Here is a 115,367-nt window from a genome sequence, read left to right as displayed (position 1 = left end):
AATAGCAGGTTTAAAAAACACAGAATATGTCAGTGATGATGGCGCATTTAACTTGATTAAAAACTGCTTTGTAACATAGAGGGAGACAGCGTCCATACAAACAGATATTTAGAGTCGACAGACAAAGATCCAAGTCCACCTGTGTCTGCATGAATCCAGGCTTCGTGTCAGGCTTCACGTTTCTTAATCACACACTCATCAGGGCAAACTGATCCTCTTTGCTCCTCAGAGATGAAAAGGACTCCAATTATATTGAACTCTAAAAATATGGGATCGGTAGCACAGCGGAGGATTAAATCAATATAACGGTCCAATCTGACGCAGAGCTCCAGTAACAAAGCAGAGAGTAATGGGAAAATCAAAGCACTCAATGTTGGCACTCCGCAACATTACTCATCTGGCCTCTCGAATGGAGTGTTCTTATCTCGTCATGCCAACAGCACAGAGAGAGAGAGAGAGAGAGAGAGTAATTGCCATGGCAACAGGTCACCTTGGCCTGGAGTAGCTCGTCTTTAAACTTGCTACAGGTGAGCGCTGCTGGTAAATGTTGAGCAGCGCCAATGACGAGCCCTCCGAACCTGTCAGAAACCTTGTCAGGAGTTCAAAAGTTTGACGGCAGATTGGAGGTAAAAGGAGAAGATCTTCTTCAGCCCCCTTCTCTGCGGCGTATTTGTGTCAGTCACCGAGTGACATGTGACCCAAACGCCGGGGGGGAGGTGCTCCTCCAGGACGCTGCAGCAGATGACTGACGTCCATATGACAAAATGACAGGAGGAGGCTTTGATCACCATCAGAATGTCTTTCACACGGTTTGTTCTGTGACTTCTTTTTCCTGTCATTTTTATTACCTCCGCCAAGGAGGTTGTGTTTTAGACTGTGTTTGTTTCTTCTCTTCTATTTTGCAAGATGACGCAAAAACTACTGGATAGATTAACGCAAACCTCTGTGGAAGGATGTAGTGTGTGTCAGGAAGGAACCCATTAAACTTTGGTGCAGATCAAAATAAAGTATAACAACATTCCCCAAAATGCCAAGCCATTACTTTAAAATAGACTTTTTCCCTCTGTAGTGCTTAGAGGTTTTTTTTGTGAATGTAGAAGTTCTGCAAAGTCAAAAAGCCCAAAGTCTCCTCTCCTCCACAGAAAACACTGAAGCTACTGAAACAGTGCGTCAGTAGTCAATGTGATGTCATATTGCCCCACAGCCAATCAGAGCACACCGCCCTTTATGTGGAGGTCGGCCTTAAGAGACATGGAGCTAAAACCAAGTGTTTCAGACAGAGGCTGTAAAGAGGAGCTGCAACAATGGACAGTCTGAGGAAACTGATGTTTTCTGAATATTACAGCATGAAAACTTTTACAAGTGACAACCCAAATAAAAACCACGAACCTTGAATATGAGCACAATATGTCTCGTTGAAGCGAGAATTGAAAAATAGAAAGTTGAAGTCTCTCCAAAGACGACACACACGTGCATGCTGGTTCATCCAAAAAGGCTCTTTAATTGGTCTAGGTGATTAATTACAGGGAAAGGGAGCCAGGTAATATAGATACTAGAATAGCTTTCAATTACCTCATTTAAATTCAATCATTAAACAGTTAAAGGGAATGGGGGGGAAAGAGGGGGGTGATGAGGGAATATAAAAGAGTGGAAAAGAGAGAGTGATGAAAATGTTAATATAGGCAAACTGATGAGAGTTAATACAATAATAACAAATATTCCAGTAAATCAGCAATACCTTTACAAAAAAAAACATCAGAATGTGCCAGAAGTGTAGAATTAGAAAATTTTAAAGAGTGACTATAAATTCCTATCATATGTAGAATACATGAATATGACACTAACCAGCCTCAAATAGCACATCTTATCTATACCGATGTAGTACTTTGAATACAGAAGTTATTTACTGTGAGGCCCTGTGTGATGTTGTGCTGTACTGTGGCCTCACGCCGAGACCCAGTGAGGAAGAGTCCGAGGTTTAAGACACCTAGTGCTGGTCAATGCTGTCCCCCACACCTTTTGAAGACTGTGTTCATATGGACTGTTTTCACAAAGTCTCTGCTTCCACTGACTCATCGCTAAACGAAGACGTGAAGGGTTTAGCTCCAAAAAGTTGTAAATACTTAAAGAAGTTACCTGATGTTCATAAACAGACGTCTCAAAGGGATAAGTTCTTCTCGGAATGTGTTGCTCTTCTGTGCGCGGAATCGAAAACCTTTTAATGTTGGATTTTTCACTTTGGATTTAAACTCCACTGTCTTCACAAATCTTGCTACAATGGCTGCTTGTGTTTTGGTGGCTATATTCAAAGAGACAATTCTTTATTCTTTTCTCCCCCAGCTGTAAACGGTTCATCTACCAGACGACACCCACGACCGAATCCCAACCACCCACAATAAAATAAGCACAACACGCACGCGCACACACACACACCATGCGCCCACCCTCTGGACTGTTGTAAATCTTAGTGCACATTAAAGCACAGAAAAACACTGAAGCGATGTCATAGGAAAGCGGCGAGTGAAACCTGCCAACTCCAGGTTCAGTGTGGTCCTCGTCCTTCCTCGTCTTCTGTTAAATGTGCGGACCAGAACTTTTTGTATCACGCAAAGTCACACAGAAAATGACAACTTACTTCAAGTCATAATTTTCCCCTGTTTCATTAATCGGACCACGACACCCTCTCCACAGTGGTCTATTCCTCGGGAACTCCACAGTATCCATCTTGAAATGAAATCCTGTTGTTTTCCCATCAGACCTCAGACTCCAGGCTGGACACTCGTCGCCAGGGGCGGAGAACACAGGGGCTCCCTCCAGGCTGGCCCCCCGCTCCCTGACATCCCTGGGCCTCTGAACCAGTCTGGGAACCCTGATAGACCCCGTAGGCCCCATATACACTGTCCTGGTAAAGCAGTGCTCGCTGGCCCCCGCATCGCCCGCTGCCGCAGGCCAGTAGCTGGCACACTGGGCTGGGGTTGCTGGAAGCCTGGCTATGGTGCTGCAGGTCCAGGGGACCGTGGTAGAGGGGTAGTCCTGGATATGAGTTCAGGTAGTGGGCGTACTGTCTGCTGAGCAAGCTGGTAGCTCTCCGCACCATCCCCCGTCCAAACCCAGTCCCATGTCGCACTGCTTCGCCATACGTGGGCAGGTGGGTGGAGTGGGAGTAGCGCAGCCTCTGGCCCTTACGACCATTGGGCCTCCTCTGGTCCTCCCTGATGTGGAGGTAGGCCTGGTTCCGTGAGAGGCACAGGTTGTTTCGAAGGTGGGCGGGGTTGTTGGCCTTGGTGGGTGTGTTTGGTGTGAGAATGCATGGGAACAGGTCTGGCAAGGTGGAAGGTGATTGGCTGGACAGGGATGACTGGGATTCGTCGAGCTGGCGGATTTGCTCGCTGCCCCATGTGGCTTTAAGGAAAGAGGGGCGGCGGTGCCTGCGTCTCCCTCTCAGCATGAGGTCCTCTGGAGGCCAGGAGCTGTAGTTCTCCACCTGAGGACCCACAACCTCCCCTGAGTAGATGCTTTCAACGCTAGGGGCAGAGATGTGGTTTTCTTGGAGGTGGTTGGCTTTCAGCTCACTCAGACGGACGGGACTTGGGTTATTAATCTCCTGGTCCCTGTGTTTTCTCCTCTCCAACTCCCCGTCTTCACACTGGAAACTCTTGGACCTCCTTTTCCGTCGGGAGAAGCCGGCTGGAATGTGTTGGTTCTGAGGCGAGGTGACCGGGTGAGAGGCGTAGATGTCAGGTAGTTGTAGATCAGCATAGGGGACGAAAGGCGAGTGAGGATGGGAGTCTACGTAAAGTCGCCCAGTGGTCTGGTAGTGGTGAGGGTGCTGATGAGGGAGGGGCTCACCCACGGCCAGATGGGGGCTGCTGAGGCTGGATACAGGAAGTGGACGATCATACAGACAGGAAGTAGAGCGAGTCGGGAGTGTGTAGCGGAGCGGTGTGGGCCTGGTCACGCTCCTTTGCTGCTTCAGAGAGGTAACAGTAGTCAGAGGTGGGGTCAGCGAGCGCTGTGGGAGGGAGGAGTGATTCTCAGTAACGTATGCAAATCCTCCAGGTACGGCCTCAGTGGCGATCTGTGGCACACGAACAGGCAAGCTGCCACCATGACGGCTCAAGTGCTCTATCGTCTTGGTAGCGTTGTCCAGAGAGCTCTCAACATTGGCAGTGGAGACCAGATCTTTGGCGGTACGAAGCATCTTAAGCATGTTTGCTTGAGCGTAGTTGGAGGTCAGGTCAGGTTTGGACAAACCAGAAGAGCGCCCCGGTTCCTCCACTCCGTTGAAACAACTGTAAATACCCTGAGAGACAGAGGAGACACACAAAGAAAGAAACACATAAAGAGAGTTCAGCTGCTTTCAGACATGCTCTTAACTCCGGATCATTTCCGGAGACTCTCCGGAGGGGTTGAATGCAAATGTCCAAATTAGTTGTCATAGTTTCTCCTGCGAGTCCCCAAATAAAAACTCCAGGTAATAGTGAACAAGGAGAGAACACGGCAGGAAATTATTCAGAGGATTCACAGGATGCAAAAGAAGAGTCATACACCCAGAAGACTGAGACGACTTGGATAGACAACAAACAACGGGATTCAAGAGCTTTTGATCCGTTTTCGTTTTCCTGCTTTGTTCTCTTACATGAAAGGCAAACTAGAAAAAGTCTGGACCAAATAACGACGACATTTTCCTGAGTAAATATCTGAAAACTGCTCAAAAGGCAGTAAACGAGTAGAAGACTATGAATCAGCGGAATATTTGTAATTACAAACTGTTTAACCTTAAATCAACCGACTGGTCCCATGGGCTATAATTTCACACTGGAGATTTCAACCAATTTGTGCATCTCATAATGACGATCCAATTCCCAACTAATAAAAATCCCACCGGCAGTAAAATGAAAAAGAGAAAAAAAAAACCCAGATTTTATTAATATCTCATTTGATCACTGAGGCAAGAATGTGTCACAAATTCATTATGCATTCTCCTGGGACTCAAAGAAAAACAGTTTAAGCTGAGAGGATTGCCCCAATAAACGCACATGGACACACACGCTGCAAAGTCCCCTGCAGAACAAACCGTCTCTAACTGCACGGACAAACTGAGCCAAATCCCAGGACTGCTTTCTGTTGGCTGAGAGATCCTGAAAGAGGCAAATTTAATTTGGCCCTTGGGGCCGCCCCGTACGGATTAATGATCAGATCGTCATTTAGCCGTTAATCTGATAAAACCCAGATCGGGGCACAATGGTGTAATTACACAGTAAAGGAGCAGGGGGGGGGGGGGGGGGGGGGTGACCACGGACATTTCCCTGGCTGTAACTTCAGCCTCAGCTCAGTGCCTCAGTGCCCACGCTCCCCAAACGACAGCATCTGGGGACGAACATTAAGCAATCATAGTTAAATGCTGAGTAAACAGCAAAATTAGCGCCGCTTGTCTTCCTCTTATCCCTCCTCTCTTTTTTCCTCCCCTCTAATAAGATTGCAGCTCCATTTTAACCACTTTCATAATAAAGCCCTGCAAGGATACTATGTAATTACATGCAAATACACGTCCGCTTTCACTAATTTATCATCTCATAAAAGCCACTTCATTGACAGCTAAATTTTAAATGGAAAAAAAGCACCGAACACCCAGACATTCAACCAATCTTTAAATCACTCAACAAAGCTGTTATTCAGCTTATACAATTACAGCCAGCCAATCAGTCACTTAACTGAACAATCAATGTGAAAACCAACGATGCAAATTTTCAAAATCACCTCCATAAACCAAGCAATCGAACCAAACAAGGATTCATAAATAACAAACTAACACCGTTTAATCAGAGCCTCATCAATCAATGGACCCATGGGGCAAATTGTGATTTGTGAATATGGGCTATAAAATAAAAATTTGATTGATTGATTGGGAAGTCTCACCCTGCTGATGGCCAACAGGAAGTCAAGCTTGTGAGACTTGTGGAGGGAGTGTCGCAGTTTCCAGTAGAGCAGGTGTTCCCAGGCGAAGACCAGCAGGCTGAGGCCCATGGCCACCAGCAGCATGTAGAAGACGCCCGCCATGTTGTCGATGTCCAGCTTGCTGCTCATCACCTCGTTCTTCTCGTTCTGGCAGATGCCCGACAACCACACCGTCTCCAAGCGCTGGGTGTCTCCTGTGGGGACGGAGGTTTGAGGGCAAAGACGGCAAAAGAACAGGGGGGAGAGAAGACACAGAGAGAATGAGAGAACAGATCCAATCAGTGGAATAAGAGAACTAAGTTAAGTTCGGATATTAAGTAATATTTATTTTTACCAGAGTCATATGAGGTCACCGGAACAGTTTGAATCAAAGTGACAAATGTTCAAAGTTTGAAGAAATTCCCTTGAGGCAGACTTGAGTTATCACGTTGAAGAGTCACCGTGTTTTTGACCTTTGACCTTTAGACACCAGAATTGAATCACTTCATATTCGAGTCCAAGTGAATATTGGTTCCAAATTTAAAATGGTTCCCTTGAGCTGTTCCTGAAATATTGTTTTCACAAGAACTGGACAAATGGTCAAACTAAATAATGCTCCAGCTGTTTTTATTAGCGGGGCAGCGACCCCCCCCCCCTCACTTACACCTTATTATAGTGTGTCTGTTGTATAATTATGTCTTAATTCATGAATCAAATGTATTCCACTGCTGCTGATAAAGAGAAGAATTTACTGACAAACATCTCCATTAGCTAAAGCTTCTCCTCAAGGTCTGTGAGCTGGTGGCCACCTCTTGAGCTCCCAGGAGGCCTTTGGGGAGCGCAGCCATTTTATCACTCTTTTACCGTATGTCAACCATGAACACACTATTTATTATATCATCGCAGAATGCTCTGGGTGTGTGTGTGTGTGTGTGTGTGTGTGTGTGTGTGTGTGTGTGTGTGTGTGTGTGTGTGTGTGTGGGTTGGTCTAATCTCTGAGGAGGGAGGGTATTAACTCCACACCAGCGGCCGTCATGGTGAGTGTGTTTGTGCAGCTTGGTGGGATGTGTGTGAGTTTGTGAGTGTGTTGTAGAAATAATCGTATCACTAACGCTCCCTGTGGTTCCGCAGGATATTAACTCTTCCCTGTGAGCCCACTTCCCTGCTGATGCTGCTCACACTGAACCGGACTGATGCCAGTTCCACGCCTCTCGTACAGTGAGACGGAAACAAACACACGCAGATAAGACCGAGGAAGGCGTGAGGCCGTGTGTGCTATATTGTGTACGGTTTGCATCAACGCCCACCCACCATCTCCGAGGAACTGCAGCAGCGCCAGGTCGATGAGTCGTTTCCAGCGGGAGTCCTTCTGCAGAGCGATGCCGTATCCCGTGGTGGCGAACACTTTGCCGCTGCCGATGGTCACCAGCTTGCAGCCCTCGTCCTTCCCGGCCATGTAGTTCAGAACGGCAGCGTCGTAGATGAAGGCGTCCAGCTTCCTGCGAGCAAATAAATCACCTCGCTCTGAGAGAAGGCTCGGGTCGTCCAAAGTTTAAAACACACTTACAAACACACTACTTGAAAGTTAGAATTCTATTGATTCCTAAATGTTTTCTCTCTTTAAGAGATTTTACACTATCATATATATGTAATTACAGCATATCTCCTAAATGGATGAGTACAGGAAGCTGTCAGATCCTTGAAAAGTCTTAAAATATTTAAAATTCAACTTTACGAAATAAAAGGGATTAAAGAGAATGAAATTCAGCACTGAAATGTCTCTTCTGAAACGATCGGTTCCCATATGGGCTGCGTCGTTAGTCTTCTTCTGGTTAAGTTTATGCATTAAACTGAGTCTTTCTATCCTGTTAGCTCATTTATGGACATGCAAGTTTAATGATAAGTGGCTTGAGAAAGACTAAGTCTCATGCTGGTTAAAGCCAGCGCCTGGAAGTTCTTATGAAGGAAACTGTGCTGTGTTTTCAAAGTCAAACTTGGGACAATGGAGATCAAGGTGGTGGAGTCTAAAGGACATGAATGTGTTTTTTCACTTTTGGGCATGAATTTTATTTGAAGTGGTGTAAAAAAAACCCTCTTAAAAACGTCTAAAACTGAACTTGTTTATCACCGTGGACACCCTGAGGAATAGCGCTCATCATCTGGTGACCATGACGGCGTTTTAAAGGTGATCAATCCACCGCCGCTGCCGTCCACAGAGCCACACGGTTAGCTTGACTAAAAATAAACGCCTCCAGTTTCAAAAAATACAACAGGGACACAATTTGTGGAATGTCGAGTTTAAAATGTGCAAAATCACTGTTGCGGCTCTTCAGATGTGTTGGAGTTTGTTTGAGAAGACGTTTGACTGCACTTTTCCATACAAATGAACACAACACAAGACTTTTATCTAAAAATACACCCGTCACATCGGCCTAATTCACAAACAGGTGCAACAACACAAAAAGCACAAAGTCTCATCCACGTTATGATCCAGATGATCTCGTATTTAATTGTGTTGCACGTATATAAGTAGACTGTACCCGGTTTTGAGGCTTTCTAGTGCTTCTTCCACCCCCTTCTGGTTGTACTTCATCATGTGCGTGTGCATGTCGGGATAGTTGCTGCGGATGTTCCTCTCCGTGCTCCCGTTGGGGACCGTCCCGAAGCGAAAAGGAGGGTAATGCTCATGTGGTTTCTGGAACTGTAGGGAGAGAGAGAGGTGGGGGCGAGGAAAGGGAGAGGGGGAGGAGATATGAGAAGATGAGAAGACGGAGACGGGAGAGCAGAGGGAGGTATAGCAGGAAAGGAGAGAGAGAAGGGAGTAAGGAGAAAATGGAAGGAGAGGAGAGAGACTGAAGGGAGGGAGAGCAGAATAGGGGGAGATGGGAGAAAGTAAAGAATAAAAATCAGTGAGAGGAAAAGGGAGAGAGTGGAGAGAAATGGGAGAGTCGGTTGGGACAGACATGGGAAGTGAGTGAGGACGAGTGAGTGGAACCAAAATAAAGCAAAAGAGTAGGACAGAGGAAATTTAAAAAAGGAACCGAAAAGAGAGGACAAAGGAAATGAAACAAGGGTATAAAAGGGAAGAGAGAGAAAATGAGGATGAGGGATGAAAAGAAAAGAAAGGAAACGAAAGCAAAAAGTGGAGAAATGTCAATGAAAGAAAATTTGAATTGGAAGAGAGGAGCGAAAATGGAAGAAGGGAAAAAATGAGAGAGAGGAAATGAGAAGAGGAGATATAAAGAGAAAGGATGAAAATAAAGATGGAGAAGATAAAGAAGAGGGAAAAAGGAAAGAAATGAGAGAAGAGAAAAAATAGATAAGATAAAAAGACAAGGAAGGAAAGGAAACAAGAGAAGGAGAAAGGACAGGAAATAGGGAAGAGAAGAAAGTGAAATTTGAAAGAAACTCAAGAGGAGAAATTATGAAAAGAGGAGAGCAGAGGAGCCAGAATGAAGAGGAAGTAGAAAAGAGTAAAGAGGACGAGGATCTACTCAGTTAAATGAAATCCATTTTCCAGTCATTTCATTTTTTATTCTCAAAACCGATGGAATCGTCGTCCGAACTCAATCCTGCAGAAACGAACTGGACGTCGCTCACTCACCTCTGTCTGATTAAATCTGACATCAGTCCACACGCGTCAGTTTGAATCATGTCGCCGCTCACAGACGACGCTAATCCGCTTCAATCTGACGTTCCACGACGCCGTCACATCGACGCCGGATGAATCAGAAACTTGTCGGTTCGAGCTCAATTAAACCGTAAACAGGAAAGAGCCATTCATCACCGTTACGGCAATGACCTTTTGAGCCGAGCGCAAATGAATGGGCCAATCAAAATGTGAGCGTGTTAATATAATCACACACAGCTGTTTGAACAAAAGCGTCACAGAGGTTAGAAATGAACGGGGTTTTTTCTGCAGTTCTCACACTGACACAGTTATTAGTCGACGTTAATGTTCCTCCACTGCCGGGCGTAAAGAGATTCTCTCGATATTCTGAGCGGAGGAAAATTTCCACTTTAGTCGTGCACGAAAATGTCTTTTAAAGTTGAGTTGAAAGTTAAAGAGCAGATAAGTGTGTTTCATCCAAACTTACAGTCATTTAACGAACAGTTTCCTGCTTTGTGTGACGACTCCGCTGCCACGGCTCAGTAAGAGTAAAGTTATTACAAATTAATAGACAAAAACATAAAAGCACCACATGAACTGCTGAGTAAATGTTACTTGTTGGTACTTAGCTAAAGCTACAAAAGTAGAGTACAGATACACAAAACATGTACTGAAGTACAGTAATAAAAAGTAAATGTCTTCATAGCACTAGTCCATTAGTAGGGACTGAGCTCGTGTACCTCCGCTAAGTACAAACGTCATGACTACACACGTTTGTTCTAGTGTAAATATAAAACTGAAATCATTCTGCAGTTCTGCTGACAAACAAACAAACAGACGACATTTCAAACCAGGAGCCGATTCAAAACAAGTCTCTGGTTTTTAAAAGATCGTTAATGCTCCAGAGGTTGAGGTCGCCCCCCCCCCCCCTCCCCCTCCCCCCACAAACAGCGTAGGAGAGTGAATGATGATGAAAAACCTATCTAGAGAAACACATTGTTGGTTCTGGCGTTTATCGACAGTAAGAATAAAACAGAACACCAGCAGGCTTGATCCTTTAAACCTGCAGGATGTGAACCCAGCCAGCCTACGACCTAAACCCATCTAATCCTCTGCCGTGTAGGATCTCAGGAAAAGAGGGAGCAGCTGAGGCTGTGTGGTTATTTATATTAGTCTTTTTTTTTTTTTTACGCCGTGGGACACGATGCATCTGCATAAAGTTAATACAGTCGGTTAATACGAGCGTAGATCACTGAGGTGGCTCGGCTGATCTCTGCCTGGGAGTTGTTTTTCGCGATCTGTGAGGAATGAAATGCTTTCTTGTAAAGCTCCTCTGAGGCCCTGTTTCCACACACACACACACACACACACACACACACACACACACATGCAGTTAAGCATAAGACAAATTCATGGCTGTTGTTCTCCTCTGAGACTCGACTGCGTTTTTTTTCGAATCGTTTGACATTTCGCGATCTTGTTTTAGCGGTGTGTGAGCGAGACGAGCGATGGGAGACGGCACAGGGGGAATATTGATGGACGGACCAAAATACTGACAGGACAAGTCGAGACTCAGACACCATCTGTATTGACAGAAGGCCGTAATTGATTCGTCATTCATGCCACTGGGCTCCCCGCTGATAGGAAAAGGACAGACACGTTCATAACACGAGTCCTTTCAAGGCTTTCTGCTTGGTCTTTTGTCGCCTCCTTTCAAGGTTTATTAGTCGATGCAGAGACGGGGATAGAGGGAAAGTGGAGAAGCTGTGCTCTCTATCTCGTGGCGTTTTTGTCGCTTTCAGTAACGGTCCCGTGTCATAACGACTCTTATTGTCTGTTCAGTCTCTTACCTTCTTGTCTGAGAGGCCGGACACCGTGTCGATATATTGCTCCTGGATCATGAAGGCAGCCAGGTTGGCAGTGTAGGACGCCAGGAAGATGACGGCGAAGAAGGCCCACACCAGGACCATGATCTTACTGGTGGTTCCTTTGGGGTTCTCGATGGGGACCGAGTTGTTGAAGACGATGCCCCACAGGAGCCACACGGATTTCCCAATGGTGAAGGTTGGACCTCCAGGATCTGAAGAAATGAAGGGATGAGAGAGACAGAGACGCTGGGTCAACGTTACAATGTCCGGTTTTCAATACAGATGAATCCGTCCAGAGGTGGACGAGGATAAAATAATTAAAACGTGTAATTTATCTTCATACGTGTTGCAGCATCAGCTTGACAGGATTTCAGTTTTTCCTCTGCTGCCTTTTCATCACTGCTCGTCCTCCTTTTGTCCATTCCTATTTTAATTTTACCCATTTTTTCTTTTCTTCTTCTCTTCCCTTTTTTTGTTTTCTGGCATGAGAGCAGGGAACATAAGGTCTGCAGTTGTAGCGTTTGTGTGGAAAACACTTCGGAGCTGCAGCCACGAGTCTGAACCAATTCTGTGTCACCAGCTGTTGCAGCGATATGAGGATCCTAAAGTGCTTTGCTCAGATAGAATCAGGAGACTTGGAGCTTTCAAACTAAATTTGTGGAGTTTGTTTGAAGTCTGAATCCAGCAGAGACGAAAACACATTTAACGTGGAGCTGCCAAAGCCAGAGTTTCCACACGGGTGCCAGGGTTCGGTTGAGTTTAGGGACATTTTTAATATGAAGAAAACGACTTTTGGTGGGAAATTGAAAGTAAGCAGCACTGTTTCGTGTCCAATGTTTCATTGACCGGTCAAACCACACAGACCTCGTCCAGCCACAGAGTTTGTGGATCTATTACAACTTTGTTATTTCATTCTTTTACTTCTGATTCATTAAGAAAAGCCGATCAAAGCGATTTACAAAATAAAATGGAAACATCACAGAGATGTGTTTGAAAACTTGAAATAAAAGCACGAATGTCTGTGTGGCCGGATAACACCAGGAAGTATGAAACTAAAGAAAGAACTTTATTGTCACACCAACGTATTTCAGCTTGTGGGTCTGACAGGAAAGTTGTGAGAGCGGGTGATCCCCCAAATACTGTGCCGACAGTGTGTGAGCGATCAAAACCTTTACCTGCTACACATGTACTAACTGTCACATGGTTTTAAATGCTTCGCACACGCTCACCAGACAAAACATGTCCACCGCTCACGGTATAAGTATTCACCATCTACCTCATGCCCTTCTGCAAACTTCCAAACAACGTAACAATTTCACAGCCTCAGCCCGTTTCCATCGCTCTCTGCCACCGCTGCTCATGTGCAGCGACGACGGGTGCCGCCGCCATCAATCACACTTCGATTAGCGCGGCAACGAATGCTAATTAAAACAGGAAAATGACCTTTCGGACCTGGAGACAAGGCACGCTCTGTCAGCGCTGCATTCTGGGATTGATTAGCCCTCTCCCCAAAATCCTGTGGAGGAACTCTTGGCGTTGCAGGACGTGCAGATGGGGGCTGGAGTTTAGGGTCTCGCCCGCAGACTCAGTGTGACAACGACTCCTAAGATCCAAATTAAGTACCTCTTCTTTTTTTATCTCACAGCTGTGGATAATTTAAAACAAAACACTAAATATATCCTTGTCATATACTCAGAAAAAGAGCAGCATGAACTTTATCTGTTCACTCTTCTGAGCTTCAACGTACTGAGGAGGGAAGAATTCCATCGTGTCACAAAGACGAGTAACACCCACCTTTGGCGCTCACCAAACTGCGATTGTAGCCAACTGGGCTGAAGTACTCGAACACGAAAACCGTCACCGCCACAACGGTCAGGCACATCACGAACATCATGACCCAAACTGCTGGGCTGTAGGGCTCTGAGGAGGGAGGAGGAGGAGGAGGAGGAGGAGGAGAAGAGGAGGAACAAACAAAACAGATGAAAGCAAGTTTCTTTTTATACTTCCTGCTTCTAAACCTCAGCGTGTGATGGAGGTCACCATGTGTGGCTGGAGGATAGCAGAGGGAACGAACGGTTTGAGAATGAGAAGAGAGAAATTGCATTTTTCATTTTGGGCTGAATCCTGTTGTTTGGGTTTTTTTGGAAAAAAGGGGGATTTAGGTGTGTGAGGGGATTTAGTTGTAGGCTTCAGTTATCAGTGGGATAAAAGCTTAATGGGAAGTTTCCTGAAGCCGCTGCCGAGACAGAACTCGCTAAAGTAGGCCAACCTGTGAGGAAGCAACATGGCGACAGTTGTTTTTTTTTTTTATTTACCAAGAAAGGCAGATGGAGAAACTGTCCCGTTGCTGCGGGCGACCATGACACTAATGCCCGTCTCGACAAACGGCACGGAGAAGTCGATGATTTCCGAACGCTCCTCGTTGATGGTGAGGGAGCCGATGGCCATGTCAGCTCGTCTGTACACAACCTGAGAGAGGGAAGATGAAATAAAGTCGAGCAGCGTAGAGGCACAGTAAAAAAAAACGTCATTTCATGTATTTATCCTGCATTTTGTTCCACACTGTTCTTAAAGAGACCTGAATGGGTTTATTTTAACTCAACAGGACTTCCCAGAGGACGGCTCTGCTGCGCTGGAAGGAGAGCAAACTGTGGAATTCATGAACAGTCCTTTCTGAATACTAATGCGGCAAACGCTTTGTGCTGTACAAGATGGTATGACTCTAATAATGGCTGTGCGCACAGATAAACGTGGTTGTCACATCATCTGAGCATCGTGGAAGAGAGAAAGCTGCAGCCCAGGAGCGCTCACACTCAAGGTGGCGTTTCTGAAAAGCAGGAATTTTGTATTCACGAAGCCATCTTTCTTCGTAAATGCAGTAAACACTCACACACACACCCACGGACACACAGAGCGAGAGCGAGAGAGTGATCCAGTCCCAGAAAAGAGCGCCTGCAGGCATGGAAACACAAGCAAAAACTCTCTCCTGAGGAGCACCTGCTCAGGGCATCTCACTTTCAGATGCAGCTGTGTTTGATGTGGCTCGCTGTGGCTCGCTGTGTGCGAGCGTGTGAGAAAAGTGAGTGTTAGCTCCGTATGTATATGCATGGCCACTGACCTAGATAAAAACCCATCGAAGAACCAAAGACAAACTCTCCGGGCCAAGCAGCGTTATTATTGTCACTTGTGACACCATCGCCATCGACCACCAGCTGCACCGTGGCACAGAGGTGGGAGGCGACATCGGCACAAGTCGTGCGTTGAGGGGCTGGTGACACCACATCTGTGTGACAGCTGCAGCAATTACTTTATATTTCACGATCGGAAGTATTATTCTAAAAACTTTACACCTTCAACTGCCTTTTTTTAGCCATTATCCTCAGAGTTGTATCAGTTGTTGTGCTTCCATTTATCTGAATGCACGAAAAAATCTAAACTCAAATCTGTTTTTTTGTCTTAACTTATTGGACAGAGTGAAACAGAATGAGTAGCCCCCCTCCCCCGTCCTAATTTAAGCTTTGAGAGCCAGTGTAGTGGAATGAATCCGACACTGGAGGATTTGTTTCCAGCTGTTTGTTGTTGTATCGAGTTTGTTTCCGTCAGTTTTATTCAAGGAGACGTATTATGTTCACATTCAGGTTCATCTGTACAATTATTCCAGAAATCTCCGTCTGTGTGTGGCTCTTCATCTCGAGAACCTTTCGCCTTATCGGCTTCACGCTTCCTGTGTGCTTTGTTGATATTCGTCAAATGTAAATAAACTTTAAGGGTAATTAAAGAATATTTGCTTTTGTTCCATTCGCTGCAGTTTTCATGGAATCAACTTACCTTTACTTACTCACGTGTAATAAGGTCATGCTGTTGCCGGAAGCTACATTTATTTTAGATTTGTGGATGAACGTTTTAAAACGCTTTGCTCTAATAATTGTCTGCAGAAGTCCAGTGGTGAAATTAACACAGCGGCACCAGCTGCTGCATTCAGGGGATTTATCTTGCCTCAAATAACTCAGCCCTCGTTCTCACCTCGCCGATCATGCCGTTCCAAGTCCCCCGCACCAGCTTGCCGTGTTTTCCGTTGGTGACCAGGTAGAGGTCGTAGGAGAACTTGATGGTGCGGGACAGTTTCTTCAGGATGTCTATGCAGAAGCCCTTGCAGCACAGTTTGGTGTAGGACTCCGCGTGGCCTATGATACTGCGGAAAAGGATGAGGGGAAAAAAAGAGTAAGTGAGTCACTCTGTTTTGTTTTAACATGATCAAAAAACAACCCTGGCTGGCAGCTGCTATCTGAAGCTTATCGGCGACTAAAGCTGTTGTTTCACGGAGCGAGTTCCAAACGGCCGTGGGCTCGGACGCTGACACTGACCTGTCGACAGCGAAGTGAAGGGCAGGCGACGGCTGGTTCATTAGCGAAAATCAATACCTGTTAAGAAGGTGTCTTTCAGGGAGACGGACGAGGCAACCAAAATTACAAACACACACACATGGGCAGCGGGACAAGGCCCACAGTGAACGGTTGAGTGACTGTGATGGCCTCTAATCAAAGGCCATTAAGAAGTGCGGTGTTTGAGGGACACACTCTTCCTCCGTGTGGCCTCGCTACTTAATGGGGTGTAGAAGAAGACGACAGAAGACAGGAAATGGTGAAAAATAATAGAATTAACAGCAAAGGAGAACATGATGGAAAAACTCAGGTGTTTTAGGTCAAGACGACAATTTTGCAATATTTTGGCTGACGCATTTCTGTTGGTGTGTTCTGCTAATCGTCCGTCACAGCCCGACAAGGTTTCTGGAGGTTTAGGTCCAGTCAACATTTTACATACAGTGGACAGCTGAAGCATTTTGTGTTCTGCCTCGTCTCCAAACAGTGATGGTGAAACTAGAAACAGAAAACAGAAGCTTCCAGCCCCAAAATATTGTTCCTCATTGATAAATTATACATGTGAAGATGCAGAATTAAAAGCTGATGGACTGAAAATGAAGTTCCTGACAATAAAATCCTTCAAGGGCTGAGTCAGAGTGTGTGTGTGTGTGTGTGTGTGTGTGTATGTGTGTGTGTGTCAATGACTCCCCACAATAGCTGACAAATAATAAAGAGCATGTGCTGCGTGAATAAACGAGCAGGAGATTAAATGAAAAATAGTCAAACCGGTAATTAACATTGATTATTTTCAAAAGTGTCAGCATTCATTTTCGACTCATTTTACGTGTTTTTGAGAAGCTTGTTGCTTCCATGGGAGTCAATAGTTCTGATAAACGCAGCGTTAATTAAATTGCTGCTGGAGCCCGCCACCTGTCGCCATTATCCACACTTCACTAACAATGCACACACACACACACACAGAAAGACACACTGTCTGTCCGTCCTGCACACTAACACATGCACGCGTACAGCACAGGATCCTCTGAGGATTAGCAGCAGTTGTGTTGTGCAGCGCGTTCGCCACAAATTGCCCAGAAACTGGTGCAGCGTGGAGGGAAGCACCATGAGGGAGTTGGACCGGAGAGAGCGAGCGAGGAGGATTCTCAGGTGAGCGTTGGACAGGAAACAGACGGTAAACGACCTGACGAGGACCCAAATCACAGGCACTCATCTGCTGATAAAACTGCTCTGGAAACATGGCTGCAGCAATTTACAACCATTAATTGGATAAATACATGTTTCAGGCACTTTCAGCATTGGCTTCCAAATACCATTATTGGTTGATATTCACCATCTGGCACCTGCTGTGCTTTACCATCATTTACCGAGTGAACACAATGCTGTACCGAAAGACGACTCGTCAGTGTGGAGCTCCGGCTCGGGATCAGCTCAGGCAAAAGAAGCCGTCATCTGTCCAAAGAAAAGGTTTTTTTAACGAGCAAGACAAAAAGTTTTAATCACGTAAAACATCTGCTCCTCAGAGAAGCTGCTTAAACGACAGCAAGATGAACTGATTTACAAAGCTGCAGACTTCTGTCTCTTCCCTTCTCCCTCTCTGTTGGTCACCATCCAAATGGGACACGGCAGCCGGGGAGGGACGGTGGGAAGGAAGCAGGGAGACGGTGGGATGGGTGTAACATTGTCCACTGCTAAGACAGATGTCTCCATGTTGGACAAATAAATCTTCTTTACTGGCAATCAATGTCCCATTAGTCCCAACAACAGCCATTACCTACTGTATATCTCTCTCTGTAATTAATGTGCCATGTCCCATCCACTAACATGGAGGAGGCAGGATTAATGACCTATACAGCAGCCAGCCACCAGGGTGCGATCAATGGGAGCTGTCACGTCGTCCATTTTTATATATTGAACGACGGTGAAAAGATGATGTCACTCTTCTCCCAAATGGCTGTGACGGACAGATGGTTCATCCAATCACCTGCCAAGTATCTTTTCAAAGTGCCGGCCTCTTTTCCAAACAGTCTTCACAGATGCTCGTGTGTTATTAAGTTATGGTAAAGTTTGGTTCTCACTCACAGATTCTAGTTGAGCCGAGCCGATTGTTTCTCACGTCCGTCGTTAAACGTACGACTGAGTATTTACACACTAGTTCTGTTTTCTGTGGTTGTTTGAACACGATGAAGACATTGTGTATTCCTGCCCAGCACCTGTTGTAGGTAGTCAGAGCTAATAGCTGTGTAATGGTTGTTGTCTGCCGTGCTGCGATCTGTGTTTGACACCGGAGGTGTGTTTTTAAAGTGCTTAGACACTCGGCACACACAATTACTCTGTGTTTAATGAAGTGTGGAGGTTTCGCGGAGTCTAGTCAGAACTAAACTAGGGCAGAGGAACCGGAGAGGGAGGGTGCAGATGTCTGCGTGTAGCACTGGGTATTATTTGAAATGTGTCAACACATAGCGCCATAAGAAACCTGGTTCTCTGTGCTCGTTGCAAAACGATGCTTGACTTTGAAAGTTTTCATTTATTATTGATTAATAAAGGTAAACACAAGAAGGAACAATGCTCAGAATGATGGGAAACTTGGACAAAGAGCTTCAGATCCAAAGGAGTGAATCTGGATGTGCTGATGACGACAGTGTGACACAGTTGAAAGCTCCAGGCCCTCGTGGGATTTAGTGGCTGTTCCAGCTGAATAATGACAATCATCAGCTCCGAGATATATCTGGTATCAGCTCCACTGGTATCTGGTTTGGGCTGCATCAGAATTTATCTGGTGCCACAACTGGCTTTTATTTGTTAATTTCTCAGAGTTGCAGGAACAGATTGACTCCGATGTCGTCACAACTGTGAGGATACAAGTTGGTGGAGCTTCGCAAAAAGACAATGAGCAGGGAAACAACCAGGTTGGATCTGACCACCTCTAAAGCTCAGAAATAAACGTACATCTTATTAACAAGTTGATATATTCCAACATGTGAATTATTTTCACACTTTGGTTTATGTAGGATGATGTAAAAAGGCGTGCGTGCTGTTTTTTTTCCGTTGTACCTCTCTGTGTGATTGGATTGACGCCTGCAGGGCACCGTGTTGCGGACGCACGTGCCGGTGCCCGGGTCCACGTTCTCCACCATGACGAAGGGATGCTCCTCCAGCGTCGCAACGGTCAGGTGACGGTCGTCGGACACTTGCTCCAGGTAGTTGCCGTACCGAGGCCAGACAGGATAGCGGACCTGGAGGATCCCCCGAGCGTATGTACCCACCTGCGGACGGGAGGGTGGGAGAAAGAGCTCATGTACATGTTTGACCTCAACTTCATGTCAACCCTGAATGTCTTCACCTGTTTTTATTATTTGCACCCATGTTCAGATTATGCAAAAACTACCAGATGGTATATTTAGGGAACTGCCTTGGTGGAGGTATGTCCTCGACTGAGTGCCATTAGTTAATTTTATAAAAGGAAATTTGCAATTGCTTGACCTGGATGAAGAGGATTAGAAGATGAAGAGAGAGTTCATTAATGGACACTGAGACTTTAAAATCTTTGACTTAGACATATTGGGGGAAAAATCCAGAAACTAATACAACGTGCAAACTGTCTGCATCACATTAATAATACATGCCAGCATGTGTTGCCTTCAATCCGTGTTCATTTTGTTGACTGATTATTCAATTATTAATTTTCGTTTTTTCATCTGAAGAAACATATTTAAATGTCACCGTTCATAAATTGGAACCATTCGAGTGATTAGTGAAATTTATTATGTGGGTTTTTTTCTGTCTTTGCAGCTTTTGTAGATAATATGAAAAAAGAAAAAAAAAAACGTTTGTATGATAAAGAAGCTCTGTAAAATGAAATGTGTGACGGCGACGGGCTGCAGGCACAGAAACTATTGTGAGGAGAGAAGCAACAGATGGAGTTTTTATAACGTCGGAGGGGAACCACTTCTGACCAGAATTGCTGGAGAATATCACATCACACAATGAATAATCCCATCGGAGTCTGCACTAAGCTCAGTGAAACCCTCTGTGAGAAGCAGGACTGTTTGTCACATCAGCCCGACCTAATGAGCCGTACTGAGCTCAGCCCGCTCTGACTTACTGCACGCCAAACTCGCTCCCTCGCAGTTTTAATGAGACCCCTTTCTCACAGCGGCCCCTGATTTGTTCCCCGCCTCCCTCACGCTAACGCTCTTCCTTCTCCGTACACGGATGGTTTACAAATCTGCGGCGAAGGTGCAGTGTGATGTGGAGAGGGTGATTTGTTTTCTCGGCGCCATCTGCGAATCACGGAGATGCAGTTGTAAAGATCAATCAGTTCAGTCCGTCTTTTATGGGGTTCTCATGTGTCTTATCGTCTCACACCGGATGTCTCACAACACTGTTGGGAAGCAGCCAGAACTTTTTTTTATTTATTTCTGGATGCTCTGTTAAAATGCAGGAATTCCCCCAAATCCTTCAGGAAATAAATCTGTTATATAATGTTGTTGTTTTGTGGAATGTTGCAGCCTTATTATACGGTTTCAGAAGAGGAGTTGGAAATCAGAAGACTTTTCTGTCTCTGCAAGCTGAAGGTGATTTACTCAAATCACTTCAAGTCACACACGTTCACGAAGAACCTGGATTGTTCCGATCAGCGTCATTTATTAAGCAGATTGATTATTGCTCAACTTTAAACACAGTTTTTCATCATTAAAAAAATTCATGTTTCCACTATGAATTCATCTCTTCAGTCATGATGGGGTCGATACATCACAACCCGCTCAGTTTATTTAGTGGGTTTTAAAAAATTATTCCTTTACGAACAAATGTTCTTCCCGATTGTTTTGGTCTCCTCCATCGTTTGAGGGAAACATCTGGATGTTCCCCAGCTGGTCGCTCACTTTGCCTGTCTGTTGTCAGTTTACTGGAGATTTTGTTAGTTTGCTGAAAGCAGCTGTTTGCTGCAGCTGGAAATGAAACTGACGATTCAGTGAGAGTAAAGCCAGACCGTGAAGTCCTGAGCTGAAATAAGACGCTCAGAACGACACGTCTTATGTCACATGTATAGATCCAGCTTCAAACCTGTTGTGGTTATTCTACAGGTAGAAAAAAATAAGGAGGACAGAGACCAGAAACTCTGAGCAGAGGGCCGAGCAGAGAATTGGGGACTTTTCTGTCCAAAGTGTCACCCAGCAGCGCTCTTCAGGGGAAAATATCATGTTAAATTGTCAGGGTGTCACAATGGAGGAGAAAGACTTGAAAAGAGCGAGTACGCCACAAGCTGTCATCTTCACGGACGAGCTACATGACAAGAGGAGGAGGGGAAGAGGAGGCAGTGACAGATCGGGTTGTAATGACACTGAAAACCAGAGCGGATTCAGAATCCAGACACGTGTTGGGATGTTACGTGTTCTGCTGTGGATGGTTTGTGTGGCTGCATCACACATGGACATGAGGACAAAGCACATACAACTTCAACATCCACACACACAAACAAAGGCACAATCACATGTTCATGTTTGCACACACACGTTTACACACTCCAGCCAACGAGGTGACATTGATAAAGTAGGTTGGTCTTTCCGGGGCAGAAATAAATGAGTTCAACTGTAGCTGTGAGATTACGTTCAGTTCTGTTTGTGTTGTCGTGGTTCTCAATACACCCTCGGGCTTTGATAAGTGTGTGTGTGTGTGTGTGTGTGTGTGTGTGTGTGTGTGTGTGTGTGTGTGTGTGTGTATAAGGGAGTGAAAACTGCAAGACATGGTGATGATGAAACTGGAGTAAGAGAAGGATGAGGCTCCAACAGTAAACTCACAGACTTATAATATCACCTTTCAGATCACATGTTCAATTTAAAAAATTTTAAACGTGTCCACGACATCAACAGAGTTGAGGACACAGACGTGAGAGTAAGATACTGCGTGAGGTACATGAGCCATCCCTCATTTGTACCCTTATCTTTTGAGGGTCTAATTTGAGAAATAATTGTTTGACACGTACTGATTAGATTGGTCCCTGTCCCATCCATTAACATGGAGTAGACAAGGTTAATGAATTGCACTGCAGGCAGCCACCAGGTTGGGGATCGAGATGCTTTGGCTTCATGTCTTTTTACAAACAGTCAACACTGCAATCTTCACTGTGATGAAGTCTTATTGACAACGTGCTGTTTGTGTCAGTGTGTCCTCTGCTGCTCGTACCTTGTCCCAGAGTCTCTCCCTGTCCAGAGCGATGATGATCATGGAGGGGTAGGAGAGGAAGCCCTGGTTGTTGAAGGACAGATCTCTCCTTTCCCACGTCACATTCAGCATGTGCCTGCAAAATTCACAGAGGAGCAAACTCTCAAACAGTGAAAGTACTGTTGTATGTAATCACAGAAACTTCTACATCAGCCTAGAATTTACATATTCATGTGCAAAGATAAACACAGGTAATTATCTCAGGCGGGAGACTGGAAGTGGTTCATTAGGGGACGGTAGGGGCATCATCTTCTATGCATCAGTGAGGATCTCTCAAATAGAAATAGTCTCACCTGAACAGAGTGTTGTTGTTGGAGTGTTTCGCCGGCTTGCTGCAGTCACCGTGGCCCTCAGGAATGAAGCCGTACTGATTCTTGAAGCTTTCGGCCCCTTTGGCTACGATGGCGACGCCCTCCCTCACCCTCTGCCGCAAGCTCTTCCTCCACTGGTCCGTTATCACGCCGATCACGCCGATGGGGAAGCTGACAGGTGGAGGGCTGTCGGGGTTGCCCACGGCCAGACTGGGGAGGATCCAGATGTAGCCCGGCCCCAGCAGGCCCACCTCTGCTGCCTGACGGAACAGATACTGAGCCTCCTCGTGGGAGCAATACGCCAGCAGGACCTGAGAGTCCACCTGCAGAAGCCAGGACACATCTCTCAGTGGTGGCTCACAGAAAAGAGAAAACATAACCTGAACGTGGAGCAGCGCTGGGGGCCACCAGGAGACAGTCGCTCCAGATGTTCCTCCAAACAGTGAGGGTAAAGTTTGCTAACTGCAGAATGAAGTTTTCTCTAAATTACAGAAACAAAACAGTAAATCAAAAGAGCGTATTACACAAAATATAAAATAAAATCTCTGGTAAATATCTGAGTGAGTCCACAGGTAGAATACAGCAGGAAAAAGTCAAGATGATTCACAGTGAGTGAAGAAGACGCTGAGGAAGATGTGATTTCCGCAACTGTCGTGCTCTGTTCTTGATAAATAAAAGGCAAACTCCACATCATGACATCATGAGTTCACGACTGAAAACGGCTTTAGTGACAGTTTTGTATATATCTCATCGTACCTGCTGCAGCATGCGCTTTGTCCTCGCATCATTAGCCCCAACAGACATTTCCAGAGTCAAAATATCCTGTAGGTTCCACAGGAAGTAGGACGTATCTGTGTAGGACTCCACTATATCCACAAAGGTGTCGTATCCCGGCATCAAGCTGGTGATCACCGCAAACTCGCCCCAGTCGTACTCCTCCATGAGCTGAAACAGAGACGCAGTATCCATGAGACTCTCGACTGTTTAAACGAGGTTTAATCGTCAGTTGTATATTTGTGTACCTTGAACATGCAGAGGATCTGCTGCTCCAGAGACGCTCCCATCTGCAGGAAGGAGGAGCCCTCTGCCTGTAAAGAGCATCTCGTTTTAGGATTCAGGTGGAAAAACTCTTTCAGGAAATCAAATATGGGTGACGCAACAGCAACTTCAGTGCTGGTGTCGTTCCAGCAGAATGGATGTTTGCTGTGAAAATGGTTTGAGATGTTGTCTTGTCATTGTAGGACTTTTTTTTTTTCTTCCCCCTTTTCTCAAAAATGCAGAAAAATATATCATTCCAAGATTTAACTTCACTTCTGTGATTGCATCACGAGTTCTGAACGAGCCCTCGGGTCATGAAATATTCTTCACCTGTGAAAAGAAAAACTCTGCTCGGGCAAAAATACCTTGAGTGAATCGGTAAAACAAAGATTTCTGTCAGAAGAAAACTGACGAAAGGTTTTCAAATGACCTCTAACATCGTTACGGCTGCAGAATACTTGAAAATCAGATGAAACCAGTGATAGACTGAATTTTAATCATTTGATCTCAATTAATAAGGCGACTATCACTTGTGAAAGTGTTTCTATTAAAAGTCACACAGGCAACACAGTGGAACGGCCTCTAAAACCAATTAAGTGGAAAAGAGAAGAGTAAATTATAAGTGATTCATGACATCTTTAAAAATCTTCATTCGTTCATTTTTTAACAACACATGGACGGATTTTCACCGCAGGGTTTCTCCTGATGAGGCTGATCAGCCGGGAGTAGACAACTGAATGCACACAGTGAAATCAGTATGTTAGTTATGTTGGATTCTGCCTGCTTGCGGAGGACCGTAACATCTTTGTGGATGTTTTAACTATCACAGACGCAGGTAGGATTTCGCCTGGTGTGTTTTGGGGGGAGATAGAGCCTCCTGTTCTTTTCTATGGTATTTGGTTTAAATCTTTAAAAGTAAACCGACAGGATATCAAGGGGAATACGGTTTACTGTACGCACCTGATGTCCAGGAGCCTCATATGAAAGTTTAGAAATCGACTGCGAGGGACGGATACAACAAGCCGCTGCCTAACGCACAATAAACCTGTTAAGCAGGACAGATGCCGAGTCGTGTGTCGTATTTGGAGCAGTTACCATGAATATTTATTCAGTTTGCACTTTTACAGCTTCTTACATTTTACAAAAGAGCTTTGATTTTCCGTATTCAACCACTGTGTGGTATAAATGTCTCTGAACTACAAACGCTCAGTCCTGCTGTTCTCGTTCTGTCAAGAAGGGGGGGGTGGTCCGATGGTGTATTTGTCTGTGCATGTATTTGCATACCAACTCGATGTGTATTTTTGTGTGTCACAGGTAAGAAAGAAAGTTAACAGGGCCGTTTGAATTAGAGGCCATTGAGTGTCCTTCATATATCATTCATAAAAAGTAGGCTATAAAGGAATGTGAGACTGAGGGAGGGACGGGATGTAGATGTGAAGATTTGAACTGGAGTGTAACGTTCAAGTTTAACAGGGAAGTCGTCAGAGCAGTTGTCAGACAGGGATTTAAACCTGAAACCTTCTGGTCACACGACAAAGTTAAAAACGAATGATATGAAACTATCTGCAAACATCTGTGCCGAGTGTGTTGATCGCACTAGATGAAAGTTAAGGGATTTTAAATTCCCTCATCCCAACCTTTGTACCAAAGTCCGTGTCAATTTGTATAATTGTTGAGACGTGGGATTTCAACCTCATGGTGGCGCTACAGGAAACGTCAAAGAACCACCATAGTTATTGATGTTCACTCGCTTATCGTCCAGTTCACTCAAATATAAAATCGAACTCAAGGTGAATCTAGAAGAAAAACACATAAGCGAAACATCTAAGCTGCATTCAGGTGTAAACTGAAATCAAAGCTGGAAAACTGGTTCAACAGATTCAAACTGTCTCTGACCTTTTCTTATTTGGGGCCTGAGCAGTGACAGAGTGTGGATGAAAGACCTAAGAGGACCTGTGATGTAAGCAGGAGCAAGACTGTGCCGGGTTCAACACGAGTCGTCATATTCTAAATTCGATTCAATAACGGACGGCGAGCTGGTGCAAGAAGGTGAAGATCAGAGTAATGTGGTCTCCTTTCCTTTTTCACATCCCTAAATCCTGAACATCATCATTCTGCGCAACGTGACGTGTGAAATGTCAACATGCAGCGGGACACATGTACGCAGAAAGAGAGAGAGTGAGAGAAGAGATAGTGTTAAACTGTCAAGTGCCATTTGGGACCAGTTCTCAGATCTTCTCAGACTCTCCTCAGCTCAGAGGTGACTAACTGTCATCTCTTCTTCCTGTTGCTCTTCCCTCTCCCACGGCTCAGAGAGTCTGCAAATCCCCAGAGAGCCGTGCAGCCTGAGGAATACCACAGGAATATCACAGCCTGACTCTCCTTCACTCAATTTTACCGGTTTTATCTCAGTTGGAGCTTGTTGGAGACTCACCTCCGGAGGCTCAAACCGCCAGCAGACCACTGACTGGGCTGTGCACCAGAATAGCTATAAAAATAGCGGTACACAGTCATGTCAGGCTGCCAGTGAATGAATAAAAAATGTCTCCACGCTGGAAGTCCGGGTTAAAGCCAGTGTCCCACTTCAGCCGATATGACGGACGAGTGGTGAGGCGCGTCATTAAAAACCAATTAGTTGCTATAAAACAAAAAGAATCGCGTGTCAGTCACTTGTTTCATCACTTCTCTTAAATTGTGAAAAGGTCTGAAGCAGATTTGCTTCTTTTCTAACTTCAAACACACACACACACACACGTCCCCCCCCCCCCCCCTCCAACCTTCACTTCCCAGCCTTCTCACCACCTTGGCAATGCGGCTGTCACACACAGACGTAATTAGCAGTCCTGCTGCAGGAGCGTATGGTAATGTGACAGGAAGATGGTGGACACGGTGGCTGCTCACACACTCCTCTCACCGGGAGAACTCTGCACTGAACCTGCCCCCCCGCTGGAGAGACTGGCGTCGGTCACACAGGAAGCAGGTCGCCGACGCAGATGCTCGATCGTATATATATGGACCCGAGATGCATCAATAGCGTTGATGCTATTCTTCAATCTCTTATATACAAGTTCTCCTCTCCAGTAATACAAAGTACATTTACTCGAGTACTATGTTAAGGATTTGGAGATGCATGTACTTCATTATTATAGAGGATATGACTTTGGTAGCTGTGCCCCTGAATGAAATGTGGATAGAAAGTTTTTCCAGTCGTGTTAAGAAAGTTATTTTGCTGCTGACGTCGGGTGGCAGAACGCTTTGAATATTTATCTCAAAACCAAAACCTCAAACCAAATCTATCCTCGTGGTAAAACAACTGTGATGAGAAGTAGAAAAATATAAGTTTGTGTGACTTGACCCTTTAAATAGAAGCAATCTTTTCAGAATGAGCATTTTGAAGCTCCATCATAGCTCATGTTAGCGGACGCTCTAAACTGGAGAGAAACTTCCTGTCTCACCAGCCTCCCTCCATACGTAACCTTTAACGGGGAAAAAAACGCTTCTGAAACTACATTAAAAGCCGCAGCTTTAGCAATTTAACTGAGTGCCTTATTGAAATTACTGGACCATGCTCTGAAACTCGGAGGCTGTCTGGCCTTGAACGTAATTTCACTCCCAGCGATGAAAACCAGTTTCAGGTGGGAATACTGCTCGGCGGCTCTGGGCTCCTCGTGACCTGCTTCTGGAGTTTCTGGTTTCTGGTCCATGAGGCCAAGGGAGAGTCAGAAGTGAGGAGGGGGTGGGGGGTGGAGAGCGGAGACGGGAGTATGGAAGGACAAATGGAGAAAGCAGGTCAGTCCGAGCACAGAAACAAAACCCAACAGAAGGTGAGAGACGTTGGGATTACGACCTGAGAGTGACCTCACGCTGCACCTCCTTAAAACTGACAGCTTCAAATCCTAATAAACGATGTTACACACTCAAAATACTCGAGCTTCGCCTCAGAAATCCATCATGTTCACATTTAAAAAGCTTTAGTTCTTGTTTACTGGCAAACACGTAAAGCTGTCAGCCCTGTTTGTTCCAGACTTTATCACCGGCTACAACCACAATCAACTTATTTGATGTTCAGAACCGTAACGAGCAAAATCTGGTTCACGAGTGATTAAACACTCACTGTGTGCAACAGGGACATTTTATAGTGCCTCATGATAACACATACGAGAAGTTGTTAATTCATCTGCTCTCTCCCAAAACGTTACTCATAGCCGTATCGTTTTTATGACACTTTTACTATTTAACAAGAGGCCGTGAATACTAGATTTACAAATGCAAACTGATCTTTTCCTAATGTGATTGAAGCTGAGTGATGATCTTTGTTATGAGTGTCGCTGGATTTTCTCTCATAGAGTCACTGGTGCCAGATTCTTTCAGGGTTTATGACCTAACGCTGCAGCCAGCCACCAGGGGGCGATTCAGGTGACCTGGGGAGCTGTCATGTCGTCCATCTTTAGGCTCTTAAGGTCCTTTCATTGGATGTGTTGACAATAAGAAGAATATATATTATGACTTGTTGTAAGTATCACGTGCTGAGAGAAAACGTTTATTGTGAATAAATGTGACTTGAACCAACGAGCGCTGACGTCAAACTCATCCGACACCTTCAGTACGAAGTGAAACACTGACGCCTGACTTCACTATTACACTCTTGAGGCCGAATGAGAGGAGGACCCCTGCAGCCACATTATGAAATCTGGTGAAATGACTTCTGCTGTCGGGGACATGTTTGCCTACCGGGCTTTTTTGCCAGAAAGACATTCAGGCTTCGCTTTTTCAGCTGCTGTTGTTTCGGCAACAAAAAAACGTGGTTGGCTTCAGGGAACGATTGTGGTTCAACCCTTTCACAAAGTTAACGGAGGCTGTTACAGCAGCCGGTTGTTTCAGAATGAGATGTTCCACCGTCACGTGGAACATATTTCATTGTATGAACAGTTTTTTAGTGGTGAGGAGGATAATGGGGGGAATTTACATTTTTCTGTGAACTATCCCTTTAACTCCTCTCCTGTTCTCTCCGGCTGTACCGCTCCCAAGACGCAACATCTGGATGCAGCCCCCCCAATGATCAACCAGCAGACTGCAATGACTCACCAGCCAACACACACACACACACACACACACACACAAACAAAAAGAGAAAACACACTCAATGTTCTTCTCTCTTTTCACTCACAGGCCCTATTGAACACTCTTTATGCATTTTCTCAGCCGTTCCTCATTCTTTCTCATTTCCTTTCGCTTGATGTATGTGCCGCCTGACAAAAGACACACTTCCTCTCCTCCCTTCTGTCTTTTCATCTTCGTCTCATTCACTCCTTCCTTGTTGTTTGCCATAGAGAGATCACTGAGACAGGAGCCATAAATAGGTGGCCCGGACGGCTGCTGCTTCTTTTTAAACCCACCATCAAAGATATTCATCATCATCGGGCTATTGATAATCAAGCACTATTGAGCTCTTTTATCCCCTAAGAGAATCGCGCACTCAGACATATGTCTTTCTCCGTCCAATCCACCTGTCCCATTGTGCCAAACACCTCCGACAAGCTTTTTTTCTTTCCGTGCTGGCAACAAAGGAGTGTGTAAGAGAGAATGAGAGCGAGGGGGAGAGCGAGGAGGAGGGCTGAATGAGGCCTTCGACAGGCACACCTCAGAGGAGAGAGCATAAGTCTTTGAGCTATATAGAGAACTGTCACTCAGCACTTTGAGCTCGCCAGGCAAGCGGTCGCTCGGCACAACAGACAACGTCCCATCTGTGCGTTTGTTTTTTTTGCCTCTGTCAAGCGGAGAGGTTAAATAATCCAGACTGAGCCGGCCGTGATCGGCTTCGCAAATGACATAATAGAGATTTCAGATGAGTGACAAACTTTGCCCCAAATACTTTGGAGGCTCGTAGATACTTCTGCGCTGTGGAAGAGCAGCACGTCTGGGATGTGAACTCCTTTTTGCCAATTTAACGTGAAGCAGTGACGATAGGAGGAAGAGGGAGAATACGTAAGGAAGGCAGCAAAACAAAAAATAGAAGGAAGAGAATAGTGGTTTTGGTTTGGAGGTGAATGATGAAGGGCTATGGGGGGCTTCAGCCTCCTGAAGGGTCTAATTAACAGTTTAATAGGGTCCTGGAGCTCCAAGAGAGCAGGGAGGAGCACGGAGCTGTCGCTTAATGAATTCAGTGCACAAAAAAACTGGATTTGAATATGTTCAGGAGGGAAATATGGTAAAAATATGGTTTGAAGGGCTAAAAGGAAATACAGAAAGTTACAGGGGATATGAGACAAGGTGAGAAGTAGAATAAAAAAGCGAGAAAACAAGAATGAAGAGGGAAAAGGGAGAGGAATCTGTGAGACACTAAAACACATCCTTCAGGCAGCTGTCATTTCACTCCTCTCTCTGCCTCTTACTCACTCACTCACTATGCGTTTCCCACTCCGCCATCAAAATACAAATCAACCTCCCTCCTGCAGCGACAACTCCCTCTGTTTAATACCCGACATGACGCCTCCAAACACTTTTGATTAATGTGAATCTGATAAACGCAACGCGGTGAGGGGTTAAAAAAATGTTCTGCCTGGGGGAGAAATCCTGCGCTCTCATTTCTACACTTCTAATCTCAGGTTAGATTCTGCAAACATTCCAGGATTCACCCATTTGTGTGTGTGGAGGGGGGGGGGGGGTGTTCATTTGCATGTGTGTTTCTACGTGTGAGAGCTGCTTCTATAAATACAAGGTGTTGATGATAGCTAAGCAGTTAAAGGCAGGAAGGGAGGACGAGCGGAAAACATGAGGAGCGAGAGGAAGAAGGGATGGAGCTATTATGCTGCTCAGAAGTGGAGAAAAAGCATAGATTAAGAATCCAGCCTGGTGCCATTAATCTCTTCTTTACTGTCTAACTACACAGCTCACAGCTCTCCATATCCATTCATCAACCAGATACTTGCTAAATCATAGCAGGAAAAACCTGCTGCTCCTCAATTTGCGCAGGGATGACTGATTGAGGCGCCGATCGCCCATAGCACTCGTCTCCCCTTCGCAAAGTTTCCCCCTTCCCACAATTTAGACTTTTCTTAGCCAGGGATTAGAGGAGCTGATGAGGGTCGATGGCTGCAGTCATCACTGACAATTCACCCATCTGTATTGCTCATATCCAAATATTTGCATGCAGGGAGTTGCTCGCCAAAGTAGGTTTCACTGCTCTGACCTACTTAAGTTGTTTTAAGCTGAATGACGCCGGTGAGGAAGAGTTCTGACGAAGACAGGAGGCTGTGAGGAGCGAGCGCTGCAGCGACAGGCTTTACTAGAGGCTGTTGTTCAATTAATTCCTACAATCTCTTTTCCTTTCTTTTTTTAATTGCACATTATACTGTATGTGTCTAATGTTACATCAATACCTCCGGGTGAAACGCAGTTTTTGTGGCATAGCAAGCATAAGCAGACTTCTCTGGTCCAGATCCAGTCTGCAGGCAGCCGACGGGCTGGAGCTGAAGTGACAGGTTCATTATTTGGACATTACCTTGTATGGTATGACAACTGCAGAGCCACCGCTGATGCCCACGATTGGCAGAGCTGTCTGAGTGGAGAGGAAGTCCAGGATCTGTGCCACTTCTGCCACCTGAGGACAAAACAGACGGGTTCCATGTTTCCAGAAAGAAAGTTGAGAATGTTGCACCAGCTCAGTGGAACTTTGGATCGTATCATAAATTAAGATTTGATGTCATTTCTAACTTTAATTGTCCACTTTCAATTCCAGACCACATGAAGGATTCTAGTTTTAGGAAACAAGGATGTGGGCGACTGAACAGCGTGACTCTGCCGAGGAGCTTTTACCTGAACTCCAGCACCGGAGCCCACATCGTCCTCGAACACCACGCCGTGCAGCTTCTCTGTTGCCATGGTATCACACAGGCGTGTCAGCAGGTCGCGGGGGTTGGTGTCGTTGACCAGCACCGTCACGGGGCTGACCACCACGGGCAGGTCCACGAAGTTTTCCCCGCTGAGACGACCCCTGACCTCATTCTGGTAGCTGGAGCCACTGAAGACCACCGCCACGTTGATGGACGGGTGGAGGAGGAGAGGCCGGGCCTGCAGGGGGAGCGGGGAGGAGATGAGGAGCAGGAGGAAGAGGAGGAGGAGGAGGAAGAGCGGAGACCGAGGAGAGGGAGGAGGTATGGCCATGATGCCAGCCTACTGCCTGGAAAGGAAAGGGGGCAGAAAGAGGAGGGAAAGAACGAAAGGAAGGAGAAGGACGGTCAAACACAAGTGCTGCTTCACTTTTATGATGATTCGACATAATCCATCAGAACGTCTCCATCATTTGCTTCTCCCTCGTGGGCCGTCGCTCTCTGACCTCTTTGTGCTTCAGAATTAGCGTTTAGACTCCTGTGTCATGAACTGTGTGTGTGTGTGTGTGAGCGCAAGTGTGCATACATGTAATCCTCTGTAATCCAGCCCCCAGTGTCATGACTGTAATCACCTCCCCATCTCTACACATCTGTAATTCAGCACACACACACACACACACACACACGAAACAACTTTTCACTCGTACAGTTTGCTCGACCGGTGGAAATGATGGTCTCAGCTTTCTAATTTTGAAACTGTAAAGCTGCAGAAGTAAAGTCCTGCTGCCGGACTCTACAGAACAAAGAGCTGCTCACCGGTTTATCCAAAGATTGTCAGTAGTCAAACACTCGTTGTTACGTGCAACACCTTCATATTCACGGTTTTTCCCGAATATCCCCGGTGATGCTTTATCTTCTTATAAAGATTTTTCGGGGGATTAACGTCTCGTTAAGCTGTAGCTGTTCTCTTAGGTGCGTACATACATTTATCTGCTGGAGCCACTTCAATCATACGTTTCTTTTTGAAGGCGTTTCTTTTGATAAAGTATGAGATCTCCACACACACACACACATACTGTATTTAATAGTTTTCTATAGAGTGTCTGTCTCATCCGTGGCCATCAGAGACACCCTGTTAATTAACAGCACCTCCCGTCTTTGATTCAAAGCTCTAAGCAACACTGGGTTAAAACGTGCCCCGCCCCTCCTCACTGTTCATGCTCCTGGCATATCAATCATTCGATTTAATAAGGTTTGAAGCTCCCAGGCATTAGGCGCCCAAAGAAATAAATATACGGTTTGAACCTTTTAGAGACAATCCATCCCCGTTATTAGATACAGCCTTCAATCAATACAGGGCCACCGCTGGAATGATGGACGTGGAACAGCCTTTTTAAAGGATTTCATCGTAGATCTTGTGTGTTTAAGATATATGGGTTCGGAGAAGATCAGATATTTTTGCATGTTTTCCTTGTGTAAGAAATGTATTGAGCAGTGTCGTCTGCATGTCGTATTCACCAGCCTGTAGCAGCCATGCTCAGATCTACTGGTAGCAGATACGGGGTTAAGTTAACTTCAGTGTGGAAACGGAGGGTGATGATGACTGGGTGGATCACATGACCGGTGAGCGGGTCAAGCGTTCATTTAACTGCGTAATCTCTGGAAAAAGGCAGCATAATGGTGCCTCAGATTAGCAGTGTGTGTGTGTGTGTGTGTGTGTGTGTGTGTGTGTGTGTGTGTGGTGGGGGTGGTTAGTAAATTGAAGGAGTAAGTGTATCTGCTCCAGATTAGCAGCAGTAGAACAGAGTGTGATTACACATCGAGAGGCTGTGAACACCAGGGACGGACCACAAAGTGTTGCCTCTGAATTTCAATCACACACAACAGCCATCTGATCAGAATCTTTCCATCTTTTTCAGCTGAATCTTACACAGAAGTCAATAAAATCAAGAGAAATATTTCAGATAAAAAGAGCTGCTGTGGTGCTGAAGATGAAAAAAGAAACTGTACGGTTGTGCATGAGCAGGTTTTACATTATTATGGAGATTTCCAGATGGAGCACAGCTCTGCCACGAGAGATAAACTCTCGCTGTGACTCAGGTAGGTTTGTACCTGCGTCAGCGTCGACACACACACACACACAGAGCAGTGTTCTATTCAGAAAAACTTGTAGCTGCAGTGAAACGTTTTGGAAGACAAGCTGGAACAAGCGTAGAAATGGACAATGTGATTACTGTGACATGACGACAGACATGCAGCTTTCCTCTGACTCTTGAGTAGTCCGTCACAAATGTATAATGGTTTTTTTGTGTTTTTCAGCTGATACAGATTTTTTTTTTATCTTCTCTGCTCACGCACTACAACAGAACAGGCCTTGATTAAGAGATTAAAATGAAATGAATGCATTGTTTGAAAGTCATACATGAACATAATCTTGTTTATGCTTTTGTTTTGTTACACTTTCAGTTCTTTAAAATAAAGGAAACTCTGTACAACAATATTATTTTTTATTAATATAATATATGTTCAACTAATTCCAGGAATCTCTTTCTGTCGGAGTCCAGCCACAAATCAAATCAGCTGCAAACAGTTTCCATATGCAACAAAAAACCGCGACTCTGTCTCCCCTCATGTACGCTGCAAGAAAAATCTGTTGGACCAAATGTTCAGCACCATATACTGAACCTCCTGGGACATACAGTCATTTAACTACTTAGCGGGGATATGATGGAGTCCCTATGCTGAGTCCCCAGGGGGCGGAGAGGAAATGAGCGGAGAGGATCTAGTTGATGGGATGAGCATCATCACTGGAGAATTATCAACATGTCTGGCTTGAACCTTGTTTTTTTTTCCCCAGCACCTTTGAAAACTGATTTGATTGCATTAATTAGGGGGCTTGAGTTAGTGGGGTGGTATTAATGTAGTAGACGGCCTTACGCTCATCAACATACTGCAGGCGCTGTGCTCTGACAGCTTGAAACATCAGGATTCTCCAGAGCCTCATTTATTCAAACCTGAGAAGTCCAAAAAAAATCCCTGTGAGAAAATGTATTATATTTTGTAGTAGTATTTACATTGATACTGGAAACTTAACTAGTTTATTTCAAGCTCTGCTGGCTGTGATCTACTGTATGTTACCACAACGTCCTACCACCGGGGGCAGCACTGAGAAATAAATGATCTGCTATATTGGATTTAACGTGGTTTGTATCACCTGTATTCTAATATAACAGATAAAATGAATATTATACAGATTCCACAGAGCAGCTTTTCAAAAACTCCCATTTCTGTGTACATAAAAACAGAGTATTGTGTAATGAGCGGTTTCTCTACGTTTGGCAAGAGCTCTTCGGTCCAATAACAAGTTAGCGGCTAAATTTAGCATTACTGCACATTTCTTGTGGGATGGAGATATTCTGTAAAACGAAGGTCGAATGGACGGAAACTCGTGATGACAAACCCACTCGAGATTCACCCACTGAGCTGCTCCCCTCGGCTCTCGGGAGCAATTTACCATCTTTGACCTCATTCTCCTGATTCACTCTCAGAGGCCTCATCAGCATTGTTTGCTGGGAAAATCACTTTTGAGCTAAAAAAAAAAAAAAAAGCCCTGATGGACCCACCTGCTCAGACCCTGAATGGCAAAGTACGAATCTCGTCGGTGAGGACAGAGGAGCATTCAGCAACTACACAATAAACTTACACAATACACACAATACACACAATACACACAATACACACAATACACAAAGCCCCGTCTCTATTCATACTTTGGATTTATGAGACTCGAGGGAATGAAGCTCTCCCGTCACTGAAGTCATCATTAAATCAGTTACACTAACAGTTATGTACATGACAGTGAACACACCACAGACCCTGAACGAGGCGAAGCCGCTCTGTCAACGTCAACCAGCTCGATGGCTCCACCCTTCCACTCCTCTTTTCATCCCTCCTTCTCGTGGATGACTTGCGGAGGCTGATGTGCGACCGTGTCACAGGCAGCTTGTGTGTGCGCACATGCATCATCCCGGCTAATAAACCGTCCACACACAAATTAAAATCACAATATGAATAAATGAGCGTGTCACACTTAACCCCCCCTCCCCCGAGCTTCTTATGAAACATATCACATAACGTCCGTCTCAGGAATTTATCATAATTAGAGGTTTTAACTGGTTTAACACTGTAACTTCATCCCTCTGAGGGTTCCTGCTCTCACACATAAAGATTTGACAGCTCTATAGGAAATCGTTGAGGGACGGACGTATGAGTGACACTGATGTGTGTGGGGGGGGGGGGGGGGCATTTCTACACTGGCTTGGTCCCCTGCCACTCAAAATGTAAAGCAGGCGTAATCTCAGCAGCAACAAATCTCCAGCTACTTAAAACATATTTATAAAATAGAATAAACATTTTCTGACTATGTTTGTCATTGGTTTGGAAGATTTGTGGCACGTGACCTTTTAACGAAATACATTTACATCTTTATCGCAGCTCGACTGTGGACGCGGAGATTTTTTTCTGTTTTCTACAAAGTAGAAACATTAGGAGAACCGAGGAGGTGAAAGTATCACAGAAGTCACAATTATGTAAATGTTTTGGTGTCGTCCCTTTAATCAGATTTAACTTGGACTCGGCTGGGAACTGCTGGTCTCTGTTACTGTGCAGCTATGAGACGCTGTGGTGAATATATGGTGTTGAATCATGATCCATGTGAACTAGAACTGAAAGCTCCCGTCAGTAATGAAGAAAAACGAGAGATGCTTGTTGCAGCTTATGGAACGAATCAATGAGCATCACCAGGTAACTGATACGAGCGTAAGAACCTGCAGCTCTCCAATCAAGTAAATGAGTCATATTGAGTGAGCAGGTATGGAGGGGGGGCACACACACACACACACACACACACACACACACACACACACAGCTAACCACCAAAGCTCAGGGAGACAAATGCTAATATCTCCTCCTCTCGTGGTTCCTGTTATTATAACTGGCTGCTCCGTTTCTGTCAGCAGCAGATGGGAGCGTTCTCCTGAGGAAACTCTTCACTTGTGAAAACTGAAAGAATCGCTGCACTTACACTGAGTCTACTCATTCCACCTATCAGGTCTGTGGTTATCTGCTGCTGCACATCTGTCCCCGCCACTTAGAGGGAAACTATGGATTCCTGCAGTGGATCATGTCAAGTGACAGGATAAGAGTGTGAGGGAGTGTGTGTGTGTGTATATGTGTGTGTGTGTGTGTGTGTGACAGACGTACCTGCGCTCTCTGCTGTCATCCAACTTGAACTCCTGCTGCTCCATCGCCCCCCGACTTCTTCTCCCCAAACGTCTTTCTCTCTCTCTCTCTTTATTTCTGTTTCTTTCCTTTTCGTCTGGTTGTCACCTGCCTCTCTCTGCTCTCAGCACCTGTAGGAGTACGCATGTAGACCAAGCCTTTGTGTGAGAGGGAGCGTGTGTGTTATCAGTGTGTGTGTGTGTGTGTGTGTGTGTGTGTGTTTAGCAGCTTTGGACGTCTGTAAAAAGAAATCTCTCTTTCTAACTCCTCACTTTCTTCACCCTCCTTTCATGTCTCTGTTTTGGTGTGTGTGTTTGTGTGTGTGTGTGTGTGTGTGTGTGTGTGTGTGTGTGTGTGTGTGTGTGTGTGTGAGTCACTGAGGAAGCATTTACAAGTGGTCATGAAGGTGAAGACAGGACATCAAAATGGGGGAGGAGAGGAAAGTGAGGGAAGAGGAGGGTGACAGAAGATGAGAGGTGCGAGAGCCCCTAGTCGAGCAACCAGCCAGTGTGTGTGTGTGTGTGTGAGTGTGTGTGTGTGTCTGTGTGTGTGTGTGCATATGTGCATAGACCCACTGTGTTTAGCTCTCTGTCTGTATCCTTCAGGCTCCCTGCTGGTCGGATGAGGAGAAGAGCAAAAAAGAGAGGGGGGTGGGGGGGTGGGGGAATGATACAGTGCCTCTTCAGCAGAGGAGCACAAACGCCGGTAACACTTCAGCAGTGGCGGCGACGCTTCCCAGCCGCTTCCCCCCTTCTCCCCCTCTCCGCCTCCTCTGTCTCCTTCTCCCTCTCCCTGCACGGGGGCAACACACACGACAAATCCATGGGAAGTTAGAGAATCTCATGCACAGACGAGGAAGGGTCCTGCGCCAGCCTCTGCATCTCGGGAGCAAAAGTTTTTCCCTCCTCCAATCCAGTTATCAGCCCCTGTGGTGGTGGTGGTACTCCGCAGCGAGGGACCCCCCCCCCCCCCCCCCTCCCCAAGAGATGATGCACCTTCCAGGTCCTGTGTGATCAAAAAGGATGAGGGGAGGATGATATCTGGGTTTTTCTTTAGCTCCCCCTCGCCCTCTTCCACATGTGAATGCGAGGTGGTCCAGATGTTGGTTGATGGTGGGAGCGCCGGGAGCAGCGGCGGGACAGATGGCAGGTCTGCGGGGTCGGGCCGCCTGTGCACTAGCAGGTCCTCATCCTGTTGCACTGATTTGTTTTTTTTCCTCTCTCCACCAGAGTTTCTCTCCCTCCCTCAACGCCGCGCTGCCGCTCATCTGCCAGCGCTGTCACACTAGTAATCCCGCTTTCCATTTCCTTTTTAACTCCATCTTTTCTTTATCTCCCTCTATCTGCTCTCACTCCATCACAGGAGGGGCTGCATGTGAGTCCTGATAATAATGGTGTGAGGATTTAGTCTGCCTCCCTTCCTCTCCTCTCCCTCGCTCACTTCAGCACAACCCCTCCTCCTCCGCCTCCTCCTCCTCCTCTCCCAGCCCACTTTTGCTCCCGTTCTCTCTGTATTATTCACCTTCATCCTGTCACGTATCCTCCCTTCTTTTCCCTGAATCACCTCAGCCGCTCCGCTGTTTCATCCCAAATCTCTGCCTCCTTTCCCTTCACCATCAACAAGTCCAAAATGAATCCCATTAATAGAATCGTTTTCCCCCCTGAGGCTCGGACCATTGTTTATCAGTGAGAATACATTTTCACAAAGCCAATGAGTCAACAGACGTCACATTTACCTTGGAGTATTGACAGAAAACCAGCCAGTGGCCCAGACACAGACAAACCACACATCACAGTGAACTTCTGTCTAAACTACGAGTCCATTAACAAGGCTCGTCACGCAGAGAACGACACTGAGAACAGGTTTAATCTGCAGAAGACTTCTTTAAGTCTGTGTGATCTGTTTACCAAAAAGTCCAATGCACTCCCCACTTACAATGTTCCAACTCACCTCGCGTGGGCACTTTTTGTGGCACCTTGTTCCTCCCAGAATGCACCAGGAAATCCAGTTCTCTGTTTTCTCCTCATCTCTGTACGTTCGCGAAGTCTGTGAAGATAAAGCTGTTTTGATTAGTTAGCAGGTTGAACATGAACCAGTATTTGCAGCCACTTCCATCTGTCGATTGGCTTTTCATGCAATGAGCCTCTGCACGAGTTCTTGTCACGTTAAGATTCAGCACTTCAGTTAGTTATTCGAAAAAAGATTTACAGCAATTTCAAAAACCAATGAACATTTAGTCATTCATCAATTTTGACTTTTTAATTTGGTCCATGTTCCATCCACTAACATGGAGGAGGCCGGGTTTATGATTTGAGCTCTCATGTCGTCCATCTTTATTTACAGTGTATGGTTTGTATAATTTTATATAATTTCATCTTCCACTCACTAACTCAATCACTTTTCCATCCTTATTTTTTTATTATTGCAAATATTACGGATTTTCTCTAAGTGCATTTCCTTTTAGTAACTTACTGTGATCAGAGCACTTTAGACATTTTATTGGTAAGTGACAGATGAATCTATAAATGATAAATAATGACTGTTTGCAGCCGTAAAATCAACGAGCAAACCATCACCACATTAACCTCCGGATAAAACAAGCCAGTAAAACCAAAGAGACAAAGCAAACACGACAATGAACTTGGAAGAGCGACACCCATACTAATGTGTCCGTGAGCGTTACAGATGTTCATCGACATTCTGCAGAATGAAAACACGTTTTTTAGAGTTTAGAGTTTTTAATTTTGACTGGAATCGTGTTGACAAGTAAAAGGTGTGGAGAGGAGAGAGAAATGCTGAGTGTGAAAGAGAGAGAGAGAGAGAAAGAGAGAGAGAACTATCGGATTGCCTCTCACTCTCCTCTCTCTCGTCTCTTCATGTCGCACTTGTGACAGTGATTTCACAGAGGAGGAACAAACAACTTCCGTTTGCTCTCCTCTCCTCCCTCACTTTGTCGGACAGGCGTATCATAGCTTTAAAGAGTTCTGTCTTCTGCAGGTTACCATCACTCCTAATAAAAGCTGCTTTCTTCTCTTCTCCTCGGCAGGCAGCCTGGTCAGGTGACAGGCCTTTTAACACGACACTATAAATACTGACGAGTGTTAAAATAGAGTGTTTGAGATGCGAGATGTGTGACTGCAGCGTCTATATCTGTATGGGATGTGTGCAGATAGGTAGAGCGATAGAGACAATAGCGGACAGATGTGTCAGAGGAAACGCTCGCTCTCTCTCTCAGCAGCTGGACAGTGTGTAAACCAGCCAGGGGAGAACATATGTTCGGCTGCCAGCAGCACGATCACAGATTAACTCAGATTGATTCAGCGAGTAACAGAATTATGTTTACTGGGGAAAGCTGGACGACAAGCCAATAATTATTTCTACAACTCTTGTGTTGTCCAGAAGGATTTATGTTACATGCGTCTTGTCAGATGTGGATTTGTTATTGTTGAGTATTGGCTGCCAACAAATCCAGTCAATCAAACAAGTAGTTGATCAACATAACATGAATCATTCGAGTGAAAGTGGGAACGTTGAAATGATCTTTTCTCTGATCTGCATCATTCTATGTTGAAGATATTTGCAGATGTGGACGATCGTCTGGACAAAAGAAACTATCTGAAGGATTTTTGAAGCTTTAATGGCATTTTTCATTCTTTCATGTCTGTCCTCTTAAGACTAGCAAAGTTTGAACCTTGAATCAAATAATTCTGTAACTCACATATCTCGACAAACGTCATCTAATCTTATCAGCTTTGTTAAAGGTGCGTGAGGTTCAGCGTTGAATTTGGACCAAGGATATTTTCATTATCAGTCAAATTTCTATAAACAAGCGAACAGTGCTCTGAGGCGCTGGTGGCCGGGACTCGTCAACGCAAGTGACGTTCACAAGAGGAAACAACTGATTTGGGTTCTGCAGACAGGCGGGTTTAAATCGGCCACTGGCCAGAAAAAGGATAAACTTATCAAGCATGAACATTTTAAGTCCTTCTGTTGATCGGGACGACAGATCAGCAGACATGTGTCCTCAGTCTGTGCGGAGGACTTGATTTTGTACAAGAGGTTGAAATGTTAATAATTCTTAGTTGCTCTATTCTTCATGTGTAAAACACCTGGTGAAGAGTTCAGCACCACGGACAGCTCTTCACAACGTGGTCATTCGAAATGCGTCGGGCGAGACGGCGTTCCTCGAGGTCCCGACATGTCGAGTGAATCGTCCTCCGAGCTGACAATTCTGTTATTGTGCCAGAGGTCGGACTATTTTTAGGGCCAGTTGTGCAAATTGTTTTTGAGAGTTGCTCTACGAAACAGAGCAATGGACGTGGAGTGAACCGAGCCAAACCTGCAAGCATCCACAACACACACTCGTACACACACGTGTTTATCTACGTCAATCTACATATCGACCTACACCTGATTCTGGCATGTGGCGCTGCGTCGATCAGTCTCAGGTGATCAAACCCACTCACTGGAGTTACACAGAGCAAGAACAGACGTTCAAATTTTGGGAAATTACCAGTTTTGTATCCGTACAGGAAATATGACCCAGCAGCTGGTTAGCTTAGCCTGCCCCTGACCAAAACTAACAACTGCCTACCTGCACTTAGAAGTTTATTTATGCTTAACTAAGCTATGCAGCTGCTTCCGTGAGCTTCCTTTATAACATAGAGACATAAGAGTGGTACTCTCTGATCGCCCCATCGCACTCTCCACCAGAACGTCAAAACCTCTATCCCCCGGTATTTCAAATGCTGTTTTACCACCAAAATGACAAACAAACTTTCCAAACTAACTTTTTTTGTCGCCATTCCCCGTCTTGAAACATTCAGCAAACTGATGTCTATCTCACAAACACGAGTAAAATACCGGTATAGGTTGTTTAAGGCATATGATCGAACTGATGCTGTGGCTTTTCTCAGGTGAACGGTCTCTGCCCTGTTTTCATTGGACTCTGAGCTGCTGCAGCTTCGCTCCTCTGTGCGAGTATCTCTACCGACTACTTAGCATTTAATCAGAACCCTCCCCCCAGAGTCAACCTGTTTGCTCTTCGGGGGGGAGGATGTCTGCTATCATCACTCCCCAATCTTTCTGTGTGGAGGCTCCTCGGCTGCAGGAAGTGATGAGGGCAGAGCCAAGACTCTCAGTGGCATCTACACCGCTGCGCTGTATTCTCTATCAATAATCTTCTGCGGCTCAAACCACCCTTCAGAGCTAAAGAACCACAATAAGATCTATTGGCCCTGTGCAGTGGTGGGAAGTGTTTTTTACAGTGACAAGTGGGTTGTGGACAAATTATCACTGAAAATAACAGAAGAACAAACCAAGGAAAATCTAAATAAAATCAAAATACATAAATGATTCCTGGAAAATATTGTGAAAATTTTGAAAAAAGATATCCTTGACTAACTTACAAACCCCTTGGTGGGGTAATAAATGAATCCTTTTTATTATATTATCCTAAAAATAAGCTTTTTACAACATTTTAAAGACGACAAAAAATGATTTTTGCAGAACTGAGGATGAAATAATATAAAATTCAAACAAATAAATCCTGCTGCCTCTCAAACCAGTAAAGACAGTGATATATAACATGACCCATGTGATAAAAGCCTCACATGAATGGCCTTGATAGTGTAAAGTGTAGAGAGTTATAATTACAGATAAAAGCATAGAAAAACCTATTGAAGTGAATCGTCTTTAATTTTCTGAAGATGTTCTCAAGCTAAAAGAAGATCGAACAACCACCTCGACCTGATTAATAAACGAGAGCTCCGAGCGAAGAATCCGAATCGCTGACGCTGTCGTGGATATCGTCACTGATTGTGGTTTTTAAAGTGGTGAAACAAACAATCTGTGGTTTAATGTCAGAGCAGCAGGAAGCTTCGAGACAACCCAGACTTAATATCTGTGAGGCAACAAGCCGGGGAAGGAAATCAGCTGCCAGCGTGGTTGTGTTGCAGAGAGAGACAATGAAGTATCATCTGCATCGCAATTAGAAACAATTTTATGCTCACACGTGATCATGCTTACAAATGAAATGCCCTGAAGTAGGAATGCAAATGTAAAAACAATGCGGTCCAAAAATCAACCCTGACGAGCGTCGAGTGAGAGCCAGAGATGAGGCAGCATCTCGAAAAACTCAAGAGCCTCCATTACAGAGACAGAGTCTGTGTGACCGGCCAATTTTTTCCAGAGGAGTTGAACAGGGATTGTAATGTCAGCTGTGTCGGAGGCAGAGCTGCGGTCTATTTGCATAAAACATTATCAGCGGCGAGCAGAGGATCATTTGAAACCTTGATGAGATGTGGAGAGTCGTCTGCCTCAACTTTGTCCAGTACGTTACTTATGTTCCTGAAAACAAATGAGAGTCTTTACATCTTTAAAAAAAGGTTTCTCTGAGTGAAGAAACACGACAATTTTGTTTTGGAAATTTCATGAAATATCGATATTCGTTTGGCCACCGAAGTTTCTTCAAGCAATACCTAGCTGTAACCCACCGTGACGTCACCCTCTGGTTTGTTAGCGGTCCGTCTTTGTTTTTTAAAATTAGAAGTAACCATATTTAGAGGAGCAGGGGGTGGAGCCTGACGGAGAGCTTGAGGACGCAGCGCGCCCACCTACACCTGCGACCAGCACCCATTGGACCATTCTAGCTGTCAAGCAGTGGACACAGTATCAACTATTTGACATTAAAGTCTAAGAGTCATTTCCTCATGTAATAGAAACTGACTTCTTTCTGCAACCAGTGGAGTCGCCCTCTACTGGTCAATTGAGAGAATACAGGGTTTCTGGATTGGCTTCACTTTCTGAACCCGAAGTCTACGTCCATTTTTATTTTCAGTCCATGGTAAAGACGGAAGGGGGGGGGGGGCAACTATTAAAAATAAATAAATCAATACATGAATAGAAAAACAATATTCCAGATTCTTCTCTGAATTATCCAGATGTTAAACATGGATCTGTGTGTGTGTGTGTGTGTGTGTGTGTGTGTGTGTTCAAACTGGTGAGGTCAGCTGTTTAAACAGGCAATCATCACTCAATGAGTAAACAGCTCTGTAGATTGGACTAATGTGCGAGCGCGTGTGGAGGTGAATACTGAGCGGGGAGGACGGAGAGCGAGGTTGACGAGACGGCGGAGGCAGACGAGAGGAGAGAGAGTAAATAAATCCCATCAGCTCGTATTAGAAAGTCGCCATCAGGGCTAAATGCAGATTTGCGATTAGCCCACATTTGTGATATTTTTATCACTTTGATCAGAGACTGAAGAATCAGCCTGAGGGACATTTCACCCCAAGTGGGGGTTAAAATACCAGATCCTCAGGGCTTCATCAGCTGATCTCATTGGCCTCTGGCTCACACACCTCGGCCCGTCTGTATGTCCGCATCTTCATCTCCGTCTCTCCTCCTCATCCTCATCCTCCCCTTTAAGGACACTTTGAAAGCAAAAATAACTCAAGATCTCAAAGACAAGACAAGTATCAGATCCATAAATACACTGGGTCTTTGTGCACCTTGTTTGAGACTGGCTGACATTTTAAAGCCTGCCAGGTATTAATATCATTTCTCAGGAGACAAAGATTGTATGCGTGGGCGTGCATAAATGAATGCATGCTTGTCCGTGTGTGTGTGTGTGTGTGTGTGTGTGTGTGTGTGTGTAAACAATGCATCTGTGCGTATCTTGCAGTGTGGAGAGAGAGAGAGAGAGAGAGAGAGAGAGAGAGAGCCAGGGGTTGGTTGGATTGTTATTCTTGTTAAACGTCACCCTGAGGCACAGATGACAGAGATTTTACAGTTTTATTCTGCCTCATATTTCCCTGACATCCTGCCCTCTCTCTCTCTCTCTCTCTCTCTCTCTCTCTCTCTCTCTCTCTATCTATCTATTTATCTATCAGTTCTTTCAGCAAATATCCAAGAACGACTTGTTTACGTTCCAGTGACAGAGCCCTCTAGAGGCCGTGGTGGTTGTGAGTCTTGTCTGTCAGGAGTGTAAACTGAATAAAGATGGAGGACGTAACTCCGGCTTTCATCGCTCGCTCTTACTCGTTTAAAACAAAGAGAAGGAGAAGAATTTTCTCCTCACTCTCGTTCATGTTGTCCTCCACTGCCTGTACGTCAAGTTTCAAGTGATTTTACCTCAGACATTCTGAGAACATTTGAAACTTGACATAAAGACATTGGAGGTCAACATGAGGAGAAATATCTGTGTCACCTCTTTTATATAATATTTATTTAATGATAACAAGCACCGAACAGGAACAAATGTTAAATGGTTCAATCATTTTAAAATGCACATTTGATATACAGTATATATATAAGACATAACATCATCATCATCTTCATCATCATCACTGTTTAAATCTATTAATTTAGTTGTAATTTTGTTCAAACAACATTTCTGTGATTTTGCTTTGACATTAAATGTTTTTGTTTATTTATTTAAAGGGACAGTGCACATTAATTACAGTAACATGTGTAGTCAGTCAAACAAATGTGTCAGAAAAACAAAAAGCTTAGATTAATAACTTAATGGATAATTTAACCTTTAGTATCTTTATATTCTTATCTTTTTATGATATTTTGGATACGAAGCCAATAAGACCTGGCCCCTGCTGATGAATGAACATTTCCATTAGCAGGTCCGTTAACACCTCAGAGCTTCTGAATCAGTCAAACCTCGTTTGGACATGTGTGATTCTCTGTGTGAGATAGAATGAGCAAAGGCCCAAAGGAAGAGAGGAAGCATTAAAGGACGTGTGTGAGGGTTAAAGGCCACAACACGCAGGAGGGAAAAGGAGAAAATGTGGAGAAAAGGTCACGTTTGCTCATCTTCTCAAAGTTTGCATAATTTTCCCACCAGCACGCTCCTCAGGTGCTCGGTGACATGGTGAAACCTCTCAGGGTTTCTATCTCTGTGACTCAGGGTGCGTCTGTGGGGAGCTGTCAGGTGCCCTTTAGTAAAACCTCCTCCGGGTGGATGGTTAGGTTTGTGTTCAGGGGATCATCATTTGCAACGTCTTACCCAAAAAATGGAATCAGAGGCAGAAACATACCTCGAATGACCAGCAGAGGGCAACTCCACCTGTTGCAAAAAGAAGTTTCTGTAGATTTCTCACTTGATTTATAATGTAATTCAACATTTTCCCAAGTATTTTAGTGTCTCAATGTTTAGTTAGTTTAGTTTAGCTCCCAGGTAGATTCGAATAGAAAGCTCCACATAGTAGAATCAGGTTCAGGTCGTCATGGTTTGTCCATGTAATCAATCACTGTGAACACAAGGCTCCACAGGTCCGCTCTGTTCTGAAGGACCGACCCAGGACCTGAGCTGAACTGGTTCCAAGTCACACTCCATCTAAATGGGTCAGTTTGTTTTACTCACACGTGTCAATGTTTCATAATGGATCTGTGGACGATACTGAGCATCAGTGTTACTTCGTAATCACGCTGACAGAAAGTTTTATATGTGTAGCCACAACTCACAACTTTAACTGCTGTTCAGTTGGCTACACAATGTTTTACTGTTGGTGCAGAACGTGAAAATAAGATTTTTAATTACTTCAATAAAAGAGTCTTTGAACTTTATTAACACAGTATTTTTTAAAGTAAGTCTCAACGACTAAAATGGATATTTGGGACATTATTATTATTATATAGCTGCTCTTTATGATTTTGGATCAGATTCTATTATCCTCGGGTCAGATCAGGTCTCTCTTCTGTTTATTCATTCACCGAAAACTCATTTTTGTTTTGCGACCATAAGAGGAATCTTGTGAAGACATTTTAATCATCTTAAGTGTTTGACCAATCAGCCAGTGCTCTCGTGTCTCTAGTGAGGACACAGCTTGAGTTTGTGAAATTGCTAACAAACACAAATGGACTTGGTGCTATGTCTCGTCAGTTATGTTAAGTTTATTCATGTCTATGTTTTAAGTAAACCATGTTTGTGTTAGTTCATGTCCAGTCTTGTGTGTTTGGGAGCACGAGGTGTTAAGTTAAACTTCGCTCATGTCTTGTCTCGTCGTGCACTTCCTGTTTTATTTTGGTACTCACCTTTTCCCTCTCATTTCAGACCCTGACTTCCTCCCTTTGTGTGATTTCCCGCCTTCGTGATCGTCTTCCCCACCCCTGATTGGTTTCACCTGTTTCCTACTTCCTCTTGTATAAATAGTCCTCGTCTCCCTTTGTCCTGTGACAGTTCGTCTTGTTCTGTCCCCAAGTCAAGTGTGAGATTTTGCCAAGCCAGGAGTTCGCTTCATTCATGTTTAGTATTCTTGTTTATCTCTTAGTTTTGTTAGAGTTTTGTTTTGCTGCTTTCTTTTGTTATCCTCTTCGTGAGCGCCTTTAGTTATGCACCTTTAGTGACTGAAAATAAACCTTTTCGTTAAATCCACGTCTTGTCTGAGTCGTGCATTTGAGTCCACCAGTTTTCGTGCCTGAGGTCGTTACACTTGGTCGAGGTTGTTAAAAGATGTTTCAGCTGAAAAAGATTTTCAAACATCTTCAGAAATCTCAACTCTAAAAAATGTTCTCTGTTTATGTTCTCTGGAAACGGCACCTCAGAGTTATGATAAACAGGATCAATGCTACGTAAACTGCATTTCACTAGTGGAGGTGTGGCGGTGTGTGTGTGTGTATGGGGACGGGTTGATATCTGAGTTGAGTATCACTCAGATCATGAGCATCTCAAAGGTTCACAGGAAGAATTAAAGGAGGACATGATGGCGTGAGGGGTTAAAGGCTAACAGAGGTAAATGGGAAAATGCCATAAAAGTTGACCTGGATATAGTCGAAGTTTCAAGGTCATTTCCCCTCTTCCCCATCACTCGCTCTCACTCCTTGGTTGGTTTTACGAGCTGGGGGGGGGTCGTCGGTCACTGGTAATTATCTTCTTTTGTCAAACCTAGGAGGCTCAGCGAGACGCCAGGTCACCTGTGATTCTGATTGAGGTCCTGGGCGCCCACACACACACACATGAATACACGGGGAAGCAGCAGCAGGCGAATGTGCAGCGTTTCATTACGCTTCTGATTTGGTCATTCATCTTGTCACGGCGAGGTCACACACAGCGGCCGACACATGTTTATGTCTGCAAAGACTATCTGTGTGTGTGTGTGTGTGTGTGCAAGGTGTCACTGTGTCTGTGTGGATATGCGTTTGTTTGTTAAGCAAACACACACATTGTTTCACTTTCCTGTTAATGCTCGACTGGTTTTACTTTCAAATCAGACAAAGAGGAAATGGCTCCACTCGTGTTTGACTCAAATCAAATGCAGGAAACTTTATAACTAAAGTCATCTACCATTGTCTGCTGTTTTCCCAAGTTACGAAAAGACGTATCCTGTGCACTCGAGGTCAGCGTCTGCACAGTAGAGATCCGGGGACGAAGCCGCGATTGCGAAGTCTCGTTGATTCCCTTGTCGACCAATCACGGGTCAGTCTCAGCTGTCAATCGTGACGCTTCACCTCGTTTTTATAGCTTCAAATAACTAATTAAAACACATTTACCAGGAAAATGAGCATGTGGTAAGAACTATCTCAAATGACAGAACCGATCTTTGAGAAAAATGTATTGAATGTGCACTTTTACGATTTAGTTTGTTCCATGTCCCTACCATCGACATGGAGGAGGTAGGATTTACAAACCACACTGCAGCCAGCCACCAGGTGGCGATCAAAGCGCTTTGGCATCAAGTTTAAGGAGTAGTCATGTTGTCCATCTTTACGGTCTCTGGTCCTTATACATGTAAGACACGATTAAATAATAAGTTCGGTTAGCTTTCATCAGCTCCTGATAAAAAGGTAAATAAGTGGATTTCTTTGAACCTTGGAGTGAATTTGAAACCGTATCTTTCAGATGTTAATTTAAAACAAATTATCTGATCATTTCTAAATAGCGGCTTCAATTTCCTGTTTACAATTTTGGATTTCTGCTGTACACAGGGAGGGAAATCAACGAAAAACGAATGACGAAGAAAATCTGTACATATTCATTCAAAGGCTCCATGTCAGGAAAAGAAAAAAGACATTAAAGCCATTCACCAAGTAGATTTTCGGCCTCTGAGAAACTCATTCAGGTGTAACACCAAACACCAAGAGCTTCATTAAAAGATGCTCCCACACAAATATATTTTAATATATGCACACCTCAGATGAATGTTAAGTGTGTTGCATAAATTCCCTGCTCCTCGCTAAGCTAATGTATGAATGGACTGCGTGTGGACGTCCCTGTGTGGATATTGTGAGATAACGATCGGACGTTTCTATTCAGAGAAACCAAAGAAAAAGAAAACACCAGGACAGATCAAAGCTGCGCTCCAGCCTCAGTTCACTAACCTCAGATCAGTCGGTGGGACGTGAGATGGTGTTGACAACAAGTTCAGAGACGTTGCTTTTATCTGCGTAAAGTCTCAGTGATCTGTTCGGATATCAGATCGTCACATGGTGCTTTATACCTTCAGCAAAAATGTGACCTCCGTTCTTCGTCCGTTGGGAAATTAGATGAGGAACCTGAACTCTGCTTCCAGTTTCCTCAGTTGAAAAATTAAATATTAGAATAAACGGAAAATGTAGTTTATTTTGTTATATTTTAAAGCTTTCAGTGAACTGTCACGTGCCTGGATGTTACATTCCCATTAAACATCTTAGAACACAGTTCACAGTAGTTGCACCTGTCTCTACTTGCCATTGCGATATCACCACCTAGTGGCTGTTTGCTGTCATCACACCTACTGAAGCTGGAGAGTCATGGATTTATTTATACATCAGAAAAACTATTTCATAAGAGTTGATTTAAATTTAATCCACCCAAAGTGAGTTTCCACATAAATATGAAGTAATATTATCATTATCATTATTATGATTAGAAGTTGTATAAGGTGTTTGGTTTTAATTAAATGTTTCGTTTCTTGTTTATAGCTTTGACACGTTTCAGGATTCACAGTTCAAAACTTTTATTGCTGTTGTTTTTTTCCAGCCATGTCAAATCTTAATAAATGAAACCTGAAATCTCACCATGATTAAATTATGTTGACCAATGACCATTTGCTTTATAATATTAGTAGTAGGATTGGATTTGTGTTTTTAGTTGGGGCACTTAGAGAGAATAGACTCATATTAAAGGCCTAGTTCAGAGAAGAGAAAATTAAAAATTTGCTTTGCAGCCATTAAAATACTTGAAATTGTGTCTCAATGTTGAAACAATACTGAAACAATACAGGCTTTAAAAAAAAAGAACTGCAGCTTAATTACTATCCAGACCAGAGAAACTCTTGATAAGGTGTTTGGATTATCTTGAACAATGTTTCTGGTCAAAGATGTGCGTCTTTCAATTCCTTTTGTTTTTTCGGAGTGATCGATGCTTTTGTCCACAACTGACAAGAAATGTTTGCAGTTAATTTGAGCGCACTGGCCCTTTAAGCTTTAACTCAACATGTAATATGAAGAAAGTGACATTTTTTGTTAAGACACAATCATTTATTGAGGCACTTGACACAAGCCATGGAATGTACAAATCAAATACATCAAATTCAAGGTATATTTCACATTCTTGCATCTGTAAACATGGTAAAGATAATACATTCGAACGGTTAATTCACATTGTAACCCCCCCCCCCCAACACACACACACAGAGACACACACACACAAACACACATACACACACACACACACACACACACCACCACCTCCACCACCGTCTATGCGGGGGGGGGGGGGGGCACGTGAGAAGAATATCAACACCTCGTTCAGGGTAGTGCAGTAAACAACAGCTACAAAACAGCAGTGGAGCCAAATACAGAACTACTACTCTCTGTCGCTCCTCGTTCATGAAGACTTGCTCTCATTGGACCTGAAATGCATCTGTTCATTCGTTTCACATACAAAGTTGTAAAGAGGTAAATTAGGGATGAGGCATCTAAGTCTATTTAGCAGCACAAGAACACTTCTGCACTTCGTAAAACTGACTCAGCAAATATATAAACACATTGTCTATAATCTTAGCAGGCATGTGCACAGGCAGAGTCTATATGTCTAAATCTGCTTCGGCTTATCACAAACTAGAATGTAAACATCAATGTATTCGCTTTCCTTGGCAATCACAAAAATAATACTCTTACTCATTTGTCGTCGTGATTCTCAGAAATGTCTGCGTCTACATTTCCCCTGTTTTAAGGAAACAGCTCTCAGGGGGGTGAAGGTGGATAAGGCTGCTGTGGGGCTACTGTTCGTAAATAGAGACGAGGTTTGAATGTGAAAGCTACAGCTCAGGTTCTGAGGCTCCTGGATGTTTTTAACACTCTGTCGTCCTCGTGGCGAGACTAAACATCTGGTGCTCACATCTGCAGAGATCCGGGTGATAAGTAATACTCTTCCCTTAACATGTGAGTATCAAACACTGAACTGCCTGAAGGCTTGTGAGGTGATTCAAGAGACTGAACATAAAGATGGACAAAGTGACGGCTGCACAAATGTCAAATGACCTAATTGGCACAAAGATGGCAGCGTTCACGGGATGTTTTAATTCATCTGTGGATGATGGGAGGAAGTGATTCACAGTATTTTGTTGCTTTAGTCGTACTGCTCCCACTGAGCTCATGCCGTCAGTCATTTCTTGGTAATTTGGGGATATTAACGACCTGAGGAGGGGCATTGCATTTTTAAATTACATGCAAAGTGTAATTTGTGTGTGTCTGTTTTTTCTTTTGTTTTATCAGAACTACTGAATATTCTGGGTTGTGTGAAGAAACAGCCTGTCGGCCGTCACAAGCAGATATAAATCTCAGGAAAAGTCACGAAAGGTTAAATGAAAAGATAAAAACGCTTGAAGTAAATCAGAAACTTTTACAGCCTCCTCTGGTGACTTGTCAAACATTTGTTTATAGAGGAGTGGTTGTACTGGAAGACTCATAACCTCAATATTTCTGAAACTCTAGAAATGATCCTGCGTTGCTAAAGTGTGTGATTGTGTGATTTTGTGATTGTTCGACAGCGGAGGAGGATTTTGCTACAGCAGACGTGGAACTGGGACTTTTAAAACCTACAGGCAGTGAATGTTTAATACTCATGATACAGATATATTGGCCAATATTTATACAAGAAATTGTCAATACTTCTGTGGTAACTGTAATTTTAAGTAATTGAGGTTTGATATTTTACAGTTTAACCATAAACTTAAGTAAGTAAAAAGAAAACGAAAAACACAAATACAACCAAATATATCGAAATATTATCAAGGAAATAAACTTTTTCTGTGTAAACTCTGAAATGCTTGGACAGTCAGTAAGTTGAAGTGTCTCACTCTGACAGTTCTGTGTCGGTTCTTACGTTGTTGTTTGGTATTTATGTTGTAGTTTGTGGCCCGGTGCTGAGAACGTGACCACATTTACACTGGGACAATAAACACTGAGATTTTCACCCTCTGGTCTGTGTGAGATCTTTTTATCTCTGTCAGAACACGGAGAAAATCTGCCGCCAGCCTGTTCACATGGACTCACTGCGTCTGTTCCACGCTGATTTAACCTGTTAGCCCGTCCCGTTCTGCGGTGTGAGGCTCTCCCAGGGGCAGATGATCTCTTTGGCCCCCACTCCGCCCCGAGAGGCCCCCCTGTTCTCCTCCTCCTCGTCCTCCGACTCGATGGGGTAGATGCGGCACTCCGGAGGAATATCCACTTTAATCTGGAAAAAACTGTTGCAGAGAGGATTTTGTATAAAACAGACGTCTGACACCGATTCTGTTCAAATGGAATAAACATGTGTAAGAAATGAGAACATCTTTAATTTGTCAGAATTTAATCTTAAGAGTTAACATATAAAGTTAAATTCAACACATTTGAAAAGTAATAAAAAGAGGAAACCTCTTTCTGACTGCACAGTAAATACGTTGTTGTAGGTCATGACAGTTAATGGCCGCCACTCACTTGCCAATCCGTCTGGGTGGAGCCTGACTGGGCTGATCCGGGCTGATTGGCTGAATGCGGCTACTTCCCCCGGCGGCTGAGTGGTATTTAGGCGACAAGCTGGCGAACACGGTGGAGGGGGTGCAGCCCCGCTTCAGCAGGCGGCGCAGAGACAGAGGCATTCGAGACTTGGACACGTTCCCACCTGAGGGGGCTTGGGCCTCCGGGTCCCCCCCTCTTTCTCCTTCACTGGCCTCCACTCGCCGCTCAGAGGCCGAGGTGCTGTCTAAGGCCACGCTGATGGGGGACGGGCAGGCGGGGGTGTGGGCCAGGAAAGGGAGGGAGGGTGAGGCGTTGGCAGAGGGGGAGTCGATAAAACCAGAGTAGACAGCAAGGTGGGGGACAGGAGTGGTGTAGCGGCAAAGCTGTGAGGTCAGAGAAAGAGTCAGAGGGCAGAGTTCAGCAGCCAAAACTAGTTCCTGAGCAAAATCACACAAACTGTTGAAAATAGACAGATGATGCTTTTTAAAGCAGTTTTCAGACATGTCCGCACTTTCTCCACGTACACGTCCTCTGGAGAAACTCCGGATAATCTCCGGAGTTCAGTGCATGACTGGAATATCCCAAAGTATTGACTAAACTGGATGAACGAAACAATGAGATGCAGAAAATGTTTAACATTCAACATTTAAAAGGCTTGAACCAAAATTTTTGCCTGAAAAGTGATTTAATCCATCACTGTCAGTTAGAAAGTTTCCATTAATTGATTAATTAGCTTATTGTCTCAGGTGTATGTATATATATTCATTTCATATACATGACCTGAATATGATGGTAGATGCTTGTATTTATATGTTTTTGAATAAGAGAGAAAGAAAGAAACTCACACTGACATCTTGAAGGGACGATGAAAACAATGAGACGTTGAGACATTGAGACAGTGAGACAGTGATTTAATGACAAATCGAGACAAACACATGATCATGAGATGCTGTTGATGGTTAGTGGATGTTTTAATATTTCATGAAGGATGGAGGAAACACGTTACAGAACACTACAGACGATGAACACATCATGAGAAACAACATGACAGACAGTTACAGTGTGTGTGTGGACAGACATGTAACAGACGGTCCGTGTCCTGGACGTGACCTGTACATGGAGGTAAGTTCATACGTGTTTAAAGAAACCACATGACGTGTTTGTGTTCAGGTCTTAACAGGAGCACGACAAGGAGGCGCCTCCTTCCCCTGCTTGCTGAGTTTGCTCATGACCTGTGTGATGTCAACAGGGGCGTTGGCCGCCATCTTGGCCCTCTGCTCCTGCTCCTGCTGCCGGAGGACGATGGGGCTGAGACTGGGTCGTCTGTTCTTTGCATTCTGCTCCAGCTGAGCGTCACTGGAGGATGGAGATGAACATGTACAGAGGAGAGAGATGGGGGGAAATGAAAAAACAGTAAAGACTTTCTTTTCCAGATGTGCAATAGTTTTAAACAGAAGATAAAAGTTCAACAATCGAGTGAATAAGTGGCCTCTCACGTGAACTTGTGCTCCTCAGGACAGACGGCCTTCTTCAACGTGTCTTTAAAGACCGGAGATTTCAAGTAGCGCCCGAACGAGTCCTGCAAAACGTGCACAAACGTGACAGTGAGCGACGAGTACAAGCCTGTGGAACGTTACACAGTGGTGCGTTCACTGACCTTCTTCATGAGCATGTAGATGTGAGTCTGGGCTGGGTCCAGGACGTATCTGTGCGGGTGTTTCAGGCCCTTGACCGTGACTTCCATCGTCTTTCCATCGATGTTGATCCACCGCGGTGCACCACGAGCCAGGAAGGCCCTGAGATCACCAGGTTTGTGGAAACAAATAAACACAAATTGTTGCGAACACAACTGCAACCAAATAATATTTCTTTTTATTTTCTTCCTTCTTTTCTAACTTGAATAATCACTGAAACGATCGTTGATTAATCAATTATGAAAATAGGTTCAGATAAGTTTTCTGTCCTCAGCTAATGAAGTAATCAAGAACATTCGTCCATATATTATACACAAGCTAGAAATGAAAACATTACTTGTAGATCTGTTCTGCTTTCTCTCTCATCGTCGCAGCAGCGCCCCACTTCAGATCCTCACAACCTTCCCAGAATGCCAAGTTCTCACCTGAAAAAGGTTCAAAGTAGAAAATAAAAGGAAACACACTTAACGCTATTCACATCGCAGGACGATTAAATTTCTACAATCAGCCGCCGTACCGCTGAATTCTTTCCTCAGGAAGAGTCTGAAATCGTCTCGTCCTCTCGGGTCTGAGAGCAGCTCTCCGAAGCTGAACGTCCACCTCTCCACGCGCATTTTACTCGGGATTTCCACACTGAAAACCACAGAGGAAGAAAATCATTCAAAAACAGTTATTCTAAAAGAAGCTGAATCTCTGTGACTGTGGGATTCTGAGCCGACACACTTGGGCATGTTCAGGGTCCAGTATGTGATGTCATCGGTGATCCAGGGGTTGCTGGGAAGACACTTGGAGAGGAACGGGTCGTGGCCGTTGTAGGTGGCGCAGTATTTCACCAACCTGCAAGAAAAGAGGGAAAACTACGTGAAAACTCCCCTGATAGTATTTCTACCATAACACACAGGTACTGTATCACACGGATTTAAACTCACGCTCCGATGGACACGGATGACTTCACCCTGGGCCTCATGATGGACTGCTGGGTGAAGATCATCTACAGGAGGCAGGAGAGAGATGACGGCTGTGGACACGGATCACGGTCGACACAACTAATAATTCAGTTTCAAATTAAAGCTCACTCACGATTCTCTCATAGAAGTCTGGTGTCTTCGCCTGAGGGGGAAACAAATATTATTATTAATCATATCACAGATAAAAAAAGAAATATGCAAAGACAAAGTGGGACATTGTCACACAGTGTGTGTGTGTGTGTGTGTGTGTGTGTGTGTGTGTTGATAACCAGTTCAAAAAGTCTGGATACGAAAACGAAGCGTGGGAAATGATGCCTGCAGAAGAGGAGAGGAGAGAAGAGGTTACGTTTAGTAGAAGATGGATTAATGTTTGAAACAGCCGACAGGGAGAGAACAGGGACGATAAGCAGCTGCATCAAATCCTCTCATACTCTGTAATCTGATTGACAGGATTTATGTTCGCATGCAGAGACTCACCTGTTACCTCGTTTCCATTAGGATCTATTCGTCTGTCCAGTCCGTAGTCCATGGCACTGACCGTCCCCGGCTGCACACACACACACACACACACCAACAGGAAATATTACACACACAATACAATTATCATAGTCTGACTGCTCAGGAAACAATCTTCCTTTTAATAACTTAATTAAAGTCATGAGTTCGGCTCACAGCCAGTTAACAGCGTCTGTACATGACAAACTGCTCATGGCAGGTTTATTATATTTTGTCTACAACCAACAAGAATTCAAACTACTCATCGTGTGTACAACCACAGCTCAGTTGTTTCTATCGTTAACACAATCTGACCTGAATAATTCATGTCTGAGTCTCAGACTGTTTTAATCAAGGACCCGCATTAGGGCCTTTATCGTCCCAGTTTATATTTGCGTAAGTGGAGCGTATTCCAAAACACATCTGCACTTCATCAAATGACCACAATGCACTTGACAACGGAGTGACCCTGAGTCCTGTGGGAGCTCTGGAGGTCTGGAGAGCAGCTGCCCACTTTACCGGGGACTCCAGATAGGTGCAAACCGCCGCGCCACCTCCTCCCTCGCACTGTGAAATATTAATCAGCCGTGCCCTTTCCCTCTGACTGGACATGTAATGGTAATGAGGCATCATGGGTAGAGATAATGAGATACCCTGGGAAGTTAAGAGGTGGAGTGTAATTTATTTTCAGACCTCTCTGTTATCTACACGACGCCGTGTGTGCGGTACAAGGCTGATGACTATCTGAGTGTGTGTGTATGCTTGGACTTGTAGCTTTGTGAGGACCAGTTTGACTGTTAGACGTGACGGGGGGAGGACATTTTGATGGGTCCTCGCTTACAAAGGGCTTTTTGAGGGTTAAGACTTTGTTTAAAAGCTGGCTGTGCAGTCTGAGCAGGGTGATATCGATAAAGATTCAGCTGTGATGGTTAGACTGAGGAATACTTTATGTCGATGAGTCTCACCGGAGGTCGATGAACCACCCAGTACGCTCTCTCCTGGCATTCAAACACCACACGGTCTGGTTTCTTCCTCTCCTTAGCAGCCCTGAAAACACACACTCACACACAGTTACCTAATCCTGAACCCTTACTCACCTTCAAACATGTCTTCACCCAATCATTTACATTACAGGGACTTGAATTGTGTCCCCAGTGGACAGACAGGTCCCTGTAATGTGACTGCATCAACAGATTTAGGTCTCTACAACATGAGACGTCTCTGAGACGTCTCTGAGTTTCTCTCACACCCACCTGTACTGTTCCTTAGCCTGCATCACTATGAAATCCCACTTGTGATTCATCCACTTGTGCAGGCGGTTGTACTGCTCCTGAGGGCATAAAAACCGAGCATCAGTAAAATTCCAACATTGTGAGTTTCTCCCGGGGACGCTCGTGGTGTCGCTCTCACCTGCTCGTACAGCTCCAGGATTCCTTTCTTCCGTATGTTTCTTTTCGCCAGGTAGATTGCTTCAGCATGGGGAGATGAAGAAAGCGTTAAGAGAGTGATGATAACACGCCCTGAGAATAAAAAACGTGGTCACACTCACCGTAATCCGTGTCCTCCACAGGCCACTGCTGCGTGGGCCAGAAGTACGGTGTCTGAAAAGGACAAAGGGTAAAAGGAAGTCACAGCAATTCATATTCGCTGTCTTGCCCACGGACACTTTGACGTGCGGACCGGAGGAGCCAGGTGTAGAGCCGCTCTCTCCCCTGAGCCACAGCTGCACCCAAAATGTGAAAGCATGGTGTTTACCTGGAAGCGATAGAGCGACGCATCAGGTTTGATCACTAAGCGTTTGTGGTCTTGCAGAGGGTAGATGTATCCTAACGCCACCAGCATGGAGCCCAAACTCCTCGCCTCTGAGGACAAAAGATTTGAACAACAGTCAACTGTGGCCAATCGAAACAACATACGAGACAAAGATTAAGACCTGACATGATAATGATTTTGTAACCGTTACTGAGCTACAGCGCCCCCTGCAGCCACACGTGGTGATTAATGAGTTGGGCTACAAAATTCTTCACGTTTTAAAAGTTTCCTGCTGAATACTGGTAATATATTACGTATCTAATAATATTTAATAATGCTGCCGTCTTAAGGTTCAGAAAGTTTCAATGTGCTGCATTAAAAGTAGATTTTCCATCTACATCCTCATCTCTCACCTTCTGCGTCTATATTGAATCTGTCTGCCAACCAGGAGATGATGTCTTCACCTGAGGATAAAAGAGGCAAATGATAAGTAAAGTGATATCTATATTTATACGCAGCCAGTGCTCTGACAGAGAACAAGAAAAAAGGGTTGAGTGTGTGTTGTTAGGTAAGTGTGTGTGTGTGTGTGATCCTGTAAATGCCAGACCCCTCTCTGCTACCGCTAATGTGAGGAGAAGGAAGGATGGAATGAGGAGAGGAGAGGAGAGGAGAGGGTGAAGGAAAGGAAAGGGAAATAAAAATAAAATAAAAACAAAGAGAGCTTCCTTCCTTCCTTCAGCTGCCTGGATGACGTAGAAGTCTAGGTTCCCTCTCCTCTCCTCCTCTTCCACCTACACCTCCACCTCCTCGCCTTCTCTCTTTGTGTTTTTCTCTTATTTATTTTTTTTCCTCCAGCTCGCTCTATCATCATCATCCTCCTACTTTTCCTGACTCTGAGACGGCGGGGGTTGTCATGGAGATGGAAATCTGTAGCTCTTGAGTTTGCGCCCGCAGCTCTGGGATCCTCCAGCGAGACTGTGCAGGAAAAATCACTCAACCGGCTGCAGAATATCAACATCGTGTGTGTGTGTGTGTGTGTGTGTGTGTGTCCTCCTCACCAGTAATGGCGTGGGGTATTGTTGTGATAACCAGTCTCTGCGGCTGTGACTTGACTCCTGCTTTGGGGTCCTGCATCTCCAGCAGCACCTTCTCAGCCTGCGCACAAGAGCACGGTGAGGAGAGGTTACCACAACAACCACAACAACAACCACAACAACAACTGCTCATAATGAGGGGGTGGCAGAGGTCACCGGGGTTGCCTGGACAACAGGTTGGAAAATGCAGGAAGCATATACGGATAATTTCGAGGATGGTTGGATGTTTTCTTGTGTGTTAGCGTAGCTAAGATACAATAATGATCATTATCTTCTAGTTGAATTTGCACAACATCCCTGTTTACCTAGTTTCTATTTAATTGTATAGATTTGGGGGAAAATTGCATCTAATAGACTTGAACACTCATAGATGTCTTGTTTAACTATCAAAGCTCGTAATTGAACACATGTTGAGTGATTTTCAGCTTCGTCCATGCTCCAGAGCTGCACATAAACACAGCGAGAGGTGACGTGAGAGGTTTGTTCCAAGCCCTGATCTCCTGGCTACTGTTTGCCTTGTGTGGGAGGAGGTTTGCGGTGACTCACTTCCCTGTTAACCGTTTGGGTTTTCTAGTTATCATGTCCGCAGAGCCCCACAGACCCCACAGCTCAGGTAGGAGTGTGTTCAGCACAGAGCAAGAAACTGTGCGGTGCAATAATTCAGTTTGTGTGAAATTGCGTGTGTGTGTGTGTGAGAGTGAGAGAGACTCCTGGGCCTGTTTGAAGTTGCTTTGTGCTTTGAAGTCATCCTGAAGAGGCTGTGAGCTGCAGGCTGAGCCGGACCACCGTGGGCTTTCATGGACCGAAACACAAACTTGTCCTGGAACATTAGCTTGGAGTGAGGATTCCTCATGAGAGCACGACACATTGTTAAAATATTATTTGCTCATTTGTCTCTCGTCTGAATTAATTGGAAATGTCGATGAATCCAGTCTATGTTCTGGCTGCAGGACCCAGCTGGTTGTTTTCTAATACACAGTGCCTGGATTAACTTCTTTCCAGCAGCTGCTTTGTTTAGGTGGACGCACTGATACTGATCCAGGATTAATGCTTATTAGAATAAATGACCTTATCCTCGTGAAAAGGTTGCAACAAACCACAGTGGATCATTTAGTGCGACAGGCAGGAAAATAACATAACGATTTGCTGTGTTTTCATTCTGATGCGTGTATTTCGAACATGTTATTTTCCCATCGCTTCCTCAATGAATGAATGGAACGCTTGTCATGTTCTGTTGTAATTCCCCGACGCATCCTGTGAATTATTAAAAACGTTCTAAGTAAAACCAGCCACTTCAAGCTCTCATTCATCCCAACGTCTATCATCTAACATGTTGATTCGCTCATGTTCAATAACGTTTGCACTTTGTCAGGCACCTTTTACACTCTGGTTTTTAGGTTTTTCATCTTTTATGTATTTTATGTGTTAAGTGTTTTTAGGGCAGGTGCAATATTCAACTCCCTTTTATTCTGCATTATTATTCTGGGTCTAACACCATATGTTTTTGTTGTTTGTTGCACGTTGTACTGTAAAAGAAATGTCCCCATGGGGACGATAAAGTATATTTGATTTGAAAACGTCCTGAATACATAAAAGCATCAGGAAACAGGGGTTCCACTGACGACCTGTGGAGAATGCAGATTGTTTTGAGATGCTTAAAAATGCCAGCACATGCACATGCAGGGTTCCAGCAGATAATCATTATGAGTGAAGAGTGTATAGGTGCGTCTGCAGGTGTAGTGTTCAGAAGCCTGAGGTTCTGTGATCATCATCACCACTGATGGAGAAAAGGATGCAAACCCACCTTCTTGAGACAGGCCATCCGTGGTCGATACCTCTGCCCATGATCCCGCAGAGTGTTCCTGATGGTCATGATGCTGCGTTTCTCTCTGACACTCTGGAGCTTGTGAGCCTCTGTGTCGTGTGCGTGGATGTGGATGATGTTTCTGCTGCTGCTGCTGGAGGGTATGATCAATACTGATGCTGCGTTCAGGTGCTCGCCAGCAGCTCTTTCGTGGAGGCTGGGAAATTATACCAACACGCCACATCTCTCCTCCTCATCTTCCACAGAGGACTGCGTGTTATTTTCAAATCAGCTTAACAACAACAACAACAACAACAACAACAGTTACTGCAATATAAACTCACAAGGCTACTGCACTGGGTTTTTCCACTAATGCCTTAAAAAGTACATGAAGAATAAAAACACAGCAAGTTATCTCTCTCGAATATTAACTGCTCCACTTAAATCTCCATATCGTAAATACCCCCCAGACGACTTATGCAAATGTCAACTCAAAAATAAAATCCACGCTTGTTTTTTCTTCATTTCGACTTTTAATGCGCATTAAAACACAAATCCACATTATTCCCAACAGTCTTTGAACGCAGCAAAGAGAATCAACCAATCAGAGCGCGGCTTTCAGTCCGTGTTGTGTAGTTACCAAGCAGAGCCGGCAGAGGGCGGCAGAGCAGTTTACGAGTTATTTTCAGTTTAAACGCGTTTTTTAAAAAATATGTATATATTTTAACTAATTTTACTGAATCAAACACAACAAAGTGTTAAAATCTTTCGTCGATGGATTCATTCATCTGCGCAATTTCGCGTTTTGGTTTTGTAAATCGTGCAACAAGTTGAAATCGCAGACTTTGATCTGATGACTCCACGTGACTTTGTTTCGGTAAAGAAATGCGTGGCCACCGATAAACGAGCTAGCTCTGCGCGTGTTGTTTCGAGCAGCGGGACTCTGACGGTGACGACGCGTCGGCGGCTTCACTTCCTGAGTTTAGGGAAGGGGCTTGGTCGCGTGCCTGCGCCCCGCGAACGCGCATCAAATCAGCATCGATGAAGTTGGTGCGAACATGGCGGATTTCCTGCCGTCCAGGTCCGTGCTCAAAGTTTGTCTGCCCGTCTGCCTGCTCAACAGCGGCGAGGTGGAGCAGCTCCGCCGGTCCAAGGAGATCGACCGGTGCCTGTCCCGGGAGAAGCCGTACGTGAAGCGGCTGGTGAAGATCCTGCTGCTCGGCGCGGGCGAGAGCGGCAAGTCGACTTTCCTCAAACAAATGCGGATCATCCACGGGCAGGACTTCGACCAGGGAGCCCGGGAGGACTTCCGAGCCACCATCTACAGCAACGTTATCAAAGGTAAAAAAAAAAGCCTCCGGCCCCGGCAGCGGGGGTTCGACCCGCCGGGCTGCCGATGAAAAGGCCCCGAGAGGCGGCACAACGTGGGGGGAGAAAGTTTCCACATCTGGGCTGAGGACGGAGAAGAAGAAGCGGCGGCGGCGGCGGCGGAGGAGACAACACCCAGAACCAGAGTCCGCCGCCGCCGGAGCTCCGACATCACTGAGCTCAGTCTGTCTCACATCTGTACAAAGTTTGAAATTCAGGGACTTCTGTGCAGGAGACACAGGGATGAGGCTAATGGAGGCTGAACCCTCCTCTGTGTTGTAATGTGTTCCTGTTTGTCCGACAACAGGGACATCTGACAACTTCTTTATCTCGGGATCGACTCTGAATATCAGTCGGTTCTGTCACGTGTGTTATAAATATTCAGAGTAACGTGTTTCTGTGAGTCCACCGTCAACATTAAGTTAATATCTGAGACTTCTTTATTATCCGAGGAACAAATAAATCGTCTGTTTGGTTTCAAACAGTTTCAGCTTCACTAACATGATGCTGATTATCTTTGTCACGTGATTTAAAAAAAAAAAAAAACTCAATATATTTTGGCTCCTTTCGCTGCAAACTGAGATTTTGTTGACGTGTAATTTATCTGCTCATAGGTTGCAGGAGTATTCGATGAATACTGGTGAAGTCAAGTATTGGATTCTCTTGCAGCTGTGACACATTTCAAATCATTGATATCACATCCTGTCAGACAGAACAGGTTTGCGTGACACCGGTGTCGTGTTATTTTTTTGTTTTGTTCTCCACCTATCAGTGATCTCTTCACTTCCTCCCCAGGGGTTCGTGTGTTGGTGGACGCACGGGAGAAGCTGCACATCCCGTGGGGCGACCCCAACAACCAGCAGTATGGGGACAGCCTGATGGCGTTCGACACCCGCTCGGCGATGATGGCCAGCGGGCAGCTCGAGACGTCCATCTTCCTGCGGTATCTGCCCGCCATCAGGGCTCTGTGGGCAGACTCGGGGATACAGAACGCCTACGATCGCCGCAGGGAGTTTCAGCTGGTACGTGGATTCCCAGAGAAATAACTCAAACTTAACAGCAGCCTTATTTTATTACTAACTGACACATAAGAACTTTCTTCATGGGGCCGGAACACGCAGCCCGATCTGATGAGATGTTTCTGCTGTATGAATCTGGGTTTGTACAGAATTTGGGGTGAGAGGGTTGAAGCGCCGGGAACGCAGCTGTGAAAACAGAAAGTGCAACTGACTTTCTTCTTTAATTCATCCTCTCTCCCTCTCTCTCTCCCTCTCTCTCTCTCTCTCTCTCTCTCTCTCCCCTTGATTCTCTGGTGCTCCCTCTCTCTACGTTGAGCAGTACGACATGTGATTGAGTCAGCTTCCTGTTTACACCTCTCCCCGTTCCTTGGTCGTCAAGCACGCATGTTTTAACACACTGACGTTTGCCCCAGAAAAAGAACCACGCTTTGTGGTCGAGTGTGTTCGTGCTTGTTGTGCGCTCGTCTTCACTTCTTCATTCTGCCGTGTGTTTGGTTATTTTACGTGAGGTGTTGGGTCATAAACATAATACGTTGTCCAGCTGTTGAGGAGCGCCCCCCCCCCCCCCCGAGGAGAGAACAGGGGACGAACTTTGAGTCAAAAGCAGAAAACGTGAAATGTTTGTCTCTCGGTTGCGTTGGGCTGAAGAGTTGAATGGCGTTTTGTTGGCCTCACTCACTCTCGGCTGGTTGGTGTGAGCTGGTTGTGCAGACAGAAGGGGAATAAGAGTGATCAGAGCTGGAATGTTGATCTGTAGTTAAACAGCTTTATGCTTACAAACAGAGCCCTGGCTCTCCCACTCACTCTTATTTGCACACAAACATTAAGAGTGTCACACACCTCAAATTACACAAGGACACACACACACGTTTTGTGTGCATGTATGGCTTCAGCTAACACATGTACAAAAAAAAAAAAAAAAGCACATTTTCCAAATGCAGAAGCAGGAACACTTGAAAAAGTACGACACCTCGGTGAAGTGTGGACACCAGAGCCAAGCCCGTTGGGAGCTGGCGAGTCGGGTCAGGTTCGGACAAATAGTTTGAAATGATATGTGGATCAGGTTCGGTCATGTTGACCTCTTACACTGCACGTGCCTGTAATCCATCAAACATCAGGGTCAGGTCGGGCTTAGCTCATTTTTTGAAGACGAATACCGGACTCTGGGAAATCACGTGTTGGTTTATCGACTCAAATCTTTATCAAATTATCAACTACAAATGTTGCAGCCGTCATGTTTTTTTCTTTTTGTCTGCTTTGACAAAGCAAATCGTTTATTGACGTCACTTTTGTCTCAGGGAACTTTTTTAAAGCTCAAGGAATCACTCAGAAAAAGAAAACACAGAGTAGAAACATAGCGGAATCATTATTGGTCGTCTGAAACCTTCTGATTAGGTGTAAATGTGAATCAAATCTGAAACCTCGGAGAATCAACGCTGCAGAAACACAAGCTGTCAGCAGCAGAGTCCTTCTCCTCTGGAGCTGTTTGAATTTTCCCTGCTCTGCTTCCGTGGGACCGATGTGTTTCTCTGCCAGCGGACTCAGCCCAACCTGTTTTGACCCAGCTCTTTGTGTATTTGCATCACAAATCGCACGTGCCTCCAGGCCTGCTCGTATTTATCATGAGAAACACATGAACAAGCTGAACCCGCACATGGATTCTGTCGCTCGGTGTGTCGTACAAAGTTCAGAGTTCTTACACATCGAGTCATAAAAGACTGAAGAGATCTGACCTCGCGTTACGCGACCACAATAGAATTGTCATGGAAGCGTTTGCAGGAAAATGTCATGTTTCAGATTTGCTTTTACAGAAACTGCAGGCACCGTCTTGCTGAAAGAAGAGCTCGGAGTGATGGCCCTCCTTGTTTCTCTTCTGCTTTTTCTAGCTCACTGTTTTGTTTTTTTTTTCAGGTTTTTTTTTGTGGCGCTTTTAAAACCAACAGTCAGCTCAGATTTGACGTTCTTTAAAAGGCAGAATTATGGCTGGAATTAAAATTAGCTTCACAGAAAGGTTACTCTCCTGTCTGTTGGCTTTACAGTAGCACCACGCCATTCTGCTCCTCCCTTGTGTAATCTTAGGCACACACACACACACACACAGGTTTTTCAGGTCAGGTTGGTTTTTGTAAGAGATCAAAAGGTGTCTACAGGAGCGTTACAGTGAGGGAAATGGCCGGTATTTGGCTCTCATACAGAAATCCAGCCCTCACAGCCACTTCCACAGATTCGATTTGAATTTTATACCATGGGCGTTGGTTTATCATCTCATTAATGCAAATTACATGCAAAACAAGTTCCCTGACGAGGTGCAGCGACACCGTGGGTTCCGGGGAAGACGGCGAGGAAAATATCTTGCATTTTTTGCAGACAGATTTTGAGTTTTCTTGACAGGACACACACTGATGAAGGAATGTATCTCAGTCCTGCCAGCGTCATGTCTGGGCTTGCACTCGTTTTGCACGAACAGCGCCAGGATCGCCTAGAAAGAACACCCCGACACACATGCACACATTCACACATCTCTCGAGCTTCACTTCTGTCTCGATCAAAGAAACACCTTCACACGTGTCTACTGCAACACTGAATATATTGCATCCTGCTGCAGCTCCTCAGTGCAGACTCAGGTCTTGGGTAGATGCACATTTCACAAATAGAAAACAAACCTGTTTGTGTGTGTGTGTGTGTTTTGTCCACGACAGCAACAAATATCTTGTGATTTGTGCAACAAGAGCAGATAATAAATGTTTATTTTTTATGAGGAAAATGACTGAATGTAATAAGTTACTTAGAATTAACAGAAATTCCTCCTCTGTCCTGTCGCAGGGTGAGTCTGTGAAGTATTTCTTGGATAATCTGGATAAACTGGGCGAGCTGGTAAGTTGTTTCTGCCTGCACTGATTGTTATAATCAGACGTGTGCATGTTATAGTTAATACCGCAATGTAAGGTTTGCTGACAAACAGCTAAGATGGGTATTATTCTGAGGAAAACCACAAAGAAGAAAGAAGAAGCAGTTTCATGTTTTAGAAGGTAATAAAATGCAGAGTCTTATCAAATGTTTTGTATCTGACGACAGGATGCCAGGAAATGATAATGATCAGAGAGTCAGATTGTCGCAATAAACTTTCATTTGTGCCATAGACGGTAAAATGTTATAGCATCAAATAACTAATGAATCCAAACTCTCTGGAAAGACGCACGTCAGTGTGATAAGAATGACGTGAAATTAATTCTTTGACTGAAAAATAATTTGACTTCTACAGCAGAGGATTTCCTTCATGTAAAAATAAATTATAAAGTGAATAAGTAAAGGCTCTAATTTCTTCTTATACTTCTTTATACTCATTTTCTTTATCCCTCTCCCCTGCAGGATTATCTCCCCAGTCAACAGGACATCCTGCTGGCCCGTAAACCCACCAAAGGCATCCACGAGTATGACTTCGAAATCAAGAACGTTCCCTTCAAGATGGTGGACGTGGGCGGGCAGCGCTCCGAGCGACGGCGCTGGTTCGAGTGTTTCGACTCGGTCACCTCCATCCTCTTCCTCGTCTCCTCCTCAGAATACGATCAGGTGAAAACACACACAGCATCTTGTTTCCTCCCTCTCTCACCATCAAACAAGGAAAACATAACCTCTTTGAAAGCTACAGCCCTCACACTAACAGTCCTGTCTCTGTTCCCAGGTGCTGATGGAGGACAGGCAAACTAATCGGCTGCGTGAATCCCTCGACATCTTCGAGACCATTGTCAACAACCGCGTCTTCAGCAACGTCTCCATCATCCTCTTCCTCAACAAGACAGACCTGCTGGAGGAGAAGGTGAAGAACGTTCCGCTCAAGGACTACTTTTCCGACTACACCGGGCCGGAGCACAGCCTGCCGGACATCCAGGCGTTCATGGTTGATTGCTTCCGGACCAAGAGGCGCGACGCCACCCAGAAGCCCCTGTACCACCACTTCACCACAGCCATCAACACGGAGAACATCAGGCTGGTGTTCCGGGATGTCAAGGACACCATCCTCCACGACAACCTCAAACAGCTCATGCTCCAATGACCATGGTCGACCTGTGAACGTAGAGGACCTGAACGAGGACACGACCTCCCCCTCGTTCCTAAAGAGGACGTGAGAGAGACCACAGCCTCAGAAGAATTCAGTAGACGTCAGCGTTGTTCTTCAGCCGTTTTTATATTAGTTTTTACACTCCTCATTTGAAGAGTTGGCCTTCTTCAGGGTTTGGTAGGGGAACGAGTCAGCAGGGCGGACGGTCTGTGGTTTCAAAAGAAAGGAGTAAAAAAGACGAGCAGGCAGTTTGGATGTTTGGTGATGTATGATCTCCGCTGCTTTCGTTTTGAGACCATCTCCTCCGGCCTTAGCTCGGCCTCGCAGCACAAGACACAACACCCCAGTGCAAAGACTCCCAGCTCCAGTGCCTGGCTGTGGAAACCAGCGAAACAATTAACAAACAAGGGGCACGTGGTTCCCTAACCAGATAAACCACACAGGAAATTACCACGGTGAAATACGTACTTTGATACAACATGCAAGAGAAGAGTTAGACGGTCCAAATGTACCAATATTATCTGTGCCAGAGTTGATTTGCCAGTCTTTGTCCAAGCACTGAATTCATCTAGTCTGAAATCACTCCCTTTGTTTCAGTTGTACTATCCAGTGCTGCTTTGTGAACATTGTTTCTCAGCCCCTGCTGTCTATACGGGGTTTCTGATGATCTGGAGACTGAACAATTGTCCTTTTTTTTTTTTTTTTTTTCTCATCATAAGGCAGCACCACTCCTTTCTCTTCCCGTCCCACTTATGTTTTCTTGTTTGAACGTCAGCAGATTGACGGTGCTGGCATGCTGCAAGTGTCCCCAGAACGAGGACCAGCTCGTTGATGGTGAAAGAGTCGAGAACTGTTAAAGGATTTTAAGGAAACTGGCTCCTGGAAAACTGCTAGAAAAGTGTAAGACAATAACTTTCCACTTAGCGTCTCATAAGCAAATAAATTGAATCCTGCATTTGTGCCTCTTTGTTAAACAGAACATGGAGTCCATGTTGTTGATGAGTTAATGCTGACGTCGTTGTTGGTGACCTAACTGAATCGTTTAATCTCAATCTGGCATAGTGGTCAGACTCGGGTAGACCACAGTCAGCTGGGTAGTGTTTGGTACTGTCCCCGATCCTCGGCCCCCCCTTCATTCCTTCCTCTGTCTCTTTGTCTTCATCTCTGATTAGATGCCACGTAAAGGGACGGACCTCCCCTGTTTGCCTGATGAATGTGTGTTAATAGATGTACAGAGATTTGCTCTAGATGGTCTGAATATACTGTAACCAACGTTGCCTGTGGTGAGCTGTAACCAGTCGTGAGAATTTCTCTGTCGGCACTGAGTTGTGACTCCAGATCTCTGTGTTTGTTTTTTACATGCGATCTTGTGCTGTTTAGGATTTCCCTTTTTTTTTTTTTTTTAATTACATTTGTAGAAGAGAATACAGACACAAAAAAAGCCACTGGAGCTGAATAGTTTTGTCAGCGGCTGTTTTCTGTTGGGGGCCAATCTTTGTTGTAGGACAACTTCCAGGCACTGTTCAAATCTCTGTTTCTCTGCCAGATCACCCCATGCCTTCTTGACTGCTCACATCCACAGACTGTAGTTTTTCTCTCCTCCTGTGAGCTTCAGTTTCGCTTCCAGTCCTGGCTTTGTACATACTGTAATCTGTTGCCATGTAAATAATATTCAGGTTTATCTCCTTTATATGTAAATGGTTGTAGAAATGGCATCTTTGTTTTTTTCTTCTCCATTCTGAATGTGTTTCAAATCACTGCTTTTCCAATGAAGATGACTTTTCCATGTAGATGTATTTTTGTGTAATTTTTACATTGCTCTTTTGAAATTCATTCCTGTGTCAAGTCTCATACCACTCTAACCCTCTCAATAAATACACTTTTCTAATGAAACCATGGTCTATTTGTTTAATACAACATTTATTTCCTCTGCCACTGAGGTTATGTTTGTTTGTTTGTCTGTCTGTTAGCAGGATTATGATTAAACTGGACGAATTACAACGCAGCTTGGTGAAAGGACGTGTGCGGTACGGGTCAGGGAAGAAACGATCACATTTTGATTCAGATCCAGAAATATTTTATAACATTTTTTTACATTTTCAACTCCTCAGTCAGTCCCTGAGGAGGACCGTGAGATGTGGCTGAGAGCAGAAACAGTTTCACTTTCTCTACAAAACCATGTTTGAATAAAGGGAACACTCACATCACTCTATTAGTTCCTAAATTACAATTCATTTTATACCATTCAAAGATTTACCTGCCGCAACATAACAAAACTTAACCAACACATTTGATTGTATGTCCTCAACCTATTGGCTTTAATTTAGTTTTTAAAATATATTTGTTTTAGATTCTCTGGTTTCTTTCTTAAGATTGTTCCATAAACTGATTCCTTTCACTGTAATTCAAGGCTCCATCATAGACTGTATATAAGGCTCCATACATCTGGTTTTGAATCTAATGTTTAAAGTTTTAATGACTTTCTACAATTTCAAATCTCTTCTGGATGCTGGTGGCAAAGTTTCCTCATGAGCTGTAATCTATTGTGTGTTACACCAGTGTGAACAAACTGAGAAGGAAGGTTGTAGTTTTAAAATTTGACTCATTCGCCTCATTTCCGGGTATTGAGGCGAAGGCGGAAGTGGAAGAGAGGGAACTATCTCGTTTGAATCGACGCCCCCCCCCCCCCCCACACCCACTGAACACATCACCACGTGTTCCTCCAGAACTTTCAGCTGTGATTTAAAACACCGCCCACATGTCACTAAATTAAACCTCTTCAATTATACGAATAATAATATTAACGATAAAAAACAAATGACCGATGATTTCAGTTCATTCTCCTCAGGCTCCTGAGGCGCCACCTAAGGGGCCTTTCCCTCCACACAGCAACAGTTGACCCTGACGCTCGTGGGAAGTTGTCGCGTCTTGTCCCAATGTTGAAGTTGGTCCAACTTCAAAAGAGTTCTCATGCCGCCGCCGCCATTGTTTTCCCGGGACACGCTGAGCTCTGATTGGCTGTTTGACGCACGCGCTCAGAATGAGCTCCGGTAAGCGCAAACGTTAAATATCGCGTGACCTAGATACGATCACTATTACACGTGTTTGTGTTTTGTTGTTGTTTGTTGATTCATTTTCATCAGGTATCACGTGTACTGCATGTTTTTATATTTTACAGTATCGTAAGTTTTTGCGTATTCAGATCTGATGTCTGTTGATCGATCACTTGATCGACACAACATTAACCAGCTGTTGTGTTCGCAGATTCAAGACACTTACAAACGTGTCATCCTCGTCCTTTTGCACTTTAAGTTTTAACCTCTGTCTCTGTCTCTGTCTGTCCTCACAGAGGTTTGTCCATTCTGTGGGAAAACCTTCAAGCGGTTGAAGAGTCACCTGCCACACTGTAAAGCAGCGGACGCACAAACGAACCCGACCGAACGTCACGTCAGAGCCAATCAGACGACAGGTGTCTCTGAACCAACAGCGAAGGGGAAGAAGTCCAGAGAGTCACTGTCGAGTCCACGGGCGAAGAAAAGCACAACATCCGCACCAGCACAGACGTCTGACGGCACAGAGGCGTTGCTGAGTTCTTCTTCACCTCCTCCGTCAACTAAGAAGAAGAAGCAGAAGCCAACCGAGCAAATCAAGCTGGCCAGCACGCCCTCCTCCACCACTACCTCCCTCAGCTCCTCTCCGCCGCTGTCTCCACCTTCCACCGCCTTGAAGCCGAAAAAGAAGAGTCTGCGTGCTCTGATAGAAGCTGCAAAGACGGACCGAGCTGCTGACGGATCTCTGGAAGGAACCAGATCCGCCTCAGAAGGCTTGCTCTCAGGTTCCACTCCTGTTTTGGTTCCAGATCCTCCAAGCTCCAGAACCACAGCACCGACCGATGCTCCTAAAAAGAAGGCGTCAAAGACGAAGAGGGCTGCACAACCTCCTTCCACTCCCAAAGACTCTGACTCGTTAGATTCTGGATTAAATAACCAAACCCATGTAAGAGACGACCTCTGGGTGGATAACGTGGAGGAAACCAAGGATTTAAATTTGACAATTCTAACATCGGGAAGTGGTGACCAGGCCAGGATCACCATCCAGGACGCTAAAGCCCTTTTAGGCCGAGCTAGAACCAGCACCTCCAGCAGGAGGAGAATCCTGAGCGAGACTGACACTACCGACGACCTGAGCAGCAAAACCAGACTTGATACTCGTCTCAGTGCAGAGACGATTCCAGCTGAGACTGGAAAAGATGTCGTTCGCTGCTTGGTAACAACTCAAACTGTGTCAGAGCAGCTGCTCAGCCCCAGCTCACAACAAACTGAAGTATTAACAGCGAAGGAAAGAAGCTCCAAGTCTAAAGAAGCGTTTTTAATTCCTGTGGAACACGACGGTTCCTCTCAACCAAAACTCTTCGTCCCCGAAACTTTACCTCCTCCAGGTTCAGTCGGTGCGAACCAGGGGCAGAAGGTCGGCCGTCACATGACAGAACTCCTCTCGTTGTCACCGTCATCCATCCAGTTCTCCAATCCCCGTCTTTTACCTCTCGCCACTCAAACGCTGCCGGCGAGGGTGGAGACGTCGAGAGCTGCTGATAGGCAGATCCTGGAGGAGAGGAAACAAAACACTGCTCACAATAGAAAGGAAGGTGAGTATTCCACAGAAATCGTGACATGGTTCATTAAATATGTTTGACTTTAGCTCAGTTCTTCACACAAAGAAGAGAAAAAGGAAGTTGCCTCGATCTCTCAAATATTTACTACAGTTTTCTTGTGCTTTACAAAACAAGACTGATTATTCATAATGACCAACATTATGAATCGCAGCTTGAATCCTTTTCTTATGATATTTTTATCATTTCAAACTATTTTATTCAGGTGAATTCAACAATTTCTTTTAGTTTAGAAAAGTTCCAAGTTGAATTTAGAAAAAAGGTTCAGCTGAAAAACAAGTTTGTGTTCCTCAAAGTGAAAAGAGCCTTGTTTCAGTTTCTGTATCGAATAAGCAGGAAACACTGAGTGGAAACGCTTTCAGTCGATGAAAGTGAAACGACAGAGGATGTTTTCAAATGTGTATTTATCTGTCGATGATTCTGTGTGAACAACAGATGCTGTGACACGGCGGAGTCTGGGACAGGTGAGGCTGAGGGAGTTACCTCAGTGGCTCGTCTGCAAAACCCCCAGTCGTCCAAGAGACGCAGTGGAAATGGTGCAGAGAGGTGAATATCAACAACTCATTAAACTAAAGCACACAAATTTAAATTTACAGTAAAAATTTAAACTTTAAATCAGTGGAATAAGAAATCCAAACAAATGACAAAAAAAATAGTTTGAGATGCATTTTGATTTATTATTTTGGTCCGAGTCCCACAGACAGGGTTTATGACCTGTACTGCAGCCAGCCAACAGGGGGCGGCCGAGACGCTTTGGCTTCACTTTTTGGCAGCTGTCATGTCGTCCATCTTTATTTACTGTCTATGGCCTGCTTCCATTTTGGGAAATACACGTCAGGAAGGAAACATTTGGATTTTATCACCTTTGCACAGATCACCTGTTTACTGTATTTATGCTAAGCTAACCGGCTGCTTTTACATTTATGCGTTCCCTCTCCTCTCCTGTGCCTCCCTCAGGCTGGCAGTGGTATTACAGGAGATACATCGACGTGAGGAAAGGTGGTGTGGGCGGACTGGGCATGCTGTTAGCAGGATACTGTGTGCTAAGCTACGTCTGGAGTTACCCTCATATAAGTAAGTGTGGGAACTTCTCTCAGTGTTTGTGAAGAGATGGATGTGGAGATGACTCGTCATGTTGCTGGTTGTCTGTTTTTCAGAGCACGATCGATGGAGGAAGTACCACTAAGGTCGAGGGAAGATGTGAGGAAAAGAGAGTGTGTACATGGAAACAACAGCTGTAGCAGGAGGAGGCTTCAGGTTTTGGTAAAAGGAGCCTTATCAAGGTTTTTCTGTTTTTTTACATATTTCATGCACAGCTTCTAGTCTGACACGGCCCCAAACAAAGTCAGGAAACCCGAGAGCGGAGGCCGACGTTTCCTTTAAGCACTGGAAGCTGTTGACTAATCAAGACAGAGTGAACCAGTCGGCCAATTCAGATATTTGTAGTTTAATGCTCACTTGACCTGGACAGAACATCTGAAAGCCTCTGGGCACACCACCGCAGTTTAATCTATTTATTTTATTAGGTTTTCTATTTATGTAAAACTAGATCTAGAGAAATATTATTTAAAAAATCAATTGGGATAATTAGATGTTTTTTAGTTGAACACATTTTGTTTTATCAATGAAAAATAGTTTCAGCTGTGTCCCCGGGTCTCCACTAGGGGTCATTGTTGGGTTGTGCTAATAACATTGTGTGGGTTGGGCAGTCCAGAGTTTTCTTTGCTCCTTTGTGCAGAGGCTTTGGCGCTGAGGTCCATAAGAGGATTTAAGGGAACCAACTGTTTTTAACTTGATAAAAATCTTTGTGAGGAATGTGAGATGTGGAGAAACATAAGACGTGACACTCCCTCACGGCAGCGTTCATGAGGAGATGCTATCTGTGAAGCAGAGGGTCGCAAATCTGTTTTTCCTTTGGAAACTCTTCCCCTGTCACAGGATGTTACTATGCATGCTGAGTGTGTAAGTGGCTGAGTGTGAACACTCGCTGAATAGTAATGGAGGGACACTGAAGGAGGCTCTCAGCCGGACTGGACCGGTTTCTCATTGTATTCAAAATGAATTTATTGTTGACTCCCCTCGCTGCTGTAGTGGACACACACGAGCTACAAATGAAGAAATGACAGTATTTTTGTAATTTTCTTATTTTTTTTCTGAAGCTGCTTCTTGGCAAACACAATAAAAAATAATTTCCATTTTCTCATGTGTTGTTTCTTTACATTCTTATTTTTCTCCATACAAAATTATAAATATTTTGTGTTCCACTTTTCAATTTTTTGTACAAAACAACAAACTACACAAATCAAGTGACACAGAACGACAGTGAAAATGGAGGCAGAAAAACAAATCCCCACTGAAAATAGAGGAGAAGACGCGGTAATGTTCCTGCCGGGCCCTCGGACACTGATATGTGTCCAGGTCACACAATGTTTCACCGACAGTCGCTGGACACGTCCCTATTTTGTGCAGGTCTAAAACTACGTGCTGTAGAGGCACAACATCTTGCAGCTACTCCTGCAACAGCCACTGGCACTCAAACACACACAGACACAAAAAGAAGACGATGACAAATGAGTTCTTCATCACCCCGTATAAAAAGGCCTTCAGTCTGCAGTGTAGCTTACTGGCAATCATATTTCACAGACAGGTTATAAGAGGAAGGTGGTGTGATCCAGAATCAACCCCAGGGGCAGTAAAACACTGTAGGTTAAACCTAAGCTTTGGTCCTGTGTTGAGTTTGGCAGACAAATCGCCTTTTCTTGCTTTGCACCGATTTCTGTGGACGTTAACACAAAAGATTGTTGCTCCAAAAAAAATCATTGTTTAGGATTAAATCTTAATCAGAATGAAATATCACAGTCGGTTAAGTTTTGGCTCTAAAAACTAAATGAAAACTAAAAAATCCTCAACATTAATGGGAATTAATGTTGTTTCACTCCTGGACAAAGAAATACAAATCTGAGGACGATTCTGGACGACCACACTTTCTCCTGGTAAATTTTGGTTGATCTGCTGAGAGGGAAAATGCATGTTAACAAAAGACTGGCGAGTGAGAGAAACATCCAGGAGGTGTGAGCCAACACCTAAAATCAGGGGTGTGGAAATCAAACTACATGAGAATGTAGTGACGGATCAGTGAGCACGTTTGCAGATCAACGTACAAATCTGATCGAGATGTCATGGTATTCAAGCATAGATATGATCAATACAAAATAAAATGCAGAAGGCAGACAAACATACAATCATTACACTTCAAGGTGATTTAACATAACGACGGCGTCAGAATCATTGCAACGAGCAGAACAGTCAAATTTTCTAATAATTAGGAAAATAAAAAAATCTAAATAAAAAAGATAAACAGGATGTAACATATCTTCCTCAATCTGAGGACTAATCTCCCCTGACACAAAATACACCGTGAAATGATAGAGGTGGTTGAAATGGAGATTTGTCTGTGTCGGGGCTTGCATACCTTTAAGGTACAAAAGAAAAAAAAGCCAAAGAAAATGTGACTTAAGCACAAGGAGTAAAGAAATTAAATGAAAAGAAAAGAAAAGAAAAGAAAAGAAGCATTTTTGAGAACAGTAAAACATGTCAGACTGGTTTCTAGTGGGAGTCAGAGGTCATCCTTGTTGCAGGCAGCTGAAAGCAGGCAAACTCATTTTGGTTCTGTTCACATTCTGTTTAGCTGAGCGCACGCTGGAGATCGACTCATGTTCTTACAGTTCCTGAAAAAAGCAACAGTACGTTTAGTGCAATTTGTCGAAGTGAACGTTTCTCCACTGATCGAACCTTAAAGAATCTACCGAACCACGTGTTCATTGGGTGTTTTTGTGACATAGGAAGGAAACGAGTGAATTCTTAATGCAACTTCTTCATGTAAACACTTAAAAAAAAAAAAGGAAAAACCTAATATTAGGCACTGTCATCATTCCCCACATCCTGGGTTTTTTCAGCATAGGTACTGTGGGTAATCAGCTGGCACTAAATATATATATGGCATGTGTGTCTGTGTGTGAAGAGAGGAACACTCCTGAACTGTTTCCAGACATGTTCTCCGGACATTTTACCTTTCACAGGGAAAAACTGACCCCCGACATCTGCGCTCTCACATGCAGCACCTTCGAGTTTCAAGAGATCATGTCTGAAAGCAGCTTTATATTCAAGTTACCGTAAATTGAAAATAAAGATCATTTTCTCTTAGTCCATTGCATTGCACACACTCCCGGGTCTTCATAGGTATATATATATATATAAGTGCCTGTATCCACCTCCACTCCTCATGTCGTCACGCTTCAAAACAAAAAAATGAAATGTAAAAACAAATTAAACAAATGCTACAGGGCCGATCATGTCACAAAGACCCGGAACCTGAAAGAAGAGTTGACCTCTCTTCACACAGGGATTTGTTGTGGGGCAGATAACAAATATTTCAACAGGAGAGATTAAAAATAAAAAAATAAACATATAGACACATATAAAAAGACAAAATCATTCACTGGGGATGATAAGAAGCTTCAGTCTTAACATTCCAAGATGCTGTTGACCGCCGCCTCAAGAGCAGAGTCCGTTTCAGGGTGTGGGGGTGACGTGAGCCGAGGGGGGAACTGGGGCGGGACCGGGTGGGAGGACAGTTGGTGTGAACCCTGGTAGTGCGTCTGTCCTCCTGACTTTGCTGCCAAAGGCGAGGTGTTACCTTCAGGACAGCTGTTGGCAGCGGCGAGGCTGTTGTTGCTGCTGCCGCCGCTGGGCACAAAGCGCTGCTGGGATCTCTTCAGTTCAAGGACGCTCTTGTTTTCTAAGTGTAGAGGGGGGAGTCTGTCTGCCGCACCAGCTCCTGCAGCCCCGCCCCCTCCCGGATCTCCAAAGCCGGGCTGCGAGTCTGTCCTGTACGGCGGCTCCGTGGAGCCACTGTCTGACTGGTTCCAGCTGGACGGAGGAGGGGCCGGTTCTTGGAAAAGTTTGGATTTCATGCCACAGCAGAAGTCTTCCAAAAAGCTGTCTATAAAACAGACAGATAAGAGAGGAAGAGTTGATAAGAATGTCTCATTTCTCCAATTTCCTTTACTCTTGCTTTTTTCTCTGTCTTACCTGGATCCACTAGTACCATGCGCTTGTCTTGCGTGAGGTTGCTGCGTTCCTCTTGGTTGAAGGTCCTGTCAATCATCACCATCTCCGATGACGGACTTGAGCGCTGCAGGGGAGGGAGAGGCAACCTGTTAGCAACCTGTGAAATACATCTGAGTGCAACAACTTGCTCATGTACGGGCCTACCTCAGCTTCCACCAGTAGCAGTCGTCTGTATTTGTTCACCATGGCCTGGGTCCTCTTCAGCACCTGAGTCGCTACGACCTCAAATTCCTCATCCACTGCAAACAAAACAACACAAACCTCGAATTGGATAAAAGCATTTTTTTATTCTGAAAAATGATTTTTCACTTGGAGATTTAGCTTCAGGCTAACAGATGAAGGCCGTACGTACCCTGTGAGAACTCTTCCTGGCTGGGCGGCGCCCCCTGGAACACGTGGTAAGGGAGGAGTCTTTGCAGCGCGTCGCTGATTGAAGTGAAATTACGTCGATCTAGGGTCTGAACTCCGACGTGATCCTTCCCCAGCCGCTGTAAAATCCTACAGAGATAAGAAAAGCTCCTTCAGTGTTTGAAACTACGTACACATGTCCACACCTGACAAATCAAAATATATTTTTTAAAACAACTCACATTCCTTCTCTTGTAAGTGGGGGATGGGCAGGCCTCTTCTGTGCGCTGACCTGGACACAGCACAGAAACCAAAGCTGTCACAACATCACTAATATCGTCCCTATGAGCGTATTCTATTGTAAAATGTACCAGAGATGCCCTCTGATTTCAACATTTATAAAAGATGTAAAACGTACACAACAAATAATGAATTTACCTGAGAGTTAAGCGTTGAATCCTGCGTCATGGTTCTCATGACTAAAAGAAACAAACAACACAAGAACCACATTAAGTCAAAGTACAGGAGACAACACATAAAACACAGACAGACATTTCTGAAACACCGGTGTTAGTTACCATGAATGTTACTGGGCTGTGTCTGTTTGAGGGCAGGTGATGAGGAATTCTGAAAATAATAAAAAGTTAGAGTCAGACTGCAGTGACAAATGTGAGAGACTAATTATTAAAATACCACCAGTGAGGTGTAATTCTACCTGTCTGAAGTCTTGGTCCTGCGTCACTGCTCCAGGTAAAGGGGACAGGGACGTGCAGTTCTGGGTTTGAGTGACTAGGAGGCGCTGCACTGGGCTTGCTGACACTTGGGCTTGACCAACGACCCCAGCCGACGCTGAGCCAACCAGGGTCAGACGCCCAGGGGCACATGATGTCTGCACAGGACCTGTGGTCGAACAAGTTACTCCTGTCCATGTTTGGGTCACACACGCTCCAACCTGACCCGCGTTGACTACTCCCTGATTCAGAATAAACTGACCCCTCTGTGGTGCGGTGAAGTTCTGTCCTGCCACTATCTGCACCGCATTCTGACTGGTAATTAGGGCATTTGAGTTGGGGTCGGTGGGGCCGTTGTGGATGTTGCTGCCCTGAGTGAGGGCCAAAGAGCTGGGGAGCAAGTACTGTCCAGGTTGTAAGTTCGTCTGTGCCTGCGCTTGTTGCTGCTCCAGGGGCGTTTGTACTACAATGGAGCCATTGGCTGTGTATTGCCCCCCAGGAGTAGCAGCGTTAGCATTAGCCATGGTGGTGGAAGTGGGCTGAAGACCCAGGCTGTAGACGGTCTGCGCCCCAGCTTGAAGTGGTTTAGGTTGGATAGGTCTGACAAGAGTCTGGGTCCCTCCGGGGCCTCTCTGGATGATGATGTTTTGAAGGGGGATGTTTTTGAAAGGTAGGCCAACTTGCCCTTGAGTCGGGGCAAACACCTGCCCCCCTGTTGTGGCCCCTGAAGCAGCTACAGGGGCCCCCGGCCTCAACACAATCTGAGGAGTTCTCTCCAAACTGCTCAGAGTCATCACCCCCCCACTTCCCCCAAAGGATCCCAACACCTGGATGTGCTGGGCGGATCCATTGGGTAGTTGGGACACTCCCTGCAAGAACTGACCTGTTGGGAAAGCAGCTGTTGCCGTGGTAACCATACCCACTCCCCCTCCATAACCCCCAGAGACCAGCTGGGACTGGAAGGGAACAGGCGCCTGTACTAGAGTGGGAGCGGGCTGGGAGTCCAGTAAGGCCTCCTGGGCTAGTGTGTGCTCCGTGATGTCCGCCTCCAGGAGGGACTTCTGCAGGATGTCAAAGGGCTGGTCCTCCCCCCCGAGGTCCACGCCGCCAGAGGAGTTCCCGGTCACCAATTCATCCTCGATGAATGAAAGGCTGCTGGAGAGCTGGAGGCCTGCCCCGGCTGAATTGGCGCCGAACCCACCCATTGAGGAAGAGCCATCCTTGAGGCCAGTGTTGGAGCCAGCCTAAATGAGGCATTTAGAAAAAACAGTTTGCATGTGAAGGCCTCAGCCTGTATGCCAGGGGCTTAAATGCTTTTTACAACCTTTACAAAAAGTAAATCAAACAAAAGCACAGTGACAATTTACTCTATAATGAAGATAATTAATAAATGCAGCACCACTGTTAACCTTAACTTTCCATACTGTTAAATACATAACAACATCAGGAGTAAAGCCTAACAAAAAGCCTGAGAACATGATCAGTGTCAACAGAAACTAAATCCCAAATAAAAATTAAAGAATGTGTGTATGTTTTGGTTGGATGAGAATAATCACAGGGAAACCTACTGTGTCACCAGCAAAGAAGGATCCATCAGATCCATAAGCTGCATTCGTCACATCATCCTCCTCAATCTGCAAAAACAAAGCAGGGTATCAGAGAACTGGGGGGGCCTGGGTGGTCTGATCCCAGCATTAAAATTAAGCTTTTCTATTCAGACAAACTTTGCAAGGATCAACTTTGAATGTGTTCTGTAAGAGTCACTCACAGACTTGCTGTTGTTGCCATGGAGATAGTCATTCAATGCATCCACATCTCTGAAAAGGTTCGAAAGAAGACTTTTTTTTAAAAGGGGCAGAAACACATAAAACACGTCTCAAGCAACATACATTCTTCTCACTTATGTTTGGTGTAGAAATTGCTTTACTCCGTGAGAAAAATGTCACAATACATTTTTGTGCAAGGGATTTTTGTTTAATCACTTCTCTCAATCACCAAAGGAGGAAAAGAATATGCTTACAGATAAATGTGGCTTGATATTTTGATTTCAAAGAGGAAATTTGGAAATGATTATTTAGATTAAATGTAGGCAGACATGCACAATGTGTTACTACATGAACAAATCTGTACATATTCCTTCAGGTTATTCAAGTAATGTGAGCCAGGTTTTTACCCTAAAATATCCAGAAGATGGCGATCGTCCTCATCATCCATGACACCTGAGAGATGATGGAAGGACACAGGTGAGGAGTCTAAGAAATGAAGATTAGAGGATTTGTGTTCACATTTTCTACGACCACTGGCTTCATCAAACAGTGGAGGAAACCTCTGTTGGGCACTTGTTTGTTTTTATTCTGAGCTGGGACACTTGCATGTGTGCTGTGTCGGCATCTCACTCACAGGTTTGCAGCAGGAAGCATGGACTCAGTCATTTAACACCCTTTGTTTCCTGCAGCAGGCTGGGCTGCGGGGTGAGAAACTAAATTTAGCAGGATTACAAAAAATACAGGTGCGAGATAGAGGGTGTGGGAGTGTCAGAGACGGATGGGTTTGTGAAATGAGGGCGTGCAGAGACAGACGGGGACGGATACAGTGTGTTATTCATTGCTGTGGTAAATCAGTGTGTACGTGAGGGCAGGACGGCCTTCATCCCCCTGCAGCAGACACTCAAAACTCCCACCCATGATCCTCCTCTGCTGTCCCACATTGGTCGTCTTTCGTGTCTGCGCGGAGCCAAAATGGCCCTTTGAGTGTAAAACTCCACCCTGCTCCATGTATACCATGAACGCTTGTTTTCAGCCTCCACACTCACAGAGGAGCTGGCTTTATGTTCTGAAATGTACGCAGCCATCTTGGTGCTACTATTAATGAAAGGGACACAATAATGAGACAGTGAGAGCGTTACTGTGATGCTGCAGAGTAATGATGTGAGAGTTTGGACATCCACTACATTACTTTAAAGTGTTTTGAGGTAAAATGTTGAATTTTAACACAAGAGACAGTATTTGTATCAGAAAAGCAAAAGTACCTTCAGTGACTAATGAACGTGTGTTTTGAATGACATTGTTGTTTTTGTGCTTCTGGTGAAAGTCGAGGGGAAGCGGAGGTTGGTTTTTTTTTTGTGAGTCTGTGCAAAAAAAAAAAATGTTACAACTGTAGAAATCTACAAAATGGCTGTTAGCACGACACAGGGTTGTCTTCACAGCCACGTTCAGCCTCCATCTTTGATCCAGGGAGAACAAAGCCGTGCAGGGCTCAGAGAGAACAGCTCAGACCGACCGATGAATGACTTTCAATCACAGTTAAACACGTTATTTCAAGAGGAATCGTTTAATGTCAAGTGTCAGTAAACAACATTTAACTAGTAACTCCATGATGGACAGAATTCATTTGTCCTCTGTAAAATCGATTCAATGAAACAAAAATATGCCAAACAACGACAAAGGGCAGCCATGATCACAGTGACGATGTATTTTACACGCAAACGCACTGAAACGCGATCGATCCGGTGCCTTCTCGGTGAATTTGAGTCGTTAACACGCGAAAAACACCTCGATTCTAACACGTTGTGATCGAAACGTTAACGTTAGCAGCGGGAAGAAAAACAAACCACCGAGTTAAAATAAAGAGTTCAGCGATGAAAACGGAGGCATGGTTGCGGGTGTCACGCGTTGTTTTGCGTTTTGATCAAGTGAAACGTTTAAATTTAGAGCTAATTTTCGTCGCATCGTAGCACGAGCGCCTCGACGGAAACCAAGCTAGTCCCCGTCGCAGGGCTTCGACCGAGGCTCGGTGTCGGTTTAGAAAGTCGGGCTAACGCGCAGCTAGCTGGTTTTAATCCCTAAAAATAGACGGAATCGGACGGGACGGTTATCTAACTTCGAGCCGCACTGAAACGCCCGTGAGCCAGCCTGCGTGTCTCGGCTGTCTGCGACGTGCTCGGGTCCGTCTCCGCCGACTCTCACGCGTCCTCCGCAAACAACAGAAAACACAACGGCGTCGCCGCGTTTGACTCAAAATACCGAAACCGACTCGTTCCAACCGGGGAGGAGGAAGAGGAGGAGGGGGGGTGGAGGTTTTTAATTCTAAACATCATCCCCGGTTCTGCTCCGGACGCGTCGCCCCAATCCGCGCTGCGACGCCTGAACCGACGCGCACCGGCCTGCTCCGGTTAGCTATAGCCGCCGTGCCGACGACGGGAATCCGTCGAAAAATGCCCGCGGAGGAGACGCGGCGTGGAAATTTCTCCCGATTAGCGACGACACACAAAAGACGCGTCAAAAGAGGCGAACTCCCGTCTCACTCGGCTTGAAACCCAATATCTCCATTTGGCAACTTTTAATTTGCTGCCCCCTCCTTCTCCTCCTCCTCCTGCTCCCTCTCCCACTCGGATGTTTTTTCTCCGGCTCCCCGCTCTGCCTCGGACACATTTCGCTCTGCGCTCGGACTCTTCCCTCCCTGGAGGAAGCAGGAAGGAGCCTGCGTGTGTTTCTGCCTTGAAATTTTTATCGCAAAATTATAATTCACTCAGAGGGAAACTCACCGGCATGAAAAAGCAGTGCAACGTCAACGGGGTTTCCTCGCCATCGCCGCACGGGTCGCCGGGGTAGTGCACGGAGCGACCCGCAGCAGCGGCGGTGGTGGTGGCGGCGGCGGCGGTGATGGTGGTGGTGGTGCACGCCGACATCCTGACATGTCTGCGGGCTTCAAGAGCTCCAGCGGCCGTCAGTGATTAACACAGACATGTTTATTATTTACTAATATTAAAGTGTTATAAAGAGTTCAGTCCTCCGCCCACGTGACCGGCAGGTAAATTGTTGTCATGCGTCATCGTGGACAGTAGAGGGCGGGGCTCCGATCAGGTGGGGGGGTGACACACCTCTGTTGTTGTTGTTGTTCAGGTGTGATCGAGACTGTGAACGTGGAGTCCCACCTGGTGACTATACACGTAGCGTACACAGGTGTACACGCGGACACTGTGTCTGTTGTGAGGTTTGTGATCACAAGCGGTTTGATTCTTAAAACTTAAACTTCCTTTATTGATCCCACAAGGGGAAATACTTTTTACACTCATGTTTTTCATTTAATACATGCATTAACCCACAATCCCACACACACACAGGGCTCAAAGACATGCATATTTTGGAGAGAGATGGTAGAGTGATGGGCAGCCCCCAGGAAAAGCGCCCTATGAGCAATTGGGGGGTACGGTGCCTTGCTCAAGGGCACCTCAGCAGTGCCCAGGAGGTGAAGTTATATTTGTATATTTGTCCCTTTGAAGACGTTTGATCTACGAAACCATCGATGATGAAAGACAAAACTAAATGTAACACAAAGTGAGTACCATATATACATACGTACGCACACATCGATGCATAACACACGCATACATACGTGCATGTTACTCATGAAATAAAGTAGGTGCGATATTGTCAGAGCAAATTCACGATATCTCAGTATCTTTCCATGTACAATCCTGTTTGCGTTTTATGTATCGAGTTTACACGATATACATATTATTTATGCTTTCACGTATTTCTCCTGCCAATATTTCTTATATCTTATTTGTTGGGAATATATGTTAATGACCTGTACTGCAGTCAACCAGCAGGGGACGATCACGCCTACAGGGCAGACCGGTCCACAGAGGATTCCGCCCTGGCCATGGACGGTTTAAACTGATGGCGTCTGGGAAGCGGCTCAGGTCATTAAAATGGGGAACTAATAGACTGAGGAACAGCTTCTGTCCATGGGCCGTCAGAACACTATCAATAAAATAACTACGATACAATCCAACCGTAACTACCTACTTTGCACTACAATCAACTACCTCCTCTTGCACCTCTCTTTGCACTAGTTTGTATAGTTTTTAAAGTCCTGCAAACATGTTTATTTTATCGTCATATTTTATTTTATTTTTTTACTAAATGCACCTTTCAGTGGTAGCTGCTGTTATTTCGCCATCATTGTGTGATGACATTGAAGTCATTTTATTCTGCTTCACTGTAATGTCCATGATCAAATTAACCTCCGCTACAGTAGGTGGCGGTGTAGAGACTCCACCTCGGGTTTCACGAGCCGAGAAGAAGAAGAGGCGCAGTCGCTTCCGCAAACACCGTCACTGCAGCAACATGGAGACCGCAGCTGAAGTCAGTCAAGATAATAAGTTCGCTACTGACAGCGATGCCGCGACGATTCAAGAGCGGATTCAGAAGCGGAACCAGGCGAGGATAGAGGATGTGGAGCGGAGGAAGGAAGCGAAGGAGATCCGCTCCGTGCCGGAGGAGAAGGGCGAGTATTTCTCTCGAACCTTCCGGACGGAGCTGGCGTGTATCGAGGAGCTGCTGTCCCGCTGCTCCGGAGCGGACCGGGCCGAGGTGATCCGGAGGCTGGAGGAGACGAGCACCAAAACTGCGCAGCTCCAGAAGTTTGTGAACGACAGCTTGTTGTTCCTGACGCAGTACGAGCTGAGGCAGGCGCAGGCCGCTCTCCAGAAACTGCAGAGCTCCATCTCCGAGGCCAGAGACAAGGCTCTGCCCAAGAAGAAGTTTGCCTTTCGAGCTCGCACCAATGACGCAGTTCCCCCTGGTGCGGACACACCTGCGGAGTCTGGAAAGGCGGATGGAGGAGGTGGTGCATTGGAGAAGTCTCCCCCTGGTGCTGCTACGTCTGAAGGCGCGAATGGAGGAGGTGCAGCTGCCACTGATCAGTGTGGCTTCTCCAACATGGACGGTGAGCTTCTGACCAAAACCGCCGAGGAGATCCAGAAAGGAGACGTGCTGCTGACCCACTTGTCCAACTGCAAGGTGCGTCTGTTCGGTTCCCCCAGCACGCTGCACCTGAAGCACATCGACAGCTGTGAGATCCTGTGCGGGCCCGTGTCCACCTCCGTGTTTGTGGATCACTGCAAGAACAGCACCCTGGCCTTCCCCTGCCAGCAGCTGCGGACCCACAGCACCACGGACACTCAGGTGTATCTGCACGTCACCAGCCGAGCCATCATAGAGGACTGTCACGGGGTTAGCCTCGCCCCGTTCTCCTGGTCTTATCCCACCCTGGACGCTGACTTTAACGTGTCCGGCCTGGATCGGGACAGAAACAACTGGAGCCAGGTGGATGACTTCAACTGGCTCGCCGCAAGAACACCTTCACCCAACTGGGCTGTCATTCCAGAGGCAGACAGGAGAACCAACTGGGACTAATAGTGTTTATCTCTTGACCCATCACAATTAACACATCCACAAAACCACCAAACAAAATGTGTCTAAGTTACCTCATGAAGGTTAGTTTGGTTTGATGATTGTGTCCCCTTCAGCTCATTTTATTTATATGCAGCTGCTGTTCTAATGTAACTCATATAGCCAACACACCCCACAATTAACAGCACAGACTAATTATAATAGGAAAAACCTGACTGATAATAAAAATCATGAAAAAAAAACCTATGATAGTTTTATTATTATTATTATTTTGACCAAGCCTTTTCCCCCTTTTTGTACAATTAGTAATTCTCTAGAATAAAATGATCCCTAAGTAGCAAAGGGGAATAAATTACCTGTTATTTTTAAGCCATATCAAGAACAGAATTGAGAGCCAGTCAAACTACTGTAACATAACAGCTTTAAATCACTATCTGACACTGTCGTCATTACAGTGGATTTGAATAAAGCTTTTGGCAGCCGCCGCCCCTAGAGACACCTGGAGTTTTCTGTGCAGCACAAATGTCACAGAACACAACAGAGTCGAGTCTGAACTTTGTAAAAAGCTCATTTGAAAGAAACATTTAACTCCAGATGTTATTTTTGACCATGAAAACAAATATAGCCATTCCAATTCTAAAACGACAAAACTGATTATCAATTTCTGGCAAGTTAATCAAATTATAATCAAGATTTTTTCAGTACAACAAATATTAACCTAAACTATAATCAATAAAATGACTTTTTACTTTCACTGCAGTCTATTTAGCATTTGTAAGCAGTAATTAATGAAGGTATTATTACACGCTATCGTGAAGTTTTGAGGATATGTAAGTTTTGATTAATATAAAATATGTCTTCATAGGAGAAATTAATGTTAACACTATACATTAATACACTTAACATCCTTATATCTAAATACAACTACATTATGGGTTGTTTGAAACTGCTAAAATATTTCATAAAAGTTCACAGTGAGCTGATTTATGTGATTTAAAAATGGAAGAAATAATGTGAGTAAATCAGAGCACGTACAAAAGTAGGGAAGTTGTTAATTTATGGTCTTCCTTAATATTTTTCTCTTAGACAGGAACCTTTGGTCTTTAATAAATTAACATACCTGTACCACACAGAATTAAAAAACCCCTCATTTTAAAGGTTCAGTTATTAAAATCTGGTAATATGCAGTACATTGAGGGGCTGGGATTCACAGTAGAACTACTGCAGTAATCAACACTGCAGCTCTCATGTCAGTCACGATGAAGTTCAAGTCAAAACACTCCAGGGAAAGACTCTGATCAGCAAACGTATCTGGCTCATGTTTGTGCCAGACACAGTATCGACAGTAACGGCCAAGACAAGACAAGTAAAGTTCATTACTGACACAACGTAAATCACTTTAATACATTAATAAGCTTTGCCAGGTAATGTTTGCCACAAGTATCTTATATCGTCATATATCATGTTTTCATCTAGTTAGTGTCAGATTTGAGTTGGTGACTGAATTCTTCATGTACAGATAGAAAAGGTTTGATTTGTGATCCAGAAAGCTCTTGTGTGTCTGTGAATGTGTTACTGGGGCTTTTTTAACTCAGCCATTTCACTCCACTGGGAAGACGTCGGATCTCTTTAACTGGTGGACCCCTATCTGTGAATGGGTATGCACCATTAATAGCATCACTTTCATGTAAGTGGCCCTTGTCAGAGCTTCAGCTGACACCTCAACAGCCACTAGTTTGTTCATTCTAGGCAACTATGACCACGTGAAAAGCTCAAACCAATTATGGCCCCTGGTAGCGGCTTACGACCGGGCTCATCTTGTGTGGAGGGATTTCTGTAAATTGGATCAGGCTACTTACAGGGGCTTACCATGACGTACTGCAACTTTGAGTTTAATCATGAGGATCCTCGGCAATCTTCCGCCTCTCAGAGAGAACGGAACATCACGATTAGCCTCACCCGCGTGTCAAGGAAGGAAAACTTGGTAAAAGTTGAGTAAAACAAAGCTTTGTGGAATTTGAAGTTTCCGTCACGATGGGAGAGGAGAAAGATTTGAAGAAATAACGCTCCTGTGCTCCACTGGGGTCGTCCAGGGTTCTTCACCTCTGCTCCTTGGCTGTGGGATGGATTACCGCCTGAGCTGATTCTGCTTCCTGCTGGACCAGCGAGAGGAGACCCTGTTAACAAAGAGAGAGGGAAACTAGGACTAACAGGTTGGCGCCATCAAGAGCACATATCCAAAGTGAGTTGCAAACTTTGAAAATCTTGGAGTTCCTGCTGACCTACATCGTCGTTTGAATCCTCTTTTTCTGCTCAGGCAAGGACACAACTCGGATTGAACAATGGCTCTGATGTTGGTCAAGTTCGATCTGAAAAAGCGAGTGAAGCTCGCTCAGACGGTCTGGTTCATGTACTGGTTTGCTGTAATGGCCGGCGTGCTGGTGTTCAGCATGGGCCTGTTTTTTAAGATCGAGCTGAGAAAGCGATCGGAACTCATGGACAACAACGAGAGCCACTTCTTACCCAACCTGCTCATATTCATGGGTCTAATAACGTGCGGCATCAATGCCTTTGGAGGAAAGGTCTGCTACGACTCACTGGACCCTTCCAAGTTCGTAAAGTGGAAGCCCATGTTGAAGACCTTCCTGGTGTTCTGCGTGGGCTTGAACGCCTTGCTGCTCCTGACGGCTCTGCTGTGCTTCTTGATGAGGATCCCTCTGCAGTTCACCCTGGCCGAGGGGCTGAGGAACGGCATGAAGTTCTACAAGGACACGGACACACCGGGTCGCTGTTACATGAAGAGGACCCTGGACTTGATGCAGATAGAGTTTCGTTGCTGCGGGAACGAGAACTACAGAGATTGGTTTGAGATTCAATGGGTCAGCAACCGCTACCTGGACTTCAGCGCGAAGGAAGTCAAAGAGTAAGTGACAAAGATTCAAAATCCTTCATAATCTGTAAAGATCGTTGATATGTGACGTGACAGTGAAATGACTCTTCAGCTGAGAGAGATTGTCATTGAACCTTGGAGCCTCAGGGGCCACCCTGAAGGTACAGTGCTTCTGTGCAAAGATAAGAGTTCAGTATAAGTGGATTGGAGGGGAAGGTAGGTCAGAGCAGGTGTATTATTCACTTTCGACCACTGGGGATTACCACCTCAGAAATGGTGACAGCAACGGGCAGCAATTGGTAGGTGGCGTTGGGGCCTGGGGGGGGGGGGCAGAGGAGGTTACTAGGCAGTTTTATGGATAAAGACAAGGGGAGAGGCTTTGGTGATTAGCTGCAGAAAAAGATATGAAAGGCAAAAGTGGGGTTATAAATAGATTGTTTCAATGCAGGGATGCCTGGCATTTTTGTGTCTTCATTTATTGATTGATTGGTTGATTGGTTGATCCAGCAACAAGAACCAGTTTTCTTTGCAAGGACAGTTGTGACGAGGGCGGTTTTGCGCATTGGCACATAATTAGTGCTTAATCTCCAGGATTACTTCTCAATGTCCTTCAAGAATCACTGTCCTGCTTAATCAGCAGGGGACCTGGAAACACTCCAGGGACAACAAGGTCTAAAAAAACACATTTTTGGCTTGGGTTTGAAAATAAGGACAAAAAGTCGCTGATTGTAAAGAGGCCTGAATTGGTGGCACTTGCAAACATCTGGAGGCCTTTGTTAATCTGTACATTTAAAGTTTTTGTCCCATTGTCTTTTCCTTTCAACCCAAGTTTTTCAAATCATCCATTTAAATTGACAATGCATTGATTGATATTCAGCCTGCCTGTACATTCTGTGGTGTTGAGCGACCAAAGTGTTTTGCGTGACACTATTTTGGGCATCGGTGTTCCAAGAAATCACTGATCCATGTCGGACCGTCTCAAGTCTTTGTGATCCAATCGCCCTCGTCTTTCCATTGACCTACAACTATCAGTCGCAGCTGAGATCTACATCGATTACATTGAGATCTACATCAAAATTTAATTTAGAATTCATTGCTGGCGTATTCTACAAACTTTACACCAGGGGCGGTGTTGCAAAAAAGAATGAACAAAATAAGTAACACTTCATCAGCTCCTGGCTGGTGAGTCTAATAATATTTGATCTTTGCTTAACTTCCCAACCGATGATGTGTTGATAAAAGGTTCTTTATTGTTGTGGTAATAATATCTGTATTGGATTGCATAGTTGCATAATCAAACTTATTATTGGTTATTTTTAGTTGAAAATAAGTCGAACTTGGCCCGTCTAATTATACTTCAAGTAATTTTAGCTCACACGACTGACTAATAAGCTCCTGACCTCTAAGCTGACCTCACGACCACCTCCAGCCCATCATAACATGACACTGCTTCATTCCTCTCAGCCGCATCAGCAGCAATGTGGACGGCCAGTACCTGATGGACGGAGTCCCCTTCAGCTGCTGTAACCCCAGCTCCCCGAGACCCTGCATCCAGCTGCAGATGACCAACAACTCTGCCTACTACAGCTACGACCACTACACCGAGGAGCTCAATGTGTGGAAGCGTGGCTGCAGTGACGCTCTGCTGTCCTACTACGGCGGCTTGATGAACACCATCGGAGCCTTAGTGTTGCTGATCACTATGCTGGAGGTCAGACCCACAGAAGCACAAACACAATAGAGAAGACTTCATGTAAATGTGATAAATATCCTCCTCACTTCTAACTGTTTAGTTAAAGTTACAAGCCCAAAGAATTGGACATAGTCCCTTAAATATGCTTTTTTTATTCATCTGGGCCCATGAAGTATTTTTCTGGAAATTTGGTGAAAATGTCAAAAAAGTAGCATCTCACAACGTTAAAGAAAATTTTTGGGATCTATGCTTTGACCTGATCCATGCAGCCTCATTCTGTGAACCTTCATGGTAATCTGTCCGGTAGTTTATGAGAAATACTGCAAACTTAAACACAGATGACAAAAAGTTTGGTGGCTTCTAAGAAAAGCCATTTATCAGCGGGGCAGTTAACCAGAAGTCTAAATGATACCAATGATGCTATTTCAATCCAAATCCAAACTTTAGATTCTTCACCTTTATCTGACATTTATAATTATTTTTTCTGTGTAGATTTTACATGTTCTCTATCTTTCATAAACAGTCACATTTATGAATCCAATTCTTAGCCATTTAACGTCGAGGCTCCCAAGAAACATCACTAATGCAAAATTTGTCTTTGTGTAAAGTCACTACTGACCACACGTCTACCCCTTGATTGAAAAATCTCAGCTTCCACATCTCACTTCATGATTAGTTTCAATATCACTGAGATTACCTTTAAAATTTGAGCAGATGGATGCTTTCCCCATCTTTGTGGAAACACAAGCATCAGTCTGCAGAAAAACAAGAAGCAAAACCGTTTTAAGCAGAAGCCAGAAGTGATGTGAACAAACATGTAAAGCCTCGACCCAGTTGGCATCGGCGTCGTCCATCGCTTCCTTCCTTTCTTCTCCTCTCCACGTTCCAACCCCCCGCTGTTGTCTCTATCCACTTACAGCATCTCCTTCCCAAACAACTCTTATCCTCTTTACCTGACTAGGTGGCTCCTGCCCTACTCCCAGGTTACCCTGTGCCACCTCTGGCATGTATGGGTGTGCAGCTTAACAGCCGCTCACCTGATACTTTCTACCCATCCTGTTATTCTGCAGCAGCCAAATGGCCTCTCTGCTCCCTGTGGCCCTCTCTGCCAACATCTGTTGTTGTTGTTGTTATTGAGATGAGAGGTTTGAATTCCTGTCTCACCTCGTTAAATAGGACAGTTTAGATAATGCCACTATACCAGAAATCCTGCAGACAAACCCTTGCTCTAAAAACTTGGATTGAGGTGATGTATGGAAGGTGATCAGACAAACAGTCTGAGGAATCCTCGATTTAAGAATAGTTACACAAGCGTCTGTTTACTGACACAGATTCTCAGAGATATAGTTATCTGTGACAAGGACAGACCCACTTCCTGGAGCTGGATCTCCTGAACTGACTTTTTTTCCAAAAATCTCTCTCTCTCTCTCTCTCTCTCTCTCTCTCTCTCTCTCTCTCTCTTATCTCTTTGTGACGCACTACCTGAAGGATTTTCAAAATAAGGCTGTAACTAAGAATCATTTTCATTATCTGCCATGTTTTTGAATGATTCATGAATCATTCTGTCGACTAGCATCTGAATGAGGTCAAAATGCCCCCACAAACTTATCGTAGCTCAGAAGGTGACACAGTGATTTCTGAAGGCCCACATCTGAATCTATCTGATTTGTGTTCTCGTCCTTTGCAGGTTGCCGTGACTGTGGGTCTGCAGTACGTCAACAGCTCCCTGTCCACCCTGGCCAACCCGGAGGACCCAGAGAGCGAGAGCGAGGGCTGGATCCTGGAGAAGACGGTGAAGGAGACGTTCACCGATATCATGGCCAACATGAAGGCCATGGGCAAAGGAGGCAAGGTGGAGGAGGGCGGCGACGCACCAGCGGAAAGCTGAGCGAGCCCCTCCTGCAAAAACTGACACCACTTCCACCGGAAGAGGAGAGCGAGGGGACGTGTGAGATCTTTTTTCTACCAACATTTATTATTATATAGACACTACCCACACACACATTTGGCTTTGAACTCCTTTTAAACGGATTCCTTTACAAATGGACTGGCATTGATAAAATACTGTATATCCAAACGTAGAGGGAGATCACGAGTAGATCGAGTTGTGTTTTTGATTTTGCCCCAATTAAACAAGCTCTGTCTTTTGCTTCACAGCAATCTATTCAAGAGGTTTTCAGTTTTGGTGTCTGATGTTCTGTGGATTTGGATTTATTGTTTTTCCAAAAAAAAAAAAAAAAAAAGGTGCAAATGGACAAGTCAAGTAAATACGGACTGTGTGTGAGCATTAGAGCCCGACTGATAGAAATCTTTGGGGCTGATACTGATATCAAATATTTAAAGAGGAATTGAAGGTGGTGTTAACAGACTCTTATCAGAGCAAAATGGAATTGAGGCATGATATTTTACACGTTAATATAAATAACTATAAATAAAAGGAAAACACAACTGCAACCAAATATATATATATATATATATATATATATATATATATATATATATATATACATGCACATCTTCTCTGCATTGTTTGTCCTGTAGGATAAAAGTTTTCACATCAGCAAACATAAACGCAGATATACCAATATGTTTGTGAAATACTCAAATCGATCAATATTTCATGTGAAATCTGTCGGGCTCTAATACGGAAGTAATATTTCCTTTGGGTTGTTGTTGAATAGTTTGTTGGGGATGGTAGTTGCCATGCAGCCTCCCCCCTGTCATGAAGCCAGAGGTGCAGAGGGAAGATACGTCCAGCCCAAAGAAACGCAGCGTGTTATTTTCATTGGTGGGTCTGTGTGTTTTTGACGTGTTTTTGGCGTGTAGCTGATACCGTAAACAGACAAAGTCTCCAGACAAACCCTCCAGTCCACATCTGTCCAGGATGATGACTGGAAAAGCTTCTGGGGCGGAGTAAAAATTATAAATTGAAGGAATCAGTGTGAGTTTTGCGTGGATGTTTAGGCGCAGTGGTGGAAGAGGGAGGGATGGGCGTCAGGAGGCGAGCTTCAGAGAGCAGCAGGGGAAACTCTGAACCCGCAGAGGACGACTCAAATTGGCAGCTAAATCTGGGCTCTTCACCCCTGTCATGTAATCTCACACCCTCTCTGACGTTTCCCCTGTGCTTTTACTCTCTGTATATTGACACATATGTATGTATATTCTAACAACCGGGTTGCTGTCTTTGTACATAGTGTAGAAATGACGATAAAAATTTAACTTTTATAAAAAACATGACCTAATTAAGCTAAAGCTTTTATTTAAATCCATGTAAAGTTTCTTTTTTCCATATGGTTTTTCTTTTTCTGTGTAGAGCAGAGATCATGCTGACTGTGTACATGAATAAAGGATTTTAGAGATGTGATCTGACACTGGAATAATGACGTCATGGTGTCTCGACCTTGAGCTGCACAGACCTGAGATGGAGCGGCGAGGCGTGCTGTGAGGGCCGCAGGGTTCCTGATTAAGTCAATAGGATAAGGACAATTAAGGCATTACTGCTTTCACATGGACATGGGATGACTCTTCACATGTCTAGTATAAGGACGTATGTGTGTGTCTGTGTGTGTTTTGCTCGGTGAAGGGGGTTACACAAACTAAATAGTGCATGTACTAAATTTGTAAGTGACTTTTCTGGGTAAAAGCTTCTCTGGAATTGAATTTCTGTCGTAAAATGATCTTCAACCTCAGATATTTCAAGTAATTTTGATTAAAAGTAACCATGAGGCCCAGTTTTTCAATTCTACTGAAGCACAGTCTTCTTTAAAAAAAGAAAAGAGGAATAAGGAGCCATGTTATCAAAGTCAATGTGGCTCAGAAGGCAGATGATGTGGGGGGGTGAAGCTGCAGAGAGTCAGTGGGAACGGTAAAGAGGCCAACTCTGTGCGGTATTTTTGTTGGACCAAAGCACATAACCGGCGCTGAGCAGATAAGAAGCCTAATCGGCTTTAGATTAGCATGAACCCCTCAGCCAGGTGAGCAGGTGATGTCCTACTGCAGGACTCACGTCACACAGACAGAGACAGAGACAGATAGAGACAGAGAGACAGAGAGACAGACAGACAGAGACAGACAGACAGACAGAGAGGAGAAAGTAAAGATCACAGCAGGACTCAAGATAGTTTTCACAAATAATGTTTAACATGTGCAAACTGGGGAGTAAGAAGATGTTTAGACACTTTGAAGTAAAAGTACCAATACCACAATATTTAATTACTTGAATACAAGTAAAAAGTCCTGCATTCAAAATAATAAAGTAGTTTCAAAATTAAAAGTACTCAGGGTTACTACCTGTAATATTATGTGATTATCGTAGACTTTCACATATAAACAGTGAATATTATACAATATGAAATACCAGTACTTTAATTAGCATTTGTACGATACTTTATATACTGCATACTTTTATTTGTGTATATATACACAGAGCTGCTCCCATAGAGACAACTCCCAAACTGTAGAAACACTAATAAGCTGCAGACGTCCTCCTGTGTGTCGACTGCATTCTGCTGCTCTCTGTTGGTAACTGCAGGAAACAAAGTGAGAATCACACTGAGTGTGTGTGAATCTACTTAATTAATCATCTCCCATAGTGATAATCTTATGGAAGGTTAGTATGGAACAATATTAGGTCCAAACACAGTGAAAGAAAGAGGAAGAGGGTTTTTTTCTTCTTGTATTTTGAGAGTAAAGTTGAAATGTTGATCACCTGACAGCTGAATGAGCCTTTGTGGTTTCTCCCTCTGAACATTTTGTTTCTTGCTAAATCTCTTCAACGTCTTATCACTAATTAACAAAGATAAAGAATTATCCATTTTAATAAAACACTGGGGAACATCAAGTCATATGCTCACTGACTTAAAAGTTTGATATATTCCTAAAAGTTTAACTCTAATCTTTGCATTTCAGGTTTATTCTCAACATTTTGACCGTATTCTTAATGAAGAAAATTAAATAACAAACCTCTGAAATAGTTCTGATGTTTTCTTGACATTCTCCAAATGCAAAATCCTTTTTTCCTTCTGCCCTGCCCTGAAACTCTCCCCAGCTGATTCACCGTTAAACTCTCTCTGACACTCCCTCTGCTTACAGCTCAACTTTTACTCTCTGCAGATGGAATTTATTTAGACTCCAAACATTTTCCAAACTTCCTCTGTGCCTTTGGCAAACTCGGTGACATGCATCAAAACATCAGACCACTGACGTCCTCTGGATCATCTTCAGTTACACGTCATGACCATAAGAGGGTGTCTTCCCACCGTTGATAATGTAACAGGGGTGTTCTCCCCTTTGGAAAACCTTCAAAGAACATTTCTTACCAAGTCTTGATCAGAATAATCAAAAGGAAACACACACGAAACTACTGCATTAATGTAAATGCATGTGTTGTGTGTTGTGATGGTGTAGACACACACATTGAAAACATCTAACTGACACTGATGATGAGCTTCACAATCCTCCCTCTAATATCTAAACAGAACAGATTGTAACTGGAACAATCAACACAAATATCGGTCGTTAATCATTAATTGATTGATTGTTCAAACATCATTAATGAAAAGTGTCCATCACACGTTCACAGTCATTTCTCTGGTTTGGTTGTTTTGTCCAACCAACGATCTCGTACCCAAAGAAATTCATGATCGTTAAAAGCATCATAGAAAAATGTCAACTTCTTTGATCAATATTCAAAATGATCACTGATTAATCATCTGTTAATTGATAAATTGATTCATCACATGACTTTTAAAGTGCTAAAGTGGGTTTTTGACTCTTTATGAGTAAATAGACGTGTGAATGGAGAACATTAGGTGATTAATTAAAAAACAATGCATGCAGAATGTGACAAATGCTCGTTACTTATTCCCAAAGAACCTGCAGTGATGAATATATGAGGAGTGAATGAATTATTCAGGCTGATAATGAACACAAAGTGCAGCGTCTTCACGGTGAGCGGATGAATGACAGGTGCTCTAACATGAACTGAGGTTACCGGTCGACCTTGAGGTTGGAGCCAAAAGGTCAGGAGCGCTGCCACGGCTCACATCTCACTTTACACTCGACTTTGGGCTGAATAAATATGGCAGACAGAAAGAAAAGCAGAGACAGGGGCCGAGAGCGAGAGAGGGAGGCCCGTGACTGGTAGATGTGTGGCCTGCTCAGAGGGGCATTGTTGGAGCTATGAGAGGACAATGCACCACCCCCGCCCTGAATACTCGCCATACCAGCTGACCAGCCATTACCAACACTGCTGCCCCGTTACAATTCCTGCAGCTCAGACACACACACACACACACACACACACTCTATCTCTGCTCCCACTCTGCCTCAATTATAAGTTTAGACTCACTTTCTCTGTAACAGTGGACAGAGGAGAGAGAAACCAGGTGGGAGGCCGGCTGAGACCAACAAAAAGCTAAAGTCCAGGCATGCATGGGCACACATGTTGTCTTGTGTGTGTGTGTGTGTGTGTGTGTGTGTGTGTGTGTGTGTGTGTGTGTGTGTGTGTGAGTGTGCACATGTGTGTGTGATTTACAGCGAGTTAACTTTAGATCCTAGCACCTATCTGTGCCTTCAGCAGCAGCAGCAGCCGCACAGAGAGGACAAACGCCCGTCTTATTATTTCAGGACGGTCTTCCACTAAAGTGCAAACAGAACACAAAAGTTTCTCGTTGTGTAAAAGTCTGGAACGAGTGTTCAGACGATGACTGAAGCAAAAAGAGAAACGCGACACTGTGAAATACATCACATGTTAAAAGTGTGGTATCCGAAATCTGACTTGGAAATAAAAGTGTCGTCAGCATATTGTATTTAAAGCATCAGCAGTAAAAGTTGCACAATTCCTCCTTTTAGCTTTATCTCATGACATTCTCCTTCTTATTATTGATGCATTTATGTGGAACCAGCATTTTAATGATTTCAGATAAAAACAAGTCTTCTCCTGTCCATTTCCATCTTCCTCTTTTTATATCTTTGTAAACTGAAACTGTTCCATTTCCTAACATAAATGTTATTGACAGAATTATTGATAGTGAAATGTGTCAATGCTCTAAAGTCAAATTACACACATGTCATTGTTTAGTTATATTTCACCTTGTCTCCGTGCGGTCATCGAGCATCTCTATATCCATTCAGTTTGTCATTTTGTGTCTTGTCATGTTGTGTTTCTGTCTCTTTGGGATTGTTTTGTGTTTCTCTGCAGCAGTTTCACATCTCTTTGTGGTTGTTTTGTGTTTCTCTGATGTGTGTTTTGGGTCTGTTGGTTGCAGTGATGTTCCTGTTTTGTCTCTTTGTAGCACCTTAACAGACATTTTGTGTCTCTCGGTGGCTCTTCTGTGTCTTGTATTTATTTTGCATCTCCTTTGGATCATATTAGAATCCCTCGGTGGTTAATTAATGTTCCTTGTAGTGATTTTATGTCTCACGTGGTTATGATGTGTTACTCTGTGGCTATTTTGCATCTTGTTGGTATAGTTGTGAGTCTTTGTAGCCATTCTAAATCTATTTGTAGCAGTTTTGCGTCTCTTTGTATTCGTCCTTTTCCGTTTTGGGATTGTTTTGTTTGAGCTGCGCTCTACGACTTTCAAACAAGACTTGTTAAGAGTCACTTCACACAGAGACCACGGGGCCTCCTTGACCTCTCAGACCCTCCGACCTGAGCCTCAGTCTGATGTGAGGTGTTTATGATTCTTGTTTTAAGATCATACAGCTGCGGGGCCTGGTCCGTGCAGGAGCAGATGTGGTGATGTAGTGAAAACAACAACATTTCCATCTGATGTGCTTTAAAGTAGGTGAAAATGGAAATAATCTAAAATGAATGCACAGCACTTGATGGGACACACACAGACACACAGTGACTTCAGAGGACATTACATCGATGTGCGTTCATTTCCCGTAGACTCACTTTAAAGGTCCAGTGTGTAAGATTTGGGTGAAAGAGAACTATTAGCAGAAATGTTATAATGCTCGTGATGTTTTCACTAGTTCGTTTCATCTAAGTTGTATGAAGTGTAGTTTTCTTTACCCCAGAAAAGGCTCTAACCTAAATCAAACCATAACCTAACCTAAACCTAAATGTAAAACAAAACCTAACATAAACCTAACCTAAACCTTAACCTTACCCAAAACCTAACCTTAACCTCACCCTAACCCAAACCTAACCTTTACCTGAACCTAAATCTAAAACTTAACATAAACCTAACCTAAACTTAACCTAAACTTAACCTCACCCTAACCTTAGCCTTTACCTAAACCTAAACCTAAATCTAAATCTAAACCTAAACCTAAATCTGAATCTGAATCTAAAACAAAACAAAACGAAACCTAAGCCTGAAACTAATCTAACTTTAACCTAATATTGACACTAAACTAAATCTAACCTTAACTTAAACCTGACTTTAAATCATGTCTTCACCTTGAAATATAAAATGATTCATGTTTTGGGGACTTACATTTTGTCCCACACACACTCACACACACACACACACACACACACACACACACAGTGAACAGGTGCACATACCTATGCAGAACTGTTGTATTGTAATGTGTGTGTGTGTGTGTGTGTGTGTGTGTGTGTGTGTGTGTGTGTGTGTAAGGGAGGTGGGGGCGACGCGGGGGTGAGGCGGTTGTTGATGAGCACGAGCACGAGCCTCCTCCCCTCTGCTGCTGGTGCGCGCTCCCGGCAGCCCACTCGTGCTGCTGTGGTACAGTGGTCATATGATCGGGAGTCGAACCCCGCTGCACAGACACCGACAGCCCGGGTGGACACAGGCGGAAGAGTCGGGGCGCAGGACACGGTCACAGGGTCGAGCTGAAGCCGCTGGAGAAGTGCACGGAGCCGGTCAGAAGTGTCACACCGAGCCCCAGCTCCCTCCTCCCGGGAAGAAGTTTTTCAAACTCCGCTCAGAGCCGCACAGAGGAGGGGGAACGTTTCAGAAGAAGAAGGGGCCCCACGCACGAAAGTGACCGAGGGACAGTCGATTTAACCGGGGCTGAGGTTTGAGTTTCATCCGCCGGTGATCGGGTCGCGGCCGGTGGGATCCCCCGGGCTCCTTGCATCGCTTGTCGGGGCGTTTTCTAACTCTCTTTCACCCCCTTTTTCCTTAAAAAAAAATAAAATTTATTTCCACCACCATAACTTTCTCCCACCTGTCTGGGTGACTTTCCCCGCTGAAGAGGAAGCCATGGTCGGGGAGACAGAGGTGAAGGAGAGACCCAAGTCCAACCCGGACTATCTCATGCAGCTGATGAACGACAGGAAGGTGATGAGCTCTCTGCCCAACTTCAGCGGCATCTTCACGCATCTGGAGCGGCTGCTGGACGAAGGTAAGCCGGTCTCCTGCTCTGGAGGAATTCACGCCACCTCTCACATCACAAAGAGAATAAACACGATTCAAATTATGATTTAAAAATAACAGATATTGACTTTGTTGACTCACTGTGATGCCGTTCCTTCCTAATTTAACATCTAGCAGTGATAAAGTAATAACTTGTTGTATTAGAAGGTTTTCTTCTCATAGCTGTAAATTCACAATCAATAATAAAAACTTAATTGGATTTCTCCATTGCCTTAAGTCACTATTGTAATTTACTGAGAGCAGCAATCTCTGTCACACACACACACACACACACACCAAAAGCCCTTCCCTCTCTCTCTCACTCACTCTGTCTCAATAACACACACACACACACACACACACACACACACACACACACACAGTCAGTTGGTGATGGGAACAAACAGACAGTTGTTAGTCTTTCCCAGTGACCTAATGCGCAGGCTTATGTGAATGCTGCAGCCCATCCCTGAGCAGGAACGAGAGCGTGTCACTGTGTAAAATATGTGACCTGAGGCTCCTCAAAGCACAAATCCTCCACCACCCTTCTACTTGTTGATGTGTAATACATTTCTTTTGTGAACAGCTTTGAAATGACACAGACCCCCGGCTCCCTGCAACGGAGCCATTGTGTCCCTCGTCTTCTTAAATGCCACATGTGTCCTCCTCTTTGAATGTCACTCTCCAGCTCTGGCTACAGGCCACGCCGAGGAGGCCTGTTGTTGCCTCGGTTGTTGCACATCAGGATCCACCCGGGGTCCTGACTTTGTGCCTCTGTGACAAGTCGCGTGACGCAGCGAAGGTCGCTCCTGCACCGGACGACCTCTGCAGCCTGACAAATAGATCAACTTAAAGCATCTCCAGTTGTGTTCACGCCGAGGACTCGCCTCACACATGATAACGTGACACCCACGGTCCGAGCGAAAGCGCCGCACCGAGCCCATTTTCAGCCTGGCTGTATCTTCCGGCTGAGTTATGTGGACGAGGCGCTCGGGCAGAAGGGCCAGAAAAAGTTTGCGCAGGGTAATAAGAAAGGCCGCCACTCACACATATTGTTAGGGTGTTTGTTTGGCCTATAAATAAACCTATGACAGGTTGAAGTGTCAAGATAAGGCCTGCTACAGCTCACCCCTTTATCTTCCCCCTCCTCTCCAGTCCCTTGTTCTTCTTTCACTTCTCATTTTCCTCCACCGACTCGCTGTCGCTTCTAGCTGCAAAGACAAAAACCCTGCTTGCATGTGCAGATTCTTTTGTTTGTGTGTGTGTTTTTTTTAATAGTCACTTTCCGCATATTCACAGGTCAGAATAGGTTATTAGAGGATCTTCGTCGTCACTGTAGCTGCGGCTGTAATTATAGCGTCCTACTGTAGTTATTATGGTCAGACTTATCACTCTCAGAGCAAGGAGACATGGCTGTCAGCCTGCTTAGGTCAGATGATATTTGTGCCTCAAGGCAGATATTCTCTTCAGTGTGTGCGTGCGTGTCTGAGTTGAAACCCGGCCGTCTGCGTGCATGTGTCGCGTTTGTGTTTGTGTGGTGCAGTAGTCAGTTATTATTGTGCTAGCGTGTCATTACAAAGGCATCGGAGGTTAGCATCGGTCATTGAGACAACCCTAAACAAACACACACAGGCAGAGATCGTCTCATTTGTGATGGCACTCCTGCACCAAACCTCAGCCAAAAAAAAGACCTTTTAAGAAACCGAACTCAATGACAAGAACCAGCTAATTAAAATGATAAAGAGGGGAAGCAAATTTGTGTCATTACTCTAATACTACTTTGATTATTAAAGATTGTTATTGGGTGTTTCCATACTTTCTGGAGCTGCAACGATTCATCAGTTATTAATCCAGTCAAATTGATTAACAGATAAACATTTGCTTTTTTCTGTTTTCATAACTGTCAACTGAAAATCTCTTTGTTTCCTCAAAATCAGACGTTAGCAGACGGCAGCGAGTCTGGCGTTTTATAGACCTGTTGATAAATGATTTATCGATAATAAAAATAAGGCCCAGTGCGCTCTGTGAATACTGGTGACATTTCTGTCTGGTGGTTGAATAACTGTCCTGCACCACAACTCCATAAACACTGGGGGGGTCGAGGAGCAGGTGACCCCCACAAACATGTATGTTCTTTACTCACTTTATGTTTCAGAGTGAGAGGGGGAGCAGTGAGCCTGTGTCTGTCGGAGAAAGAAATAAAAAGAGAGATCCTATCAGTAACGTATGAGCCCTGGCTGCAAAGCATTCGGTGCTTAGATTCTACACGGGGGTGCAGAATGCCTGTGCCTGTCTCACTGCCTGTCTGCCGTCACATTAAGAGCCTCCTGTAACTCTGGTGACAGTGAGTCATCGTCCCTAAAAAACGGATGGTGTAAAGAAATGTGAAACGTCCCCACTGTCCCCCCGTGGACATTTTCTTGGACGTCCTCATGTCAGTGTGCTTAACTTTTTTTGTCTTTCCTAGAAATCGGCAGGGTACGCAAGGACATGTACAACGACACGCTGAACGGCGGCATGTTCAACGGGCGGGACATGGAGGAGCTCCCCGAGGCCATCGGCCCCGTGGCTCAGCTGCAGGAGAAGCTCTACGTGCCTGTCAAAGAGTACCCTGACGTGAGTGAACAAATCTGTGACCTCTGACCTTTTCCAAGAGTTGCTGTTTACTTTTCGCTGTTGTCACTTCATCTCCTCTCGGCTACAGAAAAGCCAGAGTTCCACTTTTAATCACAGGCAACTTTATCTCAAAGCTGCTTTCACTTCACTTCAAACATCTGTGATCACACCCCACAATGTAAATCAAGAGTTGAAGTTTTAGAAAGTTTCATTTCAATTTCTCCAAGTTTCAGCCCCAAATTTGCATTTAAACATTCATAAGAGCTTTAAAAAGTGGAGTAAGTTTATTTACTCCCAACATTAAGTCAAGTGTGATGACGGGAGTTCACCGTCCAGTCACGTCCCTGCTCACGCCAAGTACAGTTAAGCGCTTCGTTAGTATTGAAGAGTTGCGTTGATCCACATTGAATGGCTCACATGACCTTCTACGTGCATCAGCTCGCCAATCACTGAATACAATGACAGGCTGTCCTCACTCACATGACAGGAGACTAACAGGACACCACACGAGCACACGCTCACGCACCGAGAAACACACACACTGGAATGCACTGGAAAACGGTTGAGATCAGGGTTAAATTTAGAGAGCAGTTCCTCTATCTGGATTTGTTTGTGTTGTCTGGGAGTCGAGAGTCGTCCCGGAGTGTAGTGCAACTCCTACAGAAGAACTGAACATTATGTTGAGCTGAGTTGAGGATTAAAGGAGGAAGGTGCTGAACAAATGTTACGAGAGGAGTGTATGACGGAGACAAGGAGTGTGGTAAAAAACACACACACAAACACACACACACACACACACACACAGAGGCAGCTGTCTAGTTAATCACTCAGTCTTGGTGACAGATAAGGTTAAGAGAACGTCGCTGTCCTGTCATGCCACTGGCACCAGCCAGCTCCCATATTATGAGCTATTTCTGTCTCTCTTCGTAATACACACACACAAACACACACACATTACTTCAAAGCCACACACTCACATCATATGTAATCACACACACACACACATTGTGAAAACCATATTGTCTCTCCTCAGCTCTGTTTATTTTTAATGAGTGTGTGTTGCTCTTTTTTCATGTAGTTCAACTTCGTTGGGAGGATCCTGGGCCCTCGTGGACTCACGGCCAAACAACTGGAGGCAGAAACCGGATGCAAGATTATGGTGCGAGGGAAGGGTTCCATGAGAGACAAGAAGAAGGTACACATGCCAGGAGTACACACACACACACACACACACACACACACACACACACACAAGATACATGCTAATACCTTATAATTGTTTGGTTAAGACAGCTCTCTTTGTACAGCTCTCTTGTAGGCAGCAAGAACGTGCAAGTTCAAATAACATTTATTCATGGGGAAAGTTTTCCATTCTTTTGAAATGTTCTTAATAACAGATACCAGCATCTGAAATGCCTCAGATTCTGCCGAAACCTCGGGGTCAGACATTGGCGTGTATGGGAATCTATCCACTAGTTCGATACCACGAAAATAAGACCGCGATTTTCAATATTTTACGCCGCAGAGTCCCACGAGTAAAACTGTGCCGCCTGCTAGACTTCAGTTTTGAGCCATTCAAAGGAAGTACATCTTACTAGGTTATTTATTTGTGTTCATTTTCAGTTATAATGGTCAAACTACATAATAAAACAAGTGCTGTCACATTCATTCTCTGTATGTATTTGTTTGTCCAAAGTTTTAACCTGAGCCCTCCAACAACAATGACATCACTTACAAACAGGGTTAGTAGCAAACAGCTGTTGAAATAGGTTATATAGCCTAAGTTGCTACTTTTTAATCGCACTGGTATCGGTACTTGGTATCAACCGATGCGACATTATGCTAAGCTAAGCTATTAAGCTTCACTGTTCCTTTAGCTGCTGTCCGTCTTTTTACTCATTCACTGTCTTCCACGCAGCGTGCGGTTGAGACAGGTCGTCCATCAGACTGAACATCATCTGCAATTTCTGTCAAAGTCACATGTGCTTTAAATTGATCGTAATTTGAGACGCGTTTCCACTAAGCAGCTACAGAACTGAAATTAGAGAGGACATGATGTTCGGATGCATTAGAGACTTTCAGCATGAATAGAACTCAATGGGAGCCGGCAGCCTGGCAGAGATCGGTGCAGATAAAGTAACTGGGATTCAATTGGATGAATGTTTGACAGGTTTAAAATAAAAATCTATCTATCTATCTTTCTCTCTCTTTCTCTATCTATCCGTCCTTCGTCAACATTGAGTTTTTGGTTCTCAGTTTTTCCTCCTGTCCCGGTGTTCTGTCCATCTGTCCTCCCTTCCTCTCCCCTGGTGTCCGCTGTTGGACGGAGCCGTCTCAAGCTTTCCAAACGGCAGGTGGAGCAAGTCCAGCATTCCTCCACCCCCCCACCACCTCTCTCTCTCTCTCTCTATGTCTCTCTCTCTCTCTCTCTGTTTCTCCAGAACATTCCCTACCCCGCACGCCCCTCAGAGACACACACAGACACACACAGAGACAGAGAGGAAGGAAAACAGAGACACAGTGGGAGGCGAGAGGGGGAGAAGAGAGATGTTGACTTTCAGGGTTCTTCAAAATGTTATAGTACATCTCACTTGACAAAACACCCACAAACCTCCAGCACACCACGCTGAGGTAGAGGGATTCATAACATCAGTTTTAACTGGGCTCCAAATAACGGTTGTTTTCATTAGAGATTAATGTATTGATGTTTTTTGCATATGTGGCAGCTCTGTACAGCTGTGCTCGAAGGAATCGTTTTGGAAAATACTCTTTATTTGCTTTCTCGTTTAATGAGATGAGAGGATCAATGCCGCTCTCACACTTGACTGTTGAATAGGAAGCTAGAGTCCAGGAGATTAGGTTACTTTAGCTTAGCTTAAAGGAAAAGTGAAAAATTAAAAACCGACCATCAAAAACAGGATGTCGTTCCTGGTTTTGAAGCCTCGAGGTTTGACATTATGTCCAGCACCATCTTTGTTCAAGCTGCACGCCCACCTAGTGTCCAAGTGAGAAGTAGAGTCATTTTCTCAGTGGAGTCGCCCTCTGATGGTCACTCGAGAGAATACAGGTTTCAGGAACTCCCGCATTGGCTTCACTTTCCTGACTCAGAGTCTACGTCCAATTTTATGTACAGTCCGGCAACACATAGACAAAGAGAGAAGTTCGAACTCACACAGATGACCAACATCGGCAGTGATCAGTGACAATTGTAGAAATTGTCTTGACACTGACTCCGCCCCCTCAATCCAGAGGGTTCATCACAAAAGAAGCTCTGAAGAAGCAAACTGGCATCTTTACTCCCCTTAAAACCCAAATCTGTCATGTTCATCCTTTATTTTTGTACAAATCAAATGAGCAAGATGTAATGTGATTATTGAGGTTTAGAGATGCATAGCCAGGTTAGCTTTCTCCGGTGTAGCTTTTTAAACTAAGCTAAGCTAAGGTAGCCTACCTGTCTCTTACCTGTAGCTTTATGTTTAATGAGATGGTCATCCATCAAAACAAACAAACAAACCACGGTCGTCATTTAAGTGATGTTGGAATGTTAGAATTTACTAATTAGCCCTAATAAATATAAGTGGCTGAAAACAAAAATAGATCCCTGTCACAAGTTCTCACAGTGTTTATAGACAACAACAAAATATCACAGTGGCCTGAAACACAGAGAAGCAGCCAACCCAGCTCCTGTTAGAGTTTGTAATTAAAAGTAAAAGTTGTTTAAAACAGTTTTTCAGAAGAATAAAATGAAAGAAGTGTCAGTTTTTCATATTTTTACTTGACGATTGCATACGAAACAACTTTCATTATTAATATCAATACATATTAACCGGTGAAAGAATAAATCCCTCCTGTGTTAGTTTTGATAAAGATGGGACTGAAAGAATCTCAGTGCAGAACCTTCAGTAAACCCGTGTAAGCACTGAAGAGCACCACGGTCTTTTCAAGGGTGTGATGATGCTTTTCAAAGCTGCGTTACACAACCTTGAGACTTGTGAGTCTGTGTGTGTTTGTGTGCGTTTTGAGCCAGATCCAAGAGCCGAGCCAAAGGAGAAGAAAAGCGAAATCCTGTTTCAGTCATGGGCCGAGGCTGCGTGCTGCATTCAAAGTCGAGCTGCTTTTGAAACTGTTTGTGCGTTTCAGGAGGAGATGAACCGAGGGAAGCCCAACTGGGAGCACCTGAGCGAGGACCTCCACGTCCTGATCACAGTGGAGGACACACACAACCGGGCCAAGATCAAGCTCCAGCGGGCCATCAACGAGGTCAAGAAACTTCTCGTGCCCGCTGTGAGTATCTGTCCAAAAAACAAACCCCCCTATCCCAACAACAGCGTCGGGTATCACGGGCTGGACTGATGGAAAAGCTGTGTGTGACTGGATGAGGGTTCACTGTGTTGGTATGCATGGAAGGGGGAAGGGGATCGTCAGTCCAAAAAACGTGTGTGTGTTTGTGTCCTTTTTGTGTTTTTGTGTGTGTGTGTCTCTGTGTGTATGAGAGTGAGTATGTGTAAGGAGTTAGGGTAATTAGGGTACACACATAAAGGGGTTTCCATGGTAACCCCGGGATGTTTGAAAGGCTGAGGGAATGAATGGAGAGTCTGTTCACTCGTTCTCCCCACTCCATCACTCCTTTCACTTGTTCACAACTCACTTCATTCCCAACTACTGGCTACAGTACTCCTTTTTCTCTCCGTTTTTTTTTTTTTTGTCTTGTTGTCCACACAAGAGGACATTTTGATTGCGCTCCTCAACATTTCTCACATTCTCCGGCCCACCTAGCTCCCCCTCTACAGCCACACATATAACAAATAGAAAATGGGCATATAGACACGACAGCCCGCACTTTAAAAATTACCCCGAGTGACACACAAGCACAATAGCACATATTTTGAAATCACAGGACTATTCTCTCCTTTTTCCTCTGTATTATTTCCAACAATAGAAACAGACTGAAAGGATCAGCGGGGTGATTTCTATTGCAGCAATCAGCCGTCACTTCCCGCTTCAATCACAGCCTCAGTCCTGGATGTGTGAAGTGACTACAGGCAATCAGGAGCTTGAACACACGTTAATCTATGGTTGTGCGTGTGTGAGTGTGCGTGGCTGCTAAAGTTAATGATGTGTGTTAGTCTAACCCGGCCGACCTTGCTCACCAACTGTAAATCAGTCAGGCTTCTCACCAAGCTGTAACAGGAGCTTAGAAGCTAACGTGTGTGACACCGAATATGTCCTGTGTGGTGGAGCGGCCGCAGTCAAGGTCTGTTCAACTCCAGTGCAGACGTTTAAAAACAGAAATCAAACGAGAGAGAAAAAAACAACCTTCTTTCCCTTTTGAAATCATTTAAAATGAATCATAATTAGTTTCAGTGTATTGTATCTCTGGATGACTCTGTGACCAGCCGCTCACAAAAGTGAATTGATTCAAACGGCTGAATGACAGTCCCTGTGCTGCTGTGCTTGCATGTGTTGGTGCAGGCTGAGGGGGAGGACAACCTGAAGAAAATGCAGTTGATGGAGCTGGCCATTCTGAATGGAACCTACAGAGACGCCAATGTCAAGATGCGTAAGGATGACATCACAGTTAGCATGTGGAGGAGGGTTGGTGGGTGACAAAGGAGGGGTCTTGGTACAGGAGTCCACTGTATATATGAACAATGCCTCTGTTGCCTTTGTTAAATAGACTGTTTGTCCTCTCCTCTTCTTTCCTGTCTATTGCTTTGTGTGTGCTCGCATGCGGGGGCGTGTGCATACTTGCGATATCGCATGTTCTTGTGCCGCGCAGCCACCGCCGCCTTCCAGCTAGCGACCCCTCAGGCGCCTAGGATCATCACAGGCCCGACGCCCGTCCTGCCTCCAGCCCTGCGCAACCCCGCCCCCGTCAACACACAGACCATCATGCCCCTGATCCGTCAGATCCAGAGCTCCACCCTCGTGCCGGGAGCCAATCCGCACCCGGCGCTGGTGCAGCAAGGGCCCGAGTCTGGAATCATCTACACACCCTACGAGTACCCCTACACACTCACACCCTCCATATTGGAATACCCGATTGACTCAACTGGAGTATTAGGTATGTCACCTTAAAAGTTCATCACTGTCATAAATAGTCAATGGATGTATTGTGAGAACTGGATACTGAGCTCCAGTGGTCACTCGTTAAAAGTAGCTTTTCTAGGATCTGGGGAAGTTTTACAAACTTTAATCTTCATGGGTTAAATAGTTCCGAAATACTGAGACCCAAACATTCTACCCACATCGTAACGTAATGGATCAGAATCCTTTATTGCTGCGTAACGTGAGTCGCATCAGGTAGATTTTCATCGGCAATGATGGTGAAGACCACGACTATCCCCCTATCCCGCGCTGCAGCCCGCAGCTGTGGAAGTTACATATTGTTCCTTTGAAACCACTGATCTGCTTTAATTCTGTGGCTGATTGGTGCGTTTCTATCGCCAAATATTTTTCTCACTGCACGTTCCATCTATTTCCAACACGACAGGTTGTTGACTTGAATATTTTTGAATAAAGAACATTTAAAGAAACCAAATTTAAGCTTTTTTATCGACTGTATCTCACTGTGTTTCTTAGTAGATGGAGATTTGTCAGTTGACATTTTTGTAACCTGATCTCTCACTAGACTTTAATGCATTCTTCTCTGACCCATATTACCTCCGTCCAATAAGTTCAGTGGTAATGCGTCCTGTAGTTTTTGCATAATCCTGCTGACAAACAAACCAATGCAGTAGAAGACATTAACCCCCTTGATCCCTTAGCTTCACCCAACAAAACCACCTTAACTCAAACCCAGACCATAAAATGTAGAAGCAGCGCTCGAGGCGTCGGCGGATTTTCATCGTTGGAACAAACTGGTCGCCGTATCCAGCTCTCGTAATACATCCAGGACACATACAGATAGATGCTGAAGCTCATTGCTGGGCTAACAGTCTCTTCTCCCTGTGTTTTTGCAGGTATGGCTTTCCCAACCAAAGGCTAAGCGATAGCAACCCTTCCTAGCACACACACGGACTGGCTTGCAGAGAGACCCCCCCCCCCCCTCTAAAAAAGAAGAAACATACTTGTCCCACAGAGCAAACACTCAATTTTGCTCGTACTTTAGAACGACAGGTTTCCCGACAGTCATTCAGTAGTCAAGTGTCCATTCCTGTTAATTTCCTCTTTGTATTAGCAGACTAGTGTTGTGGTGTGACAGCTACTTAACGTTTTTTAATAGTCCAGCTTCCGCTTATAATTTTAACACATTTTAGTGAACCCGTAGATATTTTAGCGCTGCTGTTTGTGATTTAATATATGTTTAAGCTTATTTTGATCACAGAGCTATAGAGTGACTTTACTTACAGCCAATGTTGAAACTACTAGTGAAGCTTAGTCACTTAGAGATTAGAGGTTTGGATTCATATTTTCTTTTAGGAAAAAACAGAAGACCACAAAACAACGAAGAACAAAAATTCCGTCTCTTATATCGAGACGTTTTTTTTTTTTTGTGCTTATTTTTCACCTTCAGCCTTGAACACTTTGTAAATTCCTGGTTTCACTGATGTTGGTGCCATGGGTGGACTTGTTTGATGTCTTTCTGATGAGTAACCGTCTGTGTTCTGTTTTGGCGATGTCAATGGCTGTTAGCAGGTGCCATGACCACTAAGGTACGACGCCACGACAAGAGAATCCATCCTTACCAAAGGGTAGTGACCACAGACAGAGGTTAGTTAGCTCACCAGCCACTTTATGTGTATGTGTACGTGTGTGTGTGTGTTAGCGTGTGTGCATGCAGACCAATGGACCAATTTCAGTTTACATGTGTCTGTAATACGGCATGCCATAAAAAAAGAAATAACTGTATCCGATGAAAATGGTCACACGCTGAAGCAGCTTCAGTGTAAAATGTGAAACAGTGTTTGTTGCAGTGGAAGTGAAGTGAGTGAGCAGATTGGGAGGAACCATGTTAGGGGTCACAGCTGCGGCGGTTATCTGTGCTCGCCTGGTAGATAAACTGGACAGCTCTCACGCCGGGACCCTCTCAATTAGAATGGATCGCTCCGTTCATGTGACTCGGTCCTTGTGACTCCGGATTTGGAGTCCTCTCTCGGAAACTTTTTTTTTTTTTTTTTTTTGTCCTTTTGTTGTTGTTTATCTCCTCTTTACTACTTTTAACCCTACGAATACTGTGGGAAGTTTTATTTATACCCAATTCATTCCAGTAGACTTCCACAAATGTTTTTTTTATTATTATTATGAATTAAATCCTGTGTTGTGCCCAATGACTATATGACACTTAAAGTAACAGTGATTGTCTTGTTCCGAAGGTCATTCAATTCAACATGATCTTTGGTTTTTACTACTAAAACACAGCGTGTGATAACTACTGAAGTCTGTGTTACAAGCTCTTTTGTATGAGATACTGTTGTTTGTGGTCTTATCAGTCGCCCACTGGACTTGATCATTGGGGCTGTTTACATCTTTCATATATTTCCTAGCCAGAGTGGTGCTGTTACCATGTATTTAGCTGCAAAATAAATTTGTATATAGGGATTTTAAGGATTTAAGTGCTTATATGAAGCTTATGGAACAAGATCGCTTGGAAATACTTGTAGTATTTTTTTTAGGTTTTTTTAGTTTGTAAATTTTTTTTATTTTTGTTTGTAAGGTATGCTTTTTATAGATGAAGTGTCTCCATGTAAACTTCAAACTTTATTCAAAGTGTGTAGCTACTACTGTTTTAGTCACCGCGACGGTGGCAATGAAGGCAGTGTTATACTCTGTGTATTTAAGACGAGGCGACCTACTCGATTCTCGCGCCTCGTGACTGTTTTATGCAATAGAAATGGACTAGCTAGCTACAATGTGTGTGTGTGCGTGTGTGCGAGCGGTGGCGCTCCTGTTGTACACAATGGACAAAAAACACTAAAAGGCAATAAAGATGACTATTGAAGAAAAAAACCTCTAAAGAAAACCAAAGCCTCTAAATTCTTGTAGCTAGTCTGTCTACTGTTAAATTGTTTCTCTAAAATCACCATCTCTTAACCTCTCATCGCTGTCTCCTACGGTGCCTCTTTGCTTACTGTAGCGATTAGCCGCTCTTCTAATACCTCATGGCAAATTGATCAAACCATAATCAATAATCAGTTGCTGTTAATCACCAAGATCTTACGCCTCCCGCTAAACAAAACCTCCACTTGTCAGTAAGCCAAAGTATTTCTGAGGCTCAGACACTTTTCTTTGGACGTAAAGGTCAGTCTCTCACCCACATGAAACCATGCTGTCTCCCTCTCTGTCCATGGTTTCACTGTCTGTCCGTGCTAGACATAGCCCAGCTAGCATGAGTAGTATCACTATAGCAGCAGTCACCACAGAGGAGGAGTCGTCTCCTTCAACGTAACCCCGCAAACGCCTTCATGAGCACTTGCGACCGTTGCAAACCGGCCATTCCTAACGTCAACACCTGGCGATGTGCTGATGTGAGTCCTGGTGAATGGTGACGGAGGCTCGTGAAGGTGTTTGCGGCTCTTATGTAATCCCCCTCATGCTGTGTGACTGCCGTAGATCTGCCTTGTTGTCATCCTGACGCCACTAGCTGACACTAATCTCTCTTCTATCTTTTTTTCTTTTTATGTCCCCTTTTATGTGCCCTTTTGTTTCCTTTCCATGTCTGTCCGTCTCTGTCCGTCTAACTCTAGCTGCCACGGCAACTAACCCATGACCCCTTGACCTTCTGACATTTCCGCCCACTGATGACCCACCCATCTCTGCCTGCTGGCGCGCTCATTGGCCCGTGGCCCCCCGCACTTCCCCAGCTCAGCCAACCAGAGGCCGGCACATTGGGAACAGCCCGGCTGCTACCGTCTAACCGACGAACCAGACGACAGCGATCATGGGAATAAACCTCAGGACCACGCCCATCACCAAGTCCTAGCTAAAACTTTACCAAATGTGCCTTCCAAAGCCAGTCGATGAATTTTTTTAACAGTTTAAAACCCAAGTCACTGCCACCGCTCGACTTTATCAGAGACGGGCCCTGATCTGGTGAAGGGCTCCTAAACTAATCCTGAGCTGTGCCAAACTGTCTCTGAGGTCCCCCGTCCTTCAGTCCATGTCAGGCAGTAATAATGACTCTACTATTAACTATACTGATAATGATCGTAATTGTACTTATCCAGCACAAAACCCCTCGAAAAACACTAAACTGAAGGAGATATGTTGATATTTTGAAGTATTGTTGAAGTATTTTTCCTCAGCGGTCACCTCGTACTCAACGTGGGAATCTCTCCCAGTGTTTTTTTAAACGAATGACTTGTTTTTTTCAGCCCAACGTGCATTAATTCTATCATAACATGTTAACATCGGTGTTGAAATGGTTCATTTATCAACAGGCTTTCCCTTCGAAATGTAACAACATCGGAAACGGAGCGTTTTGTGCTGCATTTTCATCATATTTGAAAAAGAAAAAACATCCCTGGGTGAATCGAAATGTCCCAAAGCGACAGGTGCCCAGTGAGGAAAAGTGAAAAACTCCTAAATGCCGAAGTATGTCTGATCGTTTATTTACCAGGCGAAGCATCCTGATGCCACACAGTATAAATGCAGAGCCTGTACAGTGCAGTTACGAACACACAGAGGGGAGGTTGCACTTCTTTTGTCTGAATCTCCAGGACTTTAACACAGCGATGCCTTTGCCTTGTTCACACTACAGTATTGTCTGAGCTTGAACAACAGTGCCTTTATTTATTCAGTGCCATGAAACAATGTTACACCTAAATCTTTTATCACTACGCCGCTGCGTTGTGCCCAGCATGAAATCATTGTCATTTTTGGGTGTATGCAGATTAATTAGAGCTGCAGGAAACGTGCCGCGGCCTAATCATCCACTAAATTTTTACGGCTTCACATCCATAACCACTCAATTCAGATTTTAGTGCCAAAAAGCCGGAAGCTCATTTGAATTCGAAGTGCAATGCAGTATTGAAGCTGAAACGTTGATGTGAGGTTTGGACGCCTCAGGAGAACAGTGTTTAAGTTTGTGTTCTTGTTTGTTTTTTATTTGGCTCATTGTTTTGTTGGGAGATGAAGTCGTCCATATATACGTACGGTATATCTTTGCATGTGTATCCGCTTTTTTTCCCAGAGGGTGTGGTGCACTTTTACAAACACAAACCAACTGGTGCCTTGAAATAAAAAAAAAAAAAACAACAAACAACCCACAAAATGCCGTAACATCTGTAACAAGTTTATAATGTATTTTTATATTTTATTTTGTACATGAAAATAACATTAAACGACCTTTTCAGATAAGAACATTATGCCTTATTACGGAGAGTAATTTGATGAGTATAAACATCCTTCATGTGTCATTAGCAGTCATTCTCAATGTCGGGAGAAACTGGACTCTGATGTTCTCTGTGTTAACTTGAGCCTCTGAGATCTGCGTCGCTTGCCTCCTGTGCCTTTTGTATCCTATAAGTGTGACAATTAACAGTGTCGTACAACATTAATCTACTCTTCACTGCCAAGTGTAGGTTACTAACTGTTACCTCTTCTGTGATTATTAACCACTTTAATGAGATCTGTCTCTGCTTTGGATTCCTGGTGTCTAGAAGAAGAAAATGGAAAATTGTGTGTTGGACAATGAACGTTTAACTTTTTAAGTATTCTGAGCAGGAATAACTCTTTGTACACTATTAAACTCATAGTTGTAAAACTAACAAAACTTTGTCGCTTTTTCTCTGCAGCTCTTAATTATGCAAATCAGCTTCCTTTCTGCATACTAATCACCAAACACTCCTTAGACACAGAGGAACCAGCAACAAAAAACACAGCGGATACTTCGGACAAAATGCAGGGAAAAGGCCACAGGTTTTTTTTTTTTCCCCTCACTTCTTTTCCTTCCTCTGCTTTTTAAGTGGACATTGCAGACATTGATGTGTGCAATAAGAGAGAACAAAACACACCCAACTCACCATGGTTCCTCAGAGGCATGCGCATGTATAACAGAAAAAAAGAAAGGAGGCGGGGGGTGGGGGGGGGGGGTTCAGGTTTTGGAGGAGTAGATGGCTGGGGAATTGAAGGGAAATTGATTGTGCAAGCTCGCCCTCAAACATCTGCAGAGTAAATATTGCAAAGGATCGCAGTCTCGTCCCTGAAGTCTCTGCAAACCTACAGCTAATAACCTACATGTGTCATTGCAGCTACATCTGTTTTAATGGCACTTTCATTTCTAAGGGTGCACTGAATAAAAATGAACACATAAAGAGGGTTATCTGACACAAGTTAAAAGCAAACTCTTCCCTTTAAACCGCACATTTCAAGTTTCACACACTCACAAAGGGGAGAGAAAAAGAAGAAGGGAGAATCACATGGGGGTTTCCGTGGTTAATGCAGCAGTGGGTGGCTCATTCGTCCTCTCCCTGCCCTTCCTGCTTCCATTGTGGAGTTGTTGGGGTGATATTGAACTTCAGGCTTGGAGTTGAGCCTGCGCTGTGGCCTCAACCCCAGCCCCTTGATCACAGAGAGAGAGAGAGAGAGAGAGAGAGAGAGAGGACAGAATGTGACCGCCGCTGACAATCCTCTGGACAGGAAGAAGCAAGACTGGAAGATAGCAAAAGAGAGAGAGAGAGAGAGAATAAAAAAGAAATATTGAGTGGAGAGGGATGGGTGGTGGTCCATGCGTGTGTGTTTGAATGGGTGTGTACTCTTCTCTCTGTTTTTCCTGTTTTTAGTCAAGTTTTGCATTTTTTTCCTTCTCCCCTCTTGCTCCCCGAGTCTGGTATGAAACACTCTTCAGGCATCTGGCAATGCATTCTGCAGTCAGCTCTCGCCATTTGCCGAGACTTGGGCCCAGAGCTCCCAGCGCTTACAATCAAATGTGTGTGCATGGGCGTGTGCGACGAGAGAAGACAGGTTGATTTACATTGCTATGTATGCACGGCGTTCTCCACATAATGAACAGCTCCAGATTTTTTCTCTAGCTTGGTAAATATTTGATGACCGAGCAGCAGTGTAATGATTTTAGCCGAGTAACAGCGGTTGGAGTCTTATGAGCTGCAGGGAAACAGCTCAAAAGTTGTATTTCAAAACCCCTCTCTCTCCCTTGTCCTCTTCCCATGTAAATAAGGCCAACTCCCCCTAACTCCACACACCCCTCCGAGGCAGTTTAAAGACCCAACACTGTCTTCTTGTCTCCTTGACAACCAGCATACACTGGGGTCCTGTCGAGGCCTCTCTGTCTTTTGTGTTTGGGAGCTCAGAGAGACAGAAAGAAAGAAAGAGAGCGAGGGAGGAGAGGAAGGAGAGGATGAAAACAAGAGTCGCTGAAAAAGATAACAAAGATGACATCACGGCTATTTTATCCCACAACTGAGAGTTTGGTTCGCAGCCCAGCGAGGATGACGATGGTTGGGGATGATGAGGATGGGGACGACTAGCCAGAGGCACAAAATGGGTGGCAGGGACAGTCTGAGAGAGAGAGAAAGAGGGAGGAGGGGTGAGAGAGAGAGAGAGAGGGAGAGAGAGAGAGGCCCAGGGGCTGAATGGGGCATTGTGGGAAAGACAGTGGGCACACTGGGCAGTAACACAGAGAACACTAACTCACAGATCATGCCAGAGAGTCTGAAAACACCCACACTGGGCGACAATGGCAAACTTCATCGCTCCACTTGGCCCCTTCTGAATACACACATACAATGGCAGAATCCAAATAAGATGCTCTGTTATTCGGGAAATTCAACACACTAAATTCCTTCAGTGGCTCTGTCCCTTTGACCGGCAGCAGATGGCCGGGGCCCGAGCTGCGTGAGCGTGAGCTTACGTGCGTGTGTGTGCGGCCCTGTCTCCCCGGTTGCATCAAAGGGTAAGTGGCCACGCAGGCATGAAAAGGTGGAGGAAGGAGCACATCAAGGTCTGATAGGTGTCACACGGAAGTTATTAAACCGGCCTCCTTCAATTAATGCAAACAGCGCCATGTAAATCCAGCTCAAATCTGTCCTGAGTGCATGGGAACAAATTTAACCAAATGAGTCAATTAAATCAGGCCTAATTAGAATGAGGTCTGAGGAGCAGCAGCAACTGGTTTGACCTTTTCTACAGCTCG

General features: G+C 44.6%; 8 protein-coding genes across 23 annotated transcripts; 5 read left to right on the top strand and 3 right to left on the bottom strand.

The window, feature by feature from the left end:
• Window positions 1–1,477: 1,477 nt before the first annotated feature.
• On the bottom strand, window positions 1,478–37,885 carry LOC109640950 (glutamate receptor ionotropic, NMDA 2C-like). Its single transcript, XM_069517895.1, has 17 exons — window positions 37,053–37,885; window positions 36,460–36,608; window positions 31,184–31,547; window positions 30,870–30,968; window positions 23,353–23,418; window positions 23,087–23,275; window positions 22,313–22,653; window positions 21,981–22,095; window positions 18,849–19,060; window positions 15,439–15,607; window positions 13,731–13,884; window positions 13,210–13,335; window positions 11,398–11,627; window positions 8,478–8,638; window positions 7,249–7,436; window positions 5,920–6,152; window positions 1,478–4,303 (listed from the first exon to the last, which is right to left on the bottom strand). The coding sequence occupies exons 3-17, from the start codon at window positions 31,529–31,531 to the stop codon at window positions 2,753–2,755; spliced, it is 4,182 nt and encodes a 1,393-aa protein (XP_069373996.1). The 5' UTR covers window positions 31,532–31,547; window positions 36,460–36,608; window positions 37,053–37,885; the 3' UTR covers window positions 1,478–2,752.
• Window positions 37,886–49,922: 12,037 nt separating this feature from the next.
• On the bottom strand, window positions 49,923–60,471 carry LOC109642236 (regulator of G protein signaling 9). Of its 2 annotated transcripts, XM_020106925.2 has the most exons (19): window positions 60,215–60,471; window positions 58,375–58,471; window positions 57,730–57,780; window positions 57,320–57,426; window positions 57,114–57,165; window positions 56,975–57,033; window positions 56,818–56,894; window positions 56,530–56,611; window positions 55,554–55,616; window positions 55,182–55,211; window positions 55,031–55,092; window positions 54,825–54,938; window positions 54,619–54,734; window positions 54,439–54,526; window positions 54,065–54,203; window positions 53,904–53,986; window positions 53,640–53,763; window positions 52,387–52,790; window positions 49,923–52,154 (listed from the first exon to the last, which is right to left on the bottom strand). In XM_020106925.2, exons 1-19 carry the CDS (start codon window positions 60,281–60,283, stop codon window positions 51,992–51,994), a joined length of 1,980 nt encoding a protein of 659 aa, XP_019962484.2. In that variant the 5' UTR covers window positions 60,284–60,471; the 3' UTR covers window positions 49,923–51,991. The 2 variants fall into 2 exon arrangements, with proteins under 2 accessions (XP_019962484.2, XP_019962485.2); XM_020106926.2 differs by lacking the exons at window positions 49,923–52,154; window positions 52,387–52,790 and having other exon boundaries at window positions 53,302–53,763.
• Window positions 60,472–60,678: 207 nt separating this feature from the next.
• LOC109642241 (guanine nucleotide-binding protein subunit alpha-13-like) lies at window positions 60,679–68,554 on the top strand. The gene is made up of 5 exons (XM_020106937.2): window positions 60,679–61,555; window positions 62,378–62,604; window positions 65,425–65,475; window positions 65,971–66,171; window positions 66,284–68,554. The coding sequence occupies exons 1-5, from the start codon at window positions 61,273–61,275 to the stop codon at window positions 66,653–66,655; spliced, it is 1,134 nt and encodes a 377-aa protein (XP_019962496.1). The 5' UTR covers window positions 60,679–61,272; the 3' UTR covers window positions 66,656–68,554.
• Window positions 68,555–69,367: 813 nt separating this feature from the next.
• LOC109642238 (mitochondrial nucleoid-associated protein 1) lies at window positions 69,368–73,529 on the top strand. 2 transcript variants are annotated; one of them, XR_011239778.1, is made up of 5 exons: window positions 69,368–69,711; window positions 70,011–71,306; window positions 71,766–71,876; window positions 72,031–72,404; window positions 72,488–73,529. XR_011239778.1 is itself a non-coding variant. In XM_020106934.2 (5 exons), the coding sequence occupies exons 1-5, from the start codon at window positions 69,702–69,704 to the stop codon at window positions 72,514–72,516; spliced, it is 1,563 nt and encodes a 520-aa protein (XP_019962493.2). In that variant the 5' UTR covers window positions 69,368–69,701; the 3' UTR covers window positions 72,517–73,529. The 2 variants fall into 2 exon arrangements, 1 of the variants encoding a protein (XP_019962493.2); XM_020106934.2 differs by having other exon boundaries at window positions 72,288–72,404.
• Window positions 73,377–82,373, bottom strand: bicral (BICRA like chromatin remodeling complex associated protein). Of its 7 annotated transcripts, none has more exons than XM_020106928.2 (13): window positions 82,083–82,255; window positions 79,940–80,003; window positions 79,713–79,758; window positions 79,308–79,356; window positions 79,108–79,173; window positions 77,524–78,783; window positions 77,387–77,435; window positions 77,247–77,287; window positions 77,051–77,100; window positions 76,813–76,958; window positions 76,605–76,699; window positions 76,422–76,524; window positions 73,377–76,332 (listed from the first exon to the last, which is right to left on the bottom strand). In XM_020106928.2, exons 3-13 carry the CDS (start codon window positions 79,751–79,753, stop codon window positions 75,854–75,856), a joined length of 2,379 nt encoding a protein of 792 aa, XP_019962487.2. In that variant the 5' UTR covers window positions 79,754–79,758; window positions 79,940–80,003; window positions 82,083–82,255; the 3' UTR covers window positions 73,377–75,853. The 7 variants fall into 7 exon arrangements, with proteins under 7 accessions (XP_019962487.2, XP_019962486.2, XP_019962488.2 ...); XM_020106927.2 differs by having other exon boundaries at window positions 79,713–79,791; window positions 82,083–82,219; XM_020106929.2 differs by lacking the exon at window positions 82,083–82,255 and adding an exon at window positions 80,568–81,624 and having other exon boundaries at window positions 79,713–79,791.
• A 592-nt stretch (window positions 82,374–82,965) lies between these two features.
• tbcc (tubulin folding cofactor C) lies at window positions 82,966–85,232 on the top strand. The gene is made up of 2 exons (XM_020106935.2): window positions 82,966–83,337; window positions 83,579–85,232. Exons 1-2 carry the CDS (start codon window positions 83,289–83,291, stop codon window positions 84,739–84,741), a joined length of 1,212 nt encoding a protein of 403 aa, XP_019962494.2. The 5' UTR covers window positions 82,966–83,288; the 3' UTR covers window positions 84,742–85,232.
• A 259-nt stretch (window positions 85,233–85,491) lies between these two features.
• prph2a (peripherin 2a (retinal degeneration, slow)) lies at window positions 85,492–91,477 on the top strand. The gene is made up of 3 exons (XM_020106936.2): window positions 85,492–87,661; window positions 89,093–89,339; window positions 91,009–91,477. The coding sequence occupies exons 1-3, from the start codon at window positions 87,081–87,083 to the stop codon at window positions 91,207–91,209; spliced, it is 1,029 nt and encodes a 342-aa protein (XP_019962495.1). The 5' UTR covers window positions 85,492–87,080; the 3' UTR covers window positions 91,210–91,477.
• Window positions 91,478–97,983: 6,506 nt separating this feature from the next.
• On the top strand, window positions 97,984–112,576 carry qki2 (QKI, KH domain containing, RNA binding 2). 8 transcript variants are annotated; one of them, XM_069517771.1, is made up of 9 exons: window positions 97,984–98,648; window positions 101,127–101,275; window positions 102,354–102,470; window positions 105,416–105,559; window positions 106,748–106,835; window positions 107,055–107,339; window positions 108,214–108,237; window positions 108,914–108,988; window positions 110,962–112,576. In XM_069517771.1, the coding sequence occupies exons 1-9, from the start codon at window positions 98,507–98,509 to the stop codon at window positions 110,982–110,984; spliced, it is 1,047 nt and encodes a 348-aa protein (XP_069373872.1). In that variant the 5' UTR covers window positions 97,984–98,506; the 3' UTR covers window positions 110,985–112,576. The 8 variants fall into 8 exon arrangements, 7 of the variants coding, with proteins under 7 accessions (XP_069373872.1, XP_069373871.1, XP_069373874.1 ...); XM_069517770.1 differs by having other exon boundaries at window positions 108,911–108,988; XR_011239749.1 differs by lacking the exon at window positions 108,214–108,237 and having other exon boundaries at window positions 108,238–108,988.
• Window positions 112,577–115,367: the final 2,791 nt, after the last annotated feature.

Source organism: Paralichthys olivaceus, chromosome 21, assembly GCF_024713975.1.
Source record: "Paralichthys olivaceus isolate ysfri-2021 chromosome 21, ASM2471397v2, whole genome shotgun sequence".
NCBI lineage: Eukaryota > Metazoa > Chordata > Actinopteri > Pleuronectiformes > Paralichthyidae > Paralichthys > Paralichthys olivaceus.
The sequence above is the reverse complement of the archived record's forward strand: the minus strand, read 5'-3'. Positions and strand labels throughout refer to the sequence as shown.

Coding starts and splice junctions, on each gene's coding strand:
- LOC109640950 (XM_069517895.1), bottom strand. CDS start 31,531: ATGGCCATACCTCCTCCCTCTCCTCGGTCTCCGCTCTTCCTCCTCCTC. Junction 7,437..8,477: donor CTAGAAAGCCTCAAAACCGG/GTACAGTCTACT, acceptor ATTTGCTCGCAG/GAAGCTGGACGCCTTCATCT. Junction 6,153..7,248: donor GCTGCAGTTCCTCGGAGATG/GTGGGTGGGCGT, acceptor CCGTCCCCACAG/GAGACACCCAGCGCTTGGAG.
- LOC109642236 (XM_020106925.2), bottom strand. CDS start 60,283: ATGACCATCAGGAACACTCTGCGGGATCATGGGCAGAGGTATCGACCA. Junction 57,166..57,319: donor CGTCGCTCTATCGCTTCCAG/GTAAACACCATG, acceptor TGTCCTTTTCAG/ACACCGTACTTCTGGCCCAC. Junction 53,764..53,903: donor CCTGAGGAGCACAAGTTCAC/GTGAGAGGCCAC, acceptor TCCATCCTCCAG/TGACGCTCAGCTGGAGCAGA.
- LOC109642241 (XM_020106937.2), top strand. CDS start 61,273: ATGGCGGATTTCCTGCCGTCCAGGTCCGTGCTCAAAGTTTGTCTGCCC. Junction 62,605..65,424: donor GCCGCAGGGAGTTTCAGCTG/GTACGTGGATTC, acceptor GTCCTGTCGCAG/GGTGAGTCTGTGAAGTATTT. Junction 65,476..65,970: donor TGGATAAACTGGGCGAGCTG/GTAAGTTGTTTC, acceptor TCTCCCCTGCAG/GATTATCTCCCCAGTCAACA.
- LOC109642238 (XM_020106934.2), top strand. Junction 71,307..71,765: donor TGCTCACAATAGAAAGGAAG/GTGAGTATTCCA, acceptor TGTGAACAACAG/ATGCTGTGACACGGCGGAGT. Junction 71,877..72,287: donor AGTGGAAATGGTGCAGAGAG/GTGAATATCAAC, acceptor TGCCTCCCTCAG/GCTGGCAGTGGTATTACAGG.
- bicral (XM_020106933.2), bottom strand. CDS start 79,753: ATGGATGATGAGGACGATCGCCATCTTCTGGATATTTTAGG. Junction 78,784..79,107: donor CCTTCTTTGCTGGTGACACA/GTAGGTTTCCCT, acceptor TGCCTCATTTAG/GCTGGCTCCAACACTGGCCT. Junction 77,436..77,523: donor AGGACCAAGACTTCAGACAG/GTAGAATTACAC, acceptor TATTATTTTCAG/AATTCCTCATCACCTGCCCT.
- tbcc (XM_020106935.2), top strand. CDS start 83,289: ATGGGCCGTCAGAACACTATCAATAAAATAACTACGATACAATCCAAC. Junction 83,338..83,578: donor AACTACGATACAATCCAACC/GTAACTACCTAC, acceptor CCTCCGCTACAG/TAGGTGGCGGTGTAGAGACT.
- prph2a (XM_020106936.2), top strand. CDS start 87,081: ATGGCTCTGATGTTGGTCAAGTTCGATCTGAAAAAGCGAGTGAAGCTC. Junction 87,662..89,092: donor AGCGCGAAGGAAGTCAAAGA/GTAAGTGACAAA, acceptor CATTCCTCTCAG/CCGCATCAGCAGCAATGTGG. Junction 89,340..91,008: donor TGCTGATCACTATGCTGGAG/GTCAGACCCACA, acceptor CGTCCTTTGCAG/GTTGCCGTGACTGTGGGTCT.
- qki2 (XM_069517770.1), top strand. CDS start 98,507: ATGGTCGGGGAGACAGAGGTGAAGGAGAGACCCAAGTCCAACCCGGAC. Junction 107,340..108,213: donor TGACTCAACTGGAGTATTAG/GTATGTCACCTT, acceptor CTGGGCTAACAG/TCTCTTCTCCCTGTGTTTTT. Junction 108,989..110,961: donor GGTAGTGACCACAGACAGAG/GTTAGTTAGCTC, acceptor GTCTAACTCTAG/CTGCCACGGCAACTAACCCA.